The sequence below is a fragment of the Coturnix japonica genome, chromosome 3 (assembly GCF_054131305.1).
Source record: "Coturnix japonica strain WE chromosome 3, WE-NBRP24, whole genome shotgun sequence".
NCBI classification, from domain to species: domain Eukaryota; kingdom Metazoa; phylum Chordata; class Aves; order Galliformes; family Phasianidae; genus Coturnix; species Coturnix japonica.
In genome coordinates this window covers 39,048,832-39,157,786 of record NC_140665.1, presented here as the reverse complement: position 1 = coordinate 39,157,786, position 108,955 = coordinate 39,048,832, and the positions used below count along the sequence as shown (strand labels likewise).

At 39.8% G+C, this 108,955-nt stretch overlaps 1 protein-coding gene and 1 long non-coding RNA gene across 2 annotated transcripts; both read right to left on the bottom strand.

The window, feature by feature from the left end:
* Nucleotides 1–4,493: 4,493 nt before the first annotated feature.
* LOC116653107 (uncharacterized) lies at nt 4,494–13,037 on the bottom strand. The gene is made up of 2 exons (XR_004306469.2): nt 12,689–13,037; nt 4,494–6,835 (listed from the first exon to the last, which is right to left on the bottom strand). It is a non-coding gene; the product is annotated as an uncharacterized LOC116653107 (long non-coding RNA).
* A 797-nt stretch (nt 13,038–13,834) lies between these two features.
* Nucleotides 13,835–99,918, bottom strand: GALNT2 (polypeptide N-acetylgalactosaminyltransferase 2). The gene is made up of 16 exons (XM_015857914.2): nt 99,720–99,918; nt 57,085–57,175; nt 52,592–52,745; nt 46,794–46,892; nt 46,174–46,241; nt 45,272–45,337; nt 42,334–42,455; nt 36,270–36,357; nt 32,412–32,499; nt 31,180–31,283; nt 26,787–26,913; nt 23,114–23,206; nt 22,847–22,930; nt 21,130–21,256; nt 18,116–18,235; nt 13,835–16,793 (listed from the first exon to the last, which is right to left on the bottom strand). The coding sequence occupies exons 1-16, from the start codon at nt 99,834–99,836 to the stop codon at nt 16,638–16,640; spliced, it is 1,704 nt and encodes a 567-aa protein (XP_015713400.1). The 5' UTR covers nt 99,837–99,918; the 3' UTR covers nt 13,835–16,637.
* Between the last annotated feature and the right edge of the window lie 9,037 nt (nt 99,919–108,955).

Below are 108,955 nucleotides of genomic sequence, written 5' to 3'. Positions count from 1 at the left end.
TTTGGGAAGCAGTGGAGAGAGAGGGAAACTTGGCTGAAACAGGAGAGAATTGATATGGAGGTGAAATACTGCCCTGCTCTCTACACGTTATTGATTTCAGTCCAGAACTCAATCACCAAAAAACCCTTCTGTATTCTAAAGGTTAGCAGTGATGGAAACAGACAGGATTGTATTAACCTACAGGACATAAACCACATTGCTTTAGGGACCGACTGATTTTTGGTCTCCAAGCTTAGCATTTCCTGAGAAGTTTTACGAAAGAATGACTTGGGCTGATTTAAGAGGAATGGAGCAATTGATTGATGTAATGATCAGTATAAACATCACCAGTTTATATAAAGGGTCAGGAACATGAATTTCAGAGCTCTCTGATTTCAATTGCTATGACCATCAGAGATGCCAGAGCACTGCAAATGCCCAATGTGCAAATCAGCAGGGGCTGGTAAATCACTGACTGGCCCAAAGAGAATCCATGCACTGACAGCTTTCTGTTTCCACCAACACCTTGATTTTTGCAGTAAGCTTAGACAGATCTCACCTGGTTACAGGGAAAGTAAAGGGACAGCCAACACTTCGGTGGTTCTGCTTGCAGTACAACCTGGAGACCACCCCACCTGTCCTGCTCTGCCTGCCAGCCTCAAGATGAGTGACAAACTGCACGTTTCTTAAGCGCCTGTTTTCACTTGTCAGTCCACAGCATCTCCATCCTGGAAAAGAGAATAGTGGAGGTTACAACTGTGTAGGTTACAACTGGAAGCCTCAGAAGCTCAAGAGGAAGGGGAGGGTTTGTACCACTGTAAGTCCTTGGTAATGCTTGGTAATGGAGTACCCTGAGGATGAGTTAAAATCTCCTTGTCCCAGCAGGGAATGGAGATGATCCTTCTGCAGACTGAATGTGTGGCGTGGCTGGGTCTTTCCAGTCTTAATATCCTGGCGGGGGTGAGGCTAACACAAAACATAGAAAACAAACGTCCAGCCCTCAGTTTCCATTTCTTAAGAAACTCCACAGAGATACCTGAAGGCAAACAGCGTTATTGTTGCAAGCTCTTTGCTCAGGCAACGCCAGCTTTCATTGTGACAGGATGCGTAGTGACAACTCCATTATGCCCTGTAAGTTTATATGGCAGTCAGAGTTAGGATCATAAGGGAAAGGTGTGGCAGGAACTCTGCAGGTCAAATGTTGCATGAACAGTAGCTGCTGTGAGCCCAGCTTCCTTTCATTCCCCTGCTAGACCAGAGCATTTGCAAGATGCTGATGCCCCCAGCAGCAACAGAGAGGCTGGCAGGGCTTCCTAGGAGCTGCTTTGTGTGTCCGAGGAGCAAGCGCAGCACTGTCCAGCTATGTCCTAAGCCCCTTCAGCTAGAGCTGGAGCTCTTTGCAAATTGTTACATCATTCCCGTGTATGCTTGAAGGCCTGGATCTATGCCTTCCCATTTAGAAAATGCCTTTTCTTTTTCAGGTGTCAGTAGGTCCAAGGCTTTGGAACACTGAGTTTTTCTACTAACTTACGTTGTTAATTATGTGGATTACTTGAGCTAAAATGACGAGGTCCTCGCTTTTTGCCTCAGGGACTGGGTCCTGAGTAGTTTTCCCTAGAATTGGTGTTGATGGGGGATTACACAGTGGCTGACTATTACAGGGAAGATGCTTTAGTCTCCTTTTGCAAAGGAGAAAAATTTAAACAAAATTATAGCTTTGCAATGAATTTCATTTTCTTAGCCTTAATCATCTTTCATCATTTTGAACTGGTGCCCAAAGCATGCACAAACATTCCATAAGTAAGCAAAAATATTTATATATATTTATATGTACAAAATGTTTGAATTTTGGCTCTGAAAGCCAACGAGCAGAACCCACCAAAGCATAGTTTATACCCACGGATAACTGTTCCACCTTATCTCCTCCATCTGTTGACTTGGAGTGGATAGGGTTGAGGGAAGTTAGGATTTCTCCTTGTTGAAAAAGCATCTTGCACTTTCTTTAAGTTACTATTAAAAACAAAACAAAACAAAAAACAGCAAAGTAATTAAGGAAGAAATTGAATGAGATTATAAAGTAAAAGTTTGCTTCTCGCAGCTTAGAATCTGTAGCATTTCCTTTACTGCAAACTGGCTGACTCAGATTTGGTTTTCCCACCTACCTGTAACACTAAAGCTTCTCCCTAGGTAAAAGGGAAAAAAAAATGGTTTAGTCTCAAAGTAGTGCAAGGATGCTAGTTGTACTGTGCGCGTGTATGTTAATTGTGCAACGGCTTGTGAAATGACACCACGTTTTTCTGTCTTGGTTTTTTTTTGTATCCTTGGGACAATCTGGGTAAGAGACCTTTAAGGTGAGAAGGTCTCTTAAGGTCTCTTACAGCAGTGGCTAAATACAGTTGAAATGCCAACCAGGTCGCAGAGGAACTTCTGTACATTTTTCTAGGAAAGCGGGTTTGAAGCTGAAGTAGACGTGGGAGCAGGAAGGCTCGTGTCTCTCCTGCTGAACTGAATGTTAATTCACATGGATTTCTGAACATGATTTAAGTATGGTATGCAAACTCTGTTCCAGAGTACAAAGACCATCAGTGAGACATACTGACCACCTTCTATGCACAGTGCTTCTTTCGAGAAATCTCTGTCCTGCCACGATCCATACTTGGAAAGCATTTCTTTCCTAGTGCATAATATAACAATATGACAAGAGCTCAGAAGCCACCGTGAAACGGTTTCCACTGCTGTTGTCTTAGTTGAAAAACGCTCCAAGGGCTTGCAGAAACTCTGCCATTTTTTACTTCAGCCCATTTGTGCACTTGACACTATGGCACAATTTAAAGTCTCCTCTTTGCTGTTTTCTACTTCTTTTCTCTGGCCCCAGCTCTTCTTCATTTACAGTGACATCCCAGTGCCACTAATAGGGTACAACTTTGTTTTCTTCAGAAAAATACATTTACCCATTTCCAGACTGGCATGAAAGAGAGCAACTCCAAGCCCTTTCATCACCTTCAGCTGTGCTTCTGTGGCTGTGGCTTTTTATTTTTGCTGAAGGGATATATATATATATTTCCTTCTAGCATTTAGCAGACCGCCTTGAGCTGGTGGGTAAGTCCTCGACCGGCTTTGTGTCTTGCATGTCTCGGTATCCACTGGCCCTGTGGCTGATTTCAGTGATGAGCAGAGGTTTATGCTGCAGTGATAGATCTGTGTGCCTACCTCTTGGAAAGTGCTCTTACGACGGCGGTAGTCATCAGACACCATTATCCCTTCTTATAGGAGCTTTCCCCTTCATAATCAGTGAGGCACAGCAGAGATAAATGCGTGATGAAACTGTAAAACAGGGCTTGCACTCTTGCTGATTAAGTCCATGTTCTGCATTTTCAGCAACTTCATTCTTTGTCAGATCTGCTTTTCCAGACTAAAACTGGGAGCAGGACAGACATCATCCTGCTCTGCAGCAAGAGCTGTGGGAGCACAGCACTAGTTGTTTGCATATATAGGCCTATATGAGTCAAAACCAAATTGTGCTGAAGGTAAGAGAAAGCTCAATAAAACAGAGCAGCCCAATCTGCAAGGGGAGCAGGAAGCAGGGAAATAAACACAGAATCCAAAGCTCTGCTGTAGACCAGACATCAGTGCAAAATTCAGAGAAATAATTACTGAGGCAGTCTTGAGGAAAGTACAAAGTCTTCCATCCATCCCTGCTGTGGAATGCACCACAGCAATTTCTGATTGCTATGATTGGTGTGAGATTGTCTGTTAAACATGAATACATCTCAGTCTGGTTGAGAAAAGCATGTAAGTGTCAAAAAAACATTCTTGATGTTTTGAAAGGTGAGAAACTTCAGCTTCAAAACATTTATGTATTTGGCCTTCATATTAACTAGGCTATTTTGCACAGAGCAAGAATCCATCTCGGCTGTAAGCCTGTTGCCAATGCTACTCAGTATATATTTCCTCTTGTAAAGGCTCTTCCCAAACCTGCCTTGCTTTCCAGAAGCATCACGAACTCAAACTGGAACGGCCCTTATGTGGTCATTTCACTGTTGGGGAACAGCTGAGAATATCCACGCTTCCACACAAAAACTCTAAATTCTTCCACAATTTAGCCCTGAATAACTTCCCTGGCCAACAATGCCTTTGGAGCTCATCTCAATCATGCCCCCAGCTCTTGGTCAGTTCACCACCTAGAAGAAGTGACAACACAGAGTTGGCCTTTCCATTTCCTTCTGTAGTATTGCTTCAACTGATCCTTCCTGACATTCTGAAAATCACAGATGGAACAGGGTATCGTTTCTGAAGCCTTTAGTAATTGCTAAATTTAGTCATTTAGTCACTGTGAAGGTGTTCCTGTTTTGCCCCATTAGTGCTGCCCCACCAGGTTTCACGTGGGCCCAAGAGATTTCGGCATCACCTCCCCACTGCTCCCATTGGAATGGCTGTGACAGCTCTCAGCACTGTCCAAGGTATTATGTTTTGTTTTTCTTGTCAGTGGTTTGGTTTTCTTTTTCCTTTCTCTCTTTTTTTTCCCCCTCACCTTTTATTTAAACCCTTCACACTTACCAGTCTGATAGGGCTGGTGAGCAGCTGTTAGGTATCACTGAAAGGCCTTACGTGGTAAATCCCTTTTGTATCACTCTTCTGAAGTAATGACTGCTAGCATTAGATGTCAAAGTGGTCCACGCCATGTGTAATGCAAAAATTATATCTGTGAAAACATTACTCTGCAAAAGTGCTCATTTGATGTAACTGCAACAATCCTGGAATGCTTGGGGAATCTGGATGGAGAACCTAATGGGAAGGGACCATGGCACCGTGCTGTAGGGCTGGGACATTCAGGATCCAATAGGATAAGCAGAGAGAGGCAAAATGAGTGCCCAAACATCTCTGTTCATTAGAATCAAAAAGCCTGCAAATACTTCTACTCTTCAAGAAGTAAAGAATGCTCTGGATTTCAAACAGAGCGCTCAATTTCACTTATTACCAAAAAAACCTAGAAACAATGAAGAAGAGCCCGGTACACTGTAGGTTCATCTGTCCAGAGCCTCAACCCTCTCGGTGTCAAAGTCATGATGTAGTTCTTTTTCTTCAATTAATCTGTGTCAAGGTGTGTGCAAAGCGTGTTGAACTGTTTGCATCTCTTTGTGAAACCAAGTTACTCAGTTGATAGAAAACAAATTGCAGGTCTCACACTTACTTTCGCAGCCTGGATTTTTCCTCTGTTTATAAGCCAAATGTTTGCCTGGCATTTCAGTACAGAAGTTAAAAATAACTTCACCCTGTGTTCTGAAGAGAGATCAGGGGCAACCAAAGATTTTTGCCACAGGTGAGGCTAATTAGTGCAACGAAGAGGCAGAGGGAATAGAAGAGGTGGGCATGCAGAGAGGAGCCAGGTGATCCCTTCTAACTTATCTGTCAGCATGTGCACTCCCCTTCCCCTGCTGCCCTAAGTCCAAAAGAAAAGGCTGATGTTTGATACGACCACTCTGCACAGCCACTTCACGCCTTTGCTTACACTGTGCACATCGGTAATCACAGAGCAAGGAGTGTGAGGGAGGGAGGCTGAGGGGGTGCTGTAGGAAGAGATGGGAGCAATGGGAATTCTGGAAAAGGAATCTCCCCATCCCCATCTCATTCTAATTTCTATTTAAAATGTTAAAGCGACGTTCCGTCTATTGCGGCAACTGCACCAAACGCAAAGGTTGGCCTCAGTGGTCAGAACGCTTTCAAAACAGCTCCTTCGGGCTGCGCTCACATCAGCGATCGCAATTCTGTTGCAAAGGTCCATATTCCTAACAATTCCAGAGATTTCTGCTGCAGATGTAAATTCCAGAGGTGAAGCATACGCTGCAATCGCTTTCTTTCCTTTTTTCATTTCTCCGAGCAGTTTTCTAACAGCCACGTCTTTCGGGGAAATGCATGTGTGTGAGCTCTTCGCAGAGCCATCCACAGCTGTGTTTCTGCATGGGGACAAGGAACTACTTTTGTGACACCGGTTTTGTTCTACACAAAGGCACGCTTGCAATAAATTTTTACAAGTTTTGTACACCATGAGCTAAATTCTGAGTTCCAAAAACAAAATGTGAAGTGTGGCAACAATAACAAAATGGATTTATAGTATCACTCTGATATCTTGTCATGTGAATTTATTTCTTCAACGATGTTTGTTTACAATCAGCAACTTTGAAATACAGTCAGAATATATTACCCATTGCTTTTCTGCCTCGTTCTTTTCTAGAATAGCTTTGGCAATTTGTGTAGGTGAAAGGACCTGGGGAAAATACCCACAGATAAATTACGCATCCTCACTCTCAGACTGTTATAGACTGAAAACCTGACGCCTTTACCCAGACACTCAGTACAGATACATATTCTTCTGAAAGAACTGAGTGTAGACAGAGCCCCAGGCCCCCAGCACAGGCTGCACACAGAAAGGGAACGGCCCTGCTGCCCTCAACACCCTGGGCATTGCCTCTTGCTGCTGTGACCCTGCCTTGCCAAGCTTTATCTGCACCACCAGTAGTACCCACTGGAACCATCACCCACATGCCAAGTGTGTGGCACTTGCAGAAAAAACTAAACGCACACCACATGGTTGATACCCCAATCCACAAAGGAAGCAGAAACCATGCAAGAGAAAACTTCAGTGAGGCCACAGTATCTCTTTGCTAGCAACTGAAGATGAGATTTCCCCCATGCCATGTGCCTGTGTCCCCCACAAGGACCAGGCTGTATAGTGTGTGTGGCTCAGCACTCACCTCTTGCTGGGATGTATCAGGTGCCTGTTGTACCTTTCAGCTTGCTCATGGTGCATTTCTTCCAAGCAACCAGTATTTTCCATGGGAAGAAGTTTAGTTTGCATCTAAATTGTCCAAAGAAAAATACGGATTTTTAGTGAACGTAGAACATGACCAAAGGCAACTGGCAGTGCATGCCTTGACCTTAGCTACTTAACATCACCATGGACCCAGCCTCTATTATGTGGCTGTTTTTCTCAAGTTGTTCCCCCTACTATCAATAAGGGAAGGGGAAGAGAGTCTGGTGTGCTCAGCAGCTCTTGTGGTAGAAGTGCTCCCAGCACTGTGCTCACCGGCCCCTGGATGCGCCGTGACCTGAGCTGACGCTGTGTGTAATCAGGCTGTCATCGGAGCCGCGAGCAGCAGCACGAGTCATCTTCAGCACGCTAATTGAATGACACAAGGAATTTAATTTGTGGAATTATGAAACCCAGGATCTGATTAACACTGAGACACATACACATGTGTAACCTCAGCGCTGTCACTTAAAACAATGGCACCCATTCAGATCAGGCCAAAGCCTTGCAGTAACTTAATCTCCCATTAAATTATTCTCAGCAGAATTTGCTATTAGTAATTCCAGCAACAGTCTTTCTTAATTAAGCCAAACTTAGCATTCCATTTTGCAGTGCTTTCTAATACCCTGCTCAACTTGCCCCTGTATCCCCAGAGAGATGCAGAGTGAAAGAGGTGCCAAGTCACAGGCATTGCATATTGCCCAGGCACCACTACAGCCCCTTCATCCAAGGCTCAGAAAATCACTTGACATGCATTAATGAACTGCATCTCATCAGACCCCTACAAAGCAAAGTCATCCCCGTTCTGCACAGCCCATCTCCATGTTCTGGTTTCCTCTGATTACAGAGCAGGACAGATGCACAGCCAGCAACAGTTTCATCTTTGGCAATGAGGGTTTAAGAAAGGAAAAGGGTGATGAAAATGGAGGAGCTCGGTGATGTGAGACCCTGGGGTCAGCATGAAAAAAAACAGTTCCAACACAGGAGGGCCCTTATGGGGGCACCTCTGCCTATCTTTGCCCCAGTGTATTCCAGCATCCCTACCTTCACCATTTTTCTCATTTATACTTTCAACTCTTGGGGGGCTGGATTTCAAGCTTAAATGAAGAGTTAGATATTCCTTCTGCCAGATTGGAACTGGCCAAGAAGAACAAGGCAGAATCACAGCATATCATTGTCATTTGAGGAAAGAGTGAAGGAAAACACTGATCTCTTTTAGACAGAAACACAATATTTAAAATAAATAACAAGAAAAAGTTGTCAAGCTTCCAGCAGCCAGACAGAGTTTCCAAATAACACTCTGTCTGTGAGGGAATACAGGGAGGTGGGAAACCTTCCTTTAATTTGCTGCAAGATCTGCAGCCAGCCATGCCAGAATAATTTCACAAGCTGGAGAGGTGCGTTGCCTGTTAGTTTGTCTATACCCTAAAGCCTTTTAACACAAACTGCTGGAGATAAAGTCAAACAGGAATTAATGTACCTGTACATGCGTTGTCACTTGACATCCCAATTCCTATTCTACTATTAATGTAGGGCAGACAGGGCTCTGCTCAAAAAAGCACTTTCAAAGATGCCACTCACAGCAGAAACCCACAGTTACTATCCTTGCAGACAACAGATAACATCAAGCATTTTCTAAATCAAATACAGATGGTGACCCACAGCCAGAGCCATTAAATAACTGCAAGTCAGGTTCAACAAACAGATTAAAATATGAGAGGCTCTAGCACTTTTAATCAAGAAAATGTGTTGCTGTAGCCAGGAGCTGGACAAGAGCATCTCTGATGCATCTGAAAGGCACTCCAGTTGGACTCAGACCAGTCACTAAACCTTCATATTCCCTTTAGGGTCAGGGCTAGCACAGTAAGCAGCTACCAGGCAGTTAGTTACATGTCGCACATATCCAGCAGCACTCTCTCTTGACTGTGGTGACAGCAGTCAGTTTCAAGCCGTTGTGCACTACAGTAGTTTTAGAAGCTGCTTTCACATTGCATAAAGTACACCTGCCCTCAACTTGTCCTGGAGGAACTGCGTCCATCCTGAATGTAGGCACCTAAGAGGATGCAGCAGGAGCCAGCACCAGCTTTCTATTGCTTGTGCAACGCTCTCCTACATGCCCTGCCTGTTGCCTATCCCTTTTGCTACTTTTGGCCCCTGCAAAGAATAGCCAAATTGCTCTGTTGCTGTCCCCAAAGTAAAAAAACTAGAGCAGAATTTTTATCTTGCCATTTATTTTCTAGTAACAAGGAGTTATTTATAATGTTGTTAGGTTGGTTGTTTCAAGGCAGCAGTGCCCTTTTGCAGCTGACAGGCTCTCCGGCAACGACAGCCTCACAGCAGCCCCTGGGACTGCATTGCCTGAGGTACTTAACCCAGTTTCTCATTTCGTTAACAAAAACCAACACTGATTTGCTGCTGTTGCTGTGCTGTGTGGCCCTGCACAAAGGCTGAAGCACCCCAGAGGGCATCTCTCCCTCTGGAGCAATACCAGAGCTCTGCTGAGGAAGGCCCAGTCTCTACCCGGTGCAGGGGGGGCCTCAGAGTACCACCTCACATACCAGGCCCTTATCAGCCCCTTGTGTGCACAAAGGCCCAGCTCATCAGCCCTGTCTGGGTCCCCAGGAGACATCTGGCAAGCACTGGCTGCTCTATGCCTTCACACAGGCCTTGAGATCCATGGGGTGCTCCCAAAATGGAGCCGTGCCACCTGAGCTGGGATCTGTCTGAGGATCGCCACTAACTGCACAGCAGCAGCTGGAAAGATACAGGACAAGCATTTGGCACAGAGACCAGAAGTTAATTAAAACAACAAAAACAAACCAAGGAGAGGAGCCTGCATGCAGCACAGCTCATCAGTCAGGTCAGGTAGAACGTGTGCCTGGTGCATGCGTCAAACCCAGCTCCCTGCGGTGAGCTCGCTTCTACCTTTCCACCTCCTCAGGGCTAATTTAAGAGCTGTTCTTCGCAGCCCATAATCGTGGTGAGAAAAATCAAATTCTGTTCTGCCAAGAGGAGGAAACCGGAACACGGGAAGCAGCAGGGAACTTGTCCTGCTGCCATCTCTGGCTTTCCTCAGGAAGCTCGTGCTCCAGGCGCTGACTCAGAGAGCTGAGCTGCCTGGGCACAACAGTCCTCCCCATGAGAGGGGCCAAAGGTTCAGGCACAGTCAGAGCACAGCGAGCTGCCTCGGGGGGCCCAGCAGTCAGCTTTCACCTGGGCTTGGACACATCCCCTGTGTCACCCTGTGAAATTAGCTCTAATTTTGCCCCACCACCTCCCCGTGCAGCCCATTCCTGAGCCTCACCAATCTTTCTGAGAAGAAATTTTCCCTAATATCCAACATGAACTTCCTCTGGCACAATTTAAAGCCATTACCTCTCATCCCATCCTACCACTAACCTATCTTCAGCCAAGACTCCCTTTTTGTTCCAGGTAAGGATATCGAGAAATGCATACAAGCCTCTCTCCAAGCACTGCTGATAAAGGTCCAAATTCAGATGCACAGCAAAGATCATTGCATTCATGCTAGTGGAAAATTCCATGGCATGTTTTCAGTAGTCCATAAAACTTTGTTTTCTTCAGAAACCGATCCTCTGGGACTGTGCAATGAGGAGACACCTGAATGTCAAAGATACTGTCTACCAAAGATGCTATTGAAAATGCTGCCTTCCCTCTTTCGCATTTTATACATGACGTTAAACAGATGACTTTGCAGGTAAACTGTGGCAAAAGAAAGCTAATGTGAAACAAGAGCTGGAGATGGGATGCTCTACAGAGCACGTTAGATACCAGCTGCTCAGTTCTTATTCCTCTGTTCGATCAGCACAGCCACCCTGCCCATTCCTGGAGATGCACTCACTCTGTGCATCCACGCATTTGTCCAGCTGTGACACAATAGCATTTTGGTTATTGCTTGTACGTGCACACACAAACCTGCCCTATTGCCTGAAGGTGGAACATTGATTTATACCACTGTGCTGGATTTCTGGAAGTCAAGGAAGTTCTGCCATCCCCCTAGTATCATTGATTCGGAGCTTCTCAGAACACACTAACACCCTCTGTCTCTATTACCAATTCCAAAGTACAACATGAGTGGTCAGCATCGGTGGGCATCCGACAGGTAACAACTGTAAGGATCTAATTCTACTTCTGCTGGAGCAGGAGGACAGTCATTCCTCATCACCCCTCCATCTGCACAGAGAACAGCAGCTGGAGCAAAACATCATGATCTGCAAAGCCTGTTTGCTGCTGGGCTCCGCCTGTAAGGGCATGAGCTGAGAGATGACAGGATCAGACTCCAGAAGCTCCAATATAATGGAGTAGTTTGGGTCCAGAAACTTGGACCCTCGTTTCCTTTAAGTAACGTGAGCATTGAAGTAAACATAGGTGTTTCCTACTTCAAGATCTCTTTTAATTAAAACAACGTCATGCATCTGCTGGGTAGAAATAACAAACTGAAATCAAACAGGCCCCTCTTCCTGCAGCAGGGGAGCATATTGTAGCTCTCTATACAAGAAATCAAATCCAGTTCAAAGGGTATTTTGCACCCATTCATCCAACAACCTCTTGGAGGGGCGTACAGAGAGAACATCTGTGCACTGACTTAATTCCCAATTTTTCAGCTTGATTACTGGCAGAGCTTAAAATAGCTGCTGGATGATAAGTTGTAAATAAAATGTGCAGTCTAACAAGAGATACAACTCCAACATTTCTGCTCATTCTGTAATCACAGCCTATTATCCCAGACTGTATTTTTTAGTGGCTTCTATTCACTTGAAGTCATTCTGTACAGGAATAAGCCTCTCGTTAGAGCAGTCTGTAATTATTGGTATGAAATATTTCACTGTAGTTCAGTTTGGATGAGAGCGACGCATGCAACTGGATCACACTAATCTATAGCATATCTATGTTTAATATAAATACAAGTAGAGCAGTGTAGACTTTATCCACATATAAAAATGTAACTTAAAATTAACTAAGGTTATGGCTGTCCTATTTCAGGCAGGATTTGGACAGCAATTTACAGGATCCACCTCAACTAAGACAATCACCCTTATCTCAAGTGGTTTAGCATTATAATCTCTCACAGATCACAGAATGACCAAGGTTGGAAAGGACCTCAAGGATCATGTAGTTCCAACCCCCCTGCCTGGCAGGGCCACCAAACATACACATTTACTAGATCAGGTTGCCCAGGGCCCCGTCCAACCTGGTCTTGAACACCTCCAAGGACAGGGCAGCTACATACAGTCAGGGATCCCCTTGAAAATCATGTATTTAAAATACACTTTTTTTAAACATGAAGAAAAAAAGATGTAACGTCCCCTTGTAAAAACGGTATAAATATCTGCCTGTGAGCATAGTGATAGGCAAACAGAAAATCCATGCATACAGACAGGTGAAAAAGCATGACCTGACATTCCAGACAGGAAGTTACAGCAGATGAGAAACTTTGATATATATTTGGAAATAAGGCAAAGGAAACAATGATGTTTTAGTCAGAAGAAACGCAGAAATTGCTGGACAGTTCATATTCTTACATTAAGCAACTTACTAGGAAAAGCACCCACAGAAAAAGCTTAAGGCTCTACAGAGACATGAGACAGACTTCCGCATTTATCACTGGATTAGATTGCAAAGGTACTACCCTCAGAACCATAACTGCTTCTTAGCATTACCTGTCAGCTCAGAGGTGTCAAAAGGCATTTAAGATGGAGAACCCTCATTTGAATTCTCAAATACAATCTGTAAGTACAAGGTGTTTTCTTCTGTTTACTGTAGTTTGACAGGGCAATTTTATTTTCTCCAACCATAAATATTAATCAGTGGTCTATTTTCTTGATAGAAAATTCAATTTAGGTTTCATTTAAACTTTCTCAGAGGTGCCAACCAGTCACCTACCTCCAGCACGCAGAGAGCTTACACCAAACAATTCTCCTTTCCTTCCATACAGCTTGATAGGCAAAAATCCTCCCCCGTTGGTACAATTAAAGCAATTGGGCCATTGTGACACTTCATTTGAAAGCTCTCTAAACTACACCTGTGAGGAAAAATTCTTTTTTATAAAGGAGTCTTTTTTAGTTTTGTTTCTGACCACATTTCAGATCTTGCTTCAAGACCACCACAGACATCTGAATTACCACCCAGCATACAAAAGAAGAAATCTCTGATTAAGCACAGAGAGAAATGTAGAATCACAGAATCATTAAGATCGGAGAATACCTTTAAGATCATTTAGTCCGACTGTGAGCCCATCCCCACCGTGCCCACTAACATCCCTCAGTGCCACATCCACACGGTTCTTGAACATATCTAGGGGTGGTGACTGCACTGTCTCCCTGGGCCGCCTGTGCCAATGCCTCACCACTATCCCAGAGAATAAATTTTAATTAATATCCAACCCAAACCTCTACCGTCTCAACTTGAGGCTGTTACCTCTCATCCTATCATTGTTACCCGGGAAAAATGGCTGACCTCCACCCTCACCACAGCTTCCTTTCAGGGAGTTGTAGAGAGCAATAAGGTCTCCCCTGATTCTCTTCTTCTCCAGATTAAATAATCCCAGATCTCTCAGCCACTCCCCATAAGACCCCTCACCATCTTTGCTGCCCTTCTTTGGGTACACTTCACGGTGCGAGCAGATGAGGACAGGCACGCCAATCAACTATAAGAGCCATTGTTGCAATCATCTTCCTTGAGTCCAACCAGGCTGAAGCAAGCCCTGCCATGCTTGGAACAGCACTTTCTGGAAGTGGAAACAGGGACAGCATTAGTCTGGAGAAGATCAGATCTAACTGGGTCATGGTAGGGGATGTGCCTTAACCACGTATTTTCAGGTAACTATTGCCAGAGTAAACTCACCCAATCGAAAACAGCTTTGAAAATAAGGATTTCCTCAAAGCTATCATATTAAATACAGATTCTCTTTTCTTAAATACAAATACACATTCACGTACATGCGCTTTTATAACAGGAACAATTACAAACCAACCAAGCTTCAGGCAGATCCTTTGGTTTTGCTTAATTGCATCAACCACCACACAAACGTCTATAAAGCATTCTTCTTTATTTAAGTTAAACAATTTTTCAAGGATGGTTTCCATCTATAAAATGAATAAAGTACAAGCTCTGTACAGCAGACTTTTTAAACCAACTGAAAAACAAAAAACAGTTTCCAAACTAAGTTTTGAAAATCTGCAAAACAAACAATATCACCATTCTCGCTCTGAAGACGGTAAGAAAAGTTCTCAGAAGACTCCAACACAATTTGCTTCAAGGGCTCTTAATTTACCTTTTGCATGGGCCGATTTCCTAAAATCTTTTAAACGTTTTAAAATCACAGTCATTAACTTTGGCACACCGTCATGTAAACATAACAAAAGGATAACACTTCTTCTGTCTGTTCTCTCAAAGAAAAGTAACGCTGTCTTTTAACATACAGCTCCTCTACTAAAGCCCCTATGCACAGCATCCACGGGGAGTTAGTGAAAAGATTCCTACTTTATATGATACCAGTTGGCATTAAAGACTTAAGAGGTGGAATACAGATTTTTTTTTTCCCTTCCAATTCTACCTCAGACTTAAGAGGTCAATGCTCAGAGCTGCAACTTCTGATCTCAGTTGAGCACTGTTTACTATGATCGAAGTTACAAGTGGAAATAACCATGGTAGAAGCCGAGTGCTTTCTCCTAAATTCTGTTTCCCCAAAACTTCAAGAACTGGTTTGCTGCTGAGCCCACATTTCAGCTTTTATTCTCCTGAATAATCAGAAACCTACTTCTATGTTATGAGTCACGTTCTTCAAGTTCTCAGCTAGGTTAAAAGGCTACAGGTGGGGAGAGACAAAAAGATGGAAACTAGTTTACCTCCTGCATGGCCTCTAAAACAGGCTAGATTTGGACAAAATAGACTGTTAAGAACCAAAAAAGAAAGAAAAAAGCATTAATTACCCACATATTAAAAAACAAAAAGTCAGATGGATGAGAGAAGTTGGATTTAATGTCTACATCCAAAAGTTACGCAGATACTTGCAGGTCATAGCTTCAGAGACACAAGATATTTGTGGCACACTGACATAATTAGAGCCATTTTGACCAGATACCACCCCTATACCTAACGTATAGATGCAGCCAAAGGAAGCTGAAGAATAAGGAGCTACTCTACCTCCAGAAACAAAGATAGGGGACTGTACTGGAGTTGTACAGTACAGCAGATGCTTTTCATCTCCTTGCAACCAACACTTACATTTCTCCCCAAGATCCATATCTTACCAAAACCACTTCCAGGCACTGCATGCCTGCACTATTTCTTTTTTTCACCTCCCACAAATGCTGTGTCACTTATCAGTGCTGAAACTACTCACTTTTCATTTTAAAAGGTCATTCAAGCATTTATTTATTTTAATTTAAAAAAAAAAGTACATAGTCTATGCAAACATAAGAAAGTACAGGTCAAAGTTGATTTAACTTTGACAGTGTTGTTTTAATATAAAAATGACATCAGCTGAATTGAAGCTGTAAAACTCACGGGCTCTATGGTGAAAAACACCACATAGGATCTGCTGGTATCCAGACTGATTCCCAGAGCCGAACCTGAATCCACCCAAAAGCCCCGTATAATGAAACGAAACAAATGAAAGCAAGAAAATTCCCCAGTAGCAGGCCTATAAATTAACTAAGTGCAATTCAGAGATATTACCTAACTGCTCATCCTTGCAAATCAAAATTCAGACCTCGTGCTGTCAACATTGACGCCCCCTTCCATTTTACTCTCAGAACTCAAGGGGAGTTTGAGATGAGGGAATTTTTTGTGATGAGGGCCCAGAATAACATTGTGCTGAACCCACATGGCTGCATCTGTGCAAGATCTGCACCATTTGTACAATCTGGTAATGAAGAGGAATATTTCAGGACATAATGTTACAGAAATCATCAACACAAATATCAAGTACAAGATTAACGATATCCAGAGCACATGTAATGAATTTCCAAGCTGGAAGAAACAATCCGAGCAATCATCTGTGCAGATGCATTGGCTTATTCTGCTATTTTCTTTCTCCTCCTGAGTTTCATGATCTCCAGTGAGGGTGAAGCTTCAAGAAGTAGATCCAGTTTGCAAAGCAAAAGCATCCAGTGTTAGCACGGACATCATACTCGGCAGCACAAAATCCACACCTTCATTAAGATTCACTCTCCTAGCATTCCAATCCAATTTCTGGTTAAACATACATCAACGACTTCGTTGATAATTATAGGGCGATGAAAATTGATATAAATCATTGGGAGCTGGCAATATATATGTTTTATATATTTATATTTAGAGTCCATCATAGAAAAGTTCATATTCAAATTACCAAGTACACACAGGAAAAAAAAAATAAAACAAAAACCAACAAAAAACGTTCAAAATGACACTTCTGTTTTTGGAAACAACAAACAATGCATTTCTATGTAAATGGAGATTTCAAATGACCTTCTCCTGGCAATTTTCCCACCCTCCCTCCCAGACCCTGTTCCCCACAGGCGTTTTTCAAGATCCGTTTGCTATCATACATCGGTTGTTCCTAGAGTTAAAGTTATCTGCTGTGCAAGTACGTAACTGAAGACAGAAAGGAACTGTTAAAGTCTTCACACCGAGAAGGAGCTGTGCTGCAGCCACGCTCAGTGAAATCTTTGCAGTGCTCCGAGTCCACCGGTTCCCTGGCGTCCGCTTCAGCACTCTCCTACTTTCAGATAAAGATGGAATACTGAGGTATATAAGTTCCGTGGAAAGTTTTAAGAAATACATCAGTAATTCAATCAAAACTTTGCCCGATGTCTATGAGTTGAAACAGCATTTTTGCTCATAAGTTCTACTGCTGCAGATTAAGTGTGAATTTCCACTGTTGTGATAAGGAAGGACTGCAAATCTCAACAGTGAGACCACCATTTTTGGCGTTTCGGCTGTCTAGACAGAGGTTGCTGCCAACGTGCCTCAGTTTAGAGTTGCTTTCAATTTGTTCCCATTTCTGGAAGAGAGAATAAAGTTATTAAGCCTTAAAAATAAAGAAAAATTTGCATTCTATATCCCATAAATTGAAATCTTCATGTGCTTTCCTGGCTTGTGCTTAGGAGAGATGCGTATACTGCAGTAATGCAGCTTAGACAATCCTTGATTAAGGGTATGTACATTATAGAAAGCCTTGCCAAAGCAACCTTTCTTTCAGCTAATGCACTGCACGAGATATAGAATACACCAAACCATTTTCCTCTGCTTCAGCACTTCTCAAATATGCTGTCACACCATATTTGACTTTCCAATGCCTTCAGTTTGAGGAAGAAAGTAAGTCACAGAACCCATCCACAATATCACCACTACTACTACAGTTCAGAACATAAAGAAATGAGAAGTACAGTCACCAAAGGTGAGATTGGAGGAATCTAGAAATCAGCCAGATGCCTTTCAGTTACAAAGACACCAACTGGTTGGTCTGTGCTGCCAGAAGCACTGTTGCCCAAGGTGATGCCAAGGACAGGCAGAGTAAATACAAAACATAAGATGTGAAAAGACTTTCTGCTGTATTTCCTTTGAATTCTGCCTTTAAGCCTTATCAGGAAAATATCGCCTCTTTGGTTTCTTTATCTGAAAAGTGGCAAGAATGATTTTTCTTCATCAAGACATCAACATCTTAGGCAAATGTTTGCAAATACTGAAATACGGAAACAAGGAAGGGAACAAAAAAAATCAGAACCGATGACTTAGCAGAAACAGATCAGTTACATGACAACTGACAACAACAAAAAGATGATATAAGTCTGCAAACACGATTTTCCTCAGGCGTGGGGGATGGATGAAGTAGCACTGCTGCATTAATAAGGAGCCTAGCAATGGAGTCTAGTACTGTTATAAACAGGTCACGGCTGAAAAGAAGAAAGGAAAGCTAACCCACCCTCCTGAGACCGACTACATTATCTTCAAACTTCGCTGAAGGCCTTTCAAATACACATCATGAAACACATATTTTATTTCAGAAAATGGACGAGATGGTTGAAGACTGTCACACATCAGTGCTGCTGGGTGAAACCTTTATATCAGGCCAATTTGGAGATAACAGCTCTATACGTTATTCTACGATTGTCACTGGTTTATAAAAAGGAAAGGTCAATATACAAGATTATTCTTGCTGCTCTGCAGGATGTCACGTATCCAAATTTTATGTATGCAAAGAATGATGCAGAGCAAAGAGTACAGTCTTTAGAACAGAATACAGACACCAGTGTGTGCTCTTGTGCTCTCACTCACAATCCTTGTTTTCCCACTATCCATAGAGTGCACTCAGGACATACTGACCTGTCTGCTGTCATTCTCCCTGCAGCCCTGAAGTTTTATTAGTGAACCAGGTGCTCTGTCCACAACAGTAAGGCACAAATCCATATGTTTCACCGACTTGTCCTTTGTTAAGGCCCACTCCTAGGAAAAGGAAGTAAAATATAAGAGCAGTATACAAAACCAGTCATACTTAGCTATGCACGAGGTGCACCTGCCATGTCTGCATCCATAACACAGGTTAAACTCCTGTGAATGGCTCAGTAAGAGCATTAGAACAATTTATTGTTTTCCGACAGAGAAGGGGATGAGAAAAATGGTACATTTCAAACAGTAATTTCATTTATCCAGTGGCCCCAAATTGACGCCAGGCTGGGCTGGCTGACTGCTCCCTCTACTGGCTTTATTGAGGTACAACGGGAAGTCACAGTTCCGCAAGTTTAGGGTCAGCCTTTAAGGCAAGTTATCTAATAAGCTACATTTTTTATGTATCTACCTATAGCTATATAGGTTATACATAACTTTTGCATTACATATATGAAAAAAAGCAAGCTTGGTCTGCAATGCCACCAGTCACCCTATCCACACACTAGGTAATGCACGTGTGTCGTTAGGGAAAACAGTTCCTAATGATAGAGGTCACCAGAAAGCAGAACACAAGGCAGCCAAGCTCAGAGATAACAGGAGAACGAGACTTTCATCCTGAAGTGTACAACAGAATTTCCTTTAAATGCATATAAGCAAGCAGTTTCTTAAATGATGAGCAAAGAAAAGCTGTTCTGTACGCACCACTGCCCAGCTAGTTTTACCTCAGTGTCCTCCTACCTGATCCTGCCCTAATGTTCAGACTCTGCATGCCTCTCACCCTAAAGTTTGGTATCCAGGATCCAGATTGGTCTCTGTGTGTCTCATTATCCCTTGAGGAAGGAAGTTTATCTCCTTTCTCACTAGAGCCACACTGTCTAACTCTTACTCATTGCTACTTAAAAAGGAAAAATTAACTTCACTCCAGTGAGCTCAAAGGAATCAGGGTTGTGTAACACAAGAACCTAGATATACTAGCTCAAGTCTGGCTATATTTAGTGTTATTTTGTAAGCAGTGAGAGTTTCAGAAAGAAATTAGATGCCTAGTCCCATCCAATTTTTCAGCTTATTTTCTGGTACTGTAACTGATGTTCAGCTTGCACGATCACTTAAACCCAGTAGATTTAACTGTGATTAAATTCCTTTGAGAGCAGATGCTCAGGAAACAATTAGAACTTCTCTCCAATGTGATTACCAGTAATCGCCATCGTACAGGAAGCGAGCCCGGTATCACATCATTAGATGGACACCATATTATGCAACCACTAAAATAATAACAACTGACTATGCAAAACAAAAAAGAAAGACAAATCTGCATATCCCTTTTCTTGTCTTCCAAAACAAAAAGCTGAAAGCTTTTCCTTTTGCTCTCAATGCATCTTTTTTTCACTACGTTCACACTGGATACTAGGAAAAGGTTCTGCACCAGCAGGCGGTGGGCATGGAATGGGCTGCCCAGGGCAGCAGGCATGGCTCCAAGTGCTGGAGTTCAAGGAGCAATTGGACATCATTCTCAGACAGAGGGTTTGGATTTGGGGTGTTGCTGTGTGGAGCCAGGAGCTGGGCTCCAGGGCCACTGTGTTTAAGAATCCTGGAGCAAAAGGAAGTCAAAGCCTTGAAGATACCAATTTTTACATCTTTATCCTTCCATAAGAAGACACAAAGAGGTCCAGACAAACCAGCAACCAGTTTATCTAAAAGCAAAAGCTACAGCTTCACACAACTTCCAGGCTCTGCAGCTGGAAATATCTATGTGAAGGCGTAGTGTAAAACAGAATGTACAGGTGCTTCAGATTTGGACGACGGAAGGACTGAAAGAAGCCTGCACAAATCTATAAAGAATATACAGGATAACCAGAAACTACCAAAACTTCTGCACCGAGGCAATTCTTTGGCATAGTTATCCTTTCTTCTGAGAAAATACAATAAAATAAAACCCTGTGCTGTTCTGAAGACACATTCATTTTCAGAAAGATAAAATGCCTTCCCAATTATATTCCCTTTAATGATATGGAAGACACATCTCAGATGTACAATGGCAATTCAAATCAACATCATACACTGCCTGAAATAACTTACTTATGTTAGGCTTTATCTGATTATAGGGTTTTCCCCTTCTAATCTAAATCAGAGCATAAAATCCTGATACAATCATTCTTTCAATAGTAGATCTGCAGTTGGTCAGGCTTCTGATTTAACATGTACATTTGATTATTAGCTTTAAATTTATTACATTTATAATCACGTTCATTCTGAAATGTTTAGTAACCACACAAAACAGTGAGTACATACGCACATACTTTGTCAATAACTGCATAATTAGGTTCTTTACAATAATGTCGCCATCTACAGATGTGACATATTTCCAAGTAAAAGTAGGATCAGATACATTTTGTTGGAACACTGCCTTTACTGGGAGCAAATAGGAGACAAAGTTTAGACGCCTCTGTTTTCTGGAAGAGCTGAACAGAAATCTGAGCCTTTTTTTACATGTCACTACCACAAACTGGAAATTACTTAATACGGCATCACAGTAAAGCGCTCTTCTAATTTTGCTGACCTTAGGCCACATGCTCAACAATCCATATCTTTGCTTAGGAAAACTTCCTCCAAAATCAAATGTACCAATTAACGGATTAAAGTTTTTTATGAAAGCCTAAAACTCCTGGGAAAGATTACTGGCCTCTAGAATAAAAATAAATACTAATAGACAAAAAGGAGAAGGTAACCTGATTGTACTGAACAAACCTCTCTGCTCAGATTCTAACCCTGAAAATGCAAAACTGCCTTTGAGGGAGAAATCTGTACAACAGACTGCCTAAATAAGTGATTTGTTCATCTGAGTTTGCATAGCTATCGCCATCACACAGTAAATGGTTGAGTTAGTTTCAATTTATTTTTAAATACTAAGACCACATATGTTGGGGAAAAAAACAAACAAATATCATACAGACCTGGTTTCCTCCGGCATTATGACATTCATAAACTCCAACAACACCATCTGCAAAATGGCCCAACGTATCAAGGCAATTGGTACCCTGCTGCAAAGCCCCAAAAGCTATATCCTGATGATCAGGTACCCTAAAATAAAACCAGAAATATCTACCTCAATCAGTTTATCTTTGATATTTCTTTTAGCTCCTCACCAAGTATTTTTAAGATGAGAGATATGAGTGATAACTACTCTTTGGAAATTCCAATCATCTTTTGAAGATAGAAGACAAATTTCTGATCAGTAACTGATCAAACACAAACCTGCAAGCTTAGGACAAAAATAGGAAACAAGGATGAACCTACAAACTCAGCATAACGACCAAATTAAAGGTGACAACATCATTATTTGAGGTCACTCATATCTTCATGCTATCAGTTCAGATAAGCAAACCTTGTTTTTTTTCCAGGCAAGCCATCAGAAATGTTCTACTTTTGTCCCAAACTGCTTTTTACTGAAATGTCAGAAATTGGGGTTGAAGGAGAAAAAAAAAAGTGTTTTACTCATACTTATTTTTAAACAGTTGCATATAAAGTGAAATTCATATAGTCCAGAAGTACATGGGCAAACACATTCAGAGTACCCTTGTAGGGCAGAAAGACCATAAGTTCATATTAAACAGAAAAGCAAGGGCACACAAACTCCTTTTAAAACTTGTCTATAATAAGAACATAATAATTCAACCCAGCAGAATGAGCACAAGGGAGGTGACACAGTATAAGATAACATTACACCCCAGTAATGCTTATTGTAGCATATTTCCCAAGAAAAATTGCAAGCCATATTTCTTCTGATACATTAAACATAAATAAATACTCTCTGGCACTTTTAATAAGAGAAATACAGAATAACTTTCCTCCTCAGCACTATCCTGGTTCATGAGACTCTTTAGCACATGTGGTTTTGTACAACATATACCAAGGCTGAAATGGCTGATGCTCTTGCATTCCAAGCCTGTATTCCATTACTAACAACACAACTTCATTGACACAGTGTCCTCAGCAAGTATTCCTATGAATCACACACACAGTATCTCACGATTGTGCAACCAATATTATGTCAACAGAAGACAAAGTACCTTACAGAGTCAGATACCAAAGCAGCAGGGTTGGAACTAGAAGGTCTTTCACATCCCTTTTAACTCAAGACACTGTGATTTTGTGACTCAATAGACATACCTACTAACAAATTACTGAACACAAATCTTATCATTTAAGAAGTGCTAAAAATGCTTCTTTGAGGATTTTTCATCAGTTGGAATGCATTCTACAGCAAAAATTATCCCTTTCTATCATGTATTATGTCAGTGCTGTAAGCACTTTCTCACTCAGCTAGTCATATGCCTTGGTGAAGGCAAAACTCCAAAAGGGAAGACAACAGGATAGAGAACAATGCACCCTCAAGCAAAAAAAGCCAATGTAGAAGACCAGCTTCAGGCTCAAATGAGTCCAGGGCTTTGGATGCTGTTCTCTGAAATGCTGCAACTACAGCTGCAATTCCATGTAAGTGGAAAAGAAGACCACCTAAATAAAATGGATTTTTAGGAATTAGAACAAAACAATACCAAAAGCAAATAAGACCACAATTATATTTTACTTCCAAGAGAGGGGAAAAATAAACCAGTGATTTCAGAAGACAAACCAAAACTCCACACCATCCCCGATTCAGATGAAACTCACCGTAACTCAGGATAAACATTTTCAAGATACCACTTGAAGGGTTTGCAGCTGAGTCTTTTTCTGAGTTCCATTCGGCTTTGAATACTAGAAAGGGGAAATGAAGAATGATTTTCAAGGTCTGGATGCCGTATTTGTATGCATTAATGAATATAAACAAAACCCAGGTTTCTCAGAGGATCTACATCTTAAGGAGATAAGTGTCATCACTACTTACACCTCAGAAGCCACTGTTTTTTGAAGGAGGAGGAAGAAGTAATTGTGACTTACTTGCCATAAGGTACATTCCTGGCTGAAGGCACTGCTGCATAATAGAAATTCTTGTACTCATCCATCCAGACTTCTGCTGCCCTGCGTGTATTTCTAGGGACAATCATATGAAAAAAAAAATGTTATATTTTCCCCCAACTGCAATTAAACAATGTAATTTATTCTTGGTTTGATTTTAATCCTTCTTAGTACTACATCATCAGCTGCCTCAAGCCAGGCAGAAGATTTCCTATTAAAGGCCCAAGTAACAGAAAATCATTAGAAAAAAAATCACATGACTGAAATCAATAAATTTAGAACTAATGCCTTTTCCACACTCTTTGCTGCTTCATATTTTCATCTGGAATTTAATACACGTCCTGAAATTCTTTCTGTAAGCTTCAGGGAACGTTGTTGGTTTTGCTGTTTAATACAATTTGACAGACCAAATTCAGTGAGTCTTCACCTGAATAAGCAAACTAATTGGAAACACGAAATCTCAACAATTGGCAATATTTAATGATGTATTTCACCTTGCTGAAAACAGATATGCTAACTTCAGCAACACATTTTCAGCTCGCATCTTACTCTTACCAGAATAGCACTCAACATTCCAAGAAGACATAAGCTGTCATGACATTCAAAGCTATGAAGCAAACAAGTCTACCATAACAGAGGAGGCAGTGCTTAGAAAATGTTTCAATACTTGAAGATTCAGAGATCAATTACTGCAGTAAATGTAAAGGGGAAAAAAAAAGCTAGGCAGGATTATTTGCCTCAAATCAAATGGCTGACTAAAATTTCTGCATTTAGGCAACCCATGTGTTTACAGCTCCCTTTGGACTGTGAGATTATAAGGTGTTTTTTTCCCCGTCTCCTGGCTTCCATGTAAAACTCATCTCCTTCTATTGTTTGTAATTTCATTGAATTACTTCCCTTGCAACTGTCATGCTCTAAAGCTTATTTTACATTTGGCAGTAAGTTCAGTCTTAAGCAGCCAGAGTAAATGCAGTCAGCCAGCAACTTCTTGGTATGATTCTTTCCAAATTAGAAGGCAGAAATAGCCAGGACAATTTCAGTTCTTCTTGCAAGTTGCTGAGAGGAGGAGATGGGGAAAGAGAAAAAAAATAAAAACAAAAAAACACAAGGCAGACTTCAATCATTTGCTGTTTGAGGACCAATATTTTCCTTGCAAAGATTCCTTTGTTTGTGGTTTGGTTTTTTTTGGTAAGCAAAAGCCCATTCAATCCAGATCAGACTATTTCAGTTCAAATTCATTTGGAGTCTGTCAGGCCTTAATGACTGTCACTCAGCAGTCAGCTTGGCTATCTATTCACAGGCTAAACCAGTTTTGGTGGTGGGAGAGGTACTAATCGGTTTTCCAGGGGGTTTAACAACTCAAAAGGCACTTCCAAGGCCAGTATGCATCTCTGCATCACACTTTTACACAACCAAAGATTAAGAACTCAGACACAGTGCAGTATGGATATGGAAACGGTATAGATGCTGAGAACTGCTCAAATCTGTAAGACCCCAAAGCAGCCGGAGTACTGAAGAACACAGGGTAGGGAACACTCAGCACTTAGATTAAACCACAAATGATGAAACTTCGCATCATGCCATCAGAGATAGTTTTGCACACACCAGACTAGGTTCTGTAAGGTTTATTAACTCAGATGAAATTGTGTTTTAAAGCAGATGGCCTTCAAGCAGTAAAGCATATATATTTGCAAAGCAAACCTAATCTAATACATCCTGCTAGAAGCAAACTGCATCTGCCCACACCACACAGCCAGGATGTCACCCCTTTTCTCCTCTTGTGCCACACGACTCCCAGTCTCACATCCAGGATCAATTTGTTTTGGCTGCCCAAAGGCAGTGCATACTGGCTAGTCAGCTAAAAATAGGATGCTTACCCACAGCACTCCAGAACAAATTACATACAGTCAAGGGACAGATGATTGTATAAGCTAATGAGTCCCAACTGCACAAGCACTGATTCCACGCACCAAATTTTTTTGGCACCATGGCTCCACGTATTTGATAATGTCTGCACTATGAGGGTATCCCGTTACCTTGGGTTTCACATTCTCTCATTGCTAAAAATACATTTATTTTTTTTTTTAAGGGAATTTTGTTATATTAGTTTGACACACAAGGCAGCTGTCTGAGAAAGAAACAACCTTCAACTAAAATCAAGGTTGGCAAGTTGCTGTAAAACGATATATAAGTTTTCTAGGTCAATTGAAAAATAATTCCAATGAAACAAAGAACTTTAATGGCGTATCAGAATTTGAGACAGCTGGACAGTCAAGGACAATGGCAATAAACCACTTGCAGAGAAAGATAGATATGGATAGAGGGGATGCAAGTGCCCAAGATGAAAGTTCACAGGCTTTACTTGTCCTCATCGTTCAGGTGCAGGTGGTATCTCTTTTCAAAGTCATTTTGAACACAAATAACAGGAAAACAAAACGTATCCAAAAAAAATCTGTCACAGTAGCTGTCGGGAAATTTGAGTGATTAAATCACAGGGATTATTTGACTTAATAGCAACAAAATCTAAAAGCTGCCATCCCAATATAAATGCAGAATCTTCAACCACTGTAAATGATACATTTGTGATGCATGCTCTAATCTAGCATATGCAAAGCCAGCCCCTTTTCTTGCTCTTCAGATGAGTTATGTGTAAGTACCTACTTAATAGCACAAGAAAAGAGGCATCTTGTCAACAGACTGACAGAAAAGCTGCAGAGAATTAGGAAAACTGCACAACTTGATTTATTTATTGAGCACAATCCTGGTTGTGAAATCATAATTTTGTAATGATATAATAATGTAATAATATTTGTAATAATCATAACCTATGTAATTCTGTTATAATACTGTCTCTTCCTAGACTTATGGAATAGTTCAGTTGTTCCTTCTACTCTACTGACATACATAAATAGAAGAGGTTCAGGTTGGGTGTAAGGAAAAGGTCACAGTCCCAATCCTGCTGGAGTTCAAGAAGCATTTGGATGATGCTTAGAAATATGGTTTGAGTTTTGGGTAGTTTTAAGTGGAGCTGGAAGTTGGGACTCAACAATCCTTGTGAGTCCCTTTCAGCTCGGGACATTCTAGGATTCTCTATTAGTATAGAGATGTAGCGTCTTAAGAGAGGGTACTTCATTATTAGTTTTTGTTCATTTTTACTGAACACATAGAATTCAAATCATAGGGTACCAAGAAAATCTCTACTATGACTACTAGAAGAAGCAACGACAGTGACTTTATTTTACCAGGCTACTAAATTGATTAGTGTGGCGTTGCTGGCATAACTTATGCGGAAGAACTCTTACTAGTGCTGTTTCTTAGGTTTACACAAAAAGCATTTTAATCACGTTATGAGAAAAGAAGATACAATGAAGAATTAAGCATCCAACAGCCTGGTATAAATGCCAGAATTAGCCTACAGGATCACTTGTATATCTCATACTGGTTCTGTAAGGACAAAAATAAAGCGAATTCCTAACGTACTGTATTCTGGGTCTTAGAGAATAACGAAATTTTTTCTAAAAAAATGAAGATGTAAGGGACTGTGTGGGTGCTTCTTTTAAAGAAAAGGTCCCTAAAATTAAATTACTGCCACCTGCTGATCATTTGAAGAAATTCAAAATATCACTATTTAGCTGAAGATCAGCTTAAGAGTTACCTTGCAAATACAGTACCACTCCCACCAGGAAACGTGTACGGATGTTGCTTGCGGAATACGTGACCCACCCTGCTGCAAGGGATGATTTCTAGGCTCCCACCACATTGCCAAACTCGGAATGAGATCTCTGCAGTGAAAACATAAAAGACCAACATCAAAAATACGTCACAAAATACTGTAATTGTGTACGATTGTTTTTAAACAAAGAAACCAGTAATTGCTGAGAAGATCAATAAGATCGATTTCTGAGAAAATCTGGGATAAAACCAAGGCATATTTTAGTTTATTATTCTCCAAACTCAGAAGAAATGACTGCATTAGCTTAGAAGCAAAACTGCACGCCTTCTCTCATCTGAGCAGTACTCACATGATGCTGAAATTTGCCAGAATAAGTAAACTTTGTGTGTTCTATTGCTGTGCTTTATCTAAATGATAAATAACAGTAGATTAATTTAGCACAAATTATCTAATCTATAATTTAAAAAAAAAATCATCTGAAGATTAATAAGAATGCCAAGCAAATTCAAGGCAAGATAAAATAACAGATTTGAGCTCCTGTCTTGAAGTACTGGTAGTAAAGAGTTATGCCAAGCCAATCTCAATCTGAACACAGAGTAGAGTATCAACTTATATAAACCAATGGCTATGAACACTACCCCTATAAACCAATCTAGCAAGCTAACTGCGGTAGTGAAGACAAGGTCTAGATATCTACTGCATGTTTCTAAGCTTAGACCTCTGACAGCAGAAGTCACCCAGTGCAAGACCTAGAACTTGTCTTCATTCATGTGAAGTAAGTACAAGGGTGCTTGCAGTAGTACTGTTTCAATATTGATCTATTTCCCTTTTTTAGTCTAGCAGCTGCAACAGGTCACCATCTCCTACCCTTACTCTATTCATCATCATTCAGTATCTTTCCATAGATTAAAGATAAAAAAAATAAGCAACTGTAATGCAAAGTCACATTCTACTTTTCAAACAATAATAAGTGCTATTCTTCTTCCAGAAGCCCTCCTCTTACATATATAAATAAAAAGTCTTTAAACTTCATCATTTCAAAACCTAATGCAGGAAAACCTAAAGGTTAGCAGCAAGCATGTCCTTTCAGTCATAGAATCCTTAGATTTGGAAGAGACCTCTAAAGGCCATCTAGTCCAGCTCCCCTGCAATGAACAGGGAGATGAACAGCCAGATCAGGTTGCCCAGGGCCTGATCCCAGGTATGAGGCATCCACTACATCTCTAAGCAACTGGAGCCAGTGCCTCGGTGTAAAATACCTTTTCCTTATACCTAACCTAAATCTGCCCTCTTTTACGCCTGAAACCACTTCCCCTTGTTCTATCACCACAGACTCTGATAAAGAGACACCACAGACTGATAAAGAGTCTGTCCCCTTCTTCCCTGTAGCTCCCTTTTGACTGGTCTGACCAGAGGAAGAATAGGCGCTGTCATTTCAAACTAAGACAAGGCAAGTTAACTGCTTTTCTTCTGAATGATCTTTGCAAGAATTCTTTCTAATTTTACTTCAGTAAAAATTTCTGTTGAATCAAGGCCAGTTAGTCATATTCATGAAGTCTAGATAATCAACACAGTCCAATCTGCAGACATTCAGTCTTAAAAAAAATATATTAATGACAACAGCACTATCTCTGGCAGTAACGTATGGCCTTGATATTACAGCTAAATTAACATGGGAGGATAGGCAAATGACTTTTAAAAGCAACTGAACATGGCATTCTCACCACACATTTTTCACAGCACTGACTTGATTCTTATCTCTTATTTTGTGCTAAGAACGACAAAAATTGGGCACTACAATAAATGACTGTTCAGTGTCTCTATTAAACTAGCAAAAAAAAAAAAATGCTGTTATGTAGTGCTTTTGTTAAAATGATGGATTTTGAATGCTACATCCAAAACATCAATACCATCTTCATTAATGATCTGGATGATGGGGTACAGTGCATCCTTAGATTTGCAGATGACATGAAACTGGAGTGAGCGTCTGATTCGGAGGGACCTTGACAGGCTGGAAAAGTATCACACAAAGTTCAATGAGGACAAGTGCAGAATCCTGCACCTGGGAAGGAGCAACCCCAAGCACCAGTACATGCTGGGGGCCACCCAGATGGAAAGCAGGTTCTATAAAACAGGACCTGGGGGTTCTGGTGGATATCAAGGTGAACAAGGCAGAGGCATGCTCTTGCTCCTAGTAAGGCTAATAGTATTCTGAGCTTCCTTAGGCAAATTACCACCAACAACTTGAGAGCAGTGACCTGTCCCCTCTACTTAAGATTGGCAATGCCACACCTAGAATACTGTAAAGAGTTCTGGGCCAGCCAGTAAGAGAGACATGGATGTAACCTCAAGAATCTAACAAAGGGATGGAGGGACTGGAGCATCTCTCTCTTGAGGAGAGCCTGCAAGAGCTCAGGATTTACACTACAGGATTTACACTAGGCACAATACTGCAAGCTGATGCACCTATTATATGAGTATAGTTGAACCTGTACTGATGTGAAGAACTGCTCTGTACACGCCTGCAAGAAAATGCAAATTTAAATGAAGTATGTTTAGATCTATTTTACAATTCCACCTAGAAGATTATTTGCATGTAACATCAACTGACTGATGGAGCGATATGCCTGAGAATAAAGAGGCTGTACAAATACGCATATTAGATTTTGAACCACACATCACAGATTTCCACTATCCGGTGCATGTGATCTATCAGTAATTAAATCATATGCCATGCAATTCTTATTCATTTCCAGTTAACCTGGCAGCTATGAACAGATAATTAGCTGTCTGCTCTGATAGACCTTGCATTTTCAGGGAGCAGAGAAGATGCACCCCAAAGGCTCCATCTCCCCTCCCTCCCTCTGCGGAAAAGAGAAAACTGAAAGCATCAGAGGAAACAAAGAGCTTTTTGCTTGCCATCTTTTCACACTGAGTAATGAGCTGTTGCTTGTGCCATTTATTACTATAAAATCCTCAATTATCAAAGCATACGAGCAGTTGCTAAGTTTACAGGGGGAAAAAAAAGAGCGATTCAAGTACATGCTTACAGCTAATCAGATATTTAAGTGCTCTGGTGTCAGAAGAGGTTCTCAGAGGATAAAAGTATTGCTGCAGTAAATTTATTCAATGACTTTCCAGAACATTTTAAAACATGAAAAACAATGATGAAGTTCGAAATTAATACAATTTAGCCACATGCAGCCAAATAGCAAGGGGAGTAAAATCCAGAGAAAGTAATTGCTCAGAATACATAAGAGAGAGCTCTGCACAGGAAAGACAAAGGAAACTGTAAGGATGAATGTCCACCATTCCTGTTCCTTATGTGAGCGTTAAGCAAATACCTCTCTGTATTTATAGGTGTACCAGATAAAACAGACACTTTCTTGTAGGCAACATGTGCCTAATGCAGATATTTCAGCAGCTAAAAACACTCATGAGGTTTTTACAAATTCAAGGTATTTTAGGATTTCACAACTAGCACAGCAATAGAGGCATTTTAATCCTCAGAATTGCTCCTAAACACACCATTTAGAATGCCTGAGATGATCTCTACCTTGAAAAACTAAATTAATGACATACTGTAACTCATGAGCAATCACAGAGTTCACCCAAATATTTCATTGACTATAAATACACTAGTCTTAGCTGAGGGATAATACTGCAATGCAAATAGCCAAATGTCAAATCTAACCACAAGGTCAAAGTAATGGCTAAAGTGCAAGTTCCTGGTCCTTCATCCTCAAATCCCACTTAAGCATCTGACTATAAGGAATTCCAACAAAAAATGCCTTTCCAAGCATAATTATCTTGTTGAGCTATAAAAGGGGTATAAAATAAAAACCCTAAGTTTAGAAGCCAGGCAGTATAATGGGATTAATGGTAAAAAGATTATTTTTTGGACAGATGTTTTGATTGATTTCTTATAGAGTATCTAAGAACATTAAACTCATGAACTCCTGTGCTCTGATTTTTGTCACTAAATTTCACCAACATTTTAAAACCTGCCTTAAATTGTCAGCACTTAAACATGGTATTTTAATCAATAACATTAGAGGATGATATAGCTTTCAAATAAGGTATCATTTTTGAAGAGAATTTCCTATCTGCATCCATAGTTTATTTCATTTTACCTGTCATGTTGCTTAACTGCATAGTAAGCAAATACTTCAGTTTCCTCATAGGATAAAATTGCTAAATGTTAATTCTTACACACTGAAACCTTCTGGATTTTGCCAATAACGCACCTGAAGCTTTGATTGTTCTTTAATCCTCTTTGCACAAAACCATGAAGACCATGAAACCATGAAAGTAAAAGCAAAGCTGAAACCTGCTTTTCTTTCAAAACTGATCTGAACTTAAACCATGCACTTACCTAAGTTTTCTCCACCCCATACATCCATCATCATGTCATACTTCCCCAGTTCTTCAAAATAGGATTTGTCCATCACAAATAACCCACCAGCTATCATGGGTGTCCTAAGCAGACAAGAAAAATTAAATTAAACACCTACAGAACCATGAACTGGGAGGTAACTGATTTGCATGTCAAGGTTAATATCTCCTTGAAAAAAAGCTGTAGTGTTTTCAAAGGCAACTAAGTTTACATCCATCACATCAAAGCCTGTCTGCACATCATCATGCAACATTTCTATGGCGTGTACAGCATTATAATCACCCACTGCCTCAGAAACTGAATTTCCACATCCCCATTTGGCTCCCAAGTCCCTTATTTGAAAGACAGGAACTTGTGTCAGCAGTAAAATGGTAAAAACTTTTTTGTTGTATTTTTAGCTGTCAAAACATATAAAGCATCAAATTTTAACACAAAAATGACATGTTTTTTTTTAAGGTTAAATAACCTACAGGGGAACTTTAAAGCTGGATGGGATTTTTGTTGTTTTCTCTTTTTGTATTACTTTTTCTAAACACTCTATTTCTGAGAGAATCATAAGGCCACACAAACATGAATGAAGTTACCACATTCCTGAAAGCTGAGGTTCATTTCCAGACTGATAAAATGACCTCTGCTAAGTCCTAAGCTACTTGGTCCTGGATTCATTTCTGTTTTATATATGTCAAGTCTAACTGTAAATATACAGTTGCTACATTTCAATGCATGTCATTTACAGTAAAATATGAAATGCTACAGATAGGAAAAAAAAGCCTAAATGAAATTCCCTTAAGCAACAACAGAAAGGATGCAAATTCTGTACTACTTTGCTTATTATAAACTCTAATCTTGAAAAATAGAGACTATCTGCACTAACTGTCTCCATTTGAATTTTCCCAACTGGTAATATCAGTTTTAGTTTCTGAGACAGTGACATGCACAAAACTAAGCCACACACTCCCAAGTTAAAAAACAGAACAGTATTAGTGGTAGACTTTGCTTCAAGCTATACTCTCATCATGCCCTATAGAAATATTACACTTAGCCTGTTCTATTATGCATTTAAATCAGATAAACCAGCCAATGCTAATCTATTTGCACTGAAGATATCTGACGGGAACAGAGTCCTATGCAGATGAATCGATACATTTTTTAATTAAAAAAAAAAAAAAAAGCATTATCTATCAAATGAAGAATCAGTGATGTAGACATACTTTATGGGAGCAACTGGGTTTCCTTGCCGTGCTCTTCTTTGCTCTGGTGTCATGTAATCCCATTTGAATACCAGGTTCCAGTCAAAGCCTTTAAGAAGAAAACAGAGTAGGATGTTAAGATTGTGGTAATTGTTCAAGTTGTAGTAATGTAATATCAAACAAAAATCACTGGGAAGGAAATCTAAACTTGTAGAATCTATTAGGTAGAAATGAGGAGAAGCCTGAAAGAAAAAACTTGAACAGGACAATAGAAAAAGTAATCTAAAAAAATATTGATTTTTCTTGTTGATATCTATTGCACAATTGTAAGAAACCCAGCCAACAGATGAGAAAGCATAAGCTGTAAATACATGAAATGATGGATTCATGTGTAAGTCATATCAAACATCATGTGAAGATCTTCATCCCTTTAGAATTGCCCTTAATAGTTCTTACTGTACTGTCACATCTCAGATGTTATCGTATGATCATGCTTAGGACTACAGAAACTTTATACAGCACCCACTGCTCTACTCTTTCAGCATCAGTTCTCAATCACACACTACCTATCTCTAGCGTACAGCAGGTTACATAGTTCCCACTTCTCATTAACATCCATATAACTGCATCCCTTCCTACTGCATGCTTCTACGTGCAATATTTTTTAAATCCAGATCAGTGCTACAGAGACAAAAAGCTTACTCATCTTCTAAACATGTACATACGTGTGTCTGCATGCACACAAGAGATTGGTTCTTTTGCAAGTTAAATACAGAAGCACAAAGATCACCAGAACAGGCAAGGCCAGTGAGTCACTTCCAGCAGCCTTCTACCTGACAACATTTTGAACTGCCTTCCTTTAGGCACCAATACCAAAAAAAACCAACACAGCAGGTGCAAGATAAACTTCCTATAGGAAACACTAACTGGTTTTGAGCTGTGTTACGCCTTTAGGTATGAACCTCTGTTGAAACAGCTCCATGGGCTGTACAGTGCTCTCCCAGTACGCATAGCGAACCAGCCTTCCAAAGACTGCAGGCTGCCAAAAGCATTTAGATCCTATGAGGTCATGTAATAAATGATTTCCAGATTTCTGTTGCGCAGATGTCAATAGTTTTCTCTCTGCAGTATGAAGATAAAGCTTCACTTTCTGGGGAAAGTGGGGAAAAAAATTAAGCTAAACAGGCAACAGACTGTTTGTCTGGATCTGTAAATGCACATGGTATGGATTGATGTGAAAAGCTAAAATGAAAATGGCTTCGTTTTTAACTCCCAAGATATGTCTATCTCACAGAAGTTATCTTGAACAGTCTCTACAACATGCATAGCAACTCTTTCTCTGCAGGTCTGAGCTGCAAAACCATAAAAAAATGCAAAAAAATAACCATGCTGTTACACCATAAAAAACGAAAGACCATCTAAATGCTCTAAAACTCCAAGTTTCAAAGCATTAAAATGGCCACAGCTGATAGAACTGCAAAGCCTCCAGCATGAGAAGTAAAACCAACTCCAATATTTCCATGTAGTTAAAAAAAAAAAAAAAAAAAAAAAGAAATCTCATTTCATCATATATCCCCAGCAAAATTACTTACATGTGGGAAGAACTGAAAAAACCCACTGTTCCCCAGCACAAGTGGTAGAGATAGAGTTACGTACACCATAGTGAACACAAGGGGTCTCTTTTGGAACACAGCTCTGCATTGCAAACTCAGAACAAGTGTATAAATTGTCTACTCATAAAAAAACTCGTTCTTCTGTCTCCATTTTCACCGAGTCTGGGAAAAAGACTGCACTCAATGAGATAGTATCAGTAACTTTGTAAAAGGAATATTTTTAAACACAAGTGCATATCCAGTATGAAATTCTATCACGTGCAAACTTCATAATAGGCATAACTTAAGTTATTAGATCTCCATTAACTACAATTTATTCCAGTAATTAAAATGTTACTCAGGATGTAAATGGTTTTGTAAACCACCTCTCTTCCAAAAAAAAAAATTGTGATGTGAAGTGCATGGATTTAATTGTGGCCAGACATGGGAATTATTTCAGTCCTGTCCACTTTTTAGTCTGTAGAATTTGCTAGATTGCTTGCCTTGGGTGATTAAGTCTTGCAAAGCAGAGCAGGCACAAATACTGTCTCAGCTGTCTCAACTCTCCATGCTTCAGCCACATAGACACTATATCTAAGGTTGAAAGCACGGTTTGATTTCCATGTTTAGACTTGGCCACAATGAAAGTGTCCCGTGATGCCAAATGCTGTAGTGCCCCTAATGTGCTAATCCGTCCTTTGGGAGCTGAATGGGAATATATTATTCACATTTGAACATGCCACGAAATAGCATTTAGACATTGCTATGTGAAAAATTTCTATTGTTAAAAAGGCAGCTTCTCACTTCTCAGTCCAGAAGTACAGAGGCTCAATGCGCTTTAAAGAATCTATTGTGTATAAGAGAAAATGAGCACTAAAAGGAGAAAAAAAATTGGGAAACATAGTTTCATAGATGAAGCATGAAAAGCAGTAACAAGTAGAATGATCGCTCAATCCTCTCCCAGTTCAGTTGGAAAGAACTAAAGAGCATGAACCCCACAGGAACCAATCTAAGGTTTCAATGCAAACTCCTCCTCCCGCTGCAGACAACAATAAGAACTACATAATGGTATAAAGATTTCCATAGTTGCTACAAAATGAATAGATTGGGCAAAAGCCTTAAGGTTTTAATAAAGCTAGCAGACAGATAATAGCACAGTATTATGCATTAGCATATTGTGAATATATCCATGGCAGACATTCTTTCAGAACACTAATTAAAAGGATACAGAAACTTTCACCTCCAGATCATGACTGGAACTTGAAGGACATGCAAAATTATGCAAATATTACTTCAGTTTACTGGAACAAACACTTGGTGGCCAGTTATGAACTAGGATTTCACATACAGAAGGAGCTTAAAACTGCTTTTCCTACATCGTTTGAGAGAGCCCATTCAAAATAAGCCGAAACACTGTGGAAACAGTACCGCACAATTTCAATACTGTGGCTTATCTTACATCTACTATACAGACAGCGCAGTTTCGAGGGTTGTGGGAACAGATATTGTGGAGTGGTTATGGGACAGCTATTCTAAATGCTAGACACCTGCTAATAGTGATATTAAATATAAAAACTTTATATATAAGAATTTTACTGCAAAGCTGTCCTTCCTCTTTTGGAAAAGGAGGGAAATAATCATTTCTGAAGGGTTTCACAAGGCTTTTTACTATTTGCTTTTAAGAGTTTGCATTAACCAGATAATGAGAATGTGTCATTTCTAAACTGAATTTAAGAGGAAGTTTTCTAACAGTAAAGATATAAACACTAAAAACACCAAGGTTATGTTTTATTCTCCTCACAATTACAGATCATGGGTAACAAAACACCTTTCCTTTTTTAAAGAAACAAACATTCCTGAGGTTTCTGCTTTTTCACAGGAGATTTATTTTTAAGCAAACCAGCATCTTAAAAAATACTCATAGGCACTGCAGTGCTGACGGACTTCTGAACAAGAGAGCAATTAAATTGTCTTCTGTAAAAAGGCAATTGTAAGCTCTGACCATAAGCTGCTTCTAACACTTACAGCATGTTGCAAACACTGGAGTGACTCATGCATACTGGTAAAAAACAGCATAAACCAATAAGAATTGGTATAATAAAGACAAACTGTTGTGAAGTAGAATGCAATTAAAATCTAAGCCTAGAAACAGTTGATATGTAGAAATTAAGCTAGATATGCAAAAAAGAAGAGCAGTGTGTTAACTGCCCATTCCACAACTGCTGTGACTATGAGCTTTGGCTTGTGATGCTTCTCATTATATTTGTACTCCAGCAGAGGTACATACCGCCTTTTAAATCAGCTGACGCTCCCACGTACTGGAAGTTGTCCATATTAATTACATCAATAATAGGAGACACAACTCTGGTCTTGTCCTAAAATAAATATTAGAAAGTGATATTGAAATAACGAAATCAACATGTAAAGATTCAGACAGGATGAGATGTTGGGGAGTTCAGCAGGATTTCATGAATACTGTTCCCCCAGCTTTTCCCCTGCTTCAGCTTCTGGCTCTGAGTAGCACTGCTCATCACCACTCCATTCAGAGAGCAGAAACCACGTAATATAGCTAAGAATACCCTTTATATTCCAGGCTACCTTATACATAGGTAAGCCTCTTCTGGTTTAGTCGTGAAGAAGGCAGCAAGCTTGTATTTCAAAAGGCAGACAAACAAACAGCACTTTCAGTCTTACTTTTCAAACCAGTGCAAAGAAAAGAACCATGTGGATAATTCTTATTTTCACAGCAAATTCCTAGCCCATAATGTACTGTGGTCCTATTTACTCTAACCTTTAAGGGACATTTTGGCCTTTCTACAATCAAAAAAGTTTCAGGTTAATGATAGCAGATGTCACATTAGAAGAATCACACTCCACAATCAAATACAAAATAGGAAAAAAGAAAAAAAGGAAAAATTGTCTTAAACTAATGAATGCTATTAACCTCTGGCAGCCAAAATTCCAGTGGCATGGATTCTGCATTCCTCTGTCTGAACTTGGTCTCATATGCTATTCTGAGCACCACTAATTACCTTAGCTCATGTGTTTGTCAAAATAGCTTTTAAGTTACAAAAAAAAAGTCTTTCCAGCAACTCCACATGCATCATCTACTGGTATAAGACATCTGTACTCTAAAAGAGAATCATCTAATATTAGAAACACAGTATCGTGGTTAAACCAGTTCTTCTCCATGAGGTATCTCCTGAGGGAAAAAAAGAAAAGAAAGGAAAAAGATGCATTTACAAACTAAAGTTTAACTTCTATGGTAGTTTGATTAACAGGCCACTTGTGTTCAAAGTAGAACTTTAAACACCATGATTTAGCAACAGAGCATAGGCAACTTCAGAACAGTAGAATACCAACTTTGCGAATATAAAAATGCTTTAAATAGACAGGATATTTTGGTAACTACTTGGCAGAGAAACTTTTCTTATGATTAAAAAAATATATACTAACCTCAACGTCTCCACTATAAGAACCTATTTGTAAAGTATGGCTTCAAACAGCAATACAAATATTCTAAATGGGTTCAACAGTGCATCCTCATTGCTATGGCAGTATTATACAGAACAGGCTGGTACTAAACTACCAGGAGAATATGATGTGAACTTACAACAGGAGGCTTGAAAGCAGTTCTTTTAGTCAAATGTTGGTCCAAAAAGGACATTAAAAACTCCCATTCTCATTTACTTATCTTAATTACTCAATCTGTACAGATTTTAGTAAACCTAAATCAAATAGCTGACATACACTGCATGATTCTACATCAGTAAACAAAAGGTCACTTTCCCCCTGTATTAGCCAGATGAAAAACCTGAGTTGTGTCTCCTGCTAAAAGCTGAAGACTGAGCTAAAAGCTGGCAACTTGTTACTGCTTCTACATTACTTCTAAGCAGAGCCTGAGCTATACCACGTGACACTTTATGAAGGATATAATGCAAGATGTGATCATGCCTTTCATAGATACTAATTATCTTGGCCTAAACCAAATTAGAAACAAAAATAAAAGACTATCCTGTCCTATCCTGCCATTGGTTACATCTTCAGCTCACGTTTATGTTAGTTGTAGACCCAAGTCTACGTGTTCGTAATGCAAGGATATGGTTTTACTAGCAGCGCTTCACTTGGGAGGCAATTATGATTGACTGCATCTGAACTGCAAAACACACAGATTCCTGCTGTGCCTTCCTACAACACTAAAACAATTCAGGTGCACCCATGGCCCTGTTCTAGATATCCATATGCAGTGTCAAAACTAGAAAATTCCTTTATTTAAGGGCTAAAGATACCCAGCCTACCCAGTATTCACAATACACCCATCAGCATGAAACAGAAATGAATATGAAACAACCCTTTCTCTCTTCTTCCTTCCTCAGCTGAAACTGAGCTGGCTTATACATATCCATGCCCATCTAGAAAAATCTCCTCCAGCAAAAATCTGTGTTTTCTCAAATGATTATATTCGATACAGCTAAATGTGGTGGTAAAGACTGCCTATCGTCTGTCACATTAGGGAGAGCTTCAGTGAGGCTACAGCTTATCTCCACTACATCCCCACAACACTGAATAAGCAGGCAGCACAGTCCCCACACGTTCAGGATTTCCTCAGGTCATCGCTGTCGGTCTGATTAATTCTGTCAATATCAGCGCAATGGCAAACTAGCACCATTTGCAACACTTAATGTGTTACTTAGGCAAATAACTTCGTTATTTCTCTGCCAGACAAATACCTAAGCCTGCAGCCACTCAGTCTGATGCACAACTGCCACTTTCTTGGCCTTGGAAACACGCTGCCCCCTCCATGCTTCAAAGCAATACCTTTGTTCAGCAGCAAAGCAGACAAATCTCACTTACATGTCCCTAAGATGACACATTGCAGGGCGCTGCAGAATTGTTAATGTAAAGACTACTAAAACAGCCAGTGGGTCTCTAAGGCAGATGGAGTTCAAAACCATTCACTTAAAATACCAAAACCCTGCTCTTCTTAAATTGTTCTCAAGCACAATGGCTATTAGCCCACGTAGTCATTACAGCAGAAATCTGACACGTGCTTTGGAAAAAATAAAAGCAAAAACAAACTCCCTTTATCATCTCATTTTGTTCTGAAGGTTTCATACTATAACTTATAATCATAGAATCACCAAGATTGGAAAAGACCTAAAAGATCATCCAGTCCAACCGTTCACCTATTACCAATAGCTCCCACTAAACCATGTCCATAATAGAACACAGCATTGGGAAACCTTGTGCTTTTCAGTGATACCAATGGAAAGAAATAGCCTGTCAACACTGCAGGTCTCTAGCAACCGGAATTGTGTAGCAGACCTTCATTTTAATATTTCATAAGGATGTTATACATTCTCTAGAGGGTTAAACTACTACTACTACTACTCGTTTTTCTCATAAACAATTTGAAATTATCCTCAGGATTTTGAATACACTGTTCTATCCCCAATCTAGTATCCAAAAATCACAAAGCACTTCAAAGATTAAACTTAACAAAACTCTTCACAGAAAATACAAATATTTTCCTTTCATCAATGCAGCAGTTGGAATTAATTCGCTCAAGGTCACAGAATCTAAGAGTTACGAGAAAAGAATTCACATATCATTTCTTAATCCTAGTTCTTTCTTCCTTTAAGATGTTTTTGCTTAAGAATATCATCATAAGTGATAGACGATTTATAGTTATGCCATGAAAACTGATGAGTTCAGTTCTGCATCGGAACCTTCCAATTTCTATTTTTCTGTAGTCAATATGCTGTAAGAATAGAACAAAGAGATTAGAAATAGGAAGTGGAAAAAGCCAAGTAGAAAAATGTTCATGAAATAAACCAACGTGTTCAAGACTGTGTGTTTTATCTCCCCTAATACCCGCACACACCTGGATTATACAAAAGGTAGCCCTGTGCAAATAGGCAGAAAACGTCTCTGCAGTAGGGAACAAAGTGGAAGAAGGCATACCAGCTACAGTTTGAACAGATATCTGTCCATCCTGAGTGCTAAAATTTTCACCTTGTATTTATGTTGTTGTTGCTTTAGGCTTTTGTTCAAACTGCTGAAGGAGATTCCTAGCAGGAGAATCCTTCTAGATTCCCAGAAGGAGATTCCCCTCCAGGAATGGCAAGCAAGGATGGACAATGATCAAGGACATTCTAACTAGGAAACTAGTTCAAGAAGTATGCTCTGAGATGGATCATTCTTCAACTGAAGAGATCTCAGTGCCTCAGGTGACCACATGAGAAGTGAAACACACAGCACATCAGCTAGCATACTGCAGAATGGATTCCAGTCAAGACTGCTTCTGGCAGATCTACATTTTTATACTGTAAAACACTTAATAAAACTCCTAAAACTCACATAGAATTAAATGCCAAGAGGGCAATTCTGAAATTGAAGGAAAAGGTAACCTTTCTGCTACACACACAGAACAGATGCAGCAGAGCATTAGAGAACCCTGCATAAATATTTAGTAGTCCTGACATGAAAATACTCCTCAGCCTCAAAGTTAGGTAAGGAGTTCGTATCTATTCAGCTTCTTGTCATCAAGACCATTAAGAAAATGCTGCTGATTAATATCAAGTAACATACCATCTGCACTGTGAGCAAAATTAATCCACTTAAAATAAGAAGGAACTATCACAGGCTATGTGCAAGCACTATATATACACTAATGATTTGTTAAAGGTACTTCAAAAGCTTTCTGCTTGTTCAAACTTCATAACTGCTGGTTGGGAACCTTCCCAGGTAAAAGCAAACTGGAAAACCGTATCATTAATTTAACAATGATGAGGAATGGCTCACAACCAGTGTTTATCACCATGGCAATTGTGAGGAGCAAGTTTTAAAAGATCTAATAATTCCTTCTAAAAGTGGCTGGTACAAAAACAGCAAAAAAAAAAAAAAAAAAAAAAAAAATATCCAAAAGCCCCATGCACCAATTTCTCCTTTCAGTTATACCACTCATAATGCCATATCTTTATTAATCTGGCAGCAATTGAATAAGTTTTAGATTCTAATATGATGAACACTTTCACATCCCAGATCGGTTTCAGAAAGCTGAGTAAGTACGCCAAGAGGAAAAGGGGAAAAAAAAAAAGGACAAGCAGTAAAATACTTGTCCTGCTAAATGCAAGGCTTTATTGGCCAAAACTATCACTGTCTTCTATTTTCTCAAAGAAGTGGATGGTTCAAACAAATTACACTTGAAAACACTTCCCGCATCCTAGAGTCAAGACAATCTGAAATGTATTTAATGCCTTCGAGTTTATTCTCCTGGTTAATAATTATATAGGATCTACCCTTTCTAAGGCTGCAACACTATATCGGCCAAAAAAAAAATAATGCAAAGACTGCAAAGCATTATGTTGCTCGTGAGGCCTCCAAATACTTTTAAAGTATTCAGGTTTAAACTCATTATAGTTATTTCTCCCCTAAAATAGTATTTTAAATGCTGATGTGCCTTAGACAATTTACAGCATTTTGGAATACACGATAAAACATTGCAGGACCAAAAAGAGAAGTTTCCCAGTTGACAGTGATGACTGGTTTTCTTCCTGGCATACTGAGGATATGACTTCATCCTCCCCCTCTCTTTTGGAGGAAATGCAAAGGAAAGCATATGGAGGATAAGCAAGAAATTGGGCACTAACTGTACAGAGTAAAACCATTCTGACCAGGAAGACTTTGAAGGAAAGATTTTCCAGACTAACATATGTTAAATCAGAAAGTGCGTTCACCTGTAAGAAAATGCAATTATGGAAATAGCCCTGTTGTTTTGAGCACTCCGTGATTACATGTGATTCACTGTCTACTTCACCTGAGTTCCTCCAGAGCACGGAAAAAAACATATAACTCTCAGCCCTGTCACTAGCTTTTCTGGGACACAGGAAAAACATCATTTTCACAGAAGCTGAGAGCCCACGGTCCCTGTTAATTTCCATGAGAATTTTGGTTTTACAGCTCAACCTCTCTCCCATTATCACACTGAATGTTAACGAGGCATAAATATTCAGGGTAAACTGAATTACACTGAAACGATATTGGTTGAAGGGAAGCATGTTTTGCTCTGAAGATTACCGAGGAGGTCCCTAAAGAACCAAAGAAGCATATATTTGAATTATTTTTGAAGGTAATAATAAATATTCACATTTTATGTTCCTGTGTTCACAGATTAAATGAACAAAAAGCGAGTTTTAATCATGGAGTATTCTGATCACCTCCATCATCTCACTTCAGAGAAAAAGCTTCTTTAGAAAAAATGCATAAAATTAATGTAGTATAAACCAGATGGCTTTAAAATTTAAAAGCTACTCCTTCAGGAAATTACTTCAGGAGAACTCTTTACTAACCTCAGCTACTCTTTCCAAAAGCGGCTCCAGCCAATGTTCATTGCATTCACAGTGACTATCCAGGAAAGTAAGTACTTTCGCCTGTGCAGCATCTGCCCCTCTGACCCGGGAGCGCATCAAGCCTGAGAAGTAAAAAAAAAAACAACAGATGAAGTAAGTTCTGGAAGAAAACAATCAACAGCAGTGAGACAAATGATTGCATTCCAAGATAGTAATGAATTTAATTACTCTAACTCAGGACATAAACACACAAGTTCCATTTAAGAAAAGATGCTGGTTAACAATTCCCAATAAAAAAGCCTTCATCTCTAACTACTGCAACCAATTTTACAAGTTCTAATCTTATTTAAACCGAAGAATTGAAGTGCTTTTAAAACAAAAAAAAGTAACACACAAGTACAGCTGGGTCTGCAATACAGCCGATGTCACTGATAGTGAGAAATGTTACTTAACATCAATACAGAAAGTTATTATTATTATTGGTTGAATATCTACAATAGGATACAGCACCACCTGATTTTAGTAGCACAATTGAAGGATTAGTGCTGAGTGAATGAAAAAGCCCTACCTCTATGGCAGTATAGTAGAACGGAAGATCCTACCTATCTTTCCGCACCCCCTCCATTCCTGTTTCAGCAGCTCTCAGGAACAGTCTGTCCATTCTTTTGTCTACTTCTTCTCAGCACCTCACTTACATAGATCCCTTTACTGATTCACCCTATTTCTTTCTTGCTTTCACTCTTATTATTTGCTCATTGAACGACCTCACCATTCCTTCAACTCCCTTGTAACATTCACACGCATACCTAGAACAACCCACTGTGTTCTTCAGTCATGAAGTGAGCATGCCCTCACCCCTTCACAAATTTGCTACCAGTTTTTCCTCTATTACTCTTCAAAATACACTGATTGCTTCTTTTTTTTAAAGAACTTATTCAATTAAGAAAAAACAAACTGAACAACCAAATGAGAAACTACTGACCATTTCTTTTCACCCTCTTCACAAAATAAACTTGCAAAATACCACTGCCAAAGAGAACAAAAGCTTAAGAGTAAATAGCTATTGAACTAGCTTGCTCTGCCCAACATTCAGCAACTAAACAGCTTTATGAAGATCCTCGTGCTCTCTTATCATAAGAGTACTTTGGTACTGTAGATACGCTCTGTGGTTATGCTCCATGTCAGTGCTTTCTATTTTACCCGTTGTACATTTGCAGCTAATCAGATACACTTACGTTCTCTCCTCAGGCCCAACCCTAGCACTTTTCCATGCAGTTACTTCACAAACCATTCCCCAAGCACACTGTTTATGTTTGCTCTGCAATTCCTCCTTTCAGAGTTTCTTATTTCTAGCTTTTGTTTTTATAGAAACCAATCTCTTGTTCTACATTGGAGAACGTGGAAGTTACCATTTGGGTCATCAAGTCCTCTACAATCGCAAGGAGCCATAAAGGAGCAAGAGTCCAAAAGGTTCCCCTGATCATTCAGTCATACCAGACACCCCAAGATGTATTTGTTCCCATAGCAAATTGGTCCTACATATGAAACCTAAAGCTACTATCCCCTATTTCTGGAAGACAAGTAGCCAGTGGCATCCCTGCCTGAGATACCAATAAAAGTCTTCATACGAAAACAACAGGCAAATTTAACATTAAGCTCCGTCACAACAGTGTAGCAATCAAACGAAATCAGAAAATATTTTCATTAAAGAAAATTACCTGGCTGCATAAACACACGTCTAGGAAAAACTTCCTAAACAGTGCAGTAGCTTTCATGGCTAATAACTTCAACTCCAGTCTCATATAAACACCAAGTAAACTAGCACTGCACCTTCAATTCTGACAGTGGAAGATTGGTCAAACTGTATTCTTTTCACACATCCTAGTGCTTATTTTGAAGTATGAATGAAAACTCTGTATCTACTGTACAGAATGTTTATAGTACAGGGGAAAAAAAAAAATCAAAGTGTTATTTCAGTCAGTTTTTCCATTACTGCTATCACAGGCTTTAAACACTGCTTTGGTTAGAAAGCTGAGATCAGCTCTCTCAGATCCCCGAAACCACGGTAAGTCATAAAAGGCCTGCTTTCCTAACAAGCCTTTGTTTACCAGCATATTCCAAACAAATGCTTAAATACTAAGAATCCCCAGTAAGTCATTAATTATAGGATAACACAGGGTTTTGTGCATGCTACTTCCACATTCTGACAATCTAATCATTCTAGCTGCTCCCCAGTATGTCAGCCTAGAAAATGCAGTGCCTATAAAAACAAACAGCACGTATCTGCTAACTCAGTCAGCTATTTCAACCATCAGCTCTTAGTTGCTATTTCAAACAGCTGTAGAATAACAGTTGCCTCTAATACTTTAAGCTACACAGCCAGGAAGCTGTGACTGAAGGGCTCAGTGATATGAGGCTGTAATATGCAAAGCAATAAAAAGGAAGAAGATGCAAGAAAAGCTGGCATACGTGGCCCCGGCCCTCCTGGCTGCTTAAACTCAAGTTTGCCCAACAGTCTGACAGGCTGTCCGTCAAGTGAATCCTTAAAACCACCTCTCATAAGGGAACCAGCAGAAGAGGGATATTTTTAATCTGGATCTTTGCAGACTTGCATACAACTTACACTGAGACCTTGCATATAGTTGGAGCAGCTTAACAGAGGATTTACTGGAGTGAGAAAAACAAGAGGCTGAGGATAAGAGGCAAAGTATCAAGTCATCATGTTGTGCAAATGCACACAACAACAGCAAGTTAATTAGAATTACTATTTTTAATCACACAAATACAACAGCTTTTATTCCTTCCACTTGTACGGTGATTTATGAAGTGAAAAACCCTCCCTTCCAATACAGAACATTCCTTTAGAAGACTTGATGTAGATCAGCAGATAAGGAAACAGGGTGGAATTTGCATCTTCCTTTGCCCAAATCAAGCCTACCTTCTCGGCGATCATTTCGAAGAACCCGCACTTTCTCAATTTTTCCCAATAGCGCACCATCATCAGCTTAAAAACAATAATAATAAAATAAAGTGATCAAAAACAGTCCCATTTACCATAGGTATGTTTTGCTTCAAAAACAGAACAAAAATTTCATAGTGGAAAGTCATCATGGCTACAAATGGTTACAAGGTTCATGCTCACAAAATGCCTGTTTGTTTCTCCAGAAATAAAGTGACCAGGCTAAGGAATTACAACCATTATTATATTATTTCAAACTAATTTTATTTTACACTCGTATTGTTTTCAATCAATGCTTTTTTTGCTTACCTTGAGTAGTTTCTACATTTTGTTAAGAAAAAAAGATCATAATTTGTGTCTTCTTTGCTTATATGTAAGTTTTTAAGCTACATTAAGGCTTAAACTAACCTAAAGTATCAATCAGCATTGCAAAGGTAGACCTTGACTTCCATTAAAGTGCTACTCAGAGGTTCACTGCTCAAATTACCATTACAATATCCTTAAAGTTTTACAATCTTGACTTTCTTTATTCACTAAGAATTTTCCAAAAGTGATGGAGAGCAGTAGAACTGCAAAGAAATATTTAGTGCAAATGCCATGCATGGGCTCTATTTTTACATTACTATGTACTAAGGGAAGGCTGTTTTCAACTCTAAACTCTGCTTCTTCCGCTAACAGGAAGTAATAAAATATATCTGAAGTATTTTAGAACTCTTCATGCTTCCACAATGACAAACACAAAAGAATTAAGAGTTGGTTTAGTACCAGACATGCAGATTCCCATTCATATGACTAACTTCCAACTGAGTCACCTACTTTCATTTACGGAAAGTCTCAGCAAAATAAACAAACTAACGTTTGGACACTATATAAGTACTTACGATCATTACTGTAGTCATCCACTAGTATGATTTCCTTAATAAGATGTGATGGGCTTTTTTTAAGGACACTGAAACAGACAAAAAAGCATTCAATACAAAGCAGTTTCCGTCTCCCATAAGCAGTGTTTTTATTGACATTATTTGTTAAACTACAGTTTAATCTAGTCCAAGATCCTATCTACAACAGCTACTGGCTTATTCAGTAAAGAGTTTGTGAAAAAAGGGACACAGAGCTGTTCCTCCCTCAGATTTCCAGCTTCCAGAAATCAGCAAATTAGACAACTTGGAAAATGGAAGCTTTGCAGATATCCTCAGATAAAGTAGCCCATGAAAATCCATCTATTTAAAAAACCATTTATACAACCAATTTCAAAATTGCAATTCATCTCACACTTTCATATATGTTTGTTTAAGATCATTATTTCAGGATATAAGAACTGGAGGCATCAATGAAATTAAGATCCAGCCTTACCCATTGCAACTGGTACAGAAAAACATAACAGATTGCTTTGGATAAGGGATTTGCTATTTCTCTTTACCAAAAGCTATTCTGGCACAAACTGCTTTTTGTGGGGAAAAAATAAATAAAATAAAAATCAAGGACTGCCTCCCAGGCATACCTGACAACAGTTCGAAGCAAAGCAGATCTTGCCTCATTATGAAAGGTGATCACCACACTAGTGGCTGGCAAATCTATCCGCCATTGTTTCCGTTGACACCTGAAAGACATAATAACCTGCCATTTCAATCTAATATTTACAATACAGTCTTAACAGTCTTCATCAAAAAGCAGCTATCTCCTCAGCTGTGTACACACTGTATCTACCTAGAAAGAATGATGTATCTTGTTTTCAAATGTGTTGACTTATAATCAGCTCCTCTTTTACCACTCTTATTTGTCTTTGTATACAACAAACTAAGCCAGTGTGAGATTTGGGTAGATAAGTGTCACCATACTACAATCACTGTAGTTTATTGCACGTACCTTTCATCCAACTGAGCATGAAACCAGAGTTCTATTTCACTTCAAGACCAATTCATATGTCTAAGTAAATGAGCACATTAATAAAAAAAGCAGAGGTTCACAAGCTGTACATATCTCCTTTAGAAAAGCACTCATCCACTTTCCCTTTATTTTTAATACTGTATCCTAGTCTTGCTTGTGTATGTGATTTCTCATTAGCTTAAGACTGAGACTTTCAATAGTCCATCTATGCTAACTCATTTTTCTCTTTAAATAATATAAGCAATAAAACCCCACAATTCTAAAAACACACGAACTTTTCTACATCTACATAAGATTAAGCTACATGAATATCTTTATAATAAACCTAAGAAAGGACTCTTTCTCACACAATGAGAATAGCATACTAAAAAACAGTAGTTTTTTTGTGTTAAAATCATTGCTGTCTGACAAGTCAAGTTCATAATCTTCAGTCATGCAGTAACACGAATGATGTATTTCTTCACACATGCTTTATCAAACGTGTGTTTGGGGGCAGGTGTTTGGGGCCTAAACACCTTCAGAGGGAACAATCCCAGCTGAATTAGGAAACACTTGTGACAAGGTCACCAAGGAACTGTGATCTATGCAATAAGAATCAAACTAGCTATTAAGGGAAGATGGGAAGAGAGAAAAAGTTGTATTACTACCCAAGCTTCTAAAACGAGCCAAATGTTTCTATAAAAGATCTGATGAAACACCTGTTACAAATCATAAATCACACAACCTTTAGCTTCAAGGAATTAAAGTGTGCAATCTGCTCCTTCTCCTCATCCATGTTCCAGAATCGCAAGGAAGTACAGCGCTCTTAATGCAACAGGTCCATAAGGTCACACAAATGTTTGCACTGGTAGTGAAACAAAATGCTATTGTGCCACTGTGATCTCACTGCCCTGAAGAAAAACAAAGCTTGTGCCAAACCTACAACTGCTCTATGTCAGATTAGCAAGGCTTTATCTAGCTTTGTTCCTCCAGTGGTGGGTGTACAAGACAGCATTTCCACAAGCACCCAAGTTGTAGCAATATATCACAAACATACACGGAAAGTAAAGAATTAAAACCTCTCCTCTCCCATGAGATTTTGGCAATTCATCTAAACAGCTGAAAGAAATTCAGCTATCATACACAAAAGCCTACAATGCTAAAAGAACTATCCTGTTTTCTGGCATCTTCCAAACTGCCCACAGAAGACAAGCCTGCTGTGCACACAGTTATTCCACGAAGCCCCAGCACAGATCAAGAAGGTTGGTGCTTTGCAGATGAGCACTCAGAATCCAAACTTGAAATTTTAATCTGCTGAAATGTTCCACTGAAACTTGCATCATAAGTCACGCTCAGTAATTCAAAGCGACCCTAGAAGATCACAATTTAGCATGACAAGAATTAATTGAATACTGTATCAAACCAATTTAGAATAAGGTCAGGAAAGTGAGTAAATTTAGTTCAAGTCTATTGCAAGCAAGTCATAATGCTAAATTAAATGCATTAGAATAATAATAATAATAATAATAGTTATACTGTTCTCTTTGCATAAAAGAGCACATCTAAAGAGGTAATTACTCATGGCAATGAAGCCTTTTATTTAAAAAACAACCTCAGGAGAACAACAGTACTACGTATTTCAGAGGAAGAAAAGATTTTTAGACTTTGAAATAAAATGGGAGGAATGCTTCAATTAAGCACTTCTCTTCCTTTTATGCTGGTGTCAATAATGCCGCAGTTAAACTCAGCAAACCAAAGAAACAGCATTATCAGTTTTGGGATGCAGAATTTCTTCCTCAACTCGCAGTGATTACCTTGATAAAATAAAACTTGAACTGAAAATATCATATTACACCTTCAATGCTTAGAAAATATTATTAAAATTAATGAGATACATAAAGTATATATATATTTTTCCCCATAAATTTGAGTCAGAGCTAGCTCATATCATTAGCCAAATGTTTGAAATCTCTGAGCTTTGTTGAAATTACTTTTTGGTAGAAAAATTTGCTTTAACCAAGGACACATTCACTACAATAGATGGTATCTAGGTACTAATGAGATAGCAAAGTTTGCTTCTTGTCTATTTAAAATGAAAATTTGGACACGAGTTCAGAGCCTGCTAATACTTGTAGAGTCCAGGAAAAAGAAGTTTAATCCAAATAAAGCATCTGCCAGTAATTGATGAAGAATCATGTCAAGATATGAGGTGAGAGACATTACCAAAAAACACTGATCTGTATTGTGGGAACGTACTGGTCCTCAGAAGACCCAAAAGCATTGAGTATTCCACCCAGCTCCTACTTGGAAGACTATTTTACACTGACAAAAGGATGGCTCTGGAGATTTCTGATTATGACTGTGACAATCACCTTCTGGGTCTCCAAATTCTACCACAATCAGGTCAGTTCTCAGCCTGAGACATGTTATAAACAGACAGCAACAGAAGAAACCCAGAGCTTTCTCAGACCTGTTGAAAGTGGTAGTGCCACAAGCATCATCTCACTTACATTCCTCCAGACCTTCTCACTTTTCAGATGATGAATCTGTCTGTTTCTCGCTTTTCCCTTTTACTTAAACAATGGCAAGCAGCTTAAAGGAGCAAACCAAAGTGTTTTCCAGTACTGCTGACAAGCTTTCACAGAATTATCAATTAGAAAACCTGTCTTGATGCTAGTAAAATTTTTTCAGATCCAGAAAAGCCTAAACAATATAGTACAAAAAAAGAAATTCAACAGCTTCTAAACAGCCTTGACAATTTCAGCTCTTAAAAAGACATTATTATGTAGCTACTTTAAAGTCAAATAGCCTTTACAGTCGTCAATTAGTTAAGCTGCATATATAGAAACAAATATTTCCTCAGCTTTCCTGAAGAAAAATCCTGTAGCAATTCCAAAGGAAATACCACAGTTGCCTTCAGCTTTTACTGAAAATAACATGCTTCCAAGTGTCAAATGCTAGGTTCTTTTAACATATTCTTCCTTCCATGGCTATTACTCTTGCACTTTCCATTAGACAGATCTCAAACCAGTATTTAATGCAGTGTTTTCAGCTTCTGCAGTTACCGTCCTTGCCAAAATAGAAGGAAAATTAATTGCAAGACAGCAAGGAAAGCACCATGAACAATTTGCAGGAATTACTGCTCGAGTAATTTTCTTTTCTTTAAAAAGATGACTATTTACAGATTGATGGGCACTTAAATCTGCTTCATAGCAAAGTCTAATAAGCTCAGCGCAGATGCAGCCTTTCCCCTGGAACCTCTTTGCAAGGCTCTTTTCTAGGATCATTTAAAAAGAATAAACTAAAAATTAAAAATAAGGAAGCCACATCACAAAGTCACAACAACCACAGCTACTGTAATATAATTTGTCTCCTGTCATCTCTCTTATCTAAGCTCTTCTCAACAAAGGATAGCATTTGTCTGTTAAAGCCCCCTTAGAGAATATTTAATATCTAATTAAATATCTATGAAATTTCCAAACACAGCCTAAATTATGAGAGTTTCAGGATGCTAACAGCTGAGCTTCCCTACCAGCAAGGGGAGGGGGGAAACCACACTGATCTAAAACCAGTTTGAATGGTTTTCTTGTGCAAACAACAATGTATATTTAATAAAGACAATTATGAAGTAATTAATAATAATAAAAAAAAACCTTTACTACTCAGTGAGCATCGTATTTTCATGTGCTCTCATGGCAACAAATAAAACACAGGATTCTTCTTACTTTCCAGGTTAACCAATGCCAGACTGTACAAGACTTGCTTTATGCCATCTGCAATATTGCATGTTCAAAGGGAGCCTAAAACCACGCTATTACAAGGGATTTAACATTACATAATGAATATCTATGTTTTTCTAAATACCCCTCTGCTGTACCACCGCATACAAGAGAGCATTATGAAGAAAAATGCCACCTTCCTTTTCTCTCTCTGGCATCTCCTCTAGCTTCGTCTACACACAGCTGTGAATGTACACTCATCCTAGCTGCAGAATTACTTAGGCAATTCAGCTACACACAGCTGGTTAATTTCATGCTTTGAGGCTGTACTTGCCTTGTTTTTAAAAGAAAATATTAATATTTGTAATTATCAAATCCAACTCTTTTTTCAAGTTACTGACGTCATAATGATCATCCGTCATTTTGATATTAATCAAATCTGCTTAAACAAGGTTGGTCCAAATGACTTTATTTCCTTTATTTCCTCCAGATGAGAAAAACATTTTTATCTTGCTCTGAAGTGTGCTGATTCAGGAAGTATTATGTTCAGAGAGATATGGAAACAGCTTTCAAGCATCTGAGGTTTGGACCCCAGATGGTACTGGTGCATGAGGTTATCTCTTCCTAAGGACTCTGTGCTTCCTGTATACCTGTCACTCTCTCTCAGCTTTGCGTCATCTGAAAACTTACTGAGATTGCATTCTGCCATACCATCTATGTTATTAATGAAAATATTAAGCAGTATTGGACCCTGTATTGACTCCTGCTCCACAATGGTCACCCTCAGAAGTAGCTTCTGTACTTGCTTATTCCACTCCATAGGTTCAGAGAATCCACAAAGCCACACTAGCACACAGCAAGCTTCCATACCCTCTCAGAAGCAGGTAAGATGAACTTCGTGGTTGGGGAAAGAAGAAAGCATCCTTCTGTTTACATATATGTGGTCTAATAGATGGAATACCACATTCAACAACTGCCTACCTCGCTCCTACAGCAAGAGGAAAACATCACCACAAATATAGAATGGTGAATCCTGCAACCCGGGGAAACAAATTTGTCATCACTGAGCAGTCAATCCAGCACAATTCCCAAGCTACACAACAATTCAACCACTGGTATGAATTCTGAAGCCATAAACACAAGACAGTTTATATACTAGAAGAACATGTCAGATCCACCTGACTTTGAAGTAATTATTTTAATAGCATATGCTCAGCAACAACTTGCCTACGGTTTCCCTTAGAAATGGGAAAGTGGCTCAGTAATCAGCCCAGCTGTGTGGGAAAGATCTGCAAGCCAACTCCATGTAAAGAACTGCGCCACACGTCTCTAGAGACCAGAAATAATGTTAGCATTTTACTTCAGGGATACTGATCAGAGCTGTGTTTGTTGAGACGTCAGTCACTGGAGTGAAGCTAAGACATAATCCTTTACAAATACAGAAACCAAGAAAAGTCATCAGATAAACAGGGACAAAATGAGACTGAAATACAATACCAGTCCTGATACCAAATACACACTGATGGAAGTTCTGGAAACAGGAAAAACTTGAACAAGATGTATTGTTCTTTACTGTTTAAGGATTACAGCACAGTTTACTGTTCCTTACATCCTGAAAGCTGGAGAACTTCTGCTACAGGAATACAGTTCTCTACTCAAAATATGCAAACAAAAAGGCCAATCCAAGCCAAACACAGCTCAGTTGGGAACTTACTGATCGTGCCTCGTGTCAGGAATGTTTCGGTCCATTCGTAGTTTGTCACTTTCTACCTGATTGAACTTATTGCGAGCATATGGATCCTGACCAGATCGCACCATGGTAGCGCTAACATAAGCATCTTGATCAAAGTCTTGCCACCGAACTTTGCCTATAAGAGAAAAAAGGGAAAATATTAACCTCTGCAACGTCAAGAGATTTCAGAAATTCAAATATAACTGATCTTATTTTGCAATGAAGTAATTAATCCCCAACAGTATTTTTAACACTGTAGTGTCACACTCACTTTTGCACATTAACTTGCTCCAGAACGCCCAGTGAATTAATAAAATCGAACCATTTCACAGCTCTCAGCTCACACAACTAATCATCAGATGGCCGCGCATCATCTTATCCACTATTTTGTTGGTTTTGCCCCTACAACCACAACTTCAATTTAAAATATAATTTAATGCATTCTGAATATTCATACACTTTAAGACAGTAGATCTTTTTAAAGGTCCAGGCTTCAAAGACATTCTAATTTAATTTACTACTGTCACATTATTCAAACAGCAAACAAACCATTCAAAAACCAAGGCTTTTAGAAGTGTAAGAAGACATAGGCTGGATGTGGCTCTGGGCAGCCTGGTCTGGTGGCTGGTGACCCTGCACATAGCAGGGGGGTTGAAACTAGATGACCACTGTAGTCCTTTCCTACCCAGGCCATTCTATGATTCTAAGATTATTCTTAAAAGCTAGCATGTCAGGTAGGCAGAGAACCACATGGCTGTTCAATATGAGTTACATGACATAAATGCAACCTTGTTTACATTAAGAACAAATCAGAGATTAATTACTCTTTAAAAAAGAGGGTATTATTTACGTAACTGACTGTGGCACTCGGACTTATATACCTAAAATTGGAAGTTATATTAACACTCATTCCTTTGTATCAAAATTTCATAATATTCACCTTCAGCTGTAAAACAGTTTAATATTAAATGCATCAAAGATCTTATTTCTTACTTTTGATTAAACTTCTTTTTTATTTTGTACTAACAGTCAAACTTTTGTTACCTACAGCAAATTTATACCATCTGTAACTCAAAAAAAAAAAAAAAGCAGAGTTCATATTCTAATATAATATACTTAGGATCACCTTATAGGCAAATACTGAAGTTCAGGCATATCCTACGGTACACTGATACACACAGAAGGAATACCATTACAACCCCACTACTAATGAGAGTCAGAGATTACTCAGACATTTCAAGGTTTACCTTTATTCCTTCTCTCAATCTCTGAAGCACAGAAACTAAGGTGTTCCTCATTTAAAGCTTTCATCCATAAAACATGCCTTAATTATTTTATGTGAACTTCTGCTAGGAGATCCCGATATTGAAATAAAACTTTTATTATAATACTATTAAATACTATAACAGCTTGTTCTTTACCTAGAACCTAAATTGAGCAGATTTTAACTTCAATCTTAGGTATGAGTTTTAAGGCAACCTACACTGAAACCCCTAACATGATAATAAACCTCTACCATGATACTACATCCAACGGTAGATGAACTGCAGAGTTTGCTACTTGAGTCAAAAAAAAGCCAACAATCACTTAGTTAGGAATCTGGAGCCAGAGTAAGCTGCAATGCTGAACATGCATTTGACGAGTGCTTATTTTACAGATGCAGTGGTTGAATGTTCTTCAGTTTTAGAGCGATCACTAGTACAATTGTTCTGAGATGGAAAATCTGGGCAGAGATAAGAGGAAAAAGAAGTGAAACACCACAAGGCTGCCTTTTGTCCCTCGACAGCAACAGTTATTCCCCAACTCTAAGGTCTCAGAGAATGCAATCAACTGGAATAGTCAATATATACATATACTTTAAATACACTGGGTGGTTTTATACAGAACTTTTTTTTAAAGCTGTGAAATGATAAGTAGCTCTAATTTTTAAAAATAGCACTTGTTTTGTGGATCTGTTCAAGGAAGAAAGTCAAGAAGGTAGACCATTTCACAGTGCTGAATTTACTGAAAACCAGTGCCAGCCCATAGAATAAAAAGATAAGTGAATCTGGCTTCACAAGGCAAGAGGGAGGCAAAGCCTGGCTCTGGCTCCTACAGAAGATCCTGTCAACTGCATGGAATATATATTACATATCAGATCCATTAGGAAAAACTCAGATAACAGTAAAAGCAGCTTGAAGTCAGACAGAGGGGAAAAAAGCACAGCAGACAAATTTGTGTGCAACCAAGCAGCAGGCTTCAAAGTGTAGGAATGGATAGACACAAAATTCTACAAATAGCTTATGCTCCCTCTTCCTGAATGAGAGGAGCTTAAAAGCAGTAGGATACCTAATATGAATATGATCATTTTGACTTACAGACATAATGAGATTTGTTAACTAACAGAAGCAGCTAGCTGATTAGCTGCTGAAACTCCTGTCATTGCTTGTTCAAGGCTGAAAAAAAGCATTTAAGAAGAAAGGGTTATATAGTTTTGCTTTTGTTACTCATCCAGAGAGCTCAGGGTCAGACACTCTTACTACAGAAGCTGACACCACTATTTGTACAAATCAAGAAATACAGTTTTGCAACACAAATAGGTCATACGATGACAAAAGATTTATATACTTGGTTGCATGGAAGGTTGTATAAAAGATTTAACTACTGTTTTTGTAAGTAATTTTAAAGAATAGCAAATACTCTGTATAGATTCTGAAAGACACTATAGTGCATAGTGGTGAAACCTAAATAACGTGTCTCCTAGCCTCAGTGGAAAAAGCAAGACGGTTTTGAACCAAATCACTCCTAAAATTTGATTCATTTCATTCTGAAACACCCCAAAAGTATCTGCAGAAGTATGAATTCAAAAGTCACCTACTCAAATTGAAAATGAACAAAATAGTGACTCCAGAGTGCAAAATTCTGAGTAGCCTTTGATGTCTGACTTGAGATTCATGCTACCTTGCAGTAACGATTATCCAGCCTGTTAAATCAAGACTTAAAGAGACTGCTAATCAATGGATTAAAAAGGAGTCCTGACCTGTCCTACTTTATATCTAATTCTGCTTCTAACCTACCAGGTTCTGATCTCTCTCCCTCTTGACCTATAATACTTCCCATCTCTTAATACTCAAACAGCTAATTTGAGCAACATAGAAAAAGAAGATCTTCAAAGACATGGATGGGGTTTGGCTCAAAATACACAAATATTCAACATTTATGATTTTTTAAGTCTTATTTTCCACATTAATATTAGTGGAAAGAAGAACTCTAGTTGGAAGATGTGCACTGGATAACCTGCAATCCCAGTTTCAGGAAAAAATATTCCTTCAATTTGCAGAGATTTCTGTTCAAGACAAAGTATTTAGAAAAGTCTGCCAGAAACCAAGTGGGGTTGGAAAAAAAAAGGCCAAAAAGCACATATACATAACCAGAGCCTCATTTCCCCTCTCCAGAAAGCAACAGACGAGGCAATCCAAAGGCTGCAGGAATAAAAACGCCATGAATTTTAAACAGCTTATCCAGTGAAAGGGTTTTATCACTGTAAAACAAGAATCACAAGTCATATGATTGAGCGTGGAAGTTTCCAGTTGCTTAAAAGGAAGTTTACTTTAGTCAGGACCTTCCTCAAGATCTCAAACAAATTCAAATGCTTGGTTTATTTAGGGGTAAAAAAAAAAAAAAAAAGGATCAATTGAAAGAGTAAAAAAAAAAAAAAAAGTTATGAAGCAATCTGATCAGGTGTCATTTTTGTAAAGCTCTTTAATACAGTGTAAAACATTTAAATCCATTGCAGCCCTTCTGCACTCCTAGCTATAGCAATTCTAGCTATACATTAAATCTCATTGATGTGAAGCAGTTAAGCAGCAGAAGAAATTTTATGGCAGTCACATCAAGTGAAGGTTCTGTAACATTTAACTATCCCATCTTATATTCAAGTTATGACTTCTTTCAAATATCTAGTCATACAGCACTGTTTCTTTGCGAATATGTGAAAAACACTCAGGAAAAATAAGGGAAAATAAGGCTAATCATCATCATGCTCAAAAAAGAAAACACCTACTACATCATACCTTTGTCACAAAAGCTACATGAAGCAAAAATAAATAAATAGATAAATAAGCCAGAACCTTGGTTGAATCTTCAGTCAGAAGCATAGATCCAAGGTGTCTTGCCTGTTTCCTGACAGCACCGTCCACAGAGAAATGGACAACTTTTCTGCTAGATGCTTTAACAGCAACTTAAACCTATTGCAAGATGACAAAAACGTACCAGCAAAGAGTAATTTTCTTCCTATGATTTTAAGCCCAAAGGAACAGTGAAGCAAGTAAGAAGATTTAAGGAAGCTGACGCCTTAAGAACAGAGGTACATACTAAACCTATCACTTCCAAACTACAAAGAATGATTAGAACCAGAAGAACTGGTTTGCTTTATGGCTATCAAGTAGCTGCACGCTAGGCCTATGGATCTTTCATCAAAAACTTTACTGCAATACCTGGAGGTAATGTCTCCATACTTTGTGCTTTGTCCTCCCCATCGCTGATGTGCACATCTTTCCTTTTGGCATCTATGTCATTTGGGTCCTCCTGAAAAATAAAGTATACCAGTCAGGAATATTATTTTAGAGATTATTTAATTTTGTGTTTTCAAAGAACACAGCAATATCTAAGCTTCTGCATTTTAAGTGTATTTAGTAGTCCAAGAGAGCCAGCTTTAGAATTTGGAAGATAAAAGATGATCATTTCCTCTACTGCTGAAAAAAAATGAAGAAATCAACAAAATATTGAGGCAGACTTCTACATTTAATATATAACAATGCTTGCCCAGAGGAAGTAAGAATTAAGAAGTAAAAATAGAACAACAACATTTTGACCAGAAATATGTGCAAGGCAGGCAATCAAGTACTCCTCCAATAAGGAATAACACAACCATGAAAGTTACCTCAAAAAGAAGTCAGTTTATCTAGCAGTAATATCCCAAGTGGCAGTTTTCTGATTGACTGGAAAGCCTCCCAAGTAGTTATTCACAAAGTATAATTTTCATGTTCTTTCAAGATTATTCTAGGTATAGGTTACTATAGGTAACTCTGATGGATATGTTACTAAAGGAATATGGATAATACGCATTTAGAGAGACTGAGGAAACAAAAAACACTAAGATTTTTCTCCTCCTCCTTCTCCAAATTCCAACATTTATTCTCACAGTCTCATTTTCCTTTCAATAGGGGGAAAAAACCATGACCTCATACTCTTATTTCCTTACTGTAAAAACACAACGTGAATGTGGAATTTAGGTTCATATTATATTACATACTTGGATAAGAGTGTAAATTTTAGAAAAAGAAGATAATTAGGAATGGTATGCTGATCTGCACACTAAGCCAACTGATTTCAGAGCCAGATGCTTTTATTTCTCTCAGACACTTAAAAGAAATTTTATTACCCTTTCTATATTCTCCATCAAAGAACTTCTAATTATAAGCTTTGTTTTTTGGGGGCCAACCACGCTAAAGGCAACATCTTTACTATGAACAGCAGAATTGTTTGCACCTCTTCTAGTAATCCGCCCAAGCCTCCAGAATAAGGTGATGGTATGCAAGCTGCCTACTGTGAGCGGTCTCAACCACTGTAATTCCTAAGCTGCTTCTGGTACGTCTTTAGAATAATAAGTAGTTGGAATAAGCCAAATTCAGCTTGGAGAACATTTAAACAAGAAATGACAGCTTTTCAGCATGTCCCCAGGCACAAACGCTGAACTTCCCAATGTAAACTCAGCTTAACTGTCTACATTAAGTAAGAACTAATAACTGGAGATTTGAATGTAATGTCTCATATTTCTAAAACACCAAAATGCAAAACTCAACGTTGACGTTTTATTGCTAGTAATCATTTCTAGAGAAGCAGCTATATAAACACTGAAGTTAAAAATGAAGTGCAATCAATGCATGTTTTTCACAGAATCGTGAATCGAGGATATCAGAGAAGGAATTTGTTCAGGTCCTTATACTAGATTTGCCATGCAGTCTGTGTTTCAAGCTACAAGGCCCTGTGGATGTCAGTAAAAAGAAAAAAAAAAAACTTTAAGACAATAAGAAAACACATGTCAAGAGAATTATCACTGCTCATGTAGGTGAATGAAAGTATACCTCAGTGTGCTTTAAGCCCCAGCAGCACGCCGAATGAAAAGCTTTCTTTGGTTCTAGAATATCTGGATTTTAGTAGCTATTTGATTTTCCATGCCATTTTTAAAGACGGCAGCACTACGGAAACACTTTATGAATAACTACAAATATCAACTGTAGGTGGTAGAAAATCTTTCCAGCACAAGAACGTCAAGTTCTGCAGAAATTCTACTCGGCTCTTCATTGCCCCATGAGACCAAGACAAAAAATACATTAATTGAAAAATAAAAGCTGAACATCAATTAAGCATCCAAAAGAAACTGGAGGGATTTCTCATTAAGTTAAGGAAAGGCATTGAGTGCCTTCTCGTTCTTTTTTCTTCCACCCTCACACCTTTAAAGTCTTTAGGAAAAAGTTCTGCCATTCCTACTGAGCTTAACAGCATAGGAACATAAGTCATTAGGCACGATTATATATTAAGCTCTTTTCCCTTGTTTCCCCAACCACCTCCCCAATTAAACTACAAAGGACAAAAGTTAGACTTAGAAAAGTTGAATGCAATTTTGAATACTTATGAATAAGAGACTTCTACCCAACTATTTCGGTACAGCCTACAGATATTCTCAGGTAAGCTACACTGAAAGGATGGAAGTTCCTAACACAGATTGCTGGGTATTCAGTCTCGCTATCGAACAGAACAGGGATGGCAGAGTATGGAATATTGACCTCTAACCTTCGTGCCTTTAATTAAGGCTTTGTGGTATTTTCCTCTCCAAAAAAAAGTCTATTTTAATGATGTTCTATTTTAACCACAAACTTTCAACCAATAAAGCATTTTGAAGATAACTGTAGACATCCAATGCCTTTAAAGGGGAAAAAAAATACGTTATGTCCTTTAGAGAGCTCAACGCGCATGAAAAGGAAAGAAAGCAGACATTAATTCCATAGATATAAATATACCAGGATCAACCAGTTTCTTTGGATCTCTAACTGTAAATTGTTTCACAGTGTTAATTCGATGCAACACAAATGAAACATATGGTCAGATATCATTCCTATGTTGTCATCACAGAAAAGCATTGCATTCTTCACCTCAAGTACTGTGTTCAGTTTTGGGCACCTCAGTACAGAAAGGACATTGAGGTGCTGGAGCAGGTCCAAAGAAGGGCAACAAGGCTTGTGAAGGTCTTAGAGAATATTCTGTACAAGCAGAGACTGAAGGAACTGCGGCTGTTTAGTCTGGGGAAAAGGAGGCTGAGAGGAGTCCTTATTGCTCTCTTCCAATATCTGAAAGGTGCTTACAGCGAGAGCAGGGTTGGTGTCTTCTCGCTGGTGACAGGACAAGGGGAAAAGGCCTCAAGTTGTGCCAGGGGAGGTTTAGGTCGGATATCCCTTTACAGAAACGGTTGTTAAGCACTGGAATAGGCTCCCCAGGGAGGTGGGTGAGTCACCAACCCTGGATGTGTTTAAAAACCCTTTGGATGTGGAGCTCAGGGACATGATTTAGCAGAGGGCTGTTAGTTATGGTAGTATGGTTAGGTCACAGTTGGACTCCATGATCTTTAAGGTCTGTTCCAACCTGAGTGATTCTATGATTCTATTCTGTGATTCTAACGTAGTCACCACCATTGCTGTGCATTTTCACCAAAGCCTGCTTGCTGCGCTCCTAACAATCTGCAACAGTGGATGTGAACCCCTGTCACCACTGCTGCAGCACACCACCCACTGCCTCACCATGATCACATTTGCCCTGTGGTCTCCAGAAACACTCAACATGCATCAATGAATGACAGTGGGTGCCATTTTTTCTTCATGGAGTAACACAATGACACACTTATTGTTTTAATTATGTTTAAGGCTGATTAATCACTAAAGTACAGCAACTTTTTGATTCAGAATAAGTTAAAATGTCCCTAACACCTGAAAAAGCATACATTAGTTCATAAGCCTTGCCATTGCCCCTTTTCCTGCTCAACTCATCCAGTCCATTAACACAACGTGGTACATTCAATCTGTAATACGAAAAATGGCGCAGTAGTAGATTTCAGCTTCAGGATTCAGACGCTCAGCTCATTTCTACAAAGATTAAAAAAAAAGCTTCGTCAAATGATTAGTTACAAATTAAGACTTCATTGAGTGGTGGGTGGGAAAGGAGGATGAGGCACTTAGTAAAAATTCTAAGGAAGATTCAAACTCATTTTTACAGCGTTTTTACACATCTACTGCAAGATGTCATCATCTGCAGCAAGAAAAGTAAGATAAGTGCCGTTTCAGTTTAGAAAGCTGTAATTACACAGAGACATACGTTATTGGATCATTTCATTAGCATTACTTAGATCATCCAGACTGCTTCCCCTTCTGGTTTGGGTATATTTATTTGCATCTACTGCTACATTCCTTAGAAGTGTTTCAAAGCAATTAGTGTATTGCCAATTGTTATTTCACTTGGCACAAAAAAGACATTAAACTAATCCAAATCTCTAGGTATTGCTGCTCTATAGCTGTACTACTGTTTTTCCTATTTATGTCTTTTTCTTCTTTAAACTCACATTTCAAGTGCCACAGATCTGACATTTAACTGTGATATATTAGACTTCATTATAGGATTTCTATCCTACACTGACTTCCCATCACCAAGAAAACAATTTTCCAACATGTAAAGTTGCTAGATACGTCAAGATCTCACACGTCTTATAAGTGACAAGTCCACACAGACAACAGAAAAACTCCTGTGGTTAAAAATATCAAATGGAAGCTCAGCATGCATCCAACTCCAGTCTTTCTTACCACTGCGGACCCTGATGCTGAACACTACACAGTGTTAAGGCACAGGAGATGTTTGGGAGTTGTGACTGCACCACACACTACTAAGACAGCCGCTCACTGTCTCCTAGATGGGAATGGCAGCAACACAGAAAAAAATCATCACATGGATAAACACACAGCACTACCCCATGGCCTAATGCCATCCAGCCACCTTAGATGCATGCCAAATGTGGAAAAGACCACCCTAGCTCATCACTGTGCAGCAACACAACATTTCAATGTTGCTCAATGCAGAATAGAATTTACTTGTTTTGGAATAGGTGCTCTCACTGAAGCAGACACTTCTCCCAGCACTCCATATACTTCTGCTCTAGCGGTGCATTGGAACCATATATGCATAAGCACCTTGATGTTATGCATAGCTCAGTACTTGGCACTGCAACAGTTCAGCACCTGCTAGGATTCAGATCCCCACCAAGGACCGAGGCTCCTTGCAGAAGCTTGATACCTGAGAAAGGATTCAAAGCTGGCTATACATGGATGCAGCAAAAGTCCAATCTTGATTGCTACTTTTTTTTCCCTCCAACCCAGTTTACAAGCTTACTAACAGACATCACATGAGATGCACATAGAATAGCTACTCAGGCTCTGAAGCACCAGCCACTCCTAGTCCTACAGAAACTTAAGCAAGGAGAATCAAATTCATCTGCTTGCTTTCTGATTTGCTGCCATCTAAGAGGATGTCTCAAGAAATAAGGCTTCAAGTCTCTTCCTGTAGTAAATGAGCCTAGTTTTCCTACATGCCAGACAAGTACTCTAGCAATTTCATTTAATTACATTAAGGAGCATCCATGTCTTCCCTTGTCAGCAAAAACATTTTGTATGAAGCAGACAAAGCATACTTCAATAATGCCTAGAATGGTGATTCTTTCTTACAAGCGAAACAGACAGGAAATATCCCATAAACAAATGCTGACTTCATACGGATGCCAAGTTACTTAGCATTAGTAAAACATTTCCAAGTAAATCAAGAAGCATAATGTAAATAACCCAACAAGCACTGAAAACACCTTGCAAAATTTGATTACATATTTGTAAGAAGTAGTCTGATATTATTACAGCAAAAGACTTATTTTTCCTCTTAATTCCTTCTTTACTTAAATGACTGCCAAAGGTACATTCTTTTCATACGCCTGAATACTAAAGTAAAGTAAGTAAAATAGAAGCTTCCACTACAGGAGAACAAAACCACACACAATCACCACACAAGCATACAAGAAGGCAATTTCAAATTCTCAAGAAATATGAAAATTATAATTTGATAGTTCCACATGTTTAGATCCAGGCTCAGTGAATATACACGAAGCATTTTGATAGTGCCTGCTACTATAACCTGAAGTCTCGAGACTGTAAAACAAAGTCCCTTTGAGTCCCACTTATCTGTAAAGTTTACCTTTAGTCAGGACAAAGCACATATTTTAGTGCTTACAGGCACTATTTGAAGTGTCAGAACAACTATAAAACCTGACATGACATTTCATAAACTTAGATCAAGTTAGACAAAAATAATGCTTTCTCTAAAGTTTCTGGCATACACAACCACATTCTCTGAGGAAAGCCTGATCCAACATTGCACAGAAAAACTTATTTGTACAGCAAGTGGCAAAAACTGAAAGATCTGGTTAAGCTTAATTTGAGATTCCTGGGCATTATAAACTTATTCCACCGTAGAGTGACAACAGGTACAGAAAACCCTCAGGTCAGGGCAGAGTAGCATTTTAGATATAGGTAAACTGTTTTAATACAAAGATTTGCATTCCCGTATATTTGTTTTTGGAGGTGGGGGGGAAATGAATTTGAAGATAGCCTGAAATGAAAAGTGTGTTTTAAGCCTCAAATCCCTGCATTGGTTTAATATGCATTGGGTTGATTGAATAGTATGTAAATGCTACGCAGTTTTTTATTGTATTGCAATATATGACAACAAATGGTAAATTCTTCCATAAGCATCTGACATCAAAAGATGTTGATTTTCTGATAAGCCATATTCTCTTGTACAGAGATTTCATTAAGAGCCTTAACTAAGTGGTCAACCTTATCATCTATCAGAAGAAAACTAAGTATTGCCTGCCTTCCAAAATTGGCAAGCTAATATATGACAAAATAAAAACAAAACAAACACACAAAAACACAAGTCAGTGACCACAACAAACCCTAACTTTTTTCACTCTGCAGCTGAAGAAGTCTTCTAAGGGCAATAATATTAACATACTTGCTCATTTAAACTAACTGTAGGTAGGAACACGCCTTCTTATCAGAGGCTACTTCTAATAATATCAGCTAACCTTAATCTACTACCCTGCCTAAAGCTGTCTGACCAACCAAGCAAAAGGCTCAGCACAGCCTAATACACAAATGGCACTTGCTGTGAAGTGCCCAAGGACAAGAAAGCTAGTCGGTCTCATTCTAACTCATGGTTGGGACAGTTACCTCTCCCTAGAAAGCTGAAGTGAGGGGAAGGCCTCATACACCAGAAAGACCATTAATGCAGTGGAAACGCTACAGAGGAAGCATTAAAAGGCTGCTTCCCAAGTCCATCATTCTCATTTGAGCATTACTGCACGCGTTCTGCTTCTCACCGTAGAGCTTTGCAAGAAGTGAAATCCAAACATTCAAGTAGCTAAACACAAGTACACTTGTTTTAATTTAGATCCAAGGGATAACAGGTATGCCAGAACCCCTGTTTGATTTGCTTGTCCCACAGATCAAAGAGATCCCATGGAACAAGCTGTCCAGTAAGAGGAAGAAATCCAATGACAATACAGCCTCCAGCAGCCGCCCTGCTCTGCACAGCAAGCTCTCCCTGACAGCCCATTCATCACATCCCTGCACCAACTGCTGATGGTCCCCACTTCTCCCCTCACAGACGCTGCTGCTCTTAGCTTTGTTGACTGGCCTCCTTCAGCAGTGAACAGTGAGCTTTGGAACTAGAGCAGAGAAGTACATGTGTACCTACCACTTCAATGGCTGGGCTTTTTTTAAACCACCGTATCAACCGCAGTTATGTGACTTGATGAAGGGCAGCAGCTGAAGGTGTGCAGGGTATGCAGGGTAGATGAGAAAAGGGCAATGGGAAAAGCCTTTTCAGCACAAGTAAAGAATTAAAAGTTTAGCTACAACATTAAACGACCCTATCACTCAAAACCACCGTCTGCTTTCAAGCAGAAAAATATACAATTACTCCAACAAACGTTCAGGCACGATTTAATGCCAAACCTTGTTAATTCTACAATATCAGAAATGCCCAATAAATTAGCCTGCATTTCAAAGTCCTGTCTCTAATCCTCTTTGAATACAAATAATCACTGCTTGTTCTTACCTACAAGACTAACTTCTTCAGAGAAGTGGGGGGGGGGGTGAAGGGGGGAAGGGAGAAAAAAGGTTTCTCTGAGCACAGAAAGCAACGGGTGTGGTGTTTTGATTTATTACTTCTACACATGAGAAAGCCTCTTTTTCTTTCAGTTAATAACTCCAGTTTTTCTGAGCTCCCAGGTAGTAAGCTAAGGACTGAATAAGCAGGTAGATCTCAATTTATAGAGTGCGAATCCAATAACAATTATTTCAATAACCCAAGTCTTTCCAATTTCCCTTCTGTATACTTCTGAAGGAGGCAGAAAGCAATTCCTCATCAGCAACACAGAAAACAGCTGGGCAGAAAATAAGAATGGAAGAAAAATTATCATGCCTTTCACACATCTTGAAGTTAAAACAAACAAGGAGCGCAATCAGAACTATACACTTTTCAGCTTAATTTTGTTTTATAAATATTTAAGCCTGCAAACATAATGGAGATCAAAAGGATACATGCATTTATTAGATATACAAGTATATCTAAAAGCAGGACTGTTATTGCAGTCACATCCATGGTTCATTAGTAAAGGGAGCAAGGTGACTTATTGCAACAAACCAACACAGAAATAGGATCCAAGAGAGCTACTCCATGAGGGGGAGGTAGAGAGGAAGAAAAAAAAAATGCATTTGACAGTTTGAGTGCTTTGCTGGATTGGAACTGCAGCATTATGATACAATGAAGAACAAAACTTTATACCACGATTTCCTCAGACCTAACCGAAGGTTAAAACAGGTACAGAAACAAATTGCAGATAGCAGCTTTAATTGCCTTGTCTCAACCAGTCTTAAATCCTTTGTATAGCATGCAAAAGTACTTTTGCAATGTCTTGGGAAAAAAAACCAGCAACTGGAAAGCAAAAAGTAAGGGGACTTTAAAAGAACGGTAAAAGCTCATTTTCAGGTTGTTCAGGAAATGAGCCTTTGAAGAACATGGGAGCCATTTCTTTCTACCGCTTTCAAGGACGTCTTTTGAACACAGATAGGAAAAGTTTTATCTGTAGACCTTCATAACTCCTTTAACGAAACGAATTTATAACAAGCTAAGTTTGACAGACAGCTTCTGCCTTCAGCAGTTCTCTACATTTTCCCCTTCCATTCCAACATTAGTCTTTACAAACAACTCTGCAACACTGGACACATGATGTAGTACACATAATATCACTATTAAGAATCCGCAGTTCAGATACGAATTAAAAAATTAGAAATGAAAAACATTGCCAACGTGCAGTGTTAGTATAGTTCCAGAATTCTGACAATAATTCCAGTCAATAAGCAATATCCACCAACGCAGTCAAACACTGAAGGCTCCATAGTATGAATTTCATGCAAAGCTGTCAGTAACATCTCTCAGTTTTGCCAGATGTAGGCAAAGTTGTTGAACTTTGTTGAACTTTCAAAGGGTGTGAACTGTTATAAGAAACTCACAGATCACCATTAAGTGAAATGTAAAGCACATACAGACCCACACCTTTAAGGCAGGAAACCACTTACTTCAGATAACTGCTGTAGTTTCTGCTCTTAGCACTCTGTGCTGCTTTTCCACTGAGCTTTGCTTCACTAGTTTGCCCCCAGTTTCTGAGAAGGTGCACTTCCTGCAGATGGAGCCCCAGCCCCATTTGCTCAGTCCTGCACAAACAGTGAGGCACAATGCAGAGAAGCAGCTAAGTTCAACAGGAACTCTATAAAGGAAGCCCTTCAGAAATGGTTTAGGTCTGTGTGCAAAATCTCACAGTATATATAATGCATCTCTAAGGCCTGCAAGAACATAAGCTCCCAGTGCCACAGGCAGCTACAAGCACACAAATCAGTTCATAGCCAAACAAGTTTTTTGGGACAGGCAGGAAGGTGTTCAGAAACAATTCCAGCCCTTTACTGAAGCATCCCAAGAATCCCGCTCATTTGAAAGCGTCAAGTTGGAAGCCAGCTTCAAACTACGTACTCATGCTTAAGTTAATCTGGCTCTAAAAAGTGGTTAGAAACCTCCTGAATGCTAAGGCCTGGCAAGAAGATGGGAGCTCAAGTCTGCGCAAGTTAAGACCTATTCATCCGAAATCCCTCAGGAGAGGTCACCAACCCCGCACTCTTCAATGAAATCACACACCAACCCCACAAAAGAAGCTTTATAATAGAAACTGACCTAAGAAGGAAATAAAACAGAACTTAAGACTGATCCAAGCATGACGGATAAACCAGGTGCAACACAGAAAAGCTTTTGTGCCGCTCTCAAATCCGTCAATAACAAGTGTCCTGGAATTTAACAACTCAAAAGATTGCAACAGAAGAGATTCATACACGCAGACTCTACCCTAAGGCTGCTGAACAACTGCTCAAACTATTAGAAAGTTTTCAAAGTTGACATTTAAATCTTACTGCAGGGTTTTATGAGTTACCATGTTCTAAGCTTCATTACCTCAAATGTTTTTCTACTACCAAATTGGAAACAGAATATTAGTCTTAATATTGGAAATGCCGTAAGTTGAAGTCAAAGCTATCATCTGTTTTGGAACTCATGACTGTTACAAAAAAAGATAACAAAAACCAAACATCAAGTTGATCTTCTATTTCCATAATAGTAAAACCACACTGAATTCTGTAGCAAGCTCTCTGCACTCTCTTATCTGGTATATACTTACATTGAAATTTGAGATAGAAGGCATCCCAAAATTATAAATACAAGCCTTCAGGAGAAGCAGTCCATAACTCCATATGCATTCATGCCTATACACAAAGCACACCTTTAAAACTGCAACAGAAATCCTGAAGAGTAACTTGAACTACCACCAGAATACAAAAGCACTTACTGTCTGGAAGTGAGATAGAAGTTGAAATCCTAACCATAGGAAAATAGTAACAAAATTAAGAGACACTTCTCTAATATAAAAACAAAAATAAGAGTAAAGCAAGATCTCACCAAAGAAAAAAGAAAAAAGGAAAAATTCAAGATAATATCAACTGTCTTGAACTAAACAACAGTACTGTTTTCAAATTTAGCCAATAAAAAGAGTGTCATCAGCTACCAAAAATAATACACTGTAATAAGGGTTTAGAAAAGTGCTTATTAAAAATAAATATATAAATAATGAGGGAGTAAGGACTGCATCATACTTAAGAAAAACTATGTTTTTTACACTAGAAAACAGCTCCAAATAAATCAGCTCCAGTAAAAATACAGTCATCAATTCGATGCTTCCACTGAACAGAAGGTTTCATATTCTAGAAAGATCACTGCAGTGCTGCAGCTCTGCTACCATGAACATGTGAAATAGCATCGACTTACTAATTTATTCATATGCTATTAGTCAACCAAGTACATATACAACCAAGTAATGCAATAAGTATCTAACATTACAAATCATTTTTTAAAAGCAGCACAGCTCTCATGATGATAAGGAATTCATGTTTCACTAATAGCAGATTCCATATTTCTCACTGTTTTTTCACTTAATTTCTGTAAGTTAAAGCAGTACGGCGACTGGCAGAATGAAATAGCTGGTGTTCCAGAAAAGGAGTAGGGGTTATTTTAGTATTGCTAATACCAAAGAACACTCAATAAAAACATGATTCTAGCGGTGATGTTTTCTTTCCTTGCATTAGTCTGAAGTGGGTTTTATTTATGCCTCTACTAACTGCAGACACAGTCCTCAGTTTTGCACAGCAGTATCTTCATTGTAACCAGAAATCTCACTCATGTGGTCTTTCCCAATTGCTATACAACTATATCATCATCTCCATTGGACAGCAACCTTCTTTCTGACTAAAAAGGTGACTGCTTGTATTTAAAGAACTCTCTCCACTATAAATTGAGTCAACACAGCGGCACTTCATCAAATACAACTCATCAGAAAAAAATAAAAATCAAACAAGAAATGATTTTAAACACTAGATCGTGCAGTCAGATTGATATGGCAGTATTTTTCCACTTTTATTGATTGTATAGTTTAATCTGTTTTATACAGAAACTCACTGTACGTAGCTTTTTAAGCAGGCTCATTCTTTACAAACACACAGAGCAGCTGTTCAGCTCCAGCAGTTAAGACTAGAGGAGAATAAAGGGAACAGGTAGTAACATTAGATAACAGATGTAGATATTGAGAGACATTTGCTTCATTTACTTTTTAATCTACTTTGTCTGTCGTTCTTTTGAATCATCTGTAACTCCTCCTCATCACAATGAGGCCTTTGAAGTGATAGCTTTGATGCGCCAGTTCTTTCACTTCAAGGCCAACTGATAACATTCTTGAAATCGTCAATCTCTTCTGGATATTTCCCAAGTCCTAGAACAGTTTGTTTCACCTGAAAGATTTAGAAGATAGAACAAGAAACAAGTTGTTCATCAAACTCAGGCTGAATAGAACTGCATGAGTCAGAAATTCTCAGACACAGCCCTATCTTCCTGATGAATTGTTTCGGATAGTGCAGAGAAATTAAGAAGGTAGAGTTAAGTGGCTTCAATTTTTAGGCCAGATTTAAAACCAACACATACCGCTCTTAAAAGCGAACAAACACGTTTGCATCTGAAAATAGCACAACAAAGTCACAGCACACAAAATGAAGTTGGGTATCAGAGGGATAGTACAGCCATGCTTCTCATTAACCCCCACCAATAATTCAAAAGCAACTTCTAAACTAATGAGTAAATCCAATCTGTCAACATTTCTTAAATTCTGATTCACATGGATAGATAAATAGTTGAGATACAGTCTAAAAGGCAACTTTACTTCTATTTCTTCTATTGGACTAGAACAGAAAAAAACTACACAAGTGTCAGCATTTTATAGTGCTGAGGCCATAAGAAACAGGGCTCTGCAGTATTAGCCCATAAGGAGTTATAAATATTTTGGTTCACCATACAGCTGTTCCTTTGGAAAAGTCATACTCCCATTTGCAATTATCTGCAACCCCTATCAAGCTCTTTGCAACCGGACAGGATAGAATACTGAAGTTTATTCTGAACTGAACCAAGAAAGAAAAACAAGGAAGGAAAGAAAGAGTCCATTAAAAGACTTTTCTTGAAGGAAGAATACAGGCTAATAAACACCCAAATACACACAGATGCAGAAGAGCCCCTAGAGAAAATAAACAGAAGTTTCAGAACCACCAAGCAACAATTCAAAGCAAATATTTCTTTGACATTTAATTCTCCCTACTAGATGCACACCTTTCAGATAAAAATGACTTTAAAAGGTTTATTATTGAAAAGATAGACCCCTTGAAAACTCATTTATTTTACACTTGCAGGAAAACTCTGATAAGGGACAGGGACATAGATTAGGTCACCTGCTCTTAAAGCATGTGCCATTCTGCTGATGGATAGTCTTCACGTGCTTAGATTAAAGTTGGAAAAAAAAAAAAAAAGAAGAGCTACAGAAAATTCTGAGTTAAAATCCCTTATATTTACACAAAATTTTACAGAGACATTCATAAAATTATTAGAAAAAAAAGAGGGATGAGGGGAATGTGTGAACACGGGACTTGATCTACCATGTTAATTTCTCCAGCTGTTGAATGCTAACTTCCAAAAGCCAAAATACATTTTCTTTGTGGGATGCAGGTTTTTCTCCATTTTTCATTCTTTTCAGTCAAACATGCAAGCACACACACACCCCCTCTAAGAGGATGAACCACCTGAAAAACCAACATATTGAGGCCATGGCTCTAAAAAAAAGCACCATGTCGCTATTTCTTGTGCTGGTGACTCCTTTACCATCCACACTAAAGGCAGAGGACTCGAGTCCTTTATCAGCTACACGCCCAACGCTAACCTTCAATTCCAGCGTTGCAGACTTAGAGACAATGCTGAGTTGATCTAAAACATATTTAGCCTCTAAGTCTTCTCGTACAAGAAGAAATGCTCCTGATTAAAGCATGTGGTACACATCTTGGACAACAGCTTCCCTTCATAAGGGCAAGAATTCTAAGCTGCTTTTGAACACCTGTTGTATAACATTATTATTGGGTTTATTTCATTATCAGCTGCTTTCATTACTACTAAGGGAATTATTTTTTATCAAATGGTGTTGGGTAACGATTTAAATATTTAATATGTTAAATTGATAACCTACAACAGGCTTTCTGTTACTGAACACCATTTTAATCAAGTGGTTTTTTAATTATTTTTTTTAATCAGGTTATTAGTTTAAATGCATTTCAGAATCGATAGTAAGAATGCCTTATTAAACACAAAACAATAAATGATAACCTTGAAAATAACCTTGGTTCACCAGATGGTTACTGTGCAAAGCAATTAATATAGGTTTATTGACTAGTTATAGACACAGGAAGATCGCGTATTTAAGAAATCAACTTGAGGCAAAGGAATATACACCAAAATTTGTATACTGCAGTTCACATGTCACTTCAAGAGAAGGTATTGACTCTGTCAATAAATACCATTTTATTTCCCTACCTATGAATGACTGCTGCTAGCATTACTGAATACAAACAAGGCGATTTTGTTTTTAGACTTTCATGTATTCTTTTGCACTGTTCTCCAGAAATGTTTTAACAAAGAGTAAAACTATATTTATGGGCTTGACAACATTGCAAGTAAGGAGCAAAGTTGACTTTCTGAGCCTGAAGCATTGCAATTATTCAAGTCTTGTCTAAGTGATTTCAGCATTTGGAACTAGTTCTCTGGCAACATCACTGAGAGCCTTCTGAATAAGGAAGAGCACCTTGTACTTCTTGGCTTCCTTTAGCATAAGTAAGCAGCGTGCACTTGCAGCCCTGAAGGCCAACTGTAATCTGAGTCCATTAGAAGAGGGATGGCCAGTAGGTTCCTCTCTACTCTGCTTTCATGAGGCCTATCTGGAATCCAGGTCTGGGGCTCCCAGAACAGGAAAGATGTAGAGCTTTTAGAAAGGGTCCAGAGGAGGGCCGTGCAGATGCTCAAAGGGCTGGAGCATCTATGCTATGAAGGAGCTCAGTTTGCTCAGCCTAGAGAAAAAGATGCTGCAGGTAAACCTGCTTCTGGACTTCCAGTATTTAAAGGGAGTTTATAAATGAGAGGGATGCCGACTTTTTAAAGGATAGTGATAGGACAAGTGGGAATGGTTTTAAACTAAAGGGTGGGGGGAAAGGGGCAGGGGGTTTTCTGACAAAAACTTGTTTCTTGCTTTTTAATCCAAATTAGTCCTTCATGTCTCGTTTTACCTGTCTAGCTCTAGAATAGTCTATAGTGACAGTGAAAATGAAAGAATTTGTGAGGCAAAAAACACATCCTTTACAGAACTGATGTATGCTGTTGAGATTATCCAGAAGGGCCTCATCTAGAACACATTAGAGAGAAGATAAGGTTGGGAGAAGGAAGAGATAAAATACAGTTTACACAAACCCTGGATTCATACACCAAAGGACAAATAAGAAGTTCTACCCTCAGGTTTAATTATGGAAAATAAACACATCTTGAAATTATTTCTGCTTTTGGAAAGCAGCAGAGATCATGCTTCAGCAAAAAGGAAAGGAACTTAGAGTTCTGTACCAGTAGAAACAAACTACCAAGAAAAAAAAGAACTTCTGAAGCCCAACACAAATCTTAATCATATCCAAAAAAAGTAGACAGTAAAGTGGTATGAATAATATATATTCCGGATTACAGAAAATAAATACTTGTTCTCTTAATGAAATCATTCCTTCAGAGACAAAATAAAATACCAGTTGGTTATTTCTTTTCTTGCATAGCTGAGTTCTTACATTTTCATCTCCTTAAAAGGAGGAGGACTGCATCCCTAATGAAGTCTTTTTTTGAGGGTACCAGTGCAAACTACAGGGCTCTGAACTTTCTAGAAATTATACTTAAATCTTGTAAAATTGTTAGGAAAAGAATGTGTTTAATTAATTTCCATCATAACATCCCTGTTTAAAAGTAAAAAAGCAAACAAACAAGAAAATAAAAATAGTGAAAGAAGAAACTGGTTCCTTCTCAGACTTCCTTTCCAGAAGTTAATACAGGGTATGAGAATTAATTTATAAGAATTAATTCTCAATGTCATACTGCAACACTAACAAATCACACTGGTCTAATACCGATGAATAAAGTTGGTCCCACATGCTACTACGATAAAGCCAAATGCCACAGCAGAAGTCTAAAAAAAATCCCTGGTCAACAACAACAACAAAAGATCAGATGAACATCTTTTTGTGATGCACAACCAGAAAACTGTAATGAAATCTATTCCTTTCACAGGAAGAAAGAATTACAAGAGAGAATAAAGTGAAATAGTGCTGGCAATCAATACTTCTCTTATCCTTGAAGGAACATTCTGCATGTCATCCATTATGAGAAATATATTAATAGAGGAATGCAAAGTCTAGAATTCTCAGGCTGCCAAGCTTTGCTGCAGCACAAGAAAACCAAGTTTGGCTTCCTCTTACTCCTACTTAATGATCTTATCATGGTCTTGTATTAGCTTTCCAATGACTCACATGCAAAGAAAAAATTTCATCCCTGAAATGACTTTTTAATTACATTACTGATAAAATTTATAGAGACGTAAACAAGAAAAGAGCGCTTTATCAAACTAAGATAGGAAAAAAGCCACTTGCTAACCCTAGTTTCCGTGTGCATGAATATCTGTGGTTTGACAAGATTCCAATTCTGAAAAATGCTCTATTAAACCACAGATTCACTTGTTCACTAGCTACACGCCTCTTGGTTTATGGATTAGGGCATTGCCTACTATGACAATTCTGTTTCATCAATGAAAAAGTTAACTTGGTTAGTCTGTTAGAGTCATCTAATTCATACATAGCAATTTTATCTAGGCAGTGGTTCTTTCCATCTTGAGAAGGTGACTGAAGAGAAGGACACTGGCAGGAAGGTGTGCTGCAGAAACTGCTCCAACTGCTCATGAGATAAAGCTGCACTTAATACAGGCTACCTCTCTGACTACCCTGGCACTGAGTCGAGGACGTAAGCAAGTTACCAACACTGAATTTTTTACATACACATTTTAATACTAGAATTTTCCCAATTCTTTTTATTGCCCAAAGTTACATGGAGAGTAGAGACTTCAGAACGAGGGCACAACAGCAAGGTACTGCAACACAATTTGTATTTATCTTAAGAGCTAAGTGAAGAGCTAGAGCTGAATTAAGTTGTTAACCAGTCTGCCAGCACAAACACAGACATGAATAAGCTCTAGTTTTCCTCTTAATCCTGAAAGTTGTGTTTTGGGCAGAATTCATAGCAGTGTTTCCACACTGACCTGCAGAAGAACAGAACTCAGAAGTTTGAAGTCAGAAAAGATTAATTACTCTCCGTATGATGTAATACGCTGAACTTCAAGTCAGGTGAAATTCAATAAGAGAGGTGTCTAAGGAATAAAGCCTATAGAGATTTGCTACAGCAGAGCTCTTAGTGGAAAGAAGTGATTCAGGAAGGAGGCAAAGGTGAAAGGTAGAATATTATTTATTTATATTTAAAAATTAAGTGCTAATCCTGAGAAATATGGGGGGAATGGAAGTAGAGCATCTCTGGTACATACATACCCACCCAAAATACAAATGTAAATAAGCCTCATCAGTGCCAAAGTTAAGATACGTGTAGCCTGGTAATTAATGGAAATAAACGATAGATATAAGTAAAACTTAAATACTTTTTATACTAGGTCTATTTAAGTTTATCCTCAACTTTTAATATAAATTATTACATCCCAAAACCAATTCTGCAAGTATGTTGGAAGTCATTTGTCAAGTAAAAAGTAGGCCCTTAGCATAAAACTCCCTTCAGAGATGTACATTGTTACAAGTCTGTCCTCATTAACCAGCAAAGGGATTTTGGGCACTTAAGACCCACCTAATTGCTGAAGCAATACTGAAGATTAGTACTATGGCATTCCTAATAGCTTGCAGTTCTGCAGAGTTGCCTTAGGGAAAACCTGACCTCTCTGCTCTGTCTTCAGAGTAACTCAAATTCATCTAACAAAGAAGGAAATATGGAAATCAGGCAGAGGATTCGTAGAAGGCACAGCCTGATATACAAGCTGGCAAGTTAACCACAGAGATTTATAAGCATACATGTAAGAGTTAGACATAAATTTACAGTTCATAAACGCTGAACAATTAAATTGTTTAAACTCCAGGAAGATATAGATTAACTATCTTTAAAGGTATATAATACCATGCATTCTTAAAAAGTCTTGCAAAGAAGTTAACAAGCATTCCTGGAGACACATTTTAGGCCAGCTAACCTCACCACTGAGTCCTCACAAGTAACATTCCTTTCCTACTCAAACTGAAGGAGGAAGCTTTGTCTTAATTTATCAGTGAGGCACTGAACAAATGCTTTCTCAACCAAGAATCCAAACCACTGTAGATTTCACAGCTTCAAAAGATTACAAGTTCCCAAAACATCTTTAACATTATTCCTAACAATTCCTAACAAAAGGCTGTTAGAATCAGAAGTATAACAGAAAACAAAGGCAAAGGGACTCAGGACAAGTCTTGACTTCCTTTCAGAGGATTGCTCATTACAGAGTGGTTGTTTCCTACCTGTAGTCTTTTAGGCATTAATAGAATGCAAATTCACAGTGAAGCATCCCTGCTCAAATTTCAATATTGTCACTCAAAACTTGCCAGAATCACTAGAGAAATACAAATTTACTGACTTGAAAGATGTTGTCATTAGTCATCTGGGAAACTGTGCAACCTACAAAAAATCTGGCCACTAGCTAGTTCCAAAGCAGTTATTAAAACCAATGACAGCTTTTCAGACTAGAGACCTTTTCCTAGTAGCCTTGAAGAAAACACTCACATTCACTGTTCAGACGGAGTAGAGTTCAGATGGATGTCACAGCTGCCCCCACAACCTGGAAGAAGTGCTGTAACTGAAAAACCCTCCTGAAATCCAGCAGGCAGGTGATGGAAGAACCCATTTCTCCCCAGATTAAAAACCACTTCCAATGGTTTGATCAGAAGTTGGAAAAGGGAGAGAAGTCTTAAAAATCATAAAGATCTGTTAAAGATCCAATGAAGCTGGGGGGCAGTATTAGGAGCCTGGCTAAACACAGGTACTTCTACACCCAGTATGGAAAGTGCCAACAAAATCTGTAAAGAGAGGGTAGAGCAAAGTATATGTGGTCCATACACAACTACCAGGCCTTCTTCTTGCAGGAAAAGGACAGAGAGAAAGGAATTAATGTGATTAAGGATGAGAATGAAGATGAAAAATAAAGCAGAATATAAGCAAGCAGGATGTTAATGACAGGACAGCAAGTTGGAGTACATAGAGCCAACTGTAATCTTGCAGTTAAAAGCCACCAAGTTCAGAGAACCCAACCAAAACATACCAAAAAGGCTCCACTGTATTTCCACCCACAGTACTTGGACTTGGCTTTTACTTTAACAAACAGTAAAGTTCTCGAAGCTTATCACTCAAGAGATATTAGCACAGAACAAAAAGCACAGCATTTGACTTCAGAGACAGAGATCAAAATGTAATTGTCAAAACAATCTTGAGAAAAGGGCAGACTTGTGTGCAAGTGTCTCTCCTATTTATTAGTTGAAGACAAAGCGCAGCTCTGAAACTGCAGGAACACGATAACTGATCTGCTTAGCATAAGATTAGACAAGGAAAATGTTACTGATACTATTTTACAAGCGGACTGCTAAGGAATAGGGAGGCATTTATGATGGCAGTAAGATGCTTTCAGAGCCTAGTACAGAAGCATTAGAAGTTGCTTTGAAAATCCCACTCTCAAGAGGGGGGATGTTGTATCAGTCCTTCAGCTGGCACATAGCACTGCCCATTTTCTGGGCAGGACACGAACAGCAACACCATTCAAACAATTGGGAGTCTGTGATACAAACACTGAAAAACATTTGGAACAGACCTACAGATTGTATGTAGTCATCACAGAGGCACACAGCAAGCTGTGTCTATAAATCAATTAAAGAACAATCAATACTCCTCTAACACAACAGTATGGCTAGATAAGTCAAGCTTTATTTTTACAACTTCTTGTGAGCACATCCTACAGCAAAACAAAAAGATGACACTCAAATCTGATTCAGTACTAAGAATAACTTTTCTGCAGTTGTTCTGCAGTGAAATCACTGCAATCTCTCTCTTCTGAGTCAACCAAAGATGCATTATCAGAAGCGTCAAGAGTATGTTCCTTTACCTAAAATTAGAACCCTATATATTCACAGTAAGAGAAGCCATTTTTTCTGTAAGACTATATATGATACAACTTTTTAGAAATCATTACTGAAATACTATGAGATTGTGAGTTTGTACTTAAAAAATGATTCTAACTCTGGTAGCTCACTACATTCTGCAGAAGATACTGACAACTGCATTTTCATACAGCTTTTAGTTTATGGGAACTAAAGACATGTGTTAAGTGTCTGCCTTAACTCCTGAAAGCATGTGCCACGTTAATGAAGAGAACGTTACAAAAGAGAACGTTACAGAAGCACATCAGCAAGAGCGGTATGAACTCACCCAGAACTCACCTACTCATCTAGAAATTCATCTTCAGGTTATTCAAGTTATTCAAAACTTCAGGGTTTTTTTAAAGCCAACTTGCATACCAAAAAGGAAGCGTTACTCTTTACGATGCTGAGGAGCTTCACAATAAGCTCATCCTGTATTTCTAATAGATGTCCTCAAGCACTAACCAGTTTACTAGTTTCCATAGGCAGCTGCTGTGCACAATAAAGCACAGTGTTTCCTCACTAAGTTGCAAGTAGACACATGATTTATGGCTGCTGCACGGCACAAATTCACTTGCTGTTTCATGAAACATAACTGAACGTTCCATCACTTGAATTCAGCCATTAAGCTCCCTGCAGAAAACACTCAACTGCAGCAGTCAGATTCCTCAAAAAGAAGTACATCTAGAACTTCAGTCTTTTTAAGTCTCTTAATAGCACTAAGAAATGTAGGAAAGGTATGTCTAGTATTTGGGGACGGCAGGGGACAGAGAATAACACTGTGAAACTACTGAAAGGCAACAGGGACACCCCTACCATCCAGCTCTCCCACTTAGACAACACTCCACATTCCACTGGTGAAAATTAAAACCTCCTTGCTTTGGCCTGATCCTGTTCTTATGCCAAAGTCTAGGATAGCAAAGTAGAATCACATGGGTTGGAAGGGACCCCAAGAACCATCAAGTTCCAACCCCCCTGCTGTAGGCAGGGTCACCAGCCTCCATATCTGGTACTAGAGCAGGATGCTCAAGGTCCCATCAACTTGAACACCTGCAAGTACAGGGCATCCACAGCCTCTGTGGGCAGCCTGTTCCAGCACCTCACCACCATCTCTATGAAGAACTTTCCCCTGACACCCAGAAAGCAACTGACAAGTATAAAAAGAAGTACTGTACAGAAAGCTGTGCCCAATGAGTACCACCATTTGAGGGCAGCTAGTTCTATAGCTTACTGTAGTTAGGGGACAGACAGTTTCACTGCATCTCAGATTGCCGACACACATGCAAAATTTGATGCTTTCATTTTTGCTTTGACATCAACTCTGCAAGTGATAATTTTGTGTTAAAATATAGGTTGGAAGACTTAACTGGAACAGAAATTTGCACTTTCGAGAACAGATTTTGGTAGCAAAATCTGAAGTACTATAGTCAGTCAACATTTAATTATTCCTGCTATGCAAGAAACGAAGATGTAATCAGGGATGATTGGAAAAATTGCGACTTCAAGTTGCACAGCTTAACACTAGAAGTACCTTACAGACACCTCAGAGCCCTAATTTTACAGAAATTAACACAACAATTTAGAGTTAGAAGTTTCTGAAGATGCAAATGATCAAGTGCAGGTGATACTTGTTCCTTCATGTAAATCCATAAGGTTTATGCTTAAGTATATATACTGATTGCTAACGAAAGAACATACAGATGCAAACAAAAAAAGGCACCAAACAACATACAAAGCCGACATTCAGGGAATGTGTTTGCCATTGTATTTGCATTTTAAGTTTTCTGATTTAACTTCAGCAACCCTTTTCTTTTTAAGAAAAAGAGTGCTTTGGAGTTTAAGAACATACATGAGTTCAGACTGGATTCATGTTCTCAACTATGCCCCTTACTCCTGATCAGAAACCAAGCAAAACATATGCCCCAAGACTTGAATAAATTTGTCATGCAATTCCCTTTCCACAAGAAAATTCAGTAATAAGGTTTAGAGAGATGTAATGACATAATAAATGCAGACAGATTTCACATCTGATCAATAGTGAATGTTGAACTTGAACCCCCTGTATTTCTATAGGACAGAAGCAACTATTAAGCCTAACTAGCAACACTGTTTGGGCATCAACTTTTTGCTGGGGAAGAACTCTAAGGGAGATCCAAACAATCTCAACCTCACTTAGCTTCGAAACATGTCACATCTGACCCTGTAAAGTTAGTGTCACAACAGCTTCTACTCTTCCCAAGGGTCCCCCATGTTCCTGCTTTGCTTATCTGGAACAAGTGTAGTATTCAGTAGGCAGATTACAGCTGGTTGAAAACATTAACACTTAAATAGCAGATGTAGCTCACGCCAGCTGCATCAGCAACAGTGATTCAGCATGTCAAAGAGGTACTCCTTGGTGCAAGCTCACTTCATGTCTGTATTTGGAGTTTTGCTGTCCCTACTAAGGAACAAATTGAGTATGCTTGAATCATTCTCCCTCTGAATGAAAACAAAGTTCAAGTCCCACCACCCACTACGTGCAGGACCCCACTTGTAACAAAGATGCAAGATCACCCTAGGAGTGCACTCCTAGAACTGATAGCTAGTGCAAACTTCACTAAGAGGAAAAATGCCGAGTGAACACAAAAACCCAGAATCACAACAGAACACAGCAGTCAAGACTCTTCACCACATAAATCAAAAGGACCTGCACCCAACCCGTTTATTACATCAGAGCTACACATATGCCAATACCTAGATGGGTTCTTAACTAATACTTAATTTACCCATATCACAGCAAGTTGTCAGCAGGCTCGTCTTCACAGAAACCTCTAGTTTTTCCTCAAAACTCTCCATCTGTGTGTGAAGCAAACACACCAGCAAATATTCTATAAGTGAGCTGACATGAAATTTCAGTAGTGAATTAACATTTAGGCTTATTTACATTTTCTAAGAAGTGATGATAAAGAACAGGTGGTTGGTCTGCCCACTGCCACTTTAAAGGCACAAGATCAAAAATAACACGCTCACATTCATTCTATGTTCTACCCGCTTTTCACCAAGACCCATCTGCTCCTTCATCTCTACAGTGCCCACTCCCTGCACTCTGCCAACTCTTCTCCTAAAGCAGAGCAGCCTTTCTGACTGTGCTGTGTTGATGACACTCAACTGGCATACATTCTTTCCTATTTTCCTCTTTTGCCCTTCTTCAACCTTACTGTCTCTTCTGAGCCTCTTTTTCACCCCCTCGCCAACTCTGACTTTCCTCCCTCTCTGCTTTAGGGCTGCAGCTGAATCTAACAACAAAAAACACAGGGCACTCACCTGAGCTAAACTGCATTTACAGAGTCTGACAGTCAAGGTAAAAAAAAAAATTGCTTCCTTATCACTATTGCTTTGCTTCCAAATTGTGTTGCCTTACCAGAATTTATAGACAAAGATAAAAGGACTGGCTCAAAATTCTTGGAAAACCATACAAACTTTAGCGGCACAGGCTGCACAGCAACAAAGCTTTAACGGCATGGCAATACAAAATACAAAGTATGTAGACATTTTCCTACTTGCAGAGCACAGCTGAATGAACAGTGATCTTCATTCATTTCATCCACAAGTGAATAGCCCTCAAACATGCTTGCTTCTAGAATCTCCTTTCTACCCCACATAACTTTATTCCACAGCACTCTCACATCCAAATGCAGTCTTTTGTTTGACCTTGTGAGCCACATCCTAAAAACCTATTCCTGATCCATCTCAATGAGGTAAAGAACAGCAAAATATATATCCCACTCACCTCAGAGAGCCAAAGACAACAGCATTCAGTCATTCATAAACAGGAAGAGCAGCACTAACCTCCACTGTAAGACAGATGTGCTGTTAGGTGTCCAAGACCTTCACCGGATCTGCTGCAGTGGTCCTGCAGTTTTGTCCTCCACAATTAATTCTCACACAAACCACAGCCAAATCAACAAGCAACAGCAATGACTGTGACGTATTCCCACCTATAACAGCCTTTGTCTTAGTTTCAGCTGAGATGGATTTTCCTTCAGTGACTGGTATACTAAGTTTTGGTTCTAGGAGAAGAACGGTGTTGATAATACATTGATGAATATAGTTGCTACTAAGCAGTGCTGTACAGAGCCAAGGCCATTCTCAGCAAAGGGCCCAAGGAGATGGAAGGGAATAGAACTAGGCCAGCCAAAGTGATATTCCACACTATATGACATCAAGCAGAAGGAGTTTTAGAGAGGGTAAGAATTAATCTTTCTCTTCCAACAAAGGGTGAGTAAACAACTGAGTGGTGCTAAGCCACCTGCCAGTGTAAACCACAATAGCCTTTTTCAATGGCACATACCAGGACCGTTACAGATATGAGGAAGCGAGAGTTCATGGTCTCTCCATATCAGAGCATACACAGGAAAATGGAAAATCATCACATTACTGAAAAACTAGAAGTAGGAACTTAAAAAATAAGAGATACTTTCTATAGATTAAGCATATTACAATGCAATAAAGCAAAACCAAAGAAAAAAATAAATTTGCATGCTTGGTTTTAAAACTTCCTTCTACATTTGCCTTTAGAGTCAAAGCAAAAGGCCTTCCAACATAATACAAAAATCACACTATTTGTGAAATTGCTCATAGACTTGCTTGTTAGAATCTAACCAGGGATGCTACCAATCATACTGCATACCCCCAAAATGGGAGGGGAAAGAAAATCTAGATCACCAAGGAGGAAACCTCAGAAGTGTCAAAATGCCTCCAGTATTAGATGACAGATTTATTCCCTGAACTTTGAAGATATGTTGATCTATATATACACATATGCTCTTCTGCTGAAAAGAATACATGCAACCATGAAGCCTCTCACCAACCCTCCCCTCAAAGAATGAGTACTTCATAGTTGCTTGTAAAAACACTTCCCATCAAGCACAGCTGTCTGAGCAAGACACACCAAGAAAATACAGCAAGTTTAACACACAAGACGTCCCCTTGTACTTAATAATACTCTTCAGCTCTCCTGATATTCTCTTTTCCACAGCAAAATACAAAGATCCGTATCTAAAAATCTGCTTAAAAGTGATCAATTCAATCCACCTCAAATAAAAGAGAAAGGAGATGTGTGGGAAGAAGAATGCGAGGGGCTCAATACGGTTGCTCAAAAGAAAAAGCTTCATTCAGACGTTTCCTGTACAGATGAACAGTTGCTCTCACTCTCTCTTAAAAGAGGATATGGAGTAACGAGAAGTTCAAACGTAGTGAAAATTCTCAGTCTTGTAACAATCGTGAAAGATTCTTCAGCTGTTCCAGGCACATTCACCAGAAGCACAGCAATAGTTAAAACTACTAAAAACCATTTAAGAACACAGGAACATCAATACTGTGATTCAGCTTCAGAAATTCACTGCCCCCAATGCACACATTTCCTAAGAAATTAAATTCCGGGTAAGGAAAACTTTTGGTTTCTTCCCCTTTATAAAAACATATATGATAGTTCATGACAATTTAGAAAGCTCTTGGTTTAGAAGCACTTATTTTCCAGTGTGATTACCCTAAGAGTCAGTGGCTGCTTGATAAATGGTGTAACATTTCCCAAGAATTCCAGGCAAGGAGCACTCCCCAGCAGGCTAAGGCCACTGGCTGCACATCCTGGAGAAGCAGCCAGTTACTGAACCAGCCCATTGATAATCACAGCAAATTAGGAACATTTGTAATCTGCCTATGAACACAACGATTGACGGTTACTTACCCTCTGTGCAAATTGAGGCCACTTATTCAGCACTGTACCAGTAAGCAGCCACGCCGTGATGACTTGCTTTCTGATCAGACAGCAAGTAACTCAGCATGGCGCAGCAAAGGGATACCACCATTATGGCAATGGCAAGGAGGGACTGCTTGAAAGATTTGACCTCTCCACTGAAAAAACTGCATTAGGTTGTCAAAAATCTTTCAGAACAGCTGTCTGGATAGACAGAAAATAATGGAGGGAAGAATCCTTGCGTGCTGCTGTCTTTATTTTTTCGTAAATCACTGAATGGATTGCTCTTTGCTCACCTCAGACGAATGCTTACACTGGCTACACTGAACAGACACGCGACAAAGGTTTTGCTTAAAGTCAAAGATGTTAAAATAAGATGTTACAATCCAGAAGCTGTTCTCAACTGCTTCTAAACACCAGGCGATGTTTCAGCTCCTGCATCCAGCTGCTGATGTACAGCTTCGTCGCCAGAGGCTAAATTAGAGAGGGGGGAGGTTCTGCACTGTGATAATTTCTACTAATACATTTACTTTGTTGATAATCTATGCTAACAGAGCATATTACTCTTCTGTTCACATACTATACTCTTGTTGCCAGTACCTTCCACGGACCAATCTCAGATAGGAGAAGCAGAAATGTAGTTTTATATCCAGTAAATATAAATCTCTGGGTTTGAAAGCCAGCCCTTCCTTTCAAGTCAAGCAATTGAAAATGTCACAAAGGAAAGAGAAGCTTCAAGGAAAAATACTGAGGGTTATATCTATTTTATGGAATGAATATATTAGAATAAGCAGAACAAAGATGGTTGATTTTGTATGCGAGTAGAATAAAGAAATAGCTACATCACCACTCTTCAGAAATGCATTCCCAACGCTTTGGAGTTCCGCCACACCAAACACAGACTCCAAGAATGCTACTAGAACAGATTCCTTTGGAAAAAGAAAGCCCACAATGACTACAAGTTCACATTTGGCAGAAACTGTGAAGCCATTTTTAAGTTAACCCCCCCACTCCCTCGTTCAATTAAAAAGAGAAAAAAGGCCTCCTTGATAAATCCATACTGAAGTTGTGTTGGTTTGTCTGAGAGAGTAGACGGAAGCTTCATCACTTTCCCCCTAAAACCCACAGTCTGAAGAGCTACTTTTCTGTAAGACCATTTATTTCCTCAGGATCTGATTACCATCAGCATAGCACTATGTCACGCTTTCCCTCCAGCAGGAAAACAAGCGTGTTATTTCTTTCTCTTTGTTTCTGAACTTCCCCCTTTCACGCTGATTTGAGAATTCTCTAAGCAAGAAGACAAATTATTCTTGTTTAATTACAATAATACTTATTACTCAACTTCTCCCCTCAGAAATACAGAGGGTAGCAGACTGCACCACCATCCAACAAAATTCAACAGCCATAACTCCACTGTGAAATCAGAGATTAAATGCATGGCTTGCATCAGAAAAAAGCACTATCGTAAAATAGACAGTCCACAATAATTCCATTGGCAGCTCTATGCTTGAAAAGCCAGGTACAACAAAACAGTATAGCTCTGTGCAAAGACACAGAAAGAAAAAACCTTGTGAGGCCAGAAACGACACAGCTTCTTGTTTGCAAAAGAGAGGTTTCAGATAGATGGAAGAAAACAGAAGTCAGAGAGACAACACAACTATTGGATGCAAAGCAAGCAGTGAGGACCGAAGCTGCTACTCAGTGATCCTTACAGACCAAACTGAAGTCCCTTTCCTAGAACAGAGCTGACCGTGCTCCTTAGGAGAGCAATGACCCTCTGAACAGACGGTTGATTTAAGGAACAGCTTGAAAATGAACATCTGTTTCAACTTGACGATGACTGTGTTAAAAACAGCATTTTGTAGCTAAGAATTTGCTCCATCAAACAGTGTTATTGCGGTCTATCTGTTGTAGTTTCTGTGGAAATAAATAGGAGGCATTACTCTGAGTGACCCATGTAGTTGTGAAGAACAGCAGGCCTCTTTTAGGACTCCCAAAGGCTCCTGTTTTCTCTAACGCTCAAAGAAAACCTGTAGGTACTTAGATGATTGATGTTGATTCCTATTAGTTTGCACTTCACAACTAGGAAGGCAAGCAAAAAGAAATGAAAATGTTATCAGTAATTTTAATTATGTCTATTTGTGCATAAATCATGGCCATTTGACCACACCGTAAGATAATCCATAAAAGTATTTTTTGCCTATGTACAAAAATAAAGTACAAAAACCTGTTTTCAAGCAGATTTAATTTTGTCAGTCCTTCATGGAAGAAATTACTTCTATGGCCATATCTTCACAATGCTTCAGGTCAGCATTTCCCTGTTTGGGGAAACATGTTCAACCACAGCCATCTCATAGCCTGAGATCTAGAAAATGAGATGGTGATCTACAGGCACGCATAGAGAACTGAAAGCTCTGACATCACACTGCTGTTGCTTCGAACAGTAGCATAAAGTATATGGTGATGTGAAAGAGGGAATAGGACATTTTGCCAACCTCAAAAATGAACAAGCTCCAGTATTTTTAGGCCTTGAATCCTGTAAAACAGCACACTTGCAAAAAACAAAGAAAAGCTAATCTGCTCTTAAAGGACATAATAAAGGACATAATACTTTCCACATTCACTACACACAGTGTTTATAAGTAAAATCAAGAGCTTACATCGAATGTTAAGAGTATTTCAGAACAAATGGTGTTTATTTCTTGTCGTGATAGCAGAAATCTCCATTCTAGTTTATTTTACAACGATGTGACAAAACAGGTTTTGTTCTAAATAATAAAGGTGGATGACAAGGGATGATGAACATGTAACACACTCAGAATTACCTCATCACTATCAAAGCAGCTGGAAAGCAGAACCTCAGTAAATGTATACTGCCTTAAGAAATACAACTTCACTTAAATAGTAGACTTGGTCTGTTAAGTTACTACAAATTCTTAAGTTATCAATGGAAAAACAAGCGGCATACTTTTAGTTTTCAGATACATATTCTACCTTTAAAGACGATCCAAATTCGTTGTTTCAGTGACTAGAGTCCCAGTGATGGTTACAGAAGAAATCGACCCTTCTCTTCGAGGGTTCTCCCTACTATATGGTTTTGCTGTAGTTCATGCCATAACTTGGCTTGCAAGTTCTCCTACTTAACTCAGTCTTTGTAGTGATTTTGAAGCGTGATTGGTGGCTACATAAAACTCTGACTTTCACAGATCATTAAAGCTTGAAAGTTTTCTGAAAGCTGAGCCCCAGAAGTGGTATAGCGCAGAGCACACAGCATCCTAGATGGAGAAACATGACTAGCCGATATCTTTCTTCCTCAGTTTTGTATATCTGGGTACCACATATTTAATCTCTCTATACACCACATCTTATAGTTGCAAGAAGAATCTGAAATATTAATATGGAGGTGGTTTCTGCTTCTAAAAGCTTCTTCCTCTACTCATGCTAATCTAAGGCAGCTGAAAGATTCCATGTCCTTGGTATTCAAAGCCAACAAAATAAAATGTAATTGTCACCACTCAAATCCTCAAATCCAAACATAACTGAAAAAGAAATAAATCAGAGTCAAGCTGTCAAGTAGAGAGCAAACAGTATGAAAAGGGATAAAACAGCATAAACAACAACATATAAACATGAAAAGAACAGTTTTCTACTCGTATTTGTTCTTAATGGGAAATATTTGTATTTGTCTGCAAGTGAACTTCCTAAACGGGCATACTGAACAGCTTATTCTAAAAGTGCATTGCTGCTCTTCACAGAAAGACTATTTATTGTTTTATAAACCTCAAAGCTAAGCAAATTTAATAGGATAACTGAAAGTATACACTGCTGCCAGTACAAACAAGCAAACAAACTAATCTGCAGCATGGTATTCTCTGCAGACTTTCTTCAGTTGAACCAGTTATGACTTCCACGCAGAAAACAAGTAACACAGGCAGCCTGCAATGCTAATGGTAAGGGTAGAATGAAGTGCACTTATTCTCTTAGGGCATGGGATGATTTTCAGAGACAAAGAGATGGGAAGCAAAAGGCTGAGCTTCCCTTGGATATCTTTCTCCCCTTTTTGACCTCCTGCTTATCTGCCCCCATTCCATTATTTTCTTACACGGGATGCATTGTTAGCAACTGATGAAATAATTACGTACAGCAGACACTATGCTTTCAAAAACAAAGAAGCAGCCTATATCACCCTCTTTCCTGTTTCTGTTGCAGAACACAAATAAGATGTGTGTTGGTGCATTCCAGATACTATTAAAATGATTAGATTCTTGTAGCCCTTTTTCCTCCAAGGAAACTGCCTTGTTTTGGACAGAATTGGAAGTAGCCTGTTCCTACTGTTGCAACCATTTGCTGCAACAAAGCCCCAGTGAGTGAGAAAACAGTTCCATTGAATGTTCACACAAGATGCACTTTGTTTCTCTCCAGCCAACCACCATCACATCCTAGACTTTGACTGACTACAAGTACCACGGTAAGGATTAATTACTCAAACTATAAGATGCTAAAAGGCACCTGCATCTCTAATGGACCAAAATAATTGCTACTTCCCCAACACAAACAAAAATACTCTTGGATTCAGTATTCAGAGAAGTAATCTTGAAGTTAACATGGGCAAACTAAGGCCATGTACCTGAGCACAGCAGAACTCAAAGGAGCTGCAGAAAACACAGCCCATACCATGTTCGTATGAGCTGATACAGTCTGACTGGGACAGCTTCCATCCATCTGAAGTTCTTACCCATACTAAAATCACTGCAACAATTGGCAAGCACTGATGTTTACTGATAGAACTCGGAAGAAGATAGTTTTATTTTTCTACCAAAATGCAGTATTCAGAAAGGGAAGGAGAAAATCAACAGCTTGATCATCAAACTACAGGCAAGAAATAGCACTCTGAAGTTCAATAGCTACCGTAGCTTCCAAAACTAGAAAGGAAACACAAGCACTTCCTCCATTCCATTGCCTTTTTTTTCTTATTTGTATAATAGCAAAAGGCTATTCAAATACAGAAAAAATTACTAAAATTATTATCTTAAACTGATACGCCTGAAAAAGAAGAATAAACTACATCACAAGAAAGCAAACATGCTGATATCCCAGCTGCTGCTGTCTACTGCCAGTAGGAACATGAGAATAGCCTAGATGAAAACACAGCACAGTTGCCAGGAGCAGAGTTACGCTGCTGTACTTCCAAAATCTCTCCCATTGGAGACTCCTCTTCCTTCAGCTGGCAGAAGAGTCAGCTAAACAAATTTGGTGCTAGAAAACTGATATCCACCAGCACTAACTGATCATACTAAAAACAAAAGAATCTTAACTAAATGCCCACAGTAATTCTGGTAGATTCCTAAGAAAAAATACATCTTCCAAACTTATAATTCAATGCTCCTTCTTCCACCTCCATAAAGAGAAGCACCACTTAACCTATAAAAGCAGGCAAAAAGAACTAAGTCACCTTGTTCTAATACTGTACAAAAAACAGCAGTGAAGTATCTACACTGCATAAAAAAATAATTTGTTCTCTAGAAAAAAGAAAAAAATTGGCAAAACCATTTTTACATCTATCCTCATTTGTGTACTAAAATACAATCTCTACCTAAAAACCTGTCTTCACTAAGACAGTGTGTTTTAGGATAAAATCTACCTTGTGTCATGATGTTCTCACAATGAATCGTGACTCTAATAGAATAAAGCGAAACAGTTATATAGTTACTGGAAATTAGCGATGGACCTGAAGTAAGAACACGGTGTGTGACACTCAAAACAGAAAACTATTAATAACGGAAGCAAAACTGTAGACACTTTTTAGCTGTTTTGCTTATACAAATGAATGCTCACAGGTTTTTTGTCGGTTTGTTTTGGGGGGTGTGAAGGTGGGTTGGAGGTTAAGATGTAATTTCTGTACTTGAATGATTCCTCATAATCCACAGAAATGGTTATTTTAAGCACAAGGTATTTCCTTTAGTCTATGCTAGTCATACCTTTCAAAAAAATGATAATAATATTATTAAGATCATACTCCCACTAACACCCATCCAACCAACACCTCGATTACTCATCATTAGGAACTGGCTTTCATTACAAACTTCATTCATTACTAAAGCTGTTCTGTGTTGTTTTTTTTCCACGTGGTTTCATCAGTGTTCACATGACTTAACAAAGTCACTCAAGCAGGAATTCACCAAAAAAAAAAGTCTTCAAAATAATATACAACTGAAGAGCAATTGGTTCAGGCATTGTGAAGTACTCAAAGAAAGTAACATCTAAAGTACTCTCATACTACAAGAATTATCTAACAACTTACCTAAATTGCCTCTTGTTTTTTGCGTGGCTTTTTTTTAATAACTTTTGGAACACCAAGAGCATTTCTATTATGTAAGGTGGGGAGTCATTATAAGATGCACAAAACTCAGCAATTCTGTTGCATATTTATCCAAATCAGTCACTGGAAACTTTCTGAGACAACACTTTTGTGAAAGGACAACCACAGTCACGGTTAATCAGAACAAATGCCAAAATATTTCAAAACCATCGCCTGCATCTGAGCCATAGCTGCTCTTTGAAATAAACATTGAAATATCACAATCCTAAACAAAACTGAACATGCATGAACTGAAGGTTTCAGAAGTGGTGAACATCAGCTATGTAAGATTAGGCACTATCCATGGTTGCCTGCACAGCTTGCCGCCCACTGTATTGTACCCAGATCCACAATGCAGTCCAGTCTTGTTTTCCTCAAAGCTTAGCAATGCTAGGTCACATCACACTTCAATACCAAAGCCTGAAAGGCTTGAGTTATCCTTTTTCATTTGAGTACAAACTGGGACATTATCATTTGTTGGAGTCCATTCCATTACTGAGCTTTAACCCACACAAGCCAACCCTCTACTACACCTCATTGAGAAATACATGGACAAAGAGGGTGGTTTGGAACAAAAGACAGCCCCTAAAAGACAACTACAAGAGAATTTTGACTGTAAGACCACAGCTTCACTCCCATATCTAAATAACCATTAGGAAAAAGCCCTTTTCTAAACTCACAACGTAGAAAGAGCCTGTCAAGACCACTCAATCCTTTGCACAACAGAACTGCGACTCCAGACAGTGCTATAAGGCAAACAACACTCAAAATACTCCTGAATTTCACCAATCTTTCCAATATTGTCAGAGACTGTTTGCAACAGCTGAGCTGTTAAAAAAGAATCACTACTTACACACGGACAACTTAGCAGAATCTACTTCTTGAAATTAAAAATAGCTGCTGCATGCTTCATTAAAGAAAAAAAAAATATTTTAACACATTAAATGAAGACACGATTATGGTCTCATATGAAACATTTACAACCATGAAGGAAAGATTAAAAAAGAAAAAAAACAACTCACACCCCAAGGCCATGTATGTATACAAAAACAGGATTTGCCTAAGTCTCTTGCTCTTGTGATGGCAAGCAGATAGGAGAGAGAACTAAGTGAGAGCAGAATGAGGTTACCTTGCCTTTCTAGCTATTGTTCCCAGGATGCAAGTAGTATTTTCCTGGAACACCACTATAATTTGCATTAGTTATCACAGTAGGTAACCAAAATGGACTTTTAAGCAAACAGCTTTCACTGTATATCAAGTCAGGTACTTCATGGCCAGGCTAACGTGAGCATTAAGATCAATCTCTTGCCTTTTCTTTTTTATATATATACTAGAGAATGTTGAGTATGTACTGGGAATAACTGAACAACTGCACCTTAACCAAAGGAAATGCACCACTGCGACACCTCTCACAACCCTGACAGTCGCTGCAGATGAGTCCTTGAATTCTTTTTCCCCTCCCTCAATCAGCAGAGGTTTATTTGTCCTGATGTGTTTCTAACTCGCAGTCACACAGCGGAAGCACCAACACTTCCACTCAGCTCCCTCTCCCCTCACTTTTCACACATCAGCTTCAGTACAAAACCTAAAGAGACAAACAAGTGCTACTGTTTGCTTGGCTGCTGCCAACTACTTTCAGTTGAAGCGCTTCTCTCCGGTTCTAAATGCCTTTTTAATATAACTAGCAAGATCTGCAACATATGATGTTCTCATTAACCAACCTGACATAGCTAAGCAAATGGGGCAGAGGTTGTCTTTCACAGGCATCTACCCATTTAAAAGGTATTAAGAACAGCTCTTGAGAGTGTAGGAAGAGAACCAAGCTCCAGCTCTCTCACTACATTTGCTACCATTACTATTCCTCATCATCTCCTACAAAAGACACTGAATGAAATCTAGATGCTGCCATCAGTTGAGCAAAACAAACAACATTTCTAAATTAACACTTGAAAAAGCACCAACCGACCGTGTATCTGGGTAATAACTATTCTACCCACTAGAACACCAGTTACCCATTTGTTAAGTCTAAATGACACGGCTCATTTTTGTGTCAGTGGTGTTTTATTGGCAAAGCAACAGGGCAAGAACCCAACGTATGCTGTGTTGTGCGAGCACAGGTCAGAGGATTAAAGAATACATGTTGTTCCCAAGTAGGTAATGCAGGAGAAAGCGAGCAGACTTGCTGTTAATGGACGGTCTGCTACAGTCTGAAGCATTCCACTGTAACACACTGTAACAGGAGAGCACCGTAACAAGGAGTTAATACACTGTCTGGACAACATATGCACTCCTCATTTCATGGAATACTCCAGCAGAAAATACTGTAATCCAATCGCCCCCACACTTTTGATAGGTCTGCCTCCCACAGTACTGGTTTTGTGAGAGGGACATTCCCCAGTGCTTGGACAAAGACCAGTAATCACAGAGGCCAATCCACCATTAGCTGGTAGCAGCTAGCTACCAAATGAAATACGGACATTTTCCTTACTGAGGTCTTAAGAGAACCTGGATGTATTTGAGTGAGCAGACTTTTCCATTTAAGAAAAGGAAAAAAAAGAAGAGGAAAAAAAAGTCAAGCTATATAAAAACTAGTATTTCACCTCACTAAAACGTACCCATTCCCACACACTGACCGTCCTTAAACCAACAGGGCAGCAAAAGCAAATTATTTTAGTAACCAAAAGTAATTTCAGCTGCACAGATTGTTTTCAGGGTGGTTAAACTTTTGAAACTTCATACGACGAGGAAACATTTTCTTCTCATCAAGTCATGGCTCTTGGAGGATTTGTTCACAATAGCATTAGCTCAGTGCCAACTTTTTGTCAGATCTTTCCCTAACTAAGTTCTTTTTGTTTCAAACAGCTCCTTTACTCAGTATGGACAATCTATTGCAGTTTGCTAATGCCAAAACACAGTAGAATCTCTGGGTGCTGTCTGGAAGGTCCCTTCCAACCCGGGTCATTCTGTGATTCTGTTTTCCTTAAAGCAAGCGCCCACATTATGTGGTTACTTTACTACTTCTGAAAGTTATTCAATAGTTGAATCTGTAAACTTTTCAATAGGCTCTTCCTTCCATAAGAGACCACAGTTATAAAGATGATGAATCCAAATGATTGCTTTTGATGTATAGTACATAGTAATTTCTGTGGATATACGGAATACTCTAAAATTCAGACTGTGTTCTTTTATTATCTCATTCCTTTTTCCATTTGAGTTTCATAAGCAGAGCTCAGAATTATTATGGGTGGGGATGGTCTCTTCATATAGATGGCCCCTTCAGATAGACTGTGCTCCGCCAGGTTGTTCAGGGATTCAAGTTAGTATTTTAACTCACTCAGATGACAATAAACATACCCCAGGCAATTAACAAACCCAATGTTTAAAAAAGTGGTGAAAGTAAACAGTTTAAACATGTGGAAAAATAAAGCACTGACAGGCTTCAAACACAGCCTCTGAAAATTGCTATCATACGAACAAATTGTTACCAAACAAGCTAATACACTGAGAAGCCCCTCCTACAAAACCTACCATGAATCCGCAAAGAAAATGCACTATATTCCAACAGGGGAAGCATAAGTTACAGCTATAAGAAAACAGATGTTGAATTTTTCGCTTTCATGATTATTAATAACTGCTGCAGCATTCAGTAAGTACTCCTGCTTCATTCATGGTAAGATTGTTTGGCAAAGGAACTCTTAGGAATGACAGGTAAGCGTGCACTCAGTGTGCACCAGTCACACAGTGATTTATCTTCCCTCCTCAATTCATCCCCTACTTCTTTAGAAGCAAAGGGAAAAGCAGATGAGCTCACGCTCACTTCAAAACAAGCAGCATAAGAGAACACACTCAGATTTTAAAATTCATGTAGCCAAAGATGCCACCGCTTTGAATTACATGATGACAACACAACGACCTTATGCAACACCCACTCTGATATCCGGCTTCCCCCCACCCCAATATATGCAGGCAGTGACATTCAACTCCTTATTACTGAAGGAGAAAAAAAAAGATGAGAGTGTCTCACTACTTCCTGCAGATTCATTTTTAGAATCCAAGTCTATTGCCAACACATGGCATTGCCAACGTACTGGCAGTGCGCTGCTCCTCCAATAGCTCCTACTAAAAATCACTTTTACTAACAAGCTATCAATGCCCAGTCCATTGAAGGAACATTTGTACACCACCTGGCTACACGCTGATGGGTGCCATTACAACTTAAACAGCCACCTGAGAAGGTTATTTAAGAAAAGATTTAAATGGCCCAAACCAACTTCAAAACACAAGCGAATATTTATCATTGGCAACGACTACCTGAGCAGCTTGAATTCATCACCTGAGTTGCACAGGATCAGTTGCAGCTTAACATTTTGTTTCCAAATAGATAAACTTTTACCCTATATTTCTTCACAGAAATATAAGTAGTTGCAAAAAAATCAAGTAAAACCACATTTTCTAGGCCATGCATAGGTCTTATTGCTGAAACAGTTTCCAGACATGCAACTAGGGTTACCCTCTCATCACAGCCAGTACAGACACAAAGGCATCTCTTCTCTGCAACAGAGCAGCATTGTGAGCAGGCTTTCTAGCAGATCATATCCCATCTCTTATCTGACCTCTCATCACCTGATAAACAGCATCAGTTACGCACAAGCGCTTAGATATCATGTCACGCAGGAAAGCAAAAGAGTGGACAAGAGAAGAGAAAAACAAAATGAAATAATCATGTAATGTTGAAGATAGAGATTGAAGTTCTCCATCACGTATCAACGTTCTACTTTTCTAGGCTGGTCTCAGGACCAAGCCATGACTATTTTGTTAGTCACAACTGAGATAGATATTGAACATTCTTTTTCTTAACATGAAGTAATATTGTGCTTTTTCTAAATTAGGAAAAAAAACAGTGTCATTATATTACATTTTAAGTTGTATTTTTGGAAGCAGCTGGAATACACTGAAAGAATGACTGACATTTGTTTACAACACATTTCAAACTGCATGACTGACAAGACAAAAACAGGTAGAATACGTGGCACTCTGTTCACTTTCTACTTAATTTTTTAACCTACATCTCTCAAAGGACATCATTATTAGAATTTACAAAGTTTTGTACGCTGAGATCACAGTAAGAAACAAACTACAGCAGTGGAATAACATGGAGAAGCACAGCTAACTATTACAACAGTAGGAAAAGTGGAAAAGCAGCTTAACTACTCCGTTAAGAGTAAGTCATTCTTGTTTCCTCAGTCCCTTCCATCATCCCTACAGTCGTGCTCCCCTTCTGTTTAAGCAGCAAAAATAGATTCAACTGCTCAAGAGCAATAGCATCCAAACCAAAGCCAGAGTCATCATCAGTGATGATACACTGATGGGTGGGATGTGGGGGATGACACAGCACTCTCATGTCTAAGAAAAAAAACATAAAAACCTCGACTTGGAAGCATTTCAGATTGCATGGGCGAGGAGAGGAAGAGCCTCACACAACCACAGATCTAGAGAAGCTGCACACAGTTTGCAGGTGGCTGCCTTCTCACAACTGAACTTAAATTCATGAAAGAACCAATCCACAAAGACAAGGCAGTAATTTCTCCAAGTGATATTTGAAATGAAGAAAGCATAGACACGACAAACTTCGGAGACTTCACATTCCAGCAAGAGGAGGACAGCTTTATCAAAGTGCCAAGGCATTTCATTCAGTTGTTATAGACTTATTTATAGCAGAAAAACACCTTTGGGACAGCAAATAGCTACCTGCTAAACAGCAGAACATCCTTTTCTGTCTTCTTGCTCCTCCTAGGAAGCAAATCCACATGACAACATGTCTTCATTTGTCTAAAGATCGAGATATTGGAAATCCCATCCAATGTGGCATCATTATAAGGCACTGCAGTTACCCTTAAGGATGCAATAAACTAAACTTTCAATACTTAGCCATTAAAACTGGCAACATCTTCCTTAGACAAAAGGAGACAACAGATTTGACGTTACTTTCAGTCCCCTTCCAAAAAGGAGTTCTCCTGCCGTGAGGAAAAACAATCAGAAGAATTTGCACTCCACTGTTCCACTCTCTGACAAAAACTGGCTAATGCACCTACAGTTAAAACACACTTCCTTTTCCCTCCTACCTTAACCTTCAGAAAGAAGCTCAAGTGCACTAAGTCTGTCAAACACGCAGCTCCCTTTGCTCTCCTCCTGTCATTATACACACATAATGGTACACCTAAGAGCCTCGCTTAATGCTAACCGAAATAGTTTGTGTGTTCCAAATGGAGAAAAGAGGAAGAGAAGGATGGAAGGAGTTGTTGAAAAATTGTATCCTTGTAAAATCCCGAAGAAAGCAGCTGCCTTCATTTTCCCCCTGCTCTCCCCAAATGACTGAGTTACTTTTAGTCAATCATTGTACTCCACATATCATAGTTGACCTTTGAATTTCTTCCGCCTTAACTTCCGCCTTAACTTCATGGTACGGCCACTATCAAAAGCTGACAGAAGAAAAAAAAAGGAAAAAAAAAAACAAAGCACTTCTGCTCCCTCCCTGCCCCAAAAACACACAAAGTCAGGGAACTGAAGGAAAAACCCCAGAGCAGCACAACACACTGGGTCGTAACCAGTTCTGCAGGAGCAGTCTGCCTCCCTGTGGCACAGCTAAAATCAATTCCTGCAACTCATTCCACTGCACCCAAAAAATCCGACAAGCCAGAAGCTTAATGGACCTTTAGTCCTAAGCATTACAGAGCTGGGTTTGTTTTTCCTTTTTCTCCATTTTTGTTTGGTTTTGGAAAAGGAGATATAATGAAAAAGCAGTTTCTAATTTTAAACATGGCAGAAATTATCCAGCTCTGATTACCTAATAACTGTTTTACTCTCTTTCTCTAAAGTGCATGGAGAGGAAGAGAGGAGGCACAGCAATGAAGGAAGCAGAAGAGGTCTACATTAAAAAACTACAACAATAACCCAAAACCACCACCTTCACATAGAAACAAAAACCAAAGCTCATCAGTGTGATCCAGGAGACACCAAACATTGGCTTCGGCTGAAGCTTTACCTAGCAGGCATCTCCTCTTGATGCCTCTGCTTACAACACTCAGTGCCTACGGGTCTCCTCCAGGCTACGCCTATGAGGATTTCACTCTTGGCAGCAGTGAGGTGTTTGGTGCTTTCCTCTGTCCTGCCTGAAGGGCTCCATTCAGCAGGCCTACTGCTGTAATGCTTGGAAGGACAAGCTGTTTTGTCGTTTCATACCCAGTCGTCGCTCATTTGTGGAACAACTTAGTTGTTAAAGGACTCAAAACAAAATCTGAAACAAGTTAAATGATTTCCAAATACACGGGTTTTGATTCACGCCACTCCTTGAAGATTGGGGCGATATAACTGTGGGATATCACCGGGATGACTCCAGCTTGGGAGGGCACACATCACTTCTAACCACGCTGAAGAAGCCACTCTACTTTGTTCCAGGACACAGAGCACAAACAAACCCATTTGCTATGGGTTAAGACATTTGCCCACAAGAAGGAAAGTTCCAGTCTCCACTCCAAAGGCTGTTTAATATTAAGTACAATTAATGAGCACAAGAGCAACCCACATTTTTCTCAGTCTCACAACTGCTGGGCTGGCAACTTGCTTGCTTCTATGTCACAGACTCTGTCTGAGGAACTATTTCACTAACCATTAAACAAGTGAGACAGACTTACTCTTTCCAATCTACAACCCAGTGACCTGGCTGGACAAGGAGCAAGCTGAACCCCTGGTTCTCATACTTACAGTCACTCTCACTGGAGATGAAAAAGAATATGAAGGAGAAGTGATTCTGTCACCTCTAAGTACCTTTGAATAAAAAACTTCAACTCTGCCCCTCCTCTTCCTTTTAAGAAAAGAAGAAAAAAGTGCTCTCATACCTTAAATTCCAGAAGTGGAAGAAGTAATTTCATCCTACTACAGCTTTGTGCCTCGTTCCAAAACATGAAACATCTCTCCTGCGTGTTATTATTATTATCCACATATTTATTAATGAGACAGCTCTTACTTTGCGTGCTTTAGCTCCATTTGTGCACACTCAGCTCCCACTGCCTACCTAACCAGAGCAGCGCACACAGGGCTGTGGCTCCCACCACTGCTGACAGAGGCCGAATGCTTGGGCAAGGATACTGCATGCTGGAGCATCCAAATGGCTTGAAATGTTATAAATGAAGAACCAAAATATGAAGAAGTTGATATCAACTTGACACTCCTCTACTAAGAAAAAAAAAATAAAGCATTCATCTCTTCATCTCTCTTTCTCAGGTGCAATCCTGGAAAAGGGCAAATACTTTCACCTCTTCTAAAAGAAATGGGAATTGATGATGTCCATCACAGCACAGGGTGTCGTACCAAACAAGTCTGGGGTGTCCAGATAATACATCAGGTCTGAACATGGAAAAAAAAAAAACACCCTTATGGAAAAACCATTCTGTTTGTCTAGCTAGATCTGTAATTAACATGCAAATTAGTTATTCACACAAATGAAGAATGATCCCCTTCTGGCTTCTGTAATTGTAGAGACTCAACAAGGCATAGACTTCAGTTTATAAGAAGCGATGCTCTTCTGTAAGCAACCCTGTTTTCATTGCACTGAAATAGTGGGAAAGCAATGAAAACTACACAAAGTCATACAAACAAAGAAATTTACTACAGCAGGGTTTCTGTTCATAAGTTTAAGGCAGTTTGCGCTGTTGCTTCGTACCAGGGTCTGACACTAAGTTAATAAGGCTTTTATTGAGATTCAAAAGCTATTACATTACACACATCTTCCCATACTTACATTTGCTAACCTACTCTGAGGCCCAGGATTAAATTTTACGCTTCGCTGACAGAAAATAGAATCCTCAATCACCAATCCACACATAATTGTTAATTTCCCCACTTGTTTCTCATGGTCACAGTACCTATTTTGTTCCTTACCACAACCTTAGTTTAAGCTTCCACATTTTTAAACCCAGTGTTGAGCTTCGGCTCACACATGCAGAATATCTCATTTACTTTAACTCATCTTTGCTAAAACTCTCCAATTGCCCAGATCGGTGAGGTATATTAAACTTCTAGCAGAACGATGACAAGTTATAAGGCTGAAGCAAGCATCTCAGGATCATAGATCTCTTCAACCCATCACAGCAAGTTGTACTACTACCAATAAGGAACAGCAGCAGGTTCTAGTAGATTAAGCTCCAGAGTTGCTCTCAGAAAAACTGGTTTCTGTTCTGTTTTATTCTCACCTGATCTTCTAGGTGACCTTGTGCAAATCACCATCCCCACGCTGCCGTTTCCCCAGCAGTAAAAATGAATTGAGCTCAGCTGCAAATCTGACTGGGAACTCAAAAAGAGACATACCGGGAGTTAAAAATCTATTTCCCTATCTGCAGATATATGCGCCTTTGATAGCTTTGCTTTATCCCATTATGCATCAGCAGCAGCCTAAGATTGCTTTTAGTTTCTAAACACACTCTGGTGGTTCCTCAAGAGAGGCTTTAGGGTACTGCCTTACTTTTTATCTCACGCTTCATCTATTTCCGCTACTGTATCTGCTCCGAGAGCCTGCATGTAGGATACATGCTTTATACTTGAACATACTGTGTCGACAGCCACAGTCCTGAGGCCATAGGGGGCAAAGAAGAGGACAAGACAGAGCGTGGAGGTAGCCAGAGAGCAGTCAACTCCCCAGATCCCCGCTCACCTCAGTTACTCCTTAAGTCAGCATGCAAGCTCTGCTCCCACAGCTCGCACAGGAGCCAGCCAGATTTTCACTCGGAACATGCACACCAATGAGCATCAAAGTAACTGTACCGAGATCCCGGTGGCTGTGCGGATGGAGGAGCACGGCTCCGCTCACCCAACAGCACAGTGCCATTTTTAAGCAAGCAGCGCGGCTCAGCCGCACAGCGCCCAGCTCCTCACCCTCTGCCCATCTCTGGGTTGATCTGGGGGAATCTTTTACGATAAATCTCACTTCCCAGAGGCTTTGCCACACAGCTTCTGGAAGCTGCTGACTTAGGGGAGGCACATGCAAATCCACGGATTCACAGCCATGAAGTGAAGGAGTTATGGGGCGATGGCGCTGCCTCACACCTCGCCGTGCCACATAACACCGCTCTGACCCACGCAGATGGGAACGGCGCAACGTTCGGTTTCCCTTTCTTTCTCTCAACGACGGACCATCGCAGCACCTCCAAACGCTCTCCCGGAACAACGCCGGGGGAAATGATAATTAAAACAATTAAAACACAACGAGGGGAGGGGGGAAAGCCCGCCGCAGCCCCGGCCCACGATGAGCCCGGCTCTCCGGCGGCCAGCAGGAGATCCCCGGGCTGAGAACGCCGCCCCGCTGCCCCCCGGCCCGCGACGTGGCTCGGCGCGGTTGGGCGGGAGCCGGTCTCAAGTCCACCGAGCAGCCGCCCGCCCCGCGGAACGCAACGGGGGCGGGAGGAGAAACGTACAAATAAAGGGGAAAGGGTGCGGAGAAGCGGCGCGGGAGGGCGCTCCCCCCCAGCCGCACGCCGCGGTGCCCCTTATCCCGCCGGGGGCTCGCAGCCGGGCACGGCGCCTCGCGCTCACCTTCCTGCCGCCTCCGCCGCCGGCCAGCGCGGCGCTGCCGCCCGAGTACATGTAGTAAGCGATGCCCAGCACCCAGAGGAAGGCGAAGCACAGGAGCAGCCGGGACCTGCGCCGCATCGTCCCCCGCGCCGCCGCCAGGCCACCAGGAAACGGCCAGCAGCAGCAGCAGCAGCCGCCGCGCCCGCCGCCGCGCAGGGTCAGGGGGCAGAGGGCGAGCGCCCGCCCCGCCGCCAATCCCGCACCGCCCGGCCCCGCGGGGGGCGGGGAAGGGAGGAGCCGGCAGCGTCGCCATGGTTGCGGCACGCCGCGACGCCGCCGCCCCCAGCCTGAGGAGGAGAGCGCCGCGCATGGCGGGCACAGCCGGGCATGGAGCAGTGTAATTCACAGCGGTATCGGCAGCCCAAGGCTGTCAACGTGCTGATAAACTCCAGCTGTGTCATCGGCTGGAGGTGAGATGGTGAAGCAGTTCCCCTGCTGTGTGGGGACTCCTTCACCGGCCAGATGTGCACTGTTCCTTCTATGGCTCTGTACAGAAAACATCGCACGCGGATGTGTCAAGTACTCGATTCTGGAGCCGTAATCCCATTTAACCTTACACATTCTGCAGGCCACTTACTCTTCAAATGCCTTGCAAAGCCTATGGAATCTTTTCTTGCCCTTTTCATAGTCTAAAAGATGTTGAGACGGCCTTCAAAGGTCCTCCTGAAGCCTCAGGTAATTTCACTGACTTTAGCAATGTGCTTAGATAGACTTTTTTCCCTTTTCCAGCAAAATTAGCCAGCCAAGCATGTACAGAAAATCCTTCTGTGGCTGCACACTTCACAAGCTTACTGCAATAATCCACTGCACATGCCCAGTCGCGGTTTTCAAAGGCTTATAACTCAGCCAAATCAAAACTAATTTCCTCTTGAACAAGCAAAGGCACATCTACTTAAAGGAAGGCTACTTCCATGTCAGAGTTCACTTCTCAGCCTTCTACTGATAAAGCTCAAGAAATGCTGTAAGGATCTACTTAGCTCAAGAAACTTCCCCCTCACAGAATCACAGAATGACCCGGGTTGGAAGGGACCTCAAGGATCATGTAGTTCCAACCCCCTGCCTGGCAGGGCCACCAAACATACACATTTACTAGATCAGGTTGCCCAGAGCCCCGTCCAACCTGGTCTTGAACACCTCCAAGGACGGGGCATCCACAACCTCCCTGGGCAGCCTGTTCCAGGGCCTGACCACTCTCCTAGTGAAGAACTTCCCCCTAACATCCAACCTAAATCTTCCCTCTTTTAACTTAAAATCATTTCCCCGTGTCCTGCTGTTGTCAGCCCTTTCGAAGAGTTTACTCCCCTCCTGGGTGTAAATTCACCCCCACCCCCTCCTGATATTCTGAACTGGCTGAACCAGTTCTGTTCAAATCCTTCCAAATTACTCACATTTGGAAAAAAGCCCAAAAAGCTGGAAGATTTCCTTCTGAAGCACTTGTATTTCAGTGACCACAGGAAACACAGAGGTTTGGGGTGGGAAATGTTATATAGCTTTAAGTCTAGGAAAAGCTGCCTGTTGTATTACGACACGTTTGCATGCACATACCTCTTTGCCTCAGAAGTCCTGGCGTGTTTAGTCAGCAAAGCAAATCAGACACACACAAAAGAAGAAACAAAAAGACACACAAAAAAGCAACCTTCAATTAAAGGAAGGAATCGGAGACAAAAATGTAAGACATTTAAAACTGATTTTTTTTCTAGCTCGTTTCAAAAGAAAATATTAGCATATTTCAAGAGCAGCATTGCTAGAGTGATTCACTGAATCCAAATGCTTCTGTATCAACCGCGGTGCTTTAAACAAAAGGGAGATCAATCATGTGAGAGTACAAATAGGGGTGAAATTTGCAGAAGGAGTCATCAAAACTTTTCCTTTGATCTGTAATGCGGCACCTAGATTCAATGGGCCGAATCCTGCTCTGCTTAGCTAGGGCGTAAACCAGAGGTTATTCTGCCACATGCACTTGAGAGCAGGTATGGAAACAGACACAAGTGAGATCAGAGGTTAATTCGGGGTGTCAGCAATCACCTTCTTGTAACTAAAGACCACAAACATTGCTCATCCTTTTCTGGAGTGAAATGACCTAGCCTGAGGTAAATGGATCCTCCAGCAGCGAGAACAGAAAGCAGTCCTACTCTCTAGGAATAAGCAAGTCCATCCCTTACTCATGCACACAATCTTACCCCTGGAAAGATGGGAGTGAAGAGTATCAGATCAGGTCTAAAACCCAGAAAATAGGCTTTAAACGCTTTAAAAGGCCCAGATTCTGACCAAGCTACCTGAACCTTTTTGGTATACAGAAGCTAACGCACATAGTTGATCCATTTCAGATTATATTGTTACAAAGCCATACAGTTATGTCAGAAGGTGTATTATTCCCTCTCCCTCAAGAAAATGGTTACTCGTTAGCCTGATGTAAGACGTGTTATAACACAGAAACCGCATATTAACACGAGATGTAAAATACATCTGCGGGGATAAAGGTTTATTAATACATAGAGAGCTTGAGCTGAATACTCAGCCCGCTCCGAGTTTGTGTTTGTAGTGAGAGAATCGTGTTTGTAGTGAAAGATCCTGAACCTGCAAACGTTTATGCAAATGTTTAACTTCATTCAGCGCATATTCCCACCGGAGTCAGTCAGACTACTCAGATGTTTAAAATTATACGCTCATGGCTGAGTACTTGCAGGATTAAAGGTTAAGTGCAGCTAACAGGTCTGAAAATCTATGTGGGTGTTTTGCAATTCCTCACTGCACAGTGGTAACAATGAGACACAGCCTACCTCCTTAGTAAAAGACATGGGAGTCAACGTGTCCTTTCCCATCTGTTAAGATGACAAGAACTGTGTTTGTTTAATTTTTCAGTGCAGTTTCTGATGCTACCCAGAGTAGGCAGACGTGCTGGCAACAGGCTTCTGGAGTGGCTCACTTCCAGAAAATCTTGTTACCCTCCAAGAACGCTGTTGGAGCTGTTAAAACCCCAAGAAGCAAATATTGTATCACGCAAGTTTTACCTCGAGAACAGCGTGTCATCCTGCCTGACCACAGAGTACGCCCTGCAAAGCCGGAGTACTTTCAGGTCCATTAGAGCTGAAATTCTCTCTCACTGCAGACTTTAACATCAATAAGGCAGTATCTTTGCTTTTAAAGCATGAAGCAATCACTATTTCCCCTGGAAGCAGGGTTTTTTTATGCTGTTTCCTCACTAGAGAACAAACCATGCGTGCCATCATGAGATGTAGGTAAAGCAAATGCTGTATTTTCTCGCAAAGGTTTACAGCATCACCTTAAGCCCATGTGCTTCCGAGGCAAATAATCCAAATCTGGAAGTTCTTCCTCTCTATTAAAGTTGAAAGTTCAACATTCCTTGAAGGTTTTTTGTTTGTTTGTTTTATGAACAGAGGAAATGGACTTTTCCCCTGTGGGTGGTGAAGGCTAAACTGGTTTTGGCTGAGACAGAGTTAACTTTCTTTCTAGTAGCTGGTTCAGTGCTATGTTTTGGATTTAGGTTTTAAGTATGTGTTGCTAACACAACCATACTTAAGTTGTTAAACTGTGCTTACCCTAAGCTGTGGACATTTCAGCTTCTGGTTCTGGGCTGCCAGCAATGGGCTGGGAACACACATAGAGACAGGGGGTGGGACAGAGTCAGGACAGCTGCCCCAAACTGGCCAAAGGGATGTCCCATATTATACAGGGTGATATAGTACAATAAAACTGGGGGAGCTGGCTAAGAGAGCTGCCACTGCTGAGGAACCAAGTGGGCAGAGTGAAAGCATGGTGAGCAATTGTTGTGTGCATCACTTGTCTTGCATATTCTTCTGTCATTATTATCATCACCCTTTCCTTCTATGTCCTATTAAACGGTCTTTATAACAATCCACTAGTTTCACTATTTTTCTACTTCTCTTCCCCCACACCGCAGTGGGAGGACACAGCAAACAGCACCGTGGTGTTAAGCTGTCTGCCAGGTTAAACCACAAGACAAAGAAAGAACAACTCAGCCTTCCGTAGGCCTCCTGCTAAGGATGGCAGCAACCAGTACAAACTACAGATACACTGCCAACTATTCTTCCTGAGCTGAGTCACTTAGTGAGTCGGACTGAACTTCAGCAGCACACACACACACACACACACACAAAACCCCTCTTGCAGCATTCTGTAGGCTGGTTATCAGATTTCCAAATGTGATATGGCTCAGAAGCATCTCTCACAGGAGAGTGATGATAGGTGGGTGACAATCAGCTGTGGAGAGAGACTTGCTGAAGCAATGACCTCACCTTTGATTGGGGTAATTTGAACCCCATTCATTGCATTTATCTGAATTCTCAGGGTCATGCTGGATTCCTCATTGCTGCCAGGGACTGTGAAGACTGCCCTGCCTCATACTGTAGATCACCAGGAAATTCCTCTCTTCCCCAGCACTTGTGTCACAGTGGGATGCAGCCATAGCACTATATACTAGCACCTGAGGCTAGGGGTGAACACAGAGTGCTAATGCATACAGCAGTCTGGTTTTGAGCAACAAAAATGGATGTGAACTCTACACACAATGTCTCTGTAACCTCAGCTGGTGTTTTATTTGTTCAAACTTATCATCCAGATCAACAACGTGAGGCTGTCCATGATACAGAAAAGCACAGAAACTTCTGCTAAATCAGCTGACAGCAAAATTCCTGGAGAACAGGAAAGAGGTTTCCCCAACTCAAAGCATTCTGCCAGAAGCAGCTTTTCTCATCTCTTAAACTAAATCTTTCCTAGCTAATTGCACTGACACCAGCTCACCACATGAGATACAAGAGAATGAAGAAGACAAAACAGAAAGAGGAATGAAGGAAGACAGGTAGGAAGGGAGCTCAGTGCACAAGGAAGCCATGGAGGGCCTTCCCTTTCAAAATCACAGGGCTGTATTCACACTATCTGCCTGCAGCATCTGTAGTGGGGTGAATGGTGATTCAGATGGCCTGCTCCCCAGGATGTCAGACCCTGCCTTCTCACATAGACAACAGAGAGAGGATGATGCTTATCAACTACCTAATATAGGTGCCATAAATGCTTCTCTTCAGTGACTGTACACGTTTCAGCAGAGTAGGGAGAGCAAACCTTTTCTTTCTATATAATATTTCAGTTCCATTGGGATAGTGGAAAATACCTCCTTTCTTTGTCCTCACTTCCCTTATGGTAGGCATTAAAAAAGTGATTTCAGCCAGAGCCACTGAAAGCAGGTCTCCCGCTTCCTAGAGAAGCACCCTAATTGCTGACAATGACAAGGTAATTCCAGAGGTGCCATAGCAGACAGGCTGAATAGAGCTCAGATGGTCAGAAGGGGTGCACATTCCCTCCATGTCTGACATGGTGCACAAGACTCCTCCATGTCTGACAAGTGAGACTCACCTGCCGTAGCACCATGCCTGCTTTTCCCTTTACAAGCACAGCCAAACGAATAAATCCCAGTGATTCATTTTTATCGATACTCTAGATTGTACTCCCAGATATTGCTCAAGATGATTTTGCATTGTGCAATTAAAAGCCTCTTCCCACAGCACATTAAAAACAAACATGCCATTTTATCCTGGTCTTTTGCATACTTGCCAGTTCATAAAACATGGTGTTTAGATCTCACAGTCTTTATAACAAATTACATGGGTCTTCTGTATCACGCTTAAGAGCATATTTTGTGTAAGGCAGAAGAGATGCTCATAGCTGCTTCAGTTCACATACTCTGTAGAAGTCATATATTGATCTCTCCCAAATTTAATCTTTCAGTACCTTGGAACAGACAGTAAATAGGCTTGCTCACCACAGGGGATGGAAACTGACCCTCCCCTTTGTAGCCTTTGTGACTCCTTTTGGCTTCAAACCTTTATCATCATCTGTTGAAATCACAAAAGAGGTTGTTTCTGAAAACAGGGCTGAAACCAGCAAATCATGAGAAATCACTTCTACAGTGTTCCCCTTCCCGTGGCAATAGCCAGATCCACCCTCCGTGTAACACTTCTAAACCACAATGAACTTGGCCCCAGCATCTACCACACAAAATAATTCAAAAGAGAAACAAGGATTGCCCCACAGAGACCATGTATTTTCCATGCCCTTTGGTCTTTCAAGAGTTTCAGGTAGAGTAGCAAGTGTTTTCTTCCAAGACAAACAGAAAATAAAAGACCATTCCATCATGTTTTTATGAGCTGAAGAACTGCAGGTCTGTGAACTGATGCTACATCTTTTTTCCTTCCTCATTCTACTGCAGCACCGTGCGCTGTTTTATCTGGCTTTCAAAACTCTGCTGAACTGAGAGAGACGTGCACCGCATGGAGAGATGGCCAGATAATGATTTGACTTTTACTTGTAAATTAGATTCTTCCTGCCCATATGGGTGTAAATGAGGCCTTCTCAGCTGAAATCATATTTTTGCACTCAAACTCTCCAACAAGGTTATTCCTTCTACAAGTCTGAAGGACTCTGCTCTAGCTGTCATCTCACACGCACTGATGTAAACTGGGCACCAACTCTACAGAAGGCCACTTCTCTGCAACAGGATAGAAGTGGTGTAAGTAGAGAAGAATAAGCAGCTTTCTTAGTGAGAGCATCAGAAAAGAGAGGACATGCCCTCTTCTTGGGCACATGCTAACATATCCTGATTGCGTTAGGACAGCCCACCACAAGAGACATGTCTACACACTGCAGCCTTCCACCATCGCTGGTGAAGGAGAAAATCCCACATTCTAGGAAGCACTCTCTACTACAATGCTGGGAATTGGGAATGCTGAGATACTGAACAAGAAAACTGCTGTTTCTGATTCCCCAGCTTTGTAAGCAGCATTTCTACTGTATGCTTACTTCTCAATTGCCTTACCTGAGTGATACCTTCTATATGAGTGTCCCAGGATAATGTTACAGGAACAAACATCTTTGGCTGCATTGCACAGTATAAAACCATAAATTCTACGTGTCCTTGCTACAGAAGAGCTCACTAGACACTTGTGCCTGCAGAGGTGCAGTAGGACAGAGCAGAGACAAATGCACACATACAATATTGACCTTGGCAGCCGCATGCCACACGGAGTATAGTTGAAACTCTACCTCTAAACAGCAGAATCTCCGCCAAGCTGAGCAGCACCTTACTCAAACCACGATATGAGTCATCTGCCCTTTCAGCATCATGCTTGCTAAGTGCCACAGAGCAGGTCAGACCTGGGGCTCTTGCTGACGAGAGAGCAGAGCAGCTGGCAGCAGGAAACTGTGTGCACTGCCACACCTGAAGGCAAAGATCCCATCAGGAAGAAGCTCATATCACAGCATTCTAGCCAGGAACACATCTACACACCACTGACAAACCCTCTGCTTCAGAAATAACTCCCTGCACTCCCACACTTCTGCAAAACTCTGTCAGAGGACTTCAGCCAGAACAAAAGCAATATTCCCTGTGCTTGGGTGCCAGGGTTTTCCTGCTCCCTAATGGGATCTTGGCAGGGCTGGATGCAATTGGGAAGCCTCACCTGCTGCAGAACCACTATCAACTTCTATCTCTCTCTTCCTTTTTAATGTTTCAGCTTATTAACTTCACAGATTTCATTTTTCTCCTTGGCAGGCAGAATTCTTTTAAAGTCAATGAAGGACGGTGCATTTTTTTCTCTGCAATTAATCACATGCTTTCTGGCATGTGACTAAATAACAATAATTAACCCAGCAGCTGGAGTTTCCCCGGGTTGGATCATGATGCTCTGCGCTGGCTTCTCCATAGCACTTGCTTGCTCTCAGTTTGTCTACACTGCTTTCTTGGCTAGCTTACCTTAAGGCATGCCATGTGCTTGAGTAACAATAAATAGGAAAGAATGAGGTAGTTCACATGGTTATTATTTTAGTTAGATCTTCTGTTCTAAAAGCCAAGAAAACATCAGCAGGCCCAACACACCCAGGAGAGCAGGTTGCTGTTTGGTGGCTTTCTGTTTTGTTTTTTAACCTCTACTCACTAAAACATTGAGCTGTTGTACAGCTATATCAAAGAATTTTTTGGGACACCAAATTAGTTCGGAATCCCACTGGTATTTTACTTGCTGGATTTGATCAGCAATGAGCTCATATAATTGCTGGCAACGAGAGAGAGGAAAGATGTCTGCATTTGGAAGACATGAACGGATTCAGATCTCAAATGCTCATCGGGGTCAGTCTGCACATGTCATTCTTTCAGTTATTGAAAAACTGCACAAAGATACTGCACAGAAAAGAAGGCTTGAAATAAAATACCAGAAGTCCGACAAGATTCTTTAGGATGCGGGTAACAGCATTGGCACAGGTTGCTATGGAGAGAGAAGCTGTGGAGTCACCTCCACAGAGGTCTTCAAAAGCCACCTGGACTTGGATCTGGGCAGTCTGCTCTGAGTATCCTTGGTCAAACAGTTGGACCAGATCACCTACAGAGGCCCCTTGCAACCTTAACCACTCTGTGATCCTGCAATTCTCTGGCTCCTCAGGCCCACTGTCCCAACGGGAACTGAAGGCAGTACCTAATAAACGTCTGAGATAAGTCACTACACTCCTGACAGCCGAAGAAATGCAAAAAGGGCTCACACTTATACAGACACGAGAGGTCTGCACTGAGATTCATCACATGCAGGAGTTTCTTCTAGACTTGTGTTGATTCCAGAGGAATGAACTCTTCATACAGAGACCTCTCCAATGTGAGATAGAAGCACAGCCATAGTAGTGGATTTTGGAAAGTGTCACTTTCCCTGTGGAAAGTGACATTACCAAGAGCTGAGGTAAGTCTGAATAAATCAGTTAGCTGGGTCAAGGCCTCTCTATAATACACAACCAGCCACTGACATCTCATTTAAGTCTTCCTGCTAAGACTTCCCTATGACTTCCCTATGAAGCACTCAGAGCTCCAGCCACAAATGGACCCCCATTCTGCTGTTGGAAGAGCTGTGAAATGGGCTTCTGTTGGGCCATTTGTGGTGGATCAGAGCCTACAATACATGTTATGAACAATGTTTGCACTTGTAATAAATAGCCTCCTTCACTGTTAGTTGTTGCAAGAATACAACCAAGGGTGTATTCTGCTCTCAGTCTTGCTGAGACCTTTAATAAAGCCTACACAGATCCTGTATCTGCTCTACTGAAAAGAAAGACATCAGCATAGAGGCTGTTAACACAGCATCATTCAGAAACACTGATTTAAGTAGGACCAATAGAAAAAAAAA

Bases quoted from the DNA above. Each gene is read 5' to 3' on its own strand.
- GALNT2 (XM_015857914.2), bottom strand. From the start codon at position 99,836: ATGCGGCGCAGGTCCCGGCTGCTCCTGTGCTTCGCCTTCCTCTGGGTG. The intron at 42,456-45,271 runs GTAGGCTTGATT...TTTACTTCTCAG, and splicing joins TCGAAATGATCGCCGAGAAG to GCTTGATGCGCTCCCGGGTC. The intron at 32,500-36,269 runs GTATGTACCTCT...TTCTTCTTAAAG, and splicing joins GTCAGCTGATTTAAAAGGCG to GCTTTGACTGGAACCTGGTA.